This window comes from Urocitellus parryii, chromosome 1 (assembly GCF_045843805.1).
Source record: "Urocitellus parryii isolate mUroPar1 chromosome 1, mUroPar1.hap1, whole genome shotgun sequence".
Taxonomy (NCBI): domain Eukaryota; kingdom Metazoa; phylum Chordata; class Mammalia; order Rodentia; family Sciuridae; genus Urocitellus; species Urocitellus parryii.
Genome location: NC_135531.1, coordinates 123,531,846 through 123,676,024, shown reverse-complemented (window position 1 = coordinate 123,676,024; position 144,179 = coordinate 123,531,846). Strand labels below are relative to the sequence as shown.

Here is a 144,179-nt window from a genome sequence, read left to right as displayed (position 1 = left end):
AAGGACAGATTAGAATCAGAGATACAGAAAGATCATAAAAATGGTAGATAAACCCAGTCTAGGCTCCAAGAATGTTTAGACAGGAAGATTTTGTTATAAGAGTGTGGTGTTATATTCCTCAGGATGTGCCGTCTCTTACCCATCTTATTAAGTGTTCTTTCCATTGTCATAGTTTCTCTCACATTATTTGCTTTGCCAGGATTTTCCACTTTCTTTTTTTTTGCTTCTGCAGGATCTACCTTGCATGACTACATAAGCTATATAAGTACCTGGAGAGCACTGAATAAATGGTAGCTCTCTCTTATCTTGAAAAGAGAATCCCGTGTCACAAAAGTAACATAGTTTCACTTGTATATGAATCTTCCTAAAGCCTTTATTCATAATAACCTCAAATTAAATACAACCCATATGTTCATGAGCAAGTGAAAGGGGTAAGCAAATTGTGGTACATTTATACAATGGAATGTTAGTCAGTGATAATAAGGAGCCACTGATATGCATAACAGTATGTATGAATTACACAAGCATAATGGTGCTTGAGAAAAGCCAGACACAAACTAACACATTTATAAGAAGCACTAAGAGAAAAATCTAATTTAGGAAGACAGAAACCAGATCAGTGGTTGTAGAGGACTGGGATTGAGGTGGAGAAGGACCAGGAAGGGGTGCAGGAAATTTTGGGGGGTTATGAAAATAAATCATGATTGTGCTAGATTATAAGGATATACAGATTTGTCAAGACTCATTAAAATACATATTTAAAATGAGTTCATTTTATCATGGTGTAACCAGGAAATACTACTTATCAGTTCTTCTGGGTGACTGGGTGCCAAATTTGTTCCCTCCAAAATTCTCAGTCCCATGTTATTTTATAATTCTAGGCAGGGCTATAGTTTTTATCTTGGGCTACCTCAAGGGGAGCCATGTGGGATTTTAAAAAAAATCTAATTTAAAAAATGAAATTGGATCATATTTTCCTCTGACTTATTTTGGCAGGCTAACCGCTTCAGAGCTGGTTTTCCTAGGATTTTAATGGTCTTTCTTTTTTCTTTTTCTCCTAGTTAGGCTCCAATTATACTCTTCTGAGTGACACTATGGTTTGAGTGTAGCTTTGAGGCTTTTGGGACGATTCAGTTTCTTTGAAGTTTGGCTTTAGTTATGCTGCTCTTTGAATTTCACCAAAGGCTCTCTTTTAAAAATTGTGTTCCAGGGTATTGCTTCCAAGAAGAATAAACACATTGCAGGTTTTATCTTCATGTCATGGGAATCTACTGAGCTATGAGACAAGGAACCTAGAGCTCATAGTCTTTCTATTTCATTTACTTTTCATTCAAGCAGTTCCTCCAACTCTCTATTAGCCTGATGACTTTTCTTTCTTGCCTTTCCAAGTCAGATTTCTGCTAACACACAGCAGGTTTAATATGTAAAGCTCTAGTTCTTTAGTCAAACACATTACTGTATTCTTCTTTAAACCTGAAAACCATTTGTTGTTGCTATTGTTTAAAGACTGAGCAATAGTGTCTGCAAGTGACTTTCATTGAAAACTCCAATTTTGAAGAATTTTCTAACAGTACAATACATGGAAAAAGGAAGGTGTTTATTCTACTATTAAAGTCTCCTATTTTAAAACTCCTAAAATGCACAGATTTGCAATGTGAAATCTGAATGTTTCTTACAATTTCTGTTGACTTGGTGCCAAAATAGTAACCATGGCTTCCTAAATATGAATCACATTGTTACTCTTGATAACCTAACTACAATTCTCAAGTTTCCTTAAAAATACATGTTCTAGTTATTGTATGAGGACCTCCTGCTGATGCCTTGTGGTGAGATCAGGAGTACCAACATTGTTATTTGCAGAAAGGGCATCAGTGTACTACAAGAAAATCCTATAGAAAATGGCAGAGCTCTCTTTGAAGAAATGCTGTGCCCCTGGATATTTGGGGACTGAAGAGGTTGACACTGGTCAGTAAAACTCAAAATAAACACTTTGAATTGAAAAGTGATTTAGAAGATATGGACTTGAAATATGAAGTTTCAGGATTATTATAAGCAATCTGATTTACCCATTTTCCTTTTTTATGTAGTACAATAATGATATATGATAAAAACCCCATAATTAAAGAAGTCTAATAAGAATAAAATAAAAATTCTGAGTGATAAAAGAAATATTTTTCCATGGTTTAACTGGCACAGAAACAATGGTGTGTCCTAGTAATTTGATACCTTAGATTTAGTAAAATTTCAAAACAAATCATTGAAAACTGCCTAAATATCTGACAATAGAAGAATCAACAAGTAAATAAAGGAATACTGCAACAGTCATAAGCCACATTTTCCAACCTTTTCACGGTGACAGCTTTGTTGAGCTACAATTCACATACGTAAAATTTACCCATTTAAAGTGTATAATTCAATGTCCACCTTAACAATACTAAGTTTTCCTATCGATGAACATAGGATGTTCTCTCCTTTTAATGTACTAGAGAAATGATATGCTACAGAAATGTTATTGGGAAAATAAAAATGATATTCCTTGGTTATCGGTTATGATGACTGATTTTATTTCATACATATCAGTATTTTTTTTTAATTTCAACAAGAATATCTTCTGCATACCCAAAGAAGTTATTTTAAAGGAAAATATTATTTAATGAGACATGTAAATTTACAGTGTTTCATGAACATGGAATTTTAAATGAAAATGTTTGAAAAAGGACTGGGATTGTGGCTCAGTGGTAGATTGCTCACCTAGCACGTGCAAGGCCCTGGGTTCGATCTTCAGCACCATATAAAAATAAATAAGTAAAATAAAGGTATTGTGTCCAACTACAACTAAAAAATAAATATTTTTTTTAAAAAGAAAATGCTTGAAAGATTTTTCAACACACATGCTGTTTATTCTTGATCATTTATTCACCAGAATTTATTGATTGTGCTAGGTACTGAGTTTTAACAAAACAGATGTGATTCCTTTTTCTCCATGAAACCTATAGTTAGTAGTAGACTGACAATTGTCAGGCAAAGTAGCAGAAAAATCATGCAAGTTCAAGTCATACAGAATTTGGAAAAAAGCAATCAGTTCTATGATGTAGAAGACTGGTGAGATTGAGCAAACTCACTTTGAAATAGTGCTCAGGGAAGCTCTCTCTAAGGGTTTGTAAATAAGGGTTCCATGTACAAGTACTTTATTAGATAGATGTTTTGCAAATTTTTCTCCTGTTCTGCAGATTATATTTCTCATTTCATTTTTGATAGTGTCCTTTGAAACATAAACTTCAATTTTTTTGTACCAGGGATTAAACCCAGGGGTGCTCAATCACTGAGACACGACCCCAGCCATTTATTTTTATTTTGATACAGGGCCTCGCTAAGTTGTCTAGGACCTTACCAAGTTGTTTAGGACCTTGCTAAGTTGCTGAGGCTGGCTTTGAACTCACATTCCTCCTGCCTTAGCCTCCTGAGCTACTGGGATTACAGTAATGTATCAGTACCCCAAATAAACTTTAAAATTTTTGATGAAGCTCAGTGTATCAATTTCTTCTCAAATGCTTATGGTTTTTGGCATCATGTGTAAGAATCTTTTGCCAAATTCAAGGTCACAAAGATTTAAACATTTTTTTTCTAAGAGCTCAACAGTTTTAGCTCTTACACTAATTTTTTGCTCACTTTTGAATTAATTGTTGTATGGAGTATGAGGAAAGCATCCAATTTCATTCTTTTATTTGTAACTATCTAGCAGTTCCAGCACCATTTTTGAAGACTATTTCCCCCCTATTTCACCCTTGATTTGGCATGTTTTGCATTGCACCCTATTTCAAATCAATTGGTCATGGTTTACTTCCAAACCCTCTATTCTGTTCAATTAATCTATGTGTCTATTTTTATGCCAGTACACTATCTTTTTAAAATTTATTTTAAACAAACATATAAATCCATAAAAGTTGTACATACTAATAGGGTATTGGGTAATGTTTGATGAATCAGGTTAAATACATTTCTCTCTTCAACCATTTATCATTTTTAAATAATGAAAACCTTCAAAATCCTACTAGATTTTGAAATGTACCATACATTATTATTATCTATAGTCATCACACTGTGCAGCAGTATACCAGAGTTTCATCCTCCTGTCTGACTGTAGCTTAGTATCTACTGACCAACTTTTCCCCACCCTTCCCCATCCCCGGCCCTCCCAGGCCTCTGGTAATTACCATTGTATTCTCAGCTTTTATGAGATCAACCATTTTTAGATTCCAAATATGAGTGAGATCATATGGTACTTATCTTTCTGTGCCTGGGCTTATTTCATTTAACATAATGATCTTCAATTCCATCCATGTTGTTGCAAAGACAGAATATTATTCTTTTTATGGCTGAATAGTATTCCATTGTAGATCTGAACCACATTTCTTTTGATTTCATTTCTTGGCTATTGTGAATAGTGCTTCAATGAATATGAGAATGTTCATTTGTCACTTCAACATACTGATTTCATTTTTCCATTTTCTTCAGATATATATCCAGTGGTAGTATTGCTGGATCACAGTGTGTGTGTGTGTGTATATATATATATATATATATATATATATATATATATATATATGGCTGTTATACATAATAGCTGTACTAATTTACATTCCAACATCAGGGTGCAAGGAGTCCCTTTACTCCACATCCTTGCTGAAACTTGTTATCCTTAATTTTCCTGATAATACCCTGTCTGGGGTGAGCTGATATGTCATTGTGGTTTTGATTTGCATTTCCCTGAGGAATCATGATGTTGAATATTTTTTCATGTACCTTTTGGCCATCTGTATGTATTGTTTTGAAAAATGTCTAATAGATCTAGTGTCCATTTTTAAATTGTTTTTTTGTTTGTTTTCTTTTGCTTATTGAGTTTTTGGAGTTCCTTATATATTCTGGATATCAACCCTTTGTCAGATTGAAAATATTTTCTCCCATTTTGTAGGTTGTCTGTGTACTCTGTTGATTGTTTTCTATTAGTTGACTGTGACAAAGCTTTTAGTTTGATGTAATCCCATCTGCCTATTTTTAATTCTGTTTCCTATATTTTGGGGTTTTATAAAAAAAATTCTCACTCATTTCAATGTCCTGAAGTTCTTTCCCTGTTTTCTTCTTGTGGTTTCATAGTTTTAGGTCTCACATTTAAGTCTTTTTTTAATATTTATTTTTTAGTTATAGGTAGACACAATGTCTTTATTTTATATTTATGTGGTACTGAGGATTGAACCCAGTGCCTCACACATACTAGACGAGGGTGCTACCTCTGAGCCACAATCCCAGCCCCATATTTAAGTCTTTAATCCATTTTGAGCTGATCTTTATGACTGGTGAGAGTTAGGGGACTAGCTTCTTTCTTCTGCATGTGAATACCCAATTTTCCCACACCCACTTATTGAAAAGATTATCCTTTCTCCAATGAGCATTCTTACCATTTCTGTCAAAAACCATTTGGCTGTAGATGCAGGGGTTTATTTCTGGACTCTACTCAGTTCATTGTTCTGTGGGTCTGTTTTATTATTTATTTACTTATTTATTTTTTGCTCAAATGGACTTGGATATTAGGGATCTTCCATATTAATATTAGCATAGTTTTTTATAGTTTTTTGAAGAATGCCATTGGTATTTTTATAGGGACTGCAGAGAATCTATATATCACATTGGATAGTATACAGTTTTGACAAAGTTAATTTTTCTAGTCCATGAACACAGGATATCTTTCCACCTTTCTATGTCCTCTTCAATTTCTTTCATCAGTGTTTTGTAATTTTTATTGTAGAGCTCTTTCACCTCTTTGGTTAAAATTTTTTAAATGTTTTTTTAGTTGTAGATGGACACAATACCTTTATTTTTATGTGGTGCTGAGGATCGAACCCAGTGCCTTCCACATGCAAGGAGAGCACTTTATCACTGAGCTACAACCCCAGCCCCCTTTGGTTAAATTTATTATTAGGTATTTTACTTAAGTTTTTTGTTGCTGGTAGTGGTAGTGGTAGTTGGTTTGTGTTTCGGTTTTGTTTTGTTCTTGCCATTGTAAACGGGATTGCTTTCTATTTCAGATAATTTCTAAGTAATGTTGCAATATTTCTGATCTTTATATGTTGATTTTGTGTCCTGCACATTTGCTGAAGTCATTTATTAATTGTTTGGTAGCATTTTAGGGGGTTTCTATATAGAAGATCATGTTATCTGCAAACAGGGATAATTTGATTTCTTCTTTTCTAATTTGGATGCCCCTTATTTCTTTCTCTTGTCTAATTGCTTTGGCCAGAACTTCCAACATGTGGAATAGAAGTGGTAAGAGGGGCATCTTTGTCTTGTGCCAGATCTGAGAGAGAGCATTAAGCATTTCCCAATTTATTTTAAATTTTGTAGTAGTAAAATTTTATAATATGTTAGATAAAAACATTATAATATATTAGCTATTGGCTTAGTATAAAGGTCTTTATTATGTTGATATACATCCTTGTATGCCTAATTTCTTCTGTATTTTTATCATAAAAGGTTGTTGAATTTTATCAAATGACTATGCTGCATCAATTGAGATAACCATAATTTTTTTTGTCCTTCATTCTGTTGACCTGGTGTATCATATTCATTTATTTGCATATATTGAACCATCCTTGCATCCTTGGGATGAATCCCACTTGATCCTGGAGAATAATCTTTTCACTAAGCTGTTGGATTTGATTTGCTAGTATTTACTTGAAGATCTTCATGTCTATATTCATCAAGGATATCAGCCTGTAGTTTTCTTTCTTTACTGTGTGTCCAGAACACTATCTTGATTACTGTTGCTCTGGAGTATGTTTTGAAATTGGGAAGTGGAATGTTGAAACTTTGTTCCTCTTTTTCAAGATTGTTTTTACTACTTTGGATCCCTTGAGTAGTCATATCAATTTCAATATCAGCTCATTAATTTTGTTTTTTGTTTTTGGTACCAGGGATTGAACCAGAGGCACTTAACTGATGAGCCATATCCCCAGCCTTTTTTTTTATATTTTATTTAGAGACAGGGTCTCACTGAGTTGTTTAGGGCCTCACTAAGTTGCTGGTTTTGAACTTATGATCCTCCTGCCTCAGCCTCTCAAGCCACTGGGATTATAGGCATACACCATCTCACCCAGGTTGGATCAACTCATTCATTTTTGCAACCATTATAACTCAACAGTAAAAAGATGAATAACCCAATTTCAAAATGGACTAAGGATCTGAATAGACATTTCTTCAAAGAAGATATACAAATGGCCAATAAGCACATGATAAGATGTTCAACACCATTAGCAACTAGGGAAATGAAAATCAAAACTATACTTTAAACCAAGCAGGATGGTCATAATCAAAAATTCAGATAATAACAAGTATTGGCAAGATTGTGGAGAAATAAGAATCTTTCTATGCTACTTGTAGGGAGGTGAAATGATGCAATTACTTTGAAAAACAAGCTAGAAGTTTCTTAAAAACTTAAAAATAGAATTGCCATTATGATTCAGCAATTCTACTCCTAGATATAGACCCAACAGAACTGAAAATGTATGTTCATAAAAAATGTATACATAGCAGCATTATTCATAATAGCCAAAAGATGTAAATAAGCCAAATGTTCAACATTTGGTCAATGAATAAACAAGATGTCTACATCCTTAAAATAAAATATTATTCAATGCATGTTTTTTCACACTTTTGTCTAATATAAGATAATTGTAATTTTGTGGGTTAGTCTCTGTGTCCTCTATTGGTCTACCAGTCTGTTTTGGTGCCAATCATGCTGTTTTTGTTACAATTTCTCTTTAGTACATGCATTGGATAAAAAATAACCTCTTCAACAAATGGTGCTGGGAAAACTGGAAATCCATGTGCAACAAAACAAAATTAAACCCCTATCTCTCACCATGCACAAAACTCAACTCAAAATGGATCAAAAACTTAGGAATAAAACCAGAGACCCTGCATCTAATAGAAAAAAAAAGTAGGCCCTAATCTCCATCATGTGGAATTAGGCCTCAACTTCCTTAATAAGACCCCTTAAGTGCAAGAATTAAAATCAAGAATTAAAAAATGGGATGAACTCAAACTAAAAAGTTTTTTCTCAGCAAAAGAAACAATCTGTGAAGTGACTAGAGAGCCTACATCTTGGGAACAAATTTTTACTCTTCACACATCAGATAGAGCACTTATCTCTAGGGTACATAAAGAACTCAAAAGTTAAGCACCAAAAAACAAAAACAAAACAAAAAACAAATAACCAAATCAATAAATGGAACTGAACAGAAACTTCTCAGAAGAGGATACATTCAGTCAATAAACATATGAAAAAATGTTCAACATCTCTAGCAATTAGAGAAATGCAAATCAAAACCATTCTAAGATTTTTTCTCACTCCTGTCAGAATGGCAGCTATTATGAAGACAAACAACAATAAGTGTTGGCGAGGATGTGGGGAAAAAGGTACACTCAAACACTGTTGGTGGGACTGCAAACTGGTACAGCCAATATGGAAAGCAGTATGGAGATTTCTTGAAAATTGGGAATGGAAGCAACATTTGACCCAGCTATCCCTCTCCTTGGTCTATACCCAAAGGACTTAAAAACAGCATACTACAGGGACACAGCCACATCAATGTTTATAGCAGCACAATTCACAATAGCTGAACTGTGGAACCAACCTAGATGCCCTTCAATAGACGAATGGATAAAAAAAATGTGGCATAATACACAATGGAATATTACTCAGCAATAAAAGAGAATAAAATCATGGCATTTGCAGGTAAATGGATGGAGTTAGAGAAGATAATGCTAAGTGAAGTTAGCCAATCCCCAAAAACCAAATGCTGAATGTTTTCTCTAATAGAAGGAGGCTGATTCATAGTGGGGTAGGAACAGGGAACATGGAAGGAATAGACAAACTCTAGATAGGGCAGAGGGCTTGAAGGGGAAGGGAGGGGTATGGGGTTAGAACAATTAGGGAATGTGATGATCATTATTATCCAAAGTATATGTGTGAAGACACAAATTGGTGTGAATATACTGTGTATACAACCAGAGATATGAAAATTTGTTCTCTATATGTGTAATAAGAATTGTAATGCATTCCACTGTCATATATAAATAAAAAAATATTATTCAAAGGAATGAAATACTGATGTAAGCTACAACATGGATGAACCTTGAAAACATTATATTACATAAAAGAAGCAAGTCACAAAAACTTATATTAATGATTCTGTTTTTATGAAATGTCTAGAATAGATAAATTCATACAGACAAAGGGCAGATTAGTGGCATCTTAAGCTTGGGAGTAATGGGAGGTATTAGGAAATGAGAGCTAAAGAATAAGGGATTTGGGTTCCATAGCTCTCTTTAAGGTACCAATGTTTGAGCTGAAACTTGAAGAGTAGATTGAAATGTAAATGTTGGTTTATTTGTCAATGATAAGTTCAAAATAAGCAGTTTCATACACTGAAGTGAAAAATCAAAAAAACTATAAAACTCTAAAGAGAAAATAATTTCAAGAAATAGAGTAACCTCCATCAGTTCCTATAACATGATATGCAAAGTCCAAAATATTCAATTCAGTGAAATACAGGGATAAGTCATTATAAATTTAATGAAATGCACTGGAAGAGCCTACTGTGCTTCCAGTGTGCAATCCAACCCCTGCCCTGTCTCAGCCACAGTTCAGGGCCACTTCATGGTGGTTTTGTGCTCCCTGTTAATGTCAGAGGGGGATGATCCTGGGTTCCTTTCACAGGCTAGAAGTTTCTTAACAGAAGCAGCAATTCTAGCAATGTAGTTCGGATAAATGAACATATTAATAGGTCAAATTACAGGAAAGGAAGGACAGAATGCTGTTAATTTCTCATATGCATTCTTCCCTGTGTGAAATAAATTTTTTTTCTTTATTAATTTGTAAGCTTATGTCTTGTCTGTCAGCCTGTTGGGATTGACTGAGCCAAGAGAATGTTGAAGCATAAAGTCCCCCGTTTTACCTCTCAGACATTTCCCTCATTGCCTCAGTCTCTCTTCCATTTTTCCTTCCTCTGAACATAAGATTTCCAGCTCCCTCCTATTTAGATGAATGGCTAGGTAGAGGATCAGAGGTAACACATTGGAATGCAGGTTATTGTGGGATCTTTATTATAGGTACTGGTAGCTACTTGCCCACCCAGCATCTATTCCTTGCTCTTAGTAACAACTCAGATTTTGTTGAGAGGCAATGTGCCTGGTTGAAGTATACCCTTCCTCAGACTCTACTGAAGGTAGGCATGGCTAGGTGTTGTAGTATGAACAAGAAGGAATTTGGGGGAAGCTTGTCTTTAATGATAAAGGTACCACACATTTCAACTTCGTTTTACACCTTCTTCCCTAGAATATGGGGACATGGCTGGAGATAGAATGATCTTCTTTGGACTTGAAATAACCATGTGATGAGTGCTTTATATGAATAATGGAGCTGCAGAAAGGTAGAAGGAAGCTGGGCACTGATAGGACTGTGGAGCTGCTGCCCAGTTCTGGAGAGTTGTCCTCTAGGTTTCTGCTAGGTGACAAGGCTGACCCTTATTTGACTATGATTAAGTTTCAATAAATACTTGAACATATCATAGTAGTATTGTTCATAAAAGCCAAAAGATGTAAACAACCAAATGTTCAATATTTGATGAGTACATGAACAAGATGTCTTTTATCCTTATAATGAAATATTATTCATTCGGGCATATTGGCACATATTTGTAATCTCAGCTATTCAGGAGGCTGAGGCAAGAGGATCTCAAGTTTGAAGGTAGCCTGTACAACTTAAGAAGATGCTATCTCAAAAGAAAAAAGAAAAAAACAGCTGGGGATGTAACCCAGTGGTAAAGTGCCCCTGGATTCAATCCCTATCCCCCTTTCCCCCCTGCAAGAAAGAGAGATAACATCCACAATACTCCAAACCCTAAAACCCACCTCAGAGTAGAAAGTAAAGGTTATTAAAAAGATAGCTCAGAGGAGTGGTCTCAGATAAGGAGTCACTTAATGCCTCTATTCCCCAAGCCATATTCAGTAAACATATTCCAGGTAAAACTGTGCTTGCTCTGTAAATACATTTCCTGGCAAGTGCCTTAGTGCTCCTTTCAATAAGATTGCCAAGCCTAAACTCTTCCTATGGGGAAATCTGCCTACAGCATAATCTCCAGGGTGACTCTACCCACTGTTAAAGTTATTATTTAGTGTCAATTACTAGATGTACCTTTCAACTTTCAAGGAGACACATTAAAGTGATGTGGCCCAAGGAATGCTAACAGCTCTTTCCACTTTTGTCCCCCCCTATTTCTCTTCCACCTCAAAAATCTCTTCTTTATCACCACCCTCATACAAATTTCGGTGCGTACAAACACCTCACCTTCCAAAAAAAATGTCCTTAAAGTTTGCTTTCAGAATTCATTACCCTCAAGGAAAAACTAAACTGTCACTGAAAACAATATAAGCATATAAACAGAATATGTAGTTCATATAAAACAACATATTAATAGGCCAAATTAGAGGAAGCAAAGGACAGAATGGTGTCAATTTCTGTTACTTACTCTAAGCTGGTATGGAATAAAATTATTTTTGTATGCAAATGTGAATATAGATTGTTTTTATTATCAATATGAAATCACAATGAGATGATGGCCGTTCAAGAAGGAAAATCACTATTTATGTGTGTGTGTGTGTGTGTGTGTGTGTGTATAAAATTTATCTTTTTTTTTGTTTTGTTTGTTTGGTACTAGGGATTGAACCCAAGGACATTTTATCACTTTTTATCTTTTGAGACAGGTTCTGGCTACATTGCTAAGATTGGCCTTGAATTTGCCATTCTCCTACCTCAGGCTCCCAAATCACTGGGATTACAGGTGTGCACAACTGTTCCTGGTCTATATAACTTATTTTTTTAAATACCAGAATGGCAGTTAGGAAAGATTTCCAGATAAAAATCTATATGGGGTCAATCAGGATTACATAATATTTTCATTTCAGAACAGCATTACTCCATAAAATTTTCTGTTCTAATATTTCTCAATGAAACAATGGCCTTTCAAGTAGGAAGACAACATATAAAAATAAACAGCATAATTAATTTTTCTTTTAAATCCAAGAACCAAAATAGGAAAAACCTTCCAAATAAAAATCTATGCACGGTCAGTCAGCATTACATATTATTTTCATTTCAGAACAGAATTGCCACTTAAAAAATTCTAGTGTTTCTGGTTTATCAATGCAATTTTAGAAAAGTAATAAAATTCACTGAAGAATGATAATTAAGTGATCTCAAATAAGAGATTATTTTTGTAATGGTTAAATTCTTACATGTTAAATCACCTATTTCAGAGAGCTTTTTAAAAAACTTATGGGGAAATCCTCCCCGCACCCCCCCTTTGTTTTGTTTTGTTTTGTTTTGTTTTGTTTTGTTTAGGGCAAGGATTTTCAGAACCGGGGATCTTTAGCATCATCAAGACAAAGGCTAAAGAAACACGAAATACAAGCCTTAGGTAGCATTCTTCATTGAAGGCAATTCAAATTTCGGCGCGTACTGGTTTCAGCGCCACAGAAGCATGCTCTAAAACACTGCAATTACCTTCTTCTACATCAATTTCTGTAAGTCACACAAATCTGGGCAGAAGTATTCATTTGGCCAAGTCGGGCGGCAAGAAGCCACAACACTGCCTCTGTAGGGAGTCTAGAGAATCCGCGCAGGCAGAGGCACAGACCAATGGAGAGACCTCGCGAGGCTCACCTGGACAGAGCGCAGAGCAGGGTTAAGTAGGGTCTATATTCCAGACTCACCTCTAAACCTCCAATATGCTCCAGGACGCTTCCTACACCACTTCCCTGCCCCCAGGCCAGTGTGTTTAAATCAATACTGAGTGACAAATCATACCCATTCTTTGGAATTCATTGTTTGGAATTCAGGGACTCTGTGGCACATGAAAGTTCTTCACAGCTTATTTCCCTGTCCGTCTCTTGTCACTGAAGAGTGCATCTCTCTCCTAGTGCGACCATAGAGTTGTACCCCAAGCTCCCCAGTGCCACGGCATCCTGACACCCACAGCTGAAGACTGCAGGGCAGCCCCTCCTACTTGGAATAAGCGGCCAGAACTCGTTTCCCAACCGCGAGGAGCGCTCCCAGACCCCGGGAAGGGCTCGCATCCCAGAGATGTTTCCCAACGCCTAGACAAAAGAAGAGGCTGGGAAAAGTTGGACCAACTGGCACCTCCAGAAAGCGAACAGGGCTGCCCCTAGCCCTCAGTGGCCAAGGCAGCGACGCGCTCTTGGAGTCGCGGTCAACTTTTCCTGTAAGCTTCTAAGCAACTTACTGGAAGTTGGGGCACCGGAGGGGTCAAGGGCAGCGCGGAGTGTCTGGTCTCGCCCCAGCCAGTTTCTTGCACCTTCCCGCATACCTGCTGATGTATCCGTCCCCGTCCCCATCGCAAGTCTGGAAGAGGCGCCGCATTCGCTCCTCCTCGCCGGTGCTGGATGTGTCGCTGCTACTGCTACCGCCGCCTCCACCGCCGCTGCTGCCGCCGCCGCTGGCGCTCCCGGCCGCCGCTGCAGCTGCCGCCATCATGCGCCCGCTCCCTGCTCCGGAGGAGGACGCGCGGCGGCAGCAGGGATCTGTGCCGCGCAAAAGCTGCTGGCAGACCCGAACCTGCCTGACAACGGAGCATGCCCAGTGGCCGCCCGAGCGCTCCGGGCGAGGAATTCCACCTTTCCGGGTTTTGCCCGGGCTGGGAAGATGGGCGCTCTGGAATTGCCCCAGTAGGCACCTTGGGAGAGAAGGAGGTGGAGAGAGTGGCTCAGGAAATCAGAGAGCCCAGGGTGGAGACGGGGACGCGAGAGGAGGCAGAATTTCCACAGGGATGCCCTCCGGAAGGGTGTCTGCACTGTGCATCCAGCCACCACATAGGGTACCTGATACCTGGAGATTCTTTGGACAGAGAGCTGGGTTTCTGCAGAACTGCCCTGAGTAGAGGATTTCTTTTCTAGGAAAAACATAATATTGCCCTTTTGCAAACTCAGTACGCTGCGTGTGATCCCATTCTCCAACTTCTCTTGGTTCTGTATCCATAGATCCAAACGAGACCTGGGAATGTCTGTCCGTTGTATGAATTTTTGACACCTGTTAAGAAATCTGACCCTCTCAGCCCTGACTTGTCTTCAGGTCTTGCAGTGGGTTCAATCTGGCCTTCTCATGCGGCATTGTGTATGTTTCTAGAAACCTCTCACTCACCTGGTCAGGCATCATTAGAAGTATTAAAAAAATTTTTTTTAGTTGTAGATGAACACAATATCTGTATTTTTATTTGTTTATTTTTATGTAGTGCTGGAGATCAAACCCAGGGCCTCACGCGAGCAAGGCAAGCGCTCTGCCACTGAGCTACAACCCCAGCCCCAACAGTATTAATCACATCAATAATGAACAAAACTGATGGTCTCATTTGATTCACACTACAGACCTGGAAGCTGCCTCTTATTATCAACCTTATGGCTTAGGAGTTAGATATGGGTTATTTTAAGGGGAAAAGGAATAGGCACATAATGCAGGACAATACCTGACACCAGGTGCTTAATATATGATATCTTTCATTATCTTCAATTTACAGATAAGAAAACTGAGGCCTGAGACTTACTCAAGGTTGCAGGCTCAATAAGTGTCAGGGCAGAGGCAAGCCCAGGCAATCTAACTTCAGACTAGGAGCCCTTAAACACTACACTGTCCTTCCACCATAAGAGAAGGGGAACCACGTGAACCAATTTGTGCTTTAGTGAATGATTCATTCTGTTCCAGGCTTTCTGCCAGAGATCTATGAAGTCTTGTGGTGCTTTAAAAGCATGTCCACCGATTCTTTGGTGTACTTCTCATCAAGAGGTGGAGTCTGTTTTCTCCCCTTGAACTCCCTAGGACTTCCTGACTGCTTAACTTCTGAGGCTAGGTTGAAAAAGGCTACAGACTCTACCTGGCTGCCTTTCTTGGACTTGAACCTTTGAAACTCTGAGCTGCCTTGAAAGAAGTTTGACTACCCTAAAGCTTCCATATTGGAGAAGCCATGCAGAGACCACTTAAAGACAAAAAGAGATGCCCAAAGAGTACCAGTTGTTCCAACCAGCAGATGTTTGAGCCTTCCCAGATCTGGTGCCAGGCATGATAATGACGCTAGCCCAACATGCAGCAACTGATAAGATATTCTGAGCAAAAACAGTCTAGCTGAACCCAGTTGACCCTCCAGAGCTGTGATGATGACTGTAAAATGATTTTTGTTGTTTTAAAGCCTTTAAGTCTTGAAGTTTATTTATTTATGCAGCAATACAGAACTGAAACAAGTCCATAGGTTGGGGTCTGTCTGCAAGGTCAGAAGGAAGAGGCCTCTGCCTTCTTTCTCCTCTGCTCCATTCCATTCATCCAAGAATTTCAAGTATTTCAGGGCACTGATGATCACACAATGACTAGACCATCACCTTAGAAAAATTTTATAAATCCACCCAAAAATATTTGCTTGAGAGATGCTACCAGCATCACAGATATTTCTATCTACAATAGAACAAGAACCAAAGCCCATATTTATACAGTATAAATTTTAAAATGTTTACTTTTCTAGTTTTCATAAAATAAGAACCATGATTATCTGACAATACAGCCAGACAGGAATTGTCACCCTCAAATCCTCCCATAGAATTACTGGTGGAGGACAAGAAAACAAGAAAGTCAGGCATCCAGTCATAAGTACAACATACATAAAGAGTCTGGAACCCAAACAAATTTCCAGGATTTGAATGGATCTTTCTATGACCACATCCATATAAACATAAAGTGGAGGTAAACCTCAACTAATGATATATCAAAGCAAAGACTATATTTCTTTTTAGAAAATGTGTATAATAGCTCTGGAGGTTTAAATTTAAACTATTTGGGAAAAAAGAAATTTAAAACTATTTTGAATTGAATCTGTACACACCAAAAGTGGAATTTGACATATTTCCTGAACAACATTGTCTCATGCTTGGGTAACTCAGAAATGGATGAACAGATAGGTTCAACTTTCCAGAAAAGAATCTGCTTCTGTGTTGATAGGAAGCATTTGAAATTTCAGCTGAAAAGGTTATTGGAGTGAGTGATACTTATAAGACATTGAAAATAGAGATGCCATATGAATGTAAAAATGATAAATATAAGGTAGAGCTTGGAATGAGAGCAATAGCTAAGACTAAATCTAACAGTACTGGTTATGTCATAATTTCAAAGGTTTTATGTATTTATCTGAGATGAGTACACAGCTCAACCTCTTTGTCTTTATCTAGTTCTTTTTTTTTCCTTCTCAGATTCCTCTTGGTTATAATTACCCTTCATATTTATGTAGTACATTTCAAAATGCTCTGTGCATGTTAAAAGATATACTGTCTCATATGTCTAAAGTTACCAGTTAAATAAATAAATCAACTGCAGTACTTTGTAAACTTGATTATCTGGGGTTTGCCCCAAATTCCATTTACCTGAGCTAATACTATATGCAAGAGTTGGAGTGGGGAGCTCCCTTTCTCTTGAGGATGATTTTATGAGTTCTGCTAAATTTCCACTCCCTTCAAAAAGACTTCCTTGATCTGGGCTTGGTGGCACATGCCTGTAATCCCAGCAGCTCTGGAGGCTGAGGCAGGAGGATTGCGAGTTCAAAGCCAGCCTCAGCAAATTAGTGAGGCCCTAAGCAACTCAGCGAGACTGTCTCTAAATTAAAAAAAAAAAAAAAGACTTTCTTCACCCTCCAAATCATACCAATCTTTCAGATCTTTCTTAGTTTGAAGTAGACATTTTGAAGGAAGAATCATAACATTTGCAATTTCTCTCCCCCTCTACTTGTCCAATAGTATCAATTATTTATTATTAAATGAGCCTGCAAATTCCTGAGAGAAAATAGGGAGGGAGAGTTAAGGAAAGTTTAATAAATTTTTATTGAGTCTTCATCACAAATCAGTAATAATGTTTAAAACTTTACCTTAATCCTATGAAGTAGAGGATGAGGCAAGAGGATCACATGTTCAAAGCCAGCCTTGGCAAGGTCCTGAGCAACTTAGTAAGACTCTGTCTCAAAATAAAAAAATAAAATAAAATAAAAAGGATCTTAGCAAGGTCCTAAGCAACTTATCAAGACTCTGTCTCAAAATAAAAAATAAAAAGGGCTGGGGGTATGGCTCAGTGGTTAAATACCCCTGTGCTCAATCCCCAATAAGAGAAGGAGGGCAGGGAGAGAGGGGGCAAACCTGAGAGCAACCTTGCCTGACCTCACATTTCTGAAATGGTATTAATTTCCTATTTATAGCTTCACAATGAAAATTTATTATCTTAAAAATGATACAAATTTAGGGCCTGGGGTTGTGACTCAGTGTTAAAGTGCTTGCCTAGCATGCACAAGGCTCTGTGTTCGATCCTCAGCACCACATAAATATAAAATAAAGATATTGTGTCCACTTAAAACTAAAAAATAAATATTCTTTAAAATGATACAAATGTATTATCTTACAATTCTGGAGGTCATAAGTCTTAAATGTGTCTCACTGAGCTAAATTAAAGTGTTGGCAGGACCAGATATTTTCTGGAAGCTGTAGCAGAGAAATATTTCCTTGCCTTTTCCAGTTACTGGTGGCTACCTGCATCACCTTTCTGGTCAGCAGAAGAGTATTATCAAATCTCTCTCTGATTTGGTTCCCTTTTCTGCCTTCCTCTTAAGCCATAAAGGACCACTGTGACTTTACTAGGACCACACAATCTAGAATATTCTTGGTATATTAAACTCAGCTGATTAGTGATCCTAATTCTATTTGCAACCTTAATTCCCCCCTTGTCATATAAAAGCATATTTATAGGTTTCAGAGATTAGAATGTGGATATTTTTGGAACAGACATTATTCTACCTAACACATCAAATAGTTCTTTATTGAAATGAAATGGCTAGGCCTTTATACCACTGCCTCAATTGGTCATTGGATGTAGATCCCCAATACACTGTATCCACAACCCAGGAAGCTCATGATCCTGGGCAGGGTGTCTGTCTGTGGCAAAGTCAATTCCTCATACACTGATACTTAAAGGTTATCTTCTTGTGGATGTCTTGGCAGCTGGGGTAACAAGTTCTTTCTTGAAAGGAGAAATGGGTGGTGCATTTCCATCTTAATCACAGTGCACCCCTTGAGTCATTTGGATCACTTCATATATGTCATTGGAACAGCTCCTCCTGGATTCTGATGGATCCCTGTTTCTGCAGACTTTTTTTTTTCTTTTTTGGTGCTGGGATTGTACCCAGGGACTTATGGGTGCCAGTCTACACTCTACCATGGAGCTACACTTCCAGCCCTTCTGAGACAATCTTAGAAGGGGAGGTTTAGTGGGAAAATGATGACTGGTACAAGTCTTGGGGTCCCAACTGATGTTCATTGTCTCCCTCCTCGACTAGAATTCCTTCATTCTCAGAACCAATCTAGGTTGCTTAGCAGGTGACACAACCCAGATGGTTATCTCTGATGAGGATGATATTGATGCACTTGTTCATTTATTATTACAACTGGAAAAGGGGTTAGCAAGAGGTACCCAAATCAATCACCTGTGTGCTATGTTCTCCTTACCCCTGTTGTATAACTGTAGCTTTGCCTCTTCTTCATTATTAGGGTTAATTACCCAGCTAAGATGATACTGTTGTGCAGGGGCTGAGACACAGGAAACTCATTTGGGGTTTGGTGGAAGAAGATGTAAAGCACAGTTAAGGTAGTAGACATGCTTTATTCAGCCTCCAGGGTCCAGCTTCAGCTTCGGCCCCCAGCCAGTTCCATTTTAGCCCTCAAATTGCCCCCACTTTTGTCCCCATTAGCCCAGTTTGCCCTGAGTCTTTTCCAATGGCCCTTTTTATATGTAGGTCAAACAAAGAAGGCACAACTGCCAACAGATTACATAAGGGGGCACCTGCTCACAAGTTAATGTTGATGACCTGGAGTATATACGCTGAATCAGTGTTTCTGGCCTTGACTCCATAACATAGCTATTTCCCAGCCCTGGCTACACACTAAAAACATAACATAGCTTGCTGGAAAGTCTTGGCAAGAGAGTCTAACCATTTTGGGACCTGCCCCAACACCTACAGACCTGCAGACATAAGTATTCTGAAGTACCTAGGCATTATCTATAGCTTAAAATTCAAGGGAACTCTGGGTGTATCACTTCATCCAAGTATTTTTCTTTTGGCCATCAGAAGTCAGAGTTTTGGGGACTGGAGGCAAAATGTCCCCTAATGAGTCATGAGAAGTAAAAGTGATCACTCCTGCTTTCATGTTTTGGATCATAGACCCAACTACTCTTCCTTCTGGGGACATAGAATAATATAAATGACTTTGATTCAAGGTATAATCTGTGCCCTGGAGGATGATTTGCCACCTTCATGATGGCTCTTCAGCGGTGCTCCAGGAGGCTGCTCTTGCCTCTCTTTTTTAGCAGCTTTTTCATGGTGTGGTATGTAATATGATCACTGGGTCCCATTGTCATGAGCCCACTACTGTGCTTTCTTTGATGTTTTGTGGGTTCCTGATTTGACACAAAGTTATGTGGAATGTCATGTTAATAGAGCAAACACTCTGTAAACCTTGGATAGTAATACTGACTGAAGCCCTGAGATAGGAAAGGCAGATCCATAATAAAAACATCTGTCTATTCCTTTGAGCATGAGTCACTGGCCCTACTGTCAATTCCTTTGGAGTATAAGTGACCCAATGTAGTCAACTTGCCATTAAGGAGTCAGTTGGTCTTTTCAAATAGTGGTGACATATTGGGGTATGAGCATTAGAATCTGTTAAAGGCAAGCTGGACATTTGGCAGTAATAACAGCTTATATCAGCTGTGTTAAGTGGGTGTTTATACCATTAGGCTCCATTTCTGTTACCACCAACCTTTTATTCTGGCACTAGGGTGGTTGATGACAGGCGTTGACTGGCATCATTGTGCCAAATCACTTTGTCTATATGTTTATTCTATATGTTTATTAATTGCCTCTTCTATGGTAGAAGGTCTTTGATGAACTTTGAGATGCAATGTAAAGTTCTTCACATTCTGTATTCACTCCCATATGTCCATACACATGTCTCCCTAATTCTGCTTCTCTCCATCTTTTTACTCTTTCCCTCTTTTTAGCATTCTTTTCCTCCTGATCAGCTTTTCAGGGCATTTGTCACTACCAGAAGATTGTATGCAGCTTGGGGACATTTCTGTCTGTACATCGTGGATAATCACTTGAAGCTCTGTCCATTAGGAGGGCTTCCCTTGCTACAGGTTTGGTTGCCAGGGAAACAGACAGAATATGGTGTGTAAGATATCTATTAAAGAGTCCTGGAGAGAATTGAGGGAAACAAGGGAAAGGAAGCAGAATTGGACAGAGGAACAAGGAAGACTCAATGTAGATCTGATAGCAACCTTGTATGACCTGATAGGAAACCCTGGTGCTAATAAGGTCTTTCAGAATTGTCTTGCTGTGACTGAGACTTTATATCTCCACCTCCATTTATCAAGAGATATAGGTTGCTCCAAGGAGGTTATGACTGTATGTTAGCCAGCTTTATTTCACTGTAACCAAAAATCCTTAGAGGAGGAAAATTTTATTTTGAGTTCATAATTTCAGAGGTTTGATCCATGGTCAGCCAACTCCATTGCTATGAGGCTGAAGTGAGGAGGAGCAATAAGGCAGAAGAGCAAGGTAGAGGAAAGCTGCTTTCACAGCTGGGAAGCAGGGGTGGAGGATGGGGGAAAGGTAGAGAAGAAAAATCCTTCCAGAGCACACCCCAAGTGACCCACCCCCTCCAGCAATTTCCACCTACATTTTACCTCTCAGCATTTCAGCACAGACACAGGAGGTTTTCATGGAACCCTAATTAACCAACCACAACACTGTGTTATGTTTCTTTGAAGCCCAGGGAACTTCTGAAGAGTTTGACAGCTAAAGGCTGCTGTTAACAACACTCCTAGAATGTGGGGTACCAAGTACTTTTTGAAGGAGGATTGAGTAGTACATCTTTGTGTCCACACAGAGCAGAGAGCTTGAGTTCAAATCCTGTTTATGCTGATGACATTTTGAGTGCTATTGGACAAATGACCTAACCTTTCTGAATTTCAGTTTCGCTAGCTGTACAATAGGGGTTATGGTATCACTTGTTTCATGGGAGTTTTGTGAAATTGCAGGAAATAATTTATATAAAGTACTTTGGATCACTGGAATGAGCCTAATTAAACTAACTTTTATGATTTTTATTATAAAAATGGTCATGATACTTCCAGGACTTTTATTGTTGAATATCAGATACTTAGTTTGTTCATTTGTAAAATAATCCAGTTGAATTCCAAAGGTCCCTTCTATTTCTAAAATTCCATGATTTACTTCTCATAATTAATGTTTTACTTATTTATAATATTGGAGAATTACCAGAAAGGTATATCTGTCTTTTCTACTCATGACCTCCTTCCTTCCTTCCTTCCTTCCTTCCTTTCCTTCCTTCCTTCCTTCCTTCCTTCCTTCCTTCCTTCCTTCCTTCCTTCCTTCTTCTTTCTTTCTTTCTTTCTTTCTTTCTTTCTTTCTTTCTTTCTTTCTTTCTTTCTTTCTTTCTTTCTTTCTCAGGGATTGAACTCAGGGCTACTTAAATACTGAGCTACATCCACAGCTCTTTTTAATTTTTTTAAAAAATTTTGAGATAGTCTTGATAAATGGCTTAGGGCATCACTAAATTGCTGAGGCTAATTTCAAACTTGGGATCCTCCTGTCTCAGCCTCCTGAGTTGCTGGGATTATAGGTATATACCACCAAGCCCAGCTCAAATCCTCTCTTTTAAAATGTTTTCTATTTATTTATTTGGTACCAGGGATTGAATCCAGGTGTGCTTAATCACTGAGCTACATCCCCAGCCCTTTTTGTGTTTTATTTGAGACAGGGTCTTTCTAAGTTGCTTAGAGTTCGCCAAATTGCTGAGGCTGGCTTTGAACTTGCAATCCTCCTGCTTCAGCTTCCTGAGTCACTGGGATTACAAGTGTGTGTGCCACCGTGCCCAGCTTTTTATTGTTTGTTTCTTATGTAGGAAATTAGCTATATAGTATATAAATTCAAATGGAGAGGGGGGGTCTGACATTTATCTGCACATACAGAACTACTTATATATGCCTGCATTTCTTTTTGTGGATAAATATCATAAATACCAATACCATAGGGAATATTTAGGTTGAGCTGAGTATGTGCTTGCCTATGTATCATTATCACCTCACACGTTGACTGGCTTTTCAGCCACCTCCACCAAGGCCATGATGGATTGGGCTGGCTGTGAAGTACCTGCCAGCTGTTTAATGTTGGTTGACTTTATATGATCCCTAGATAAGTACCATCACTTATAAAGAGTCTAGGTATTGTGGATTTAAACTGAGCAACCACACTCAGAGAGAGTTTTGACTAGTCCCTAGTGAAAAAAATGATGAAATGGTGAGGCCAAGAGCCCCAGAGAAGAGGTCCTTTTCAACATCAGATGCCAAACCCTTAGGGCAGTGGTTTTCACACTGCAGGTTGCAACCCAAGTGTATTTTTTTTCTGGGACACTATATAAAAACAACATAATCTTGTTTAGCTAGCTGATACATACTGCTTGAAGGGAAAGAGCCTTACAACAAGAAGAATTACCCTGACAGCCTTGGCCTAGCAGCTCTAATTTTCTTTCTTTTGATCAGGAAGGACTTGAAGCATTGGTCTCGGTCCTTTTCACCTCCTTCACCTTCCAGTCATCACACTTGTGGTGACCAAGGAAGAATGCATTTTATGTACCTCCTGTTCCCTTTCATATTTCCAGGGGATTCCCAGGGTGGGCCAAGAAGGCCAACCTGCTCTAGTTAGCTACTCTTGCAGGCAAAGCAGCCAAGAATGAGTTAGGCCAGGCATGGTGGTGCACATCTGAATCCCAGTGACGCTAGAGACTAAGGCAGTAGGATTGAAAATTCAAAGCCAGTCTCAACAATTTAACGAGGCCCTAAGCAACTTATTGAGACCCTGTCTCAAAATAAAAAATAAAAAGGGGTGGGGATGTGGCTCAGTGGTTAAGTGCCCCTGGGTTCAATCCCTGATATAAAAAAAAAAAATGAATTAGGCTGCAGGGTTCTAGGTCAGGACTGGAGCAGAATTTCTAGCTGAGGTGGGTAGAGCCAATGTGGAAATTTTATTTGGATTCTCAAATCTAAGCTAGACAGCAATGTGAAGCCAATGACATTCTTCATGGAAATAGAAAAAGCAATCATCCAGAAATTCATCTGGAAAAAATAAGAGACCAGAATAGCCAAAGCAATCCTTAGCAAGAAGAGTAAAGCTGCTGGCATTACTATTCCAGACCTTAAAATATACCTCAGAGCAATAGTAACAAAAACAGCATGGTATTGGCACCAAAATAGACCTGTAGACCAATGGTACAGAATAGAGAACACAGAGACTAACCAATATAACTACAGTTATCTTATATTAGACAAAGGTGTCAAAAACCTACATTGGAGAAAAGATAGCCTCTTCAACAAATGGTGCTAGGAAAACTGGAAATCCACATGTTACAAAATGAAATTAAACCTCTATCTCTTACCATGCACAAAATTCAACTCAAAGTAGATCAAGAATCTAGGAATTAAAACAGAGAGAGACCTTTCACCTAATGGAAGAAAAAGTAGGCCCAAATCTCCATCACGTCAGATTAGGCCCCAACTTCCTTAATAAGACTCCTATAGCACAAGAATTAAAAGCAAGAATTAATAAATGGAATGGATTCAAACTAAAACTCTTCTTCTCAGCAAAAGAAACAATCGGTGAGGTGAATGGAGAGCCTAAAGAATGGTAGCAAGTCTTTACCACAAATACATCAGATAGAGCACTAATCTCTAGGATATATACAGCACTCAAAAACCTTAACATCAAAAAAACCAAATAACCCAATAAATAAGCCAAGGAACTGAACAGACACTTCTCAGAAGAGGATACATTCAGTCAACAAACATGAAAAAAAGTGTTCAACATCTCTAGCAATTAGAGAAATGCAAATCAAAACTACTCTAAGATTTCATCTCACTCCAGTCAAACGGCAGCTATCAAGAATACAAACAACAATAAGTGTTGGTGAAGATGTGTGTGTGGGGGGAAGGCACACTCATACATTGCTGGTGGGACTGCAAATTGGTGCAACCACTCTGGAAAGCAGTGTGTAGATTCCTTGGAAAACTGGGAATGGAACCACCATTTGACCCAGCTATCCCACTCCTTGGCTTATACCCAAAGGACTTAAAAACAGCAAACTACAGGGACACAGCCATATCAATGTTTATAGCAGCACAATTCACGATAGCTAAATTATGGAATCAACCTAGATGCCCTTCAGTAGAAGAATGGATAGGAAAACTTTGGTATATACACACAATGAAACATTACTCAGCAATAAAAGAGAATAAAACCATGGCATTTGCAGGTAAATGGGTGGGGTTGGAGAATATAATGAAGTAAGCCAATCCCCCAAAACCAAAGGCCAAATGTTTTCTTTGATAACGAGGATGTTGACTCATAATGGCCATGGAATAGGGGAGCATGGGAGGAATGGGGGAACTTTAGATAAGGCAAAAGGGAAGAAGGGGAAGAGAGGGGGCAGGGGGTAGGGAATGATGGTGGAATGAGTTAGACATCATTATTCTGAGTACATGTATGAAGACACAAATGGCGTGAAAATACTTTGTGTACAATTAGTGACTTGAAAATTTGTGCTGTATATATGTAATATGAAATGAATTACATTCTGCTATCATGTATAACAAATTAAAATAAATAAATAATTTGATAATAAAAAGAAACATCAAAACAAACAAAAACAAAATTAACAAACCAGAAAAACAACACCAATAGCAAGCAAAAACAAAATCCAAGAAGGGTATGGTGGCTTTGTGTGTCTGAAATATTTATTAGTCATTGCATTTCTCCACTGACCCCACTAACCTAATGTCAGAGAATTTCTGAAGAGTCTGCGAAGAGACTTGTCTTATTCCAGTTATGAACTGATAATTAAGGAAGCAAAGAAGACTGTACCTACCCAGAGACTGCCTGTAGTCATGAATTAGGAACAGAAAAGGTGGGGTAGTAACAGCTGGCATTTCAACATGTGCGCTTTGCTTTAACAGGAAACCACAAACTAATCTTTGAAGCCCAACACAGCATGAAACACACAGAATTACTTGTCAGGGTTAAGAAATTAAAGGCTTTCTTATGAAGAAGTGGCCCCTTGACCACCTCCTTGCAAACAACTCCAGACTGAAGATATGCTGCCAGAAGCTGATCTTGATGTCTAACAAGATGAAGCAATAATGTGAAATGGTGTAGTAGAAAGATAAGCTAGTTTGGGGTCTTCAAGAGACTATACAGTATGGGAATCCACCCAGACAAGTAATACTTTGTTTGCTCATTTCTAAAAATTCCATGATTATTTCCCCTTAATTAACGTTTTACTTGCTTTCACATTGGAGAATTATCAGTAAGGCAGACCTGTTCTCCCTACTCACATGTTACTTAGTCTCACAAGCAGAAAGAGAAATGACCACTTCTATGTGTGATTCTGGGTATAATGACATGGAATCTCAAGTTTGCAAACTTTGCAGGAACTAAAGCATTTCCCAATATTCCACTAGAAGACATTTATTTCATTGTAATTTGGAAAGTTCTTGTTAAGATTCCCTTAATAAAAGGAAAATGACCCTGAAAGACCCTAATTCCTTAGCACTGATTTACGGCTTTCTGATATCATCTTATGGGTTGGAGGAGAGGAAGTGGTTGAAAAAGAGTGTGAATCTGTTGCACTTTTGGGGCCCCACTGCTGTGAGTTTTTATAGGACAGGGAAAATAGGATTGGGGATCATTTGGGGAGTCATTGGCATACACATGAATTTTAGCACCTAATTCTGGAAGTCACTTATGTCTCTGTTATGAAGTGAATATTTGTGTCCCCTCTTGTATTCATGTGTTGATTCTCTAACTTCCAATGTGATGATATTTGGAGACTGGGCTCTTGATAGATGATTGGGATTAGATTCAGTTATCAGGGTGGGGCCATTAGTGCCCTCTTAAAAGGAGACTGGAGAGCAAGCTGTCTGAGTATGCACCAAGAGAAGACCATGTGAGCACACAGCACATAAGCTGCCATCCATCAGCCAGAAAGACAGTCCCCTCCAGAAACTAAACTCTGCCGGATTTTTTAAAAATACTTTTTATTTTATTTTTATGTGGTGCTGAGGATCAAACCCAGTACCTTCCATATGCAAGGCAAGTGCTCTACCACTGAGCTACAACCCCAGCCCCTCTGCTGGATTTTGACAGTAGATTTTTCAGCCTTCAGAACTGTGGAAAATAAATTTGTTATATAAGCTACTCAGTCTATGGTATTTGTTATGGCAGCCTAGACTAACTAATGTAATCTCTTGTAACCATGTGGTCCACTTCCCTTTCATGTTAGTCATGAGTTAATTTATTAAATTAGCTTGAGAGAAATGTCCCCAAATCAGCTGGCATTGCTGTATCCCTAAATGTTATTCCTCCCCCAGAGAATGTCAGGCTGGTCTTTCTTTTGGAGCAGATTGTTGAAGCTGACTACTTTTTGGGTGATGTTGACTGCTTTGGTTTGATTCATTCAAATAAGTGGCTGCACTTCCTGCAGGAACATGTCTCTCTAAATCTATCCCACATGTGTAATTACTAACTTGTTATAAATGGGGGCTGGAAAGACAATAATTTTTCAAAAAGTTTGTCAGCATTTTCTAACATGCCCCAGAGAAAAAAGAACAATGCAAAAACAAACAAATTAAAAATAAACCCATCCCGCAGTTTCAGTGATTACAACAGGATTTTGCTTATATATATAAAATATATATTTAAAAAACTTATTTATAAAGTTTTTTTTTAACATGGGATTGAACCCAGGTTACTCTTAATACTGATACACCCCTAGTTCTTTTTCACTTTTTGAGACAAAGTCTTGCTAAATTGCCCAGTCTAGCCTTGAACTTTTGATCCTTTTGCCTCAGCCTCTGGAGTCTCTGAGATTACAGATGTGTGACACCAAGCCTGACTGCTTATAAAAATTTTGAAGAAAAATATCAGTGTGACTACTATATTTACAAAACACTACATATGCCATGGGGAACATAAATTCATTATTTTATGGAATATAAATACACTGTCAAGCTATAGAAAAATATATTTACTGCTTCTTCCACTACCTGCAAGGGTAATATTTGGCTATTCTTTAAAAGCGGGATTCTTTAATAAAGTGGAAATGTTAACTATTCAGTGATTACCCTGTTTTCTTTTTTTTCAGAGTGTCGGAGGAGAGAGCTCCATGAATAGGTTTTATTTTAGTTTTTTTTAACAGTTTCATGAGGGGCATTCAGTCTCCCAACCTAGTGCATCCTCTTACAGATTCTTTTCTGATTTTGTTATAGCCACTACAGTTAGATCTTAAAAAGTGTCATCATTTCTACACTTGATTTTTACACTCCTGTTGCCTGGAATCCTCAAAACATTATTTCCTTACAATCCTACAAGAACATTTGCCAGCTGAAAAACTTATACCGCTTCTATCTTCAAAAACCACACAGTGGCTCCACTTCCCAGTAAGGTAAAATTCCTTTGTGACCAGAACAACATTGATAACCTGGTGTCACTCTTTCTTCCTTAGTCCTTTCAACCTTTCAACCTGCCTGTTCATGTTCCCAATGAGGGGCTGTCAGGGTTGTGACATGGTGCCTTCACTTATATATACCCCTTTCTCTTTTCTTTCTAAAAATTTGTTCTTTTAGTTATATATGTCAATAGAGCACATTTTGACATAATACGCATACATGGAGCATAACTTCCAATTTTTGTGGTTGTACATCATGTGGAGTTATCCACAGGTTGTGCATTCATATATGAACATGGGAAAGTTATGTCTGATTCATTCTACTGTCTTTCTCGTTCCCATCTTCTCTCCCTTCCCTTCATTCCCCTTTATCTAATCCCATCAACTCCTATTCTCCCATCCCCCTTATTGTGTGTTAGTTTCTGCATATCAGAAAAAAACATTCAGTCTTTGTTTTTTGGGATTGGTTTATTTCACTTAGCATGATAATCTCCAGTTCCATCCATTTACAGGCAAATGCCATAATTTCTTTCTTTTCTTTTTTTTTAAAGAGAGAGAAAATTTTTAAAATATTTATTTATCTTTTTTAGTTTTCGGTGGACACAACATCTTTGTATGTGGTGCTGAGGATCGAACCCGGGCCTCACGCATGCCAGGCGTGCGAGCTACCGCTTGAGCCACATCCCCAGTCCAAATTCCATTCTTCTTATGGCTGAATACTATTCTATTGTGTATATGTACCACATTTTCTTTATCCATTCATCTGTAAGGGCACCTAGGTTCGTTTCAGAGCTTAGCTATTGTACCACCCCTTTTTATTACAAAGTTCTTCCTGTGAGCTTCTCTTCTTCCACTTTTACTGTGCATATCTTTAAAATTATATCTTCTTAAAAATAAAAACAAAGGGGAAAGCTAGAATGACTGCCAGGAGAAAGTGACAATTTTCCTTTTCCTCAGCCATCCCCAGCATGAGATAGAAAGTGCTCAGTAAGTTACAGGATTTATTTGCTGGACCTATTGTGCCCACATTTTGAGACTGAGCTTTTAGGAAAAGTTTGGGAGATAGCTTAATGGTATTCCAAATGTTTTTGAGGCACATCCTATAAAAATATCCACTGAATTTTTAAAGTCTAAGACCTAAAAGAGACCATATCTATTTAAATTTATTGATGGATCAGAATGTATTATTAGGGCTTGCTGTTTTGCGCAATGATTGGGAAATTCCATGACATGATAATAAATAAGAAAAAAAGAGGAAGAATACAAAATAGCTGATAGCATCTTCCATAGAGAAATTCTATTTTTAAAAAATAAGCATTGCCTCACATAAATCCAAATTCTGCCATGTCAATTTTTACTATAATTATTGTTGTTATTACAACAATTCACAGAAGTTATATGTTAAAACATCAACGATGTTCAAGATCTAGGATTGCAAGCAAAAGATAGCTTTCTAGTACCACCTTGTGGCTAACTTGTTAATATATATTTTTAAGTTGACTGCTATGGAGATAGATATACAGAGAAGTTGATAAACATGCAGAGTATAGCAGAATATCCATTTTGATATGTATATCATTATATATGTATCAAATGATACAGCTGGAATTAATTTAACAATCACTTAAACCTTGAGTAGGGGGACTGATTTTATTCCATAGATTCAAATAGGGAAGGACTTAATTTGTCTGTAATTAACTTAATCTCATATAATTCAGGAGCCCCCTAGTAGCTTTGCCTATGAGTTGTTCTAGAAGAGTTACAAGGTGTCAAGGCATCAGGAAGTGTGAGAAGTAGTTCCTGATTCTTGGTTGTTATACAACATGGGGCATTGCTAAATTATTTGTTGCTTATTTCCAGCTACAGGACTTCTTCAAGTCTGGTGTATGTCTCTGGACTCCTCTTGGGCTCCTAGAATTCTCTGTTGCCTTACACTACATTAAGCCCCACCTGACTAGACATATCACACCATTAATCTTCCCTGTGCTGTCTCTCTTGGCTCCACTTGGGAATGCAGCTGTCTTTGTTTTCTGTTGATAATAATGCAATACCACAAGCTGGTATTGGGTAAGTTATAAATAAAAAAGGTTTTTTTTTTGTTGTTGTTGTTCATGATTCTGGTCTAAAGTCAAGGGGTGGCATCTGGTTATAGCTTTCTTGCAGGCAGAGTCCTTAGGCAGTGTAGAGCATTATAAGAGTCAGGGAATAAGGGCACATGTATTTTCTTTTTCTCTCTTCTTATAAAGCCACTAGCATTTAATCACAGAGGTACCACCCTGATGATTTTTATATAATCCAAATCATCTCCCAAAGGCCCTGCCTCTAAACACCCTATTTGGATTAAGTTTCCATCCTCTTAATACCTTACAATCAAGATTAAACTTCAATATGTGTTTTGGTGGGAACAAACCGTGTTCAAATTATAGTAGACACACATTCTCATAGGGTTTCCCAAATCATCCAGGATTTAAATTTTGTTCTCTATAATGAAAACAGGGATCAGGATTCTTTTTAGTGAGTCACTGATGTATTAGTATGTGACTTCTAGGCTGGGGATATAGCTCAGTGGTAGAGTGCCTGCCTAGTGTGCATATGGCCCTGGGTTCAATCCCCAATACTGAAAAAAAAAAGTGACTTTTTCCTCCTCCAAGTTCTAGGAAGCTGAAAGCAAGCCAAGACAATATTCCTTCCTAGAAATAATAGATTCTAAGTGAACTACTTGAACAAGAGAGAAAGGGTGGAGAGATGGCGAGTGGGTGTGGTTAGGGGGCAAAGGGTGGAAAGAACTATCTGTAATAGCAGTAATAAAAGCATATTGATCTTATTTTAATAGTATATCACTCTACTGTGCCAATTTTATAGGTGAGAGCCACCTGGAGTAGATTCCAGAGCACTGTGCTGTGTCATGCACATTGTTTACAAGCATATAATCGTCCATGTCCCCAATCCTTGGGCAGTTGAGTAGGAACCAAAAGAGTTGAAGTTAGTTCTCTTGGCCCAGTCACTTCTGGATAAGATCAGTCTTATCTCTATCCCAATATATTAGTCAACAGAAGCTAACTTTGTATTAGTTATCTGTTGTTCTATGACAAACTGAACCTACACCTTATTACTCAAAGGGTAGCACTTTATTTGCTTGTGTATTCTGTGGGGAAAAAAGCTGGGCTATGTTTGGCTAGGAGGTTCTTTTCCTAAGATTGTTCAGGTCACTTATGTAGCTATAGTGATGTGGCAGCTTGGTTGAGGCTTGACTCTCCAGTATGGCCTCTTTCACTGATCTAGCCTCTTTTACATGTCTAGCCATTGGTACCAAAGGCTGGACTATATGTCTTCTGCAGTGAAACTTCTTTACTTGATGGAAGAAGAATTCTCACCAGCAAGAGAGGGTACACTGTAATGCACAGATACAGTCTTAAGTAATTTTTGCTTATTTCCCAGTGGCCAAAGCAAGGTGCAGAACCAAAGGACAGATCGGGGTAGGAGGAAAAGTATACAAGGATGTGAATACAGGGAAATGCAATTCATCAGAGCCATTAAAGTGACCATCTACCATATTGTTATAATAAACACGTTCAAACATTTCAGTGGTTTATCACAATCGTGGATTGTTTCTTACCCATGTCACAATTCAAAGCAGGTTGGTGAGGGGATTTCTACTACCACCATTCAAGAAACCACAACCCTTTTATCTAACTGCTCTACCATTCTCTAGAACTTATAGCAGATGATTGGCTCACAGCAGACCAGAGAGGAAGACAATGGAGGATTGAAGGAAGGTTTTAGAGACCAACCCTGGAAGTGGTATGTCAGTTTCAGCCACATTCCAATGACCAATAGTAAATGCAAAGGAATTGGGGAATATTATAATGCCCAGGAAGAAGATGAGAAACTTACTTACTGGAAAACATAAATATCTTTGACACAGTTAATGATGCTAATAACCTACCCACATTTGTTCTGTGTTTTAGCTTTCTTTAGCCCTTACCTGTATAAAATAGACCTCCTCTGCCTAGCTCATTGGAACCCATTCTATTTTATGAAAAGAAGTGTTGACAATTCTAGAATCATAAAGTCAATTAAGATCTTTTTGTTGTTTTGGGGTGCTGGGAATCAAATCTGCAGCCTCATACATAGTAGACGAGTGCTCTACCCCTGACCTACATCCCCAGACCCACAATTAAAATCTTTAAACAAAATTGTCATAATGCTGTCTTTTGACAATACCCTGACCACCAAATGTCAAATATTTTGTTCTCTTCTAACCACAAGACATGCCCAAAGTTAGCATTTGTTGTTGACACACAGTTCTCTTTATCAGGTTTGTATGTGGTACCAAAGATCAGATAACCTATATACTTTGTAAATATGTTCTATGTTTCTTTCCCTACCATTCCACCACCCTATGTAAAGTGTTGGAGCAGTACTTGTATACTTGCCATAAAATTTTCCATTTAGATAAAGGACAACTGCAAGACACACAGCACTTACTCACTGGTCTCTAGTGATCCTGACATGACGTACCCCTGGGCATACATTGAGAAGGCCACCTTCTAGGAAGACGGGAGAAGTTGTTTCATTTTTAATTCCTAATTCTGTTCTCTAGGTGGGACATCCTTGTATATTTTTCTTTATGTTCCCTGGCCCCACTTTCTGCAGGTTCTTACTTGTCCATGGTCCTCCTTAACCACATAAAGAGTGGGAATGGGGAAGAATATCCTATTTATGGTCGTACAACTTTCAAGGTCTCCCTCTTGATGAAGCAAGCACTGAAAGGCAATAGCAAAGGTGGCTTTACTATTTAAACAATCCATCAAAAGCTTTGTTTGTTTGACTTCATGTTTCTTTGTAAATAAATACAAGTTCCTCAACATATTTACAAGCTTCCGACATTTATTTCCAATCAGTTTCATACACCAACACTACACTTGATGTTCATTCCTAAATATAATTCTCTAGCTTGATTTGTTTCTTTGTTCCTCACTCTGTGCCTCTTTTCCTCTATTTAAAGTCAGCTACCTTTTGGCTATCTGAAACAACAAGTGAGAAGACCAGAGCTTTCATCCGATCTTTTCAATAGAGTTGGGTCATTTGCTTATTGAGAAGTTTTACTGTGTTTGCTCCTTGAGTCTTTTAAAATCTCATTTGTTCTACTGTTTAAAATTTAGTAGCAGTTAGTTTTCAAATTTGCAAGGATCTGTATTTCTAGACTCTCTAATCCTTTTTATTTCTGCAAATTCTTTTCTGAACTCATCTCTCTCATGTAATTATTTACCAGATACAGACAATAACGACCAACACACACTTTTTATTTTGAAATAATTTTAGACTTGTAGGAGAATTACAGAAACAGTATAGGGAGTTTTTCTATACCCTTGTTTCAGCTTTCGCTAATACAAACTGTGTCACTACTGTGACCAAAATACATGACAAGAACAATTTCCAGGAGGTAAATTTTTATTAGAGTTCACTCTTTCAGAGGTTCAGTCCATGGTAAGTCAACTCAATTGCTCTGGGCCTGAGGTGAGGCAGAACATCATGGTGGAAGGACTCAGCAGAGGAAAGCCACTAAGCTAATGACAGCCAGAAAATAGAGAAGGGACCAGGGACAGATAGTCCAAGGCCACAACCTCAGTGATCTGCCTCCTACTGCTACATCCCACCTGCCAATGGACACCACCCAGTAGTTCCTCTGGCTACTGTGGTCAATGGATTACTGCAATAAAAGGTTCACCCACTGATGACGCTGGAGCCCTAATCATTTCCTAAAAGTTCTGTACCTAGTTGTATTAGAGACCAAGTTTCCAACACATGAGCCTTGGGGAACATTCCAGATCCAAACAACACAAACCTCTTACCTAACTATCAATTACTGAGTTCAGAAAGCTAGTACAACTAATTTAAGTTTTGCCAGTTTTCCCACTAATGTGTTTATTCTGGCCCATGTTCCATTCCAGAAATTCTTGTTGTATTTGGTTTTCATAATCTCCTCCAATCTCTAAAAAGTACATGTCTTCATAATCTTGACAATTATGAACATTATTGGCTATTTTGTGGAATGTTTCTCACTTTGAATTTTTCTAATTTTTTTCATGATCAGATTGATATTTTGTATTTGTGGTGAGAATACCACAGAAATGATGTTATGCAATATATGTGTAGGTAATGTTGTTGATAAACTGTATTATTGGTGATGTTAACTTGATCAATTGGCTAAAGTGACATGAGTTTCTTCATTGTTAAGTTACTATGTTCCCTTCATAATTAATGAATTATAGAGAAATATTCACAGAATATGCAGATATTCTATTTCTTATCATACCTTTGCTCACTATTTTTATTTAACATCTATAAATGATTCTTTCCTAACATAATTATGAATGTGTTGTTTCCTATGGTGATATTCTGTTTTTATCATCCTTTCTATATTTATTAAATAGAATATTTCTCTAAGGAAGAGCTTTCCTTTCTCCTATTTAATTATTCATTCATTCATTCAGAAGAATGAATATAATAATAATAATTCTTATTAATATATTAATAATATAATAATATTATGTTGTATAATATAATAATAACTAATATTATTTATTAATATCATAATGGACTCATGGATGTTTATTTTATTCTACGGGTTGTAAACCAACAGTATAATTACTCATGCATTACTTAAATTATGCCAACTTTGATGCTTAGTAGAACCCGTGTTCTTTTGACAAGTCTATATGCTCTTTTACACAATTTCCTTTTTTTGACATCTGAAGATGTTTCAGGTTCTTGTTATCTTTGTCCTATTCCAGCCCTGGATTCAACCTTTTTTCTAGAGGGCCTTGGTTCTCTTTATGGGAAAGTAACACAAACTAAGATTTGGGTATTAGGTATACTCACTGATACCTTGTAATTGCTTTTAGGCTCACTCAGTATTTATATGCACAAATACATACTTACACATCTATTTTTAGTTCTATTTTTTTAGTATAGGGGCTTGAACCCAGGGCCTCACAGATGCCAGTCAAGTGTTCTACCATTGACCTACATTCCTAGCCCTATTTTTAATTCTCTCGTTCTTTCTCTTTCATTCATATATATACATATTTCCAAGAGTTGATACTGATACCACTGATTCGACTCCAACATTGCAGAGCTCATTCTCAACTAATTCCTTCTTCAACATCTAGCTGCAGACCAGAAAAGATAAAGAATCATACCATACATCACTTGTATCTACATTCTATTGAAGAACTTGGCCACATAGTTTTACAATAGGAGTAAAATGTGGGGAAACATGGGAGGAATGTGGTCTAATGTTGATCTCTGAAAGAAGAGAAACATGAAAATTTATAAGCATTAGTATTCTTTGTCATACCCAGTCTGTCATGCGAATATCACTTTCTATGTGTACCATGAGATGAAAAGCTTTGGAAGCACTAATCTGGAAAGATTAAATGATTTGCTCAAATCAAGAAGCAGATAGATTTCTTCCAGTTAAATTATATTTTCTAGGATTAAACACCACTTTATTATTACTATTTGGAAATATTTTTGATATGCAAGCAATAAGTCAGTGGAAAAATACCAAAATGGAACTGTAGTAAGTAGCTCTAAAACTTTCAATTTAGAACATATTTTTTGATCTCTAAGTCAAGTAAATATATGAGTGTTTTAATGTACATATATTTCTTGGGGGTTTTTTTTTGTGTGTATATTTCAGTTCCCAAATTATCATTATTTGTAGATATGACATCCTGTTAAGCATTGCAACACAGTTGACTGTGATTAACATAGTGGATATTATAATAAACTCTTTCAGGATGAGTTGCTAGTTTATAGCTATATAGGGATTATTATATAGACATTTTGCTGCAGTGAGATGATTGTTATCTATCTATGGCTTGCTCTCTTTATTGTTATCTATCTATGGCTTGCTCTCTTATAAAGTCTGTAATACATCTCTGGATATTAGGATAGTCCACTCTCAAAGCTAGTCACCTGTTTTTAGCAAGGGGCGGAATATAAGACCTATATTTCCTTGTCCAGAACTCTTCCTAGGAGTCAATAAAAGATATTTAGAGTTTAAGGATTATGAGGAATGTATTCTGAGGGCAGAGATAACCAGTCTTAATTCTAGATTCTAAAACACCTATTGTGTGCTGACAAAAAAGGGACAAACACTATAAACAAGGTTTCTGATTATAAGAAGTTTATATCCTAGTGAGAAGAGCAAATAAAATATTTTCAAAAAAGTGGCAAATGAAAACAGATTGATGTGAGAGAGCATGCCTAGGCAAGGGATGGAATTCTGCTTTAGATGATGATAAGTTTTCAAAGGAAGATAGCCTTATGCAGGAGAAAATTATCCAAGTGCAAAGTTCCCCAGATGGTAAGGAACTTTGTGTGAGAAGGGGGGGAGAGAGAGAGAGAGAGAGAGAGAGAGAGAGAGAGAGAGAGAGAGAGAGAGAAGTGCATCTGAACAGGATACACTATCATGATGGTGAGGGTAGCCGCAGAGTGTCTTGAGGTCATGGTACAAATTTAAGGATTGTTCTAATTGTAGTGCAGAACAATTCAAAGTCTTTATATTGGGGTGTGATGCTATTTGCCTTATATTTTAAAAAAGATAACTCTGGTTGCTGTCTAGAGCATAATCAGAGGAAGATCAGAGTGGCAGGGATTAAATTTATGTTAGTGGGATTGCAAATCAATGTAAATTCTCATAACCTTCCCTCACTACCCCAGACTAAAGGGCCCTACCTCCATATTCCATCATACCCAAAATATGAAATCAATAAAGTTATAGTATTTATAACTATGACTTAATCATTAACTTGTTTTTTTGTCTGTCACCCCATTTAAGGTTGTGAAATAAAATATAGACTCTCAGTTAAATACGAATTTCGGGTAACGGATAATTTTTTTCCACTATGAGTTTCCAAATATTGCATAGGAAAGATGGATATTAAAACATTATTCTTTGTTCATGTGAAATTCAAATCATTCTATTGTCTGTATTTTTATTTGCTTCATCTGGCAGCCTACTCCCCCTAGAATATAAACCACTTGAGGGCGGGAACTTTTGTCTATTTCCTAATGCACATCGAGAGTGTAGCATACTGCTGGGCAGGAGGAAGCTGTACTGAAGGAAGGAGCGAAGGATTAAGCCAACTAATAAGTAATTGAGTAAAAGGGTGAGAGAACACCTCCACGGGCGGCGAGAGGAAACTTCACCAGCACCTGGGTGGGAGTTTCGGTCTGCACAGCTGCCGCCTAGCGGGACCGCTGACGTGCTGAGGTCACGGGCTGCGGCGGGCCTGGTGACGTCATCACGCTCGCGCACTCGGCCGCTCCGGGGCTGTAGTGGCGCCGGCGGTTTTTGGCTTGTTGTGGTGAACGCTAGCTTTCCGGCGACTCTGACCCAAGAGCGGCTGCCGGCTGAGACGTCGGGCTCCCGCAGTTGCCCCTGAGGCCCACATTCCCTGTCGTTGGCTGTCAGCAGCAGGCCTGGCCGCTCCCGCGCGGGGAGAACATCTCCTCAGGGCCATGTCCAGGCCGAGCAGCGTCTCCCCGCGGCCGCCGGCTCCAGGCGGTGGCGGCGGCGGCGGTGGGACTGGAGGCGGAGGGGGAGGCCCCGCTCCGTGTGGCCCTGGGGGCAGCGGCCGGGCCAAGGGTCTGAAGGACATTCGTATCGACGAGGAGGTGAAGATCGCAGTCAATATCGCTCTGGAGCGCTTCCGATACGGGGACCAGAGAGGTGCGGTTCCAGACAGGGACCCCGCTGGCCTACGGCCCTTCGCCCCCGGCCCGCAAACTGGATCCCCTGAATGATGGGGCTGCCCCAGAAAAGGAGGGGAGACCGGGGCCGCCCACCTGGCAGCCCTCCGAGGCTCAGCCCGGGTTGGAGCGCGGTGGTGCCCCTACGGTGGGAAGTGAAGAACCGCAAGCTGCCGTGCGGGTCCTCTGGGTTACTGACCAGAGGGAAGGCGGGAAGGTCAAGTTGCTCCCAAGCGGGAAGTTTTTCTTTTTCCAGGACTTTCAGCAGCCTTGGGCAGCTAGGGCAGCGTTTTTTGGGTATTGGTAAGCCTCTACACTTACATTATTTAAAAGCAGCTTAGCCTTAACTAGTTAACATTTAAGCTACAAAAGTAGAAGAAGGAAGTCAAACAGATAAGTAAATGCACTTGCAAAATGTTTAAATCTTAGTAACATCATGCTAAACACTTAGACAAATTAAACTTTTCTTGGCCTACGAAGCTATTCCACACCTTAGAAGACTCTGTCTTGGGTCCTATAATTCAGGACCAGCAGCTCACCGGTGGTGTCTGTACAGCATCATTGAATGCTCCCTCCGTTTTGCTGACTTAAATAGAAGACTTTTTAGTTTCAGTCCAAACTGGGTGACCTGGAAGAGTAATTCTGAACTTCTATTAAAACAGACGTAAAGTGTCAGCACTATGTAACAATAAATCTCATCCAAAATAATGGAACATAAATTCGGTATAGTTTTGAAAGCAAAGACGGTGGAGTTTCATGTTGAGAACTAATGCTTGCATATTCTCATTGTTGAAGGAAATAAACATTTTGTTAATTAAGGAAATAAACATTTTGTTAATTAAGCATACACCTGGATTACAGATGTATGCCCTGCTTAGTTAATTCATTTTGATGTTCATTGTGAGTTTATAGCAGTGTTCTGGGTGCTACAAGAAGCAAGTAAGGACTAAGTAAAAATACTAAATTATGTTCATCAGTCATTATATCAGCTCAAGATTCCAGCAGTCTTTGGTAAGCATCAGAGTCCTTTATCATATTTAGGTTCATTACATGGTTCAAAAAAATTAATATCAGAATTCTGGTAAGCATTCAGTGGTTATTGAATTAATACTTACTTTTCACAAAATATAATTTGACTATATGCTTATGTGTTTTTTGTAATTTGCATTTTTATATATTACTTGAAAGAAAATTGTCCATCCACAAATGGTACTACTTTTTTTTTTTATGTAGAAATGGAATTTCCTTCTTCACTGACCAGTACTGAAAGAGCCTTTATTCATCGATTGAGTCAATCTCTTGGTTTAGTTTCTAAAAGTAAAGGGTAAGCTGATAGTTTTTCTTATTTTAAAACAGATTATTTATCAAAAAAAGGGATAAATATGTCATAGTACTTAACCACTGAACCACGTCCCACCCCTTTTATTTTATTGTTTTAATTTTTAAAAAATTTAAAATAATTTTTTTTAATTGTAGGTGGACACAGTACCTTTATTTTATTTATTTATTTTTATGTGGTGCTGAGGATTGAACCTAGTGCCCCATGCGTGCTATGCCAGTGCTCTGCCACTGAGGTACAACCGCACCCCAAGTTGCATAGGGTCTCACTAATTGCCAAGGCTGGTCTTGAGCTCGTGATCCTCCTGCTTCAGCCTCTGGAGTCTCTGAGATTACAAACCTGTGCCACTGTGTTCGTCTGGTAGCCTTTCTTTCAAAATGAAGACATGTGATGGATTTTGTTTTCCATCTCTTCCTAACAAGTTGAATGTACTTTGGTTTTAATTTTAATAGTTGCTCATCTTTTAGTGAAGATAGTCTTCATGTAGTAATACCCCCATTTTGTGATATTTAGTATATCTTCTACTAAAGTTTTCTTTGAAAGTCAGGTTTCACATGCCAAAAATTCCATCTTGTCTTTGTTTAATTTTTTTCCTCAACTGAAATCATTGTGTTTTGGTCCTGAGAGAATACTTGTCTGGGCTGGGGTTGTGACTCAGTGTAGAACGCTTGCCTAGCATGTGTGAGGCACTGGGTTCAGTTCTCAGCATCACATATAAATAAACACAATAAAGTCCATTGACAACTAAAAAAGTATTTAAAAAAATTCCATTTCATCTTTTGTTTAATTTTTTTCCTCAGCTGAAATCATTGTGTTTTGGTCCTAAGAGAATACTTTTCTGAGTCTGTGACTTGTTTATAACCAAAACAAAATCTTTTCCTCTTTTAATGCAAGTTAGACAAAATGAAGTTTACAAAATTAATGGTTAAAAACTTGTGGAATGAAAAAATACAAAGTATGTGAAAGTAGATTTTCCACATATGTGGTTCTTATCCCATGACTGTTACAGTCACTACTTAATAGGTACTGAAGTAATTTACTCACCTTGACCAGAAGGGTATACCCCTTTTCAGTTTTACCTTTTCATCTTATAAGGGTTCAAAGTAGTAATTTCTCTTGAGGAATTTTTTGACACCATTAAAAAGAAACCCTGCTATATTCAGTGATAATAACAGCAGCTAACACTGAAGTGCTCTTATGCAACAGTCACTGTGCTAGATGCTTTAAATGGATTATCACTTAATTCTCTCAATAGTTTAATAAGATAGGTTCTTTTATTAACATCTGGTAACTATATAACAGGTGAGGCCATGAAAGCTTAGAGGTGGTAAGTAATTTTCTTAAAATCACATAGCTAATAAGTGGCAGAGCCAGAATTTGAACAGTTAATGTGTAACTAAAATAATTATTTTTTTGTGGGGGAGGGTACTGGGAGTTGAACTCAGAGCACTTGCCTAGAATACACAGGGTCCTATCTCTAATCTCTATCACCACCCCTTTTTAAATTTTGTTTTGAGGTAGGTTCTTGCTGAGTTTGCCCAGATTGGCCTTGAAGTTGTGATCTACCTTCCTCAGCCTTCTGAGTAGCTGGATTACAGGTGTATGCCCTGCTTAGTTAATTCATTTTGATTTTCATTGTGAGTTTATAGCAATGTTCTGTGTCCTACAAGAAGTTAGGTCAAAAATAATGTATGGGAGGTCTCATTTTCTAGGAACTTATAGTCCATTAAGTCCATACAAAGAACAAATTTACTACAAACTGTGGATATAGTATAAAAGCAGCTGTATTCATTTTAGTAAATGAATAAAATGAGTATAGCATAAAAGCAGCTGTATTCATTTTAGCAAAGTTATTTGGTTGGTTATTAAACTATTAAGTTTCTAACTAGTCATAAAAAGTCCATTAATATATTAAAGTTTAATATATTAAACTTCAATAAATTTGTAATTCTGTATTACATACAGTATTGGGGTGAAAATGATTTAGATCTTTTATCTCCCTGCTTAAGGGAAGTATAAATATAGGGTATAAGAAATTAAGTATTTATATTTAGTAGGCATCTAATGAATGTCTTGTTTTTTTTAGAGGCATTAACTCCTTGATGGCTGTCAGCTTTTTTTTAATCTTTTTTTTTAGATGTTGATGGACACTTATTCATTTATTTATATACAGTGCTGAGACTTGAACCCAGTGCCTCACACATGCTAAGCAAGCACTCTATCACCGAGCCACAATCCCAGGCCTGGCTGTCAGCTTTTTAAGTAGTCATTTCTTTGGCTTGTTAGATAATTTGTTTTCTTTCTTTCTTTCTTTTTTCTTTTTTTTGTGCTGGGCATCAAACCCAGGGTAGTATATGTGAAATAATCTACCACTGAGCTATACCCCCAGCCTCTTTTAGATGATCTTTTAAATTGTTTTCAGATTTGGAAAGTGGAGAATATTAAGGCATATGGCTGTTTCTGTTAAATGCTTAATAACATGTTTAGTAAACTGATAAATGGATTAATAAGAAAATTGTATCAAATTTGATTGGTTATAGCATAATTTTTCTTTTTTTGGTGGTAGGGATTGAACCCAGGGCCTTGTATATGCTGTTTGTGCTCTACCACTGAGCTAAGTTCTCAACTCCCATCATTTTTCTTCCAAAGGAAGAAGCCATTGAAATGCCACAACTTCACTATAGCATACATTGGTTATTTTTACACTTTGAAATTACAGATAAGAAATTCTTATCTATAATATTATTACATTAGTTTTAGTTAATTTTTATTTTTAATTGACTAATAATTTTATATATTTATAGAATACATTGTGATGTTTTGATACATGTATACATTGTAGAAATCAGGGTAATTTAGCATATATATCACCTTAAATATTTATCATTTCTTGGTGGTGAGAATTTTTTTTTTTTGTGTGTGTGTGTGTGTGTATGAGAACTTTAAAAAATTCTCTCATAGCTATTTTGAAATGTGCCTTATTGTTAACTATAGTCACCATACTGTGAAGTAGAACACCAGAACTTATTCTTCTTATTTAACTATAACTTTGGACCTGTTGACCAAAGTCTCCCCTTTTGTCATCCCCATTGAGCATTTGCTTTTATGCTTAAAACTGCATGTGAGGGTTGCATTTTTTTATTTATAAAATTCTAGCTGGGCATGGTGGTGTACTTCCGTAATCCCAGAGGCTTGGAAGGCTGAGGCAGGAGGATCGTAAGTTCAAAGCCAGCCTCAGCAACTTAGTGAGGCCCTAAGCAACTTAGTGAGATCCTTTCTCAAAATTAAAAATAAATAAATAAATAAAGGGCTAGGGGATGTGGCTCAGTAGTTAAGTGCCCTTGGGCTCAATCCCTGGCACAAAAAACCCAGAATTCTTGTGAAGTTATTTATGTAGCATTATTTTCTGTGGCTAGTTTCTAGTTAATTTTTCTTTAGAAAGGGGATTTTTATGTTTTTCATCAAAACATAGTATCAATAGCCTTGGAATGAATACCTGAAAAGATTTTAGTGTTTCAGTTAATGTAGCAGTATGTAATCTCTACTGTATTGAATATTTCATTCAATGATGAGGTGAATATTTTACCAAAAATCTCATTGATCCTTTTGTGATACTGTCACTGTGATGCTGAATGTGGTAGGAACAAACACTAATAGCCACAGGTGGACTCTTTTATTAAACATAGAAACTGTCAACTTTATGCTGTTTCTGCCCTACCATCTGTGCTAAACTTGAATTCAATACATTTTAAATGGTAATGGCTATGTCATTGAACCTGCTTAATGTGAATTGTTTTTATAAATAAAAGCTGTTAGGCAACCTGTATTAGGAAGGTTTCATTTTGACTATTAATTTGATTGTAGGATTGTTGAAGAAGGAGAGTATATTTTACTCAACATTGTAATTCTAGTTTCTACCACAGTGACTGGCCTAAAGTAGGTGCTCAATTAATGTATGATGATAGAAACCATATATTTAGTATTTAGTAAGGAATCGTCAGAAATTTAAAATTGTTGTAAAATAAAAGCCTCATTTAGAAGCCTTATATAGGTAAAACTGTATAGGTCAGTTTCCAGTTTAATATCGTTTTTATAATGAAGATATTGATTACAAAATTTAAAATATAATTAGAATCATAAAAATTATCAAAGTAAGTAATAATTGTTGTATTTATGACTCTGTTGCTTTTTTCTATAATATGCTGGTGATGTTAATAAATGGTAAAGCATTTTGTAAAATATTTTGGGTAACTTTTTTTTTTAATTTAGGAAATCAGCCAGATGTGGTAGCACATCCACCTGTAATCTCAGCAACTTGGGAGGTTGAGGTAGAAGAATGGGAAGTTCAAGGCCAACCTCAGCAATTTAGTGAAAAAAAAAAAAAAAGGGGGACTTGGGATGTAGCTCAATGGTAAAACACCCCTGGGTTCAATCCCCATTACAAAAAAAAAAAAAAAAGGAAATAAAATTTTTCTTTGATAATTATATAATAATTTTCATTTATGTTAGAGCCCATGCTGAAGGTGGAACATAGTAAAACCTCCTGACATGATTACTTTTACACTATGGAAATTACAGATATTTTTATCTGTAACTATTATGTTTACTTTTAGTGAAATGTACTTGACAGTATATCATTTTAATCATATAATATTCCTTTGAAATAAATATTATAATCTTAGACTTGCGCCATTAAATAATTTTCTTATGGCGACACAGCCAGTAAGTGATAGAACTGGGATTCAAACCCATGTCTTGTGAGCCTTCAGGGCCTGAGCTCTCAGTACAATTAGTGCCAGATAATATCCTTGTGTTATTAAATCATTCAAAACACTTGAGGATTTCCTGTGTGTATAGCATTTAACCTAGTGTTTTTGGAGCTACAGAAGTATAAAAGACATGGTCAGTTCTGTACTAGATAAAGAAACAAATGAATTTCCAGGAAATAACTTGAGTAGTTATAGATCATCATTACCTTTTAATTAAAGAGCCTGAAGCTTTGAAAAATTTCTTCTATTAAGAAAAAATGTATCTGAAATAGTTACCAGAAATGCTGTTTTATGAATTTTTGGTTCAGCCACTAAAACTGGCTCTTTTAACAGGTTTTCATGGGAGTGTGACATTACCAACATACTGTGGAAGCATTCAGTGGGACACATTAATCTGAACAGTCAGCCATAGCTGCTTCATTGTCACTTTTAGGTTCTTTTGTTTAGAACCCCACCCCAACCCCACCCCGCTCTATATGCTTCATAGCATGTATTAACTGGTGATGTTTCGTCTACCATAAAGTCTGCTAAAGACAAATTTTCAACACTTCTGGATAAGTAAGCCTCCCCCCCCCTTTTTTTTGCTGATTTCAAATTAAATTTGCCACATTTTGAAATTTTAATTGAAAATAGTCTTGTGGCCATTTTAGCCCTAAATTTCCCTTTATTGCATTTTGGGAGGATGTTTAGCATTTTATCCCAAAAGTGTTTTGATTTTTTAAAAATGTTTTGCTTGAGAAAAGTAGGCATATATGATATGTGAACTAGTTGACTGTATGTAGTAAACAAATGATTTTTTTAATATTCAGAAAGGGAGCAAATAGATACCTAACTGTGAAGAAGAAAGATGGATCAGAAACAGCTCATGCAATGATGACCTGTAATTTGACTCATAATACAAAGCATGCTATTAGGAGCCTAATTCAGAGATTTCCTGTCACCAATAAAGAGCGAACTGAACTTCTGCCTAAAACAGAAAGAGGAAATGTGTTTGCAGTTGAAGCTGGTATGTATTTTCTGGTGAGCTTCCTTGTTTACCCTGTTATTTGATGACTATTCTTTTTCCATTTAGATTTATTTTTAAAAACTTATATAAAATAAGTTTTTTTCAGTTTGAATAGTTTGTTAGAAATGATTAAGAGTTGTGAAAATTTGGGAACAAAATGCAGTTTTAAGGCTTGTCATGGAGTTGAACCAAGTTTTTTTTTTTTTTTTAAGCATTATAGTAATAGCTAACGTTTACTGAGTACATATTGTGTGCTAGGCAGTATACTAACCCATTATAAAAGGCCTCATGGCAACCTTTGTCCTATGAAGAGTTAAATGATTTGTTTAAAGTTATTCAACCAGCCAGCAAACTAAACAGGGATATATATACTGCCTTGATGCATTAATGAATAAAATTTTGAATTGGGGCTTTAGTATCTGTTAATGGATTGGTAGACTCTTTAGTTCATTAAGTTGCTCCAGTGTAGAAAAATTATTATTTTGGTTAGAAAATGAAGTTGTAATTTTACTATTTGGAAAAATAACTTCCAAAGTGAGACATTTTTTTTTTTTAATTTTTTTATTGATTGTTCAAAACATTACAGAGCTCATGATATATCATCTTTCATACATTTGACTCAATTGGGTTTTGAACTCCCATTTTGAGACATTTATTTTATTACCTATAGTGACAGATTTGCATAATTATCGCTGTCTTTTGGAGCAGGTCTGCAGCAAATATATGGTCTTCAATATCAAATAACTTGTTTTAAATATAGTTAGACAAAACTTATTTGGAGCTATATGGAGAATATAAAGCATATCTTTTTTATTCCTTCTTATGTTAAATGTGGATATTGCTAAAAGGCTCAACTAGGAAATTTGTGAAGCTTTCCAACCTTGTATTTACACATGTAATCCTGTTTCTCATTTAATCATACATGTATAAATTTAGAATATATAGGTTATTTTCTTTTTCTGTAATATGTTTTCATATTGTATGTCACAGTTCTTATAAATATAATGCACATTCTTTCCTACTATAAAATTTTAATTTTCTGTGATACTACTGATGGAAACTTATGGTAAACCTGAAAATAATTTAGGTTATCAAAATTGTGTTTTTAATGATTATTAAAGAATCAATTTTTATTCATCTATGTGGGTACTTAAATTTGTAGTATATTCTATAGTAAGTATAGGAGAAAAATGTGAAGCATTGAACACTTCTTTTTCAATGTTGATTATAATTTTTTTGTTCTTCCATTCATTTTCAAAGAAAACCGGGAAATGAGTAAAACAAGTGGGCGACTCAACAATGGCATACCACAAGTTCCAGTGAAAAGAGGAGAATCTGAATTTGACTCATTCAGGCAGTCTTTGCCAGTGTTTGAGAAACAAGAAGAAATTGTAAAAATAATTAAGGAAAATAAAGTAGTTTTGATTGTAGGAGAAACTGGGTCTGGAAAGACCACACAGGTTTGTTTCTCTATCCCATGTTGTAGTTTTATATCAAGTTTATTCTACTTGTGTTTATAAACAGAAAAATAGAATTATGGTTATTATACTAGTGGTTATTTCAGAAATATTACTGGGAGTACATTTTGAGAATTTGTAGAAAGGAAATATTATAAATTATTTATTTTATAACTAGAGTAGTTTATCTTAAATCTAAAATAGAGGTGAAAATGCAGATTGGTATTATGGAAGAAACATGGGCTCAGATCTGGAGTTCAAATTTCAGTTCCTCACTTATTTGATGTGAAGTTTTAGGCTAGTTTTATAATCTGTGAGGTAGAGTCTTCACTTATAAAATAAGACTAACTGCTACTTTTTTAAGGGTAAGATTTAGAGAGGCTATCTCTATAAAGCACTTGGCATGCATGGCGTTTTGTACATAGCAGCTAAAGTAAAAGCAATAAAAATTAATATAGTTTGAGGAATAGAATTAATAGGAATATGTTTGACTTGGATGTTTAGAATCAAAGCATATCTTTGTTATGAAGTTCCATTCACATGATAAAAACTTGAAAGTAAATATGGTGCAACACAACCATCTCTTGCTTACATTCTTTTTAAGTTTCAGCATTTTGTGATGGGTATTAAAATTAACTTGCTATTGATTGAGTTTCATATAAAAGTAACATTTCTTTCATAGACAAAATTTAGTTTCGACAATTAATATTTTTTAAAAATATTTTTAGTTGTAGATGGATGCAGTACCTTTATTTATTTATATATGCTGAGGATCAAACCCATTCCCTCACACGTGCTAGGCACCAGTGAGCTATAACCCCAGCCCAACATTTCTTATAGTTATATTGGTTGGCTTAATAAGTAGTCAGTTTGTAAGGAATAAAGGTTTATTTAGTTAATGGAACCTGAGAAGTCCAAGAACATGGCACTGGTCACTGGTGATGGTTTTCAGAATCATAAGGTGGTAGAGGGCATCCCTTGGCTAGACAAAACATATATGCTAACTTAGATTTCTGTTCTTATAAAATTGGTAATGCTATCATGGCAGCCCTACTTGCTTTACCTCATCTGATCCTCATCAGAAAGACCTCACCTCTGAACACCATTAATATAAGAATTTGGATATTAAGTTTTGAACTCACAAACTTTTGGGAGACACATCCAAACCATAACAGACAGAGAAGTTGACTATATCTAAAAACTTTTTCAGTTATTTATTTGTAGGACTTAGTAATTTGAACCTTAAAATGAGCTAACTAATTCATTTTTGTCTGAAGACAAAATGTTTTTTCTTCAGCATAAGTCCTTGTATGACTTAGTGAAATTCCATAGAGTCACTTTGAAGAATCTCTTTGAATGTCTGATTGATTTGTAATTCCCCTTATTCATATTTGTTTTACAAAACTCAAACATTATGGAAAATATTACAGAGAAAGTGAAAAATAGAATTATAATTTTCCTGTCACGCTCTCTACCTGTTGTGAGAAACTTTGGATACGTTTTAGTTTTTCTTTGGGGAAGGAAGTGGGGGATAATGTATGTTTTGTTTTTGATCTCTCTTAGCACTGATTTATTTTATATTTAAAAAACCCCAAAGGTCTCTCTATAAGCATTGATATGTGATGATGTTTTTTAAGAATAGACATGGGATAATGGCATGTTACTTATTTCATCTCAGAAACTGGAGGTTTTCCATGTTACTATCTAGAGAGATACTTCATTTTAAAAACACCTACATATAGTATTCTTGAATACTTTTATAATGATAAAAAAATGATTAAAAAAATGTTTATGGTGTGCTGAGTTTTTACAAGAGCTGTCTTAATTCAGCCTTTCAGTAACTTCAAAGTATGTAGATTTATTTATCTTTTTAGAGATAAGGAATAAAAGCTAGAATTTATGGATATTAAGCTGCTAAGGTTAATATAACTAGGAAATAGAGCAGGAATTTTGGTATTATGTGTTGTATTTACTTTCTTATGTTGTATCCTAATGTTTCTTTGCTTATTTGTGGAAGTTTCAATGAGATAAATTCCTAGAATTGCAAATACCAGATTAAGAATACTGTATTAAAAGTTTTAATAGTTAGATTAACTAGTTATTATGTAATAACTCTGAAAAGAATTAGCATATTAAAACAGTATTGACAGTATTGAAAGTTTTGAATTTATTTTTAGAACACTTTATATATTAAGGATATATGCCTGTTGTCTGTTAAACATGTTAATTTCTCAGAATTTTTAATTTGATTTTAGTTTTACTTATGGTATCTTTGCTTATGTTATACAATATGTATGAAAAGATATTATATTTCACTTATAGTTGAAGAAATAAAAATCAATGTTTATCATTGGCAATCTAAAATTTTTATTTAATAAAATCTGTCAATCTTTAAGACTTTGAACCATGCTAAAATAGGAATTTTCTTACCATCAAATTAAAAAACACTTCCTATAAATATTTTATGCTCATTGTCATTTGACAAATTCATCAGGAATTTATTGTATCATATCAGGTAGAAATTTTTTTGTCAATGTCTAGATGTTCAAATATAACCTTTGTCTAATAACCTATTCTCTTCCCCTATAAAATGTAGTTTTTGATCAAATATTAAGTTTCTGTGTACTTGGGTCTATTTCTGGAATTTTTGTTATATATCTCTAATTTCATTATCTATTCCTGCACTAAGAGTCTGCTTTTTTATTTTTTGTAGTTTGCAGTATATAGCAAAACACTTCTCTTCATTATCTTCTACTTTTTTGAGTGGTTTCTATAGAATTTGCAATATACATTTACAACTAATCCAAGTTCAGTTTCAAATAATACCAGTTCACAGTGTGAATAACTTAAATAGCAAATTAGTTCTAATTCCTTTGTACTGTCAATTGTATTGTCACTGTCACTCATTTCACTTATATGTAAGCATACATATATATACATATAAACACAAGATTAAACAAATGTGTGTGTGTATATATATATATAAATATATATATATAAACATACATAATCAAATACATTTTTGTTGCTATTATTTTCCATTAGGTCAATAATGAAAAATTATAGTAATTATAAGGGAAAATTATAATTATTTTACCTTCACTTTTCATTCTTTGCTGTTCTTCCTTTCTTTATGAAGATCTGAGTGTCTGCCCTATATTATTTTCTATATCTTTAAAGAACTTAAAAAAATACATTTCTTTCAAGGCATGTTTACTGGCAACAAATTCTCTCAATTTTTGTTCACCTAACAAACTCATTATTACTTCTTTTGAAGGAAATTTTGTAACATAGAATTCTAGGTTGATTGATTGTTTTCTCTCAACATTTAATTTTAGTCTGCTCTTTCCTTGATTGCATGGTGTCTATTGAGAAGTCAGATGTAATTCTTATTTTTGCCTCTTTGTAGGCAAAGTATTTTTTTTCCAGTTTTCTTTCAGAAGTTTTTCTTTTATCTTGAATTTCTGTAGTTTGAAAATGATATTTATCTTTTCTTTAAAAATATTTTTTGGCAGTTCTTTCACATTTATGCTTCTAGATGAATAAGTAAAGTTCATCCTAGAGGCTAATAAGGTTTATATGAAAAGATCTTTCCTACTCATAATAAAAACCAAAATATATTTATCATTGGCAGAAATTTTAAAAATAGATGATATTCTGTATTTGCATATTGGAAAATAGCCTTTTTGCTTTGTTGGTAGGAGTATCAATTGTTTTGGAGAACAATTTGATAGTTTTTCTATTGAGGTTATGAATACACACACTTTGAAATCTTTATTTATAATACATAAATCTGCATAAGTATATGAGAATAGATTTCTCTGCAGCATTGTTTTTAGTAGCAAGCCAGAACACCAATAACAAGTTAAAAAACTGAAAATTACTTAATGTGTAGTCATATTTGTTAAATTATAGCACATCCATAAGATGGAATGTGGAGCTGTTAAAATGCATTAGGTATATCTGATAGGTGAAAAGAAAATGCAAATTTAAACATTAAATACAGTAATCACTTTTAGTAAAAAATGTTTGTATACATAAACATCCTGAATTCTGTGAATTATTTTTCTTGAAATAGTTTATGAGAAAATAATAAGTAGTTTATAGAGAGCATTATGGCTATGGCTGGGTAAGACTGACTTTTCATTTCAAATCTTTATGACCTGCTTGAATTTTATTTTTAGAAAAGTATTTGCAGCCTGCTATTATTTGTCTTCTTTATGCTTTTCACTATTTAAAAAAGCACAGTGGAATTTAGATTATTATTTCACTGATTCTTAGAATGATTTGGGGGATAGCTAAAGTTTTTACAATAGTGATTATTCCCATCTACGAATATAATGTATTTCTTTACATATTCGGGTCTTTTATTTTTCAACAGCATTATGTTGTCTTCATGTAATCCTTAAATATTTTTGATAAATTTAATTTAAAATATTTTAATTTTAGTATCTAACAAAACAAGATCTTGCCAGGCATGGTGGCCCACGCCAGTAATCCCAGCAGCCCAGGAGGCTGAGGCAGGAGGATCACGAGTTCAAAGTTAGCCTCGGCAAAAAGCAAGGCGTTAAGCAACTAAGTGAGACCCTGTCTCTAAATAAAATACAAAAGAGGGCTGGGGATATTACTCAGTGGTTGAGCGCCCCTGAATTAAAACAAGAATAAGATCTTTTAAATTATATTTTCTTTTTAAGTTTTCAATGGATACAATACTTTTATTTTGTTTATTTTTTATTATTTAGCTTTGTTTTTCTTTTATTATTTAGCTTTGTTTTTCTTTTATTATGTGATGCTTGGGATCAAATCCAGTGCCTCAAACATGCTAGGCTAGCACTCTACCACTGAGCCACAATCTCAGCCCAAATTACATTTTTAATTGATTATTACCAGTTACATGAAAATTGTTGATTTTATGATTAATTTATATGAACATGTTATTGAACTTTTAGTTCTATTGGTGTTTCAGTTGATTTATTTGGATTTTCAGGGCATGCAAAATACATATCATTTTATAGTATTTTAAAATTTTCATTTCAGATTCCTCAGTTCCTTTTAGATGATTGCTTTAAAAATGGTATCCCCTGCCGTATATTTTGTACTCAGCCAAGACGATTAGCAGCTATTGCTGTGGCAGAAAGAGTTGCTGCAGAGAGAAGGGAAAGGATTGGTCAAACAATTGGTTATCAGATCCGATTAGAAAGCCGGTAAAGTCAGTTCTTGTACCTTCTTTAATGTTTAGAAAAGACTAAATGTATATATTTCACTAAAAATAGAGAACGTGTTTGTTGAAAAGTTAGTAAGTTTATACTAGGATATTGAAGTCATGCCTAAACTTAGTGAGGTTTTGAATAGTTTTAAAAAAGAGTTTATGAATTACAGATACAAATCTCATTTCATAGATTCATAATCTAGTGCCAAGTTTTTTCACCTCTCTGAACCTCAATTTTCTCTATAAAAAAGGCTAATAAAGGCCTGTAAAGCACAGCTTTGATATAAAGTTTATAGTAAGCTCTCATTGAATATTAATGACTCTGTTTTAATGTCATTCGTATTGGTTGAGTATTCCTTATTCTAAATACTTGGAAGCAGAAGTATATCAGATTTTGGAGGTTTCTGAATTTTGGAGTATTTGAATAACTGTACTGGTTGAATATCCTTAGCCCATATGCTCTGAAATCCAAAACTTTTGAGCACTTTGAATTTTGGATTTTTGAATTAAGGATGCTCAACCTCCAGTAGAGCTAATAATACTTTCTTTACAAAGAAGTACCATTTCTTTGTTTTCAGTAGAGATTAAAAAGATTGATTTCATTTGTGATGCAGTTTTTTCTCGAAGCAAAAAGTTTTTAAGTTTTTTTTTAAAACCTGTTTAACACAGTACCTAGTTAATAGAAAACTGTTAGTAATAATACATTTGTGAGCTTCTTAGACATAAATATGTATTTCTTATAACTTTGCTAATAAGCTGTACTTATCAGTATACTATTATTTTAGCAATACTTAATAAAGTACATATAAGGTCATCATTTAACATAACTGTTTTAATTACATACAAGATTTGTAATTATGCGCTTTATTTTGATTTCGTAAAAAGGGTTTCTCCAAAGACACTTCTGACATTTTGCACTAATGGAGTATTGCTTCGTACATTGATGGCAGGCGATAGTACATTGTCAACTGTGACACATGTTATTGTGGTAAGAATATTGCTGAATTTGGGATATATAACTCAGATTGCTTAATACTTAAGTACATAATCATTTATAGAACAGGGTAAAAATGAAAGCTAATTTTTTGTTTTGAAAAGGCTATTTCAATCAAGTTACTTTGTGTCTATAATTATTAGAAGTAAATACTTGGTAGTAAGTATTTTGTACTATCAGATCTAATGAGGTAAAATAGGACATTTTAAAAATGTAAAAATTTTCATATGTGAAAATAATGCAAGTAATTAGAATTCTTCAGAAATTGTGAAAGTTTTATCTGTATACTTAGTTATCTGATCCCTCTTTAATATCATTTATTTCCCAGTTGTGTGTATTTTATAGTCATTTAATTTCATGGTTAAGCTATTAAATTAATTAGCCACCGATGGAATAAGATGAGCTACCTGCTTATTAAAGAATTCTAACCTTAACCAGTTTGTGTTATAAAAATATTAGATTAAGTTTGTGATAAAAGGCAGTACTTTTTGTCATCCACAGTAAGTTGTTAATGTCCAGTTATTTCTGAATTGTCCATAACCCAAAAGTTCCACTAATAATGATTGGCCTTGTCCACGTTTGATTTGAATTAATGTAAGTCTTGTAGTGCCAGTATTTTAAAGATTTAGTCCTCCATAATCCTTTAATTGTTCCATTGTTTTATTTCTGTTTATTTCAGGATGAAGTGCATGAAAGGGATCGATTTAGTGATTTTTTACTTACAAAGTTAAGAGATTTGTTGCAAAAGCATCCAACTTTGAAACTAATTCTTTCTAGTGCTGCCTTGGATGTAAATCTTTTTATAAGATATTTTGGAAGTTGTCCAGTTATATATAGTAAGTTAAATTATAAACTTTCATCTATAATTTTTATGAAAGAACAGTTTGGGGTATGACTGTATATATTTTTCTAACAGAAATTGGAAAATGCTTAGAAGTAGAGGGTATCCATTTCTGTTTCCTGTGATATAGATATCATAGTTCTGTTTCATACTTCTCTTTTTCCTTCTATAGCTGTTTGGTGTTGTGTAGTAAATCCAATTTGGTACTCTTAAAAAGAAATATGCCAGGCTGAGGTTGTGTCTCAGTGGTAGAGTACTCACCTGGCCCATGTGAGGCATTAGGTTCGATCCTCAGCACCACATAAAAATTAAATGAAGATATTGTGTCTACCTACAACGTAAAAAAACACACAAAAGAAGTATGCCTTATTTTGATCCTGTGTTTCCTTTTAAATTCTGACCTATAGCTTCTTCCCTTTATTGTTAGATTCCTTTGTAAACTAGTCTGTGCTCCCATGTGTACTCATCGTTCATTTCTTAATATTATGACATTTAACTTTTGCTCTTGTTTTTTAATAAGAACTGATTTTTTCCCAATTTTTTTAATATTTATTTTTTACGTGTAGATGGACACAGTGCAATACCTTTATTTTTATGTGGTGCTGAGGATCGAACCCGGGCCCCTCCCCCAATGCTAGGCGAGTGCTCTACCGCTGAGCCACAATCCCAGTCCCCCCAATTCTTAAAAAAAAAAAAAATGATAAATTCCTTTTCAAAAGTTACAGAAGTTGTATAGTTGTATGTGTTTTCTTCATATATAGAGAAAAACTTCCCTGTCTTCTTTTTGTTCCATGTCTTATTTCTTGATACTATGGGTTTTAAAAGCATTGTATATATCAACTAAGGTTGACCAGCCTCTTACAAACATATGCATATATATAAGGTTTACAAGATTGAGTACATACCTGATATATTACTTGTAATTTGCTTTATTTATATGACAGTAAATTATGAATAGTTCTCCAGTTCAGTAGCTCTGAGTCTCGTTCATTATTTTAAGCAGCTGCTTTAGAGTTTCATAATATGGATGTACCATGGCTTATTTAACCATTCCTTTATTTTTGGACATTCAGATTAGTTCTAGATCCCTTCCCCAACCCTCACCATATATGAAAAACGTTAAGAAGAGCATGCTTATAGTGTATTCTTTATATACTCTTAATTCTAGAGATAGGTCTTGAAAGTGAAATTGCTGAGTAGGAAAAGTCTATATGACTTTCAATATTAATAGCTTTTGCCATTTTACATTTTCAAAAGGCTGAAATTATTTATATTTTTGAAGTGTACAGGGCTACTCACTTATGAGTTTTTTACTTTTTTTTGGACACTGCTGTAATTACTGAGTCTAATATTCAGATTTTAGTAAAAAAATTGTTTTAGACTTTTATTTATTTTTTATTATGTGGTGTTGAGGATTGAACCCAGTTCCTCATACATATGAGACAAGCACTCAGCCACTGAGCTGCAACCCCAACCTCTAGTCAACAATCTTAACTTAAATTTTCTGTGTTATTTCTCAGAGTTGGCCCTCTTTTTTTTTTCTTTCTGAAATGCTCACATCCCATATATTTAGCACTACTGTCTCCTGGCTTTTACTCTACATTATAGTGCTTTCTATATGGGTTTTTCTTACTTTGCAGAGTGCCTAAATCATGGCATTTGCTAGGATTATTCCTTTGATCCATTTCTTTCTTTCTATTCACTCTCCCTTTCTTTCTTATTATCATTAGATTTCTTTCCTCCTCCTTTCCTCCTTCTTCCCTGCTCTGTGTTATATTTCACTAGCTATTGGAAATGTATACTTAATTTCCCTGGAAGTTCTCATTGTGCCCTTTGCTTCTGTTTTCTGGTATATACTGATGACTCCTGAATCTTTATTTTCAATTTAGATTGTTCTCTAGAGTTTTAAATTTAGATATCTTGACAGGCAGCTCACTTCTAATATGCCCCAAATTAAATACTTACTCTACAAAATTTGCTTTTCTTCTTGTGTTGCCTGTCTGGATTAATCATACTACTGTTAACCTAATCATATAAATCACAAACCCATACATTATCATAATATTTTCTTGGGTGGTTAGGAACATAAAATCTAAACCTCTTAATGGAAAACTTGTTTCAGCACTGCACATTTGATGTGGGTGAAACCATACCTCCATTCCCAATACTCAACCTGCTTCTTTTTTCTGCGTTCCTCATTACATCTAAGTAACATCCTTCTGGTTTTGCAAGCCAGACATCTAAGAATCATAGTTGACACTTCTTTATCATTCTCTCATATTCAGTGTAGTGCTAAATTCTGCATAGTTTACCTCCTCTCTCAAAAATCTTACTACTTTTTCAGCATCTCCAGTCTCATTTAAGTTATTGTGATGAATTAAAATTGTTCCTATCTGGTCTGGTTCCATTCTACTATTTTTTAAATATATTTTTTTAATATTTATTTTTTAGTTTTAGGTGGACACAATATCTTTTATTTTATTTTTATGTGGTGCTGAGAATCAAATCCAGTGCCTCATGCATGCTAGGTGAGCCTGCTACCACTTGAGCCATATCCCCAGCCCCCATTCAACTATTTTTTAAATCTGTTCTTCACACTGTGGCCAGAATCATCTTTTTGAAGTGGATTTATGATGTTTAATACTTCTTGGGCTTAAATTTTTTGAATAGTCTTAATTCAGGACAGACTTAAACCCTTGATATATAGTTCTCTTACCTCATCTTGAACTACAATTCTCTCTCTGCTCCTTGTTTCCCACCATTTTCCAAGTAGGTTAACCTTTTAGTTTCTTGAAAACATTCTTCTTTCCACTACACAGAATTTACACAGCTATTTTTCTTCATTGTGCACTCTTTCCTTTCTAAGAGTATAATTACTTTGTCTATATGCTTCTCTTGTTCCTTGTTTTCTCAGTGAGGATGATTTTCTTGGTGTAGTCAGATCCTTCTGTTATGTACTGTCATGTTGTCTTGTACTTTTCTCTCATAGGACAACTATATTATTGTTTTTATTTTCTGGACTATTGGATCAATGTCTGTCTCCCCTGCTGGTGTGCCTGAAGGGTACAAAAATAGCTCTATTTCTGTTTGCCATTTGTATTTGTGGTTTCTAATGTGATGCTGGACACATGATAGGTAGATAATAAACACTGGAAAAAATAAGCAAATTGTCTTATATCCAGTTGTCTAAAAACTGAAGTTATATTTAAAAGACAATATTGTGTGGATCACTTGAGCTTTGGCATTGCTTTTGAATATTACATTAACTTGGGATTCTGATGTTTTTATGTCAAGTATCTCTGAGTTGCAAATTGACTATTTTTAAAAAATTTCTATTATTTAGTACAGGGAAGACCATTTGAAGTAAAAGAAATGTTTCTGGAAGACATTTTAAGAACTACTGGATATACAAACAAAGAAATGTTAAAGTACAAAAAAGAAAAACAGCGAGGTAAACTTTTTATCAAAGAAATATAAAAGAAATTACTATTGAAAATGACTTTTTTGGAGTACTCCATCTTTATCCTATGGAGGTATAAGGATGCTTCAAAGTGTTATTCTCTTGCATATATTTGTGGAAAATTATGTTAGAATATTATTGCAAATATACCTTTGCATTGTGGTTTGTATTTTCAAAGTGGCAATCTATAAAAAGGAATTGAAAGGGGATGCCAGAATTGAGGAAATTTGAGTATGTTTATATCCAAAGATTCAACCATTGTTCTAAGGAAGCAAAAGAGTGTATGCTGGCTGCATACCACCTCTCTCCTAAGTGGGAGTGGGAAGTAGATAAGAGGGAGTAAAAAGAGTAGCATCCGAGCAAAGATGGGCTTATCTTTTATAAAAATGTGAAGATTTAGAAATCTTGATAGTCTTCTGGGGTTATATTTATATTTTAAATATAACATTATTTGCCTATTAAAACATCTTGTAATAATTTATACTATATTACAGCTTTTGAATTGGGGTTTAGATTCCTTTTTGTTTAGCTGCCTTGGTCATTATGATATTGGTTTCAAGCTCTGATTCCTTTGTTTATTCTGTATAACAATAGACAAATATCAACTCATTTGGACTCTTCACTTCAAAAGTTTAATTAATCAGCTCCTATTTTGCCAGGCAGTGCAAAATCACGTATATGTAAATTGTGAAACTCCTAGATCTTGAAAATTTTCAAACTTTTGAATTATACATAATCATATGTCAAATAACTGGTAGGAGTTTAATAAATGGTTTTCTTTAAAGAGCTATATGAATATTAGTCACTGATTTAAACAATATGTATCAAATGGATAAAAATACTCTTAATTTTGGACTGAGTTAGAATTAAGCTTCTTACCAATAGATGAAGATGTTTTTTAAGCAGTTATAGTGTCTTTATGGTTTTGCATAATACATTTCACTAAATATTTTGATATAGTTTTAAAATTAACTGCAAAATAAGGCCAGCTTTTTATGTGATATAAGATTCACTTAATATTTTTAAAACAAAGGAATACATTTTAAAAAGGAAAGGACTTACGTAATTATTTTTTCTTTGGTAATCAATTTAGAAGAGAAACAACAAACCACTCTTACAGAATGGTACTCGGCTCAAGAGAATACTTTCAAGCCTGAATCTCAGAGGCAGAGAACTGTTCCAAATGTGACTGAAGAGTATGATTTATTGGATGATGGTGGTGATGCTGTCTTTAGTCAGCTGGTAAGACCTTACTGGTTTCACACTTTTGAGTGAAAATATATAGGTTAAGTAATATATTTTGAACTAGTTATTTTTTACTACATAATTGAAGGGTAGTTCTCTTAGTTTATCTTAGATGACAACATATTTTCAAGAACAAATTTTCTTTCTTTTTTTTTTTTTTTTTTGTCACAAAGCTGGGATTGATCCTAAGGCCTTGCACATGCTAGGGTGCTAACACTCTACCACTGAGTTCTACCCCTAACCCTGAAGTTTCTTTTTAGAAAAGAATCGAGCCGAGCATGAGAAGATAAATAACATAATGCAGAGATACTTGAAGTTTTTTTTTAATCAATGTTTAAATTCTAATACATCCAAACGAACTATATATTAGCTTTTAAAAATACTTTTTAAAGTATTTTTTAAAAAAGCAACAATAAGTGCTGGCGAGGATGTGGGGAAAAGGGTACACTTGTACATTGCTGGTGGGACTGCAAATTGGTGGGGCCAATATGGAAAGCAGTATGGAGATTCCTAGGAAAGCTGGGAATGGAACCACCATTTGACCCAGCTATCGTCCTTCTCGGTCTATTCCCTGAGGACCTTAAAAGAGCATACTATAGGGATACTGCCACATCAACGATCATAGCAGCACAATTCACAATAGCTAGACTTTGGAATCAACCTAGATGCCCTTCAATAGATGAATGGATTAAAAAACTGTGGCATTTATACACAATGGAGTATTACACAGCACTAAAAAACGACAAAATCATGGATTTTGCAGGGAAATGGATGGCATTAGAGCAGATTATGCTAAGTGAAGCTAGCCTATCCTTAAAAAACAAATGCCAAATGTCTTCTTTGATATAAAGAGAGCAACTAAGATCAGAACAGGGAAGAAGAGCATGAGGAAAAGATTAACATTAAACAGAGACGAGTGGGGGGAGAGAAAGGGAGAGAGAAGGGAAACTATGGAAATGGAAGGAGACCCTCATTGTTACACAAAATTACATATAAGTTTGTGAGGGGAAAAGGGAAAAAAAAAACAAGGGAGAGAATTAAACAACAGCAGATGGGGTAGAGAGGGAAGATGAGAGGGAAGGGGAGGGGGGATAGTAGGGGATAGGAAAGGTAGCAGAATACAACAGTCATTAATATGGTATTATGTAAAAATGTGGATGTGTAACCGATGTGATTCTGCAACTTGTATTTGGGGTAAAAAATGGGAGTTCATAACCCACTTGAATCAAATGTATGGAAGATGATGTGTCATGAGCTTTGTAATGTTTTGAACAACCAATTAAAAAAAAACAAAAAAAAACTTCACTCAGTTTTAACAGAGTGGATTAGGGGAGGGAAGAAAGGAGGGAAAGGGAATGTACTAGAGAATAAAATTGATCAAATTATGTGCATGTATGAATATGGTATAATGAATCCCACTGTCATGTGCAATTATATTGTACCAATAAAAAAACTAAGACCAAGGAATGTTTTAAAATTGTTATTTAGTATAGGAGAGATCCATTTGAGTCTGAACAGCATTTTGACCACGTAAATTAGTGACCTTGCTGATAGTTACATAACCAATGAGCTAAAAAGTCCTGTGGAACCTGGTCCTTTACAACAAAGATTTTGATGTTCTTATTCTGAAGTGGGACCTGGCATCAGTGTTAGAAAGCATCAGGTGGTGCTTTCTCTAACCTGTAGCTGAAGAGGGAATCACTGATGTATAGATACATTTAGCAAAATCCTATCAGAAGTATAATTAATGTTGTACCTGGATTATAGTCCTTTGTTGACAAACTCATTCTCAGATAAGAGGTTAATGTAAGAACAAGATAAGAATATTGTGTGTCATAAAGTTTGTAAGATGGAATGAAGAACTTTTGCGATAATACATATAATATATAATGTCATATGGTTATATGATTAGTAGTTCTTGTAGCCATTGTGGCCATTTTCCATTCTTTGCAAGCAAATGTTGTTGGGTGATTATAATCTTTTTTTTTTTTTAATTTAAAGACAGAAAAAGATGTGAATTGCCTTGAACCATGGTTAATCAAAGAAATGGATGCTTGTCTTTCTGACATATGGTTACATAAAGATGTTGATGCATTTGCTCAGGTCTTTCACCTTATTTTAACTGAAAACGTTAGTGGTAAGTTTATTTGAATTTATAAATTACTCTTGCAGTTATTTATGGTATAACTATAGTTTAGTTCAAAATGTATGTACTACATTTTTTGTTCACACCCGGTAATTTGATCTTTTGGAGTACTTATTTTATGTCTCATGTAAAAATCAGGATCTTATTATCATATCGTAGTGTAATCAGTAAGTGTTATGTTAAATCAAGTATTTAACCTAGTATCTTCAGAATAGTTTTATGAGGTCTGTATGTACATGACAATTGTTTACAAAAATGCTTTTATGTATACGTTTTGTACACATATGTACTTTCTGATCCCCTAACTCCTAGAAAGTTATTTCTTAGGTTCTCAAAGAGGTTTCTGATTTAAAAGAAAAAAACAAAAAACAGAAGTAAACAATGGGTAGTAACTTCTGCTCTAGATTGCTCATTTAGTAAATGAAAAATTTTAGTATTTTCTTTTGCTATATAGACATACTTTATGTCATGTGATGTAATTTCCATTAATGAGTTATCCTCATTTTGTTAGATGGTTTTTCAGATCTCTATAGGCTTCTAGGCAAAAGGCAGAGTGAATTGTTGGAAAGGATATAAATGTCAAGTAGTTAATCTCCTTACCTAAACCTCTCAGCATTATTGTAATTATGATTATTATTGATCATTCCCTTTTTGAAACACCATCTTTGATTAACATCTGATATTTCATATTTAGCTTATTTTCTTTCATTTCCTAACTATAACTTCTTGGTTTCCTTGAGAGGATCTTTTTCCTTTTCTTGACCTCTAAACTTGGCATGTCCCAGACCTTGATCCTTAGACCTTACTTCTATTTACATTTTCTTGTTACATGGATCTCATTTAGTCATGTAGTACATATATATTTTAAATGACCTCTAATTTTTATAGTTGGCATCCTAACTTCCTCGCTGTCTTTAATATACCTGATCATTTGCCATCTCTAGTTACTTGTCTATTAGGTAGATAGAATTGGATATGTCCCAAACACCTTTTGATTCCTTCATTATTTACTTTCCTCCCAACCTGCTCTTTCCTTCATGTTTTCCTTTTTAGTTAAGTCGGCATTGCCATTCATCTAGTTGCTAAGGCAACAAAGCATATGTAGAATCATCCTTGACTTTGCTCTCATAAACCATATATAATCCAAAGCAAGTCCTGTTGGCTTCTCTAAATAAATCTGTATCTGATCACATTTCGCTTCGCCTGCCACCATCCTAGTCCAAGCCCACATTTTTCTCCTGAACTATTGTGGTAGCCCACTGATTCCTTCTATTGTTGCTACATTTTGTTCTCCATAGAACAACCATATTTATTCTTTCAAAACTGCCATTGTCCTACTCTCAACTCTCCCATGCTTACTCTTACATTGTGAAGGAAAATCAAAGTCCTTTCTGTGATTGCATCTTTGACTGCCTTTTGTCCTTTCAATAGTTGACATTATATATTTTTAATTTTTCCCTGTTTTATGTATACTGCATGAGGGCTGAACCCTTATCTGTTTTACTCATCTCTGGGTTTTTAGAAGTTCATAGTAAGTCCTTCAAAATGTGTGATCAGTAATGCTATTACTTTTAGATATCTTTACCAAATGATAAATTGTTTGAATATGTTTAACGACAGTAAGTTCACTAACTTTCTTGAGGATATTCTTTCAAATTTGGATTGTTTTAATTATAATTTTGTAATATGTTGAAGCAAAACCCATCTGCTTTTACCCTTTTCTGCTTATAGTGTGATAATGAAGAAATTTAGTATGTATTTATGTCTGACAGATTTGCAGGTATGAACATAGTTATTCTTTTTCCTAGAAGTTTTTGTTTTGTTTTGTTTTGTTTCCTTCTTTGGACATGTTTTAGTTTATCCTTCTAAAAAGCCCAGCGTCTAGTTCTGAGTTTAATCTCTTAGTTACTGTCTTAGGATAGAATAGGTCTATTAGCCTAAGTAATCTCTACTCTTTATTTATATTAATTCAGTCTACCTCTTTGTCAGCCACATTGTCTTATTGATTTTTATGTCTCTGAAAATCCTGTATTTATTATTCTAACTTATTTTGAATTTAAGACATACCATTTATTCCTTTTAAATTTTATCTTATCTTTTGATTTGGCCCATTGTTTCTGTGTAACAACTTTAAAAAAATTCCAACTGTTTATTTTATTAATAGACTTTCTCAGTTTATTGAGTTGATGGGATTGGGTCAAAGACCAAACATTGTGATATGCAACAAGAGACTTTAGGTAATACTTAGGTGTGATTGTTTAAACAGTTATAATCCTGTATACTTATTAGTCTGGCAAACCTCTTAAATAAATGAGGATCCTTTGTCATTTTCTTGTTATTTGTAAATGTATTTTGGCTCATATTGATGTATTTTTAAAGCTCATAATTTTTTGAAAGTGTATATATTTGTTAATCTTCAATTTTCTGGCATTCTTTTTTTTCCATTTTGAAAATATATTACTGTGAAAAATTCAGCAATATTACTTGAAAGTTACAAGATTTAAAGTCTGAGATATATTACATTTTAAATATTTGTTATTCTTGGCTCTCTTTCTAGATATTTCTTTAGCAAATACTAGATTACTTTGGTAATGGTCATCCTGTGGTCTCACACTCCTTGTCTATTAATATATAGTTTATACATTTTCCTGAGTCTAATATTCTAATATCTTTAGCCATATGAAGAAAACAAAAAATGTAACAGTAGCTTTATGAACAGTTTTTCATTTTCCAACTTTTTGTTAATCTCTAATGTCTCTACCCTTAGTTGGCAGCAGAGTTGGATTTCTTCTTGTGATCCCAGAAATTGTGAGCTTTATAGATTTATTTTTAGTACCATCATTTTCCCCATGTGTTCCTGTAAATGTAGCTAATAATTAGTAAGTCTAGACATTCTATGTTGTGCTGACCATATTAGTCACCTTTTGCTGCATAACAAATGATTCCAAAGCTTAGCAGTCTGAAGCATTTATTGCATACTTCCTGAGAGTTAAGGATCTGGAAGTAATTTACCTGAGTAGTCTGATTCCTAGTTTCTCATTAGGTGTTGGTGTAGAGGGGAATGCTGTAGTCATCTAAAGATTTATTGGAGCTGGATGATCTGCTTCTAGAAAGGTTCACTCATATGGCTGTTGGCAAGAAACCTCAGTTTGATGCTATTACCAGAAGGTCTTGGTTCTTTGCTATCTAGGCTGTCTTATTCTCCTTATGATCTAGTAACTTGCTTCTCTAATAGTGAAAATCAAGTATCTATCTATGCTTCCAAAAATAAAAAGCAAAATAAAAAATAAAAATACAAGTCCAAAGCCAAAGAATGTATAATACCAGTAGAATTTGTGTGATGAAGTATCAGTACAGGTTCATCAGTTGTTAACAAATTTACCACTTTGGTAGGTAAGACTATACATTGTGGATCAGAGGGTCTGTGGGATGTCTCTTTACCTTCCTCTCAATTTTGCAGTGGACCTAGACCTTCTTTAAAAATATAAAAAACAGAAGCCTGAGGTAATTCTCTTGTATATTCTCTATCCGTTTAAAAACCTGTGGTTTATAGTGATAATGGATACTTATTTTAGGGTATTAATTAAATAATGAAAATAATTGGGTATGTATGGAAGACCAATTTTTTTCTTTTGTTAATTTTCTTAAATTATAATAGGTTTGTTCCTAGGGATGAATTCTTTCTGAAAATATCAATTTGTAATTTAGGCAAACTAATCCTAAGCAATTATATTTGAATTGCTTTAGGAATATATTCTTGGAAGGAACTTGTAATGGAACTTAAATTATCTTCCTATGGAGGGCTTCTGTGAGAAGTAAACTTCTGCCAGTGTTGTTCCTTGCTATGGTTTGTCCCCACCAAAACTCAGGTTGATCCCCAGTTTGGTAGTGTTGAGAGGTGTTGGGACCTTTAGGAAGTGATTAGGTCTTTAAAAGGAATTAGTGCTTTTCTCAAGACTGTGAGTTCTTGCTCTGACAAGCTTGGATTGAATACCCTAAGAGGTTATTAGTAAGGGAGGCCACCCCCACAGGCTTGGCCCCTTACTACTTCTCTCTATGTGTTGAGCACTTCTTGCCTCTCACTAGAAACTGTACAGATGCGGGTACCATGTTCTTGTACCTCCAGAACCGTGAGCTAAATAAACCTCTTTCCTCTAAAAATTCCTGAGTCTCAGGTTGAAGCTCTCAGTCTCTGTAGTTATAGCAATAGCAAATGGGTTAAAACATTCTTATTAAGTGTTTTGGGAAATAGTAGTCTTGAATAAGGGGGATTAAAAGCAAAACCAACAAAAAAATTGTCATGGACTTTGCTTGAAGCTTTTAATCATTTATTATCAGTCACTAATGAGGATTAACTTTTTTTTTTAAAGAGAGAATTTTTTAATATTTATTTTTTAGTTTTTAGTGGGCGCAACATCTTTATTTTTATGTGGTGCTGAGGATCGAGTCCAGCGCCCTGTGTATGCCAGGCAAGCACTACCGCTTGAGCCACATCCCCAGCCTGAGGATTAACTTTTTAATTCTTTAAGTATATCTTGTCATTTGATGATCAAAGCAATATATAGATTTAAGATGATTGAGGGTTTGACTAGTTAGTAACTTTCCTTTTCTGTTTTAATTATATAGGTGAGCTTTAAACAGTTTAATAGCCATCATTCCTTCTACCTTAAAACTGACACTATTCCATCCTGTTTATATTAGGGCTTATCACTAGCAGATTTCCTTGGATGATGTGATTTGAGGCTTATATAATGTATTAAATAAAGTGAAGGAACATGTCAATTCTGCCACTTAAATTTAAAAAACAAAATATTTTAAAATATTTTGTAAATTTAACAATTTCATTTTTCCTTTTCTTCTTTTAGTTGATTACAGACATAGTGAAACCAGTGCAACAGCTCTGATGGTTGCTGCAGGACGAGGTTTTACGAGTCAAGTAGAGCAGTTAATTAGCATGGGAGCCAATGTCCATAGTAAAGCATCAAATGGCTGGTAATTTTAGATTACATCCATTCTTTCTGTCTTTGTGTAGCTGCACATATCTTTTTTTTTTTTTATTCTTATGTTTGTTTTTAAATTGTAAACAATTGTAAAGTGGGTGTAATCCTAGTTACTTGGGAGGCTGAGATGGGAAGATCACAAATTTGAGGCTAGCCTTGGCATCTCAGTGAGACCTGGTCTCAAAATAAAAAAGAGCTGAGTATGTATGATGTATCTCAGTTTTGAAGCACCCCTGGGTTTAATCCTCAGTACCATCAAAAGGAAAAAAACCCTCCAAGGTTGAGTTATAATTGTTAATACATTTCTAGTGGATAAATATATAATTTTGAGTGAATAGTTTTATAATTTTGAGAACAAATTATTTTTCTGTCTTAGTCTAATATCTTTGAATTTTGACAGGATGGCTTTAGATTGGGCTAAACACTTTGGGCAGACTGAAATTGTGGATCTTCTAGAATCTTACAGGTAAAACCTTATACTATTTTAAAAATTAACCTTGCCTTCTTTTTAAAAACTACCTAGCTATGTAAATCATAGAATATATAAATGTAGGCTATTTATAGTCTTTCTTATCCATATAATTTTTTTCTGTGGTTATAAGAAAATTTTTTTCTGACTTATTAAAGTTGCTGATAAGAGGTTATACTATTAAGAGCTGTCAGTGGTGGGGAAAGCTACCTCCTGGCAAACTGATTCCCTGTATAATGGTTAATATGAACTGAATGGTGTTGGGGGTTCACCAGATCTTCCTGCACTGGGTGCTCACCCTGTGGGGTATGTCAAGCCCACATTAGGTGTTCGCCCACATTCAGTAATCGCTCCCCCCGCACTCAGGGTTCATCCTGCATTGAGGGCTCACGCCACATGGGGTGCTTGCCACTGAGCATAGTTCTTGTATATAATCTGCAAAATAACCCTTAGAGATAGGTACTTGTTCTTATTGTTCTTATTATTTTTTTAATATTTATTTTTTAGTTATAGTTGGATGCAATACCTTTATTTTATTTATTTTTATGCTGAAGATTGAACCCAGGGCCTCACATGCTAGGCGAGTGAGTGTTCTACTGCTGAGCCAGAACCCCAACCCCCCTTTTTTTAAAAATATTTTTTTTAGTTGCTGATAGATCTTTATTTTATTTATTTATATGTGGTGCTGAGAACCGAACCCAGTGCCTCACACATGCCAGGCAAATGAGCTACCGCTTTGCCCCAGCCCCAGCTCCTTATTGTCCTTATTTTATGGATGAGAAAACCAAAGCCTGGAAAAGTTAAGGAACTTGCTTAAGATCAGGCTTAGTTATGTACAATTATAATACACCAATTAAAAAAATGGGAAAAAATCTCACACACACACACACAATATTGTATTATAATATCTTATTTTTTATTTTACTTAAAAAATTAGAAAGGAGATTTCCATTTGAACATAGTAGACAGAACACATGTATTTATCTCTGAATTTTCCTTATTAAAATAACAATAAAGGAATATGAAAGGTGTAGAATGATAAAGTTGAAGAGACTGAGAGGATGCAACAACTGATGGAGGATGTTAAAAATTTATGGATGCCAGGTAGCTGATTGATTAGTGATAATTGAATTAGCAGAATTAAGAAATCTCAGCCAGTCAGTGAGAGACAAACTTCTTTGAATGAAGCAATGAAAGAAGAACTAACAAATAAATAAATACATACATACATACACCAGAACTGGGTGACATATTTTCTAATGAACATTTTAGAGCTCCAGATCACATTCTTTTCTGCCGCCAAATGATACACCTTGGCTGGAAATGGGAGGTTTATTAAATAAAATTAAGCCAGAGAGGCTTTGAACTTAAGATTATTGAAAATTAGCCATAGAAGCTTTAGACTTTGGGTTACCAGGTACAATAAGAAAGTGAGGGCAAGGTATCAAACAACAAAGGGGTTTAAGTGAAAGTTCATAGACTGATAGTTGAAATACCATCTACTCCTTTCCCATATCATCACTGTCACTTTTTCCTGTCTGAAGTATATATGTTCTTTGGCAGAAAACTTGACAATTCTTTCTTGGAAAAATAGACCAAAGACTAGAGAAAATGTTGAGATTTATAAGAGCTTAAGTGTTTCTTCAATGAAATGACCATCTTTAAATCAAATGACTCTGTAATCTCTACTTGTGTACTTGTAGTTTTTTTGGTGCTTTACTCTTTTAAAATGAACAGACTTCCAAAGACTGATCACTAGACTTTTGAGAGGAAAGTACTCATAAACCAGAGAAATAAGACAGATTTACATTAGCACAATAACCTCTGGAACTTAGATGAAACTAAGCATCAGTGTTCAGAAAAAAAACTTACAAAAACAAAACTATAATTTTTCTATTAATAGAAGATTATAGTATTTCAAATGCTTCAGTGACATAATTGGTTAATGCCTGGTACTTACACAGAAGAATACAGTTCTTCTATTGTTGCTTTCATGAAACAAAAGTAGTGTGCTATAAAAAAGGAATAGGACACAAATCTTTGTTTACAGTTCATTTTTATGAGGCTTACCCAAATTTACCCTAACATTGCAGCTTGCCCCCTTGCACTTCATTTTTTTTAACCTTTTCTGCTTTTTCTTTTTTCTCTTGTTCATAGAACCTATTATTCTTCAATATATTAAATAATTTGCTTATTTATTCTTTTTGTTGGTTTATTATCTTTAGCTTCTTTCCACTAGAAATTAGTAAATGTCTTATTTCATTTGTTCAGGAAAAGTGCCTGATATACTGTTTGATTAGTGAATATTTATTGAATGAATGAAAAAACAAGAAGGAGTTCATTTAAATATGTGATAGAAAAAATTAAGATGAAGTTGAGAAAATTACTAAAAAGTAGGAAGAAGATATAAAAGATGGAGAATTGTAGAACAAGATACGAAAATTTATTCTCTGTACCCTTTATCAGGAAACTGTTAGAAGGTGTGCTCCATAAAAAAGAGGTAAAACAAATAAAACAAACAAAAAATGACAGGAAAATATAGTAGATCCAACACAGAGGTTAGGTGAAAGGAAAGGTTTGGTATTGGTACAGAAGAGTGTGAGGACAACAATTGTCCAGCAGGCCTAGTCCCATAGGAACAGAAGATGGCGGGCTCCAGGAGGGTGTTATCTGAGAGGAAAAAATAATCAACTAATATATTTGAGTATATTAAGAAGCTTTACAAATCTTTTGGAAAATTTGAGAAGAATTAGTGGTCAAGTTCACATAAAGCTAAGCAAATAAAATTAATTTCCCTGGGAAAAGTAAAAAGGTCAAAAGTAAAGAGTATTGTTTGGCTCAGCAGTAGGTAATGTTTACATAGTCATAGTAAACTCAAGGCTGAATGAAGAGCTGAGGAAAATTGTAAGTATTGGAGTATATGGAAAGTTTATGGAAGTGAGATGGTAACCTCATCTTTAATTAGTTAGAGGTTCACAGATAATGATTAAATTGTTAATCAGTAAAAGAAAGTACATATTACTTAGAAATGGGACAGTAAATACAAAAAATGACTAAAACAATTGAAAATGTTCCTAGGTAGTATGACTAAGGCTTGTGTGATTATGGTTTTTGTTGTAACTTTTATGAAATTATTTGTGTATTAATATTGTGAATATATATTATTTTTAAAAATGAAAAATCAGAAGGGCAATTCAGATACTTTAAAAATCCTATGTAACCAGTTTAATTATTATTATTATTATTATTTTTTTTTGGTCAGTGTTGAGGATTGGACCTCAAGCAGTCTACCACTGAGCTCTGTCTCTAGCCCCTAATCTTTTATTAGGGATTTGAGATAAGTTTAAATTAGATAACTAGATAAATTATTTATATTTTTAGATATTTAAAGGAAACAATACATTGTATAATACATTATAATACATTGATAGTTTCTATTTGTTTTCAACCTCTGAGTCTTAAAATGGAAAAAAAATATAGAGTCTGAAGTTAAAATAGAGTAAAAAATCTGCCATTTAAGAATATATAAATGATTCATTCGACTTGGGTTTTTGTGATTAATTCTGTAGATGTCTCAGGCATTATAAGTAAATGTTTGAAGTAGGAAAATATTTGTTGTTTATATTTCATAAATTGATAATATAGGTTACAGAGTCTCAAAATTCTTGATAGGTCCAAATGTTAATTCTGATGAAGTACGTTTTATTGCCGTTTAAATACATAGTTCCTAGAATGTGTAATCCTTTTAGTAGTACTACTTTGAATGTTCTAGATATTCTTATGTTGTTAAGTATTCTAGACACAATAGATTACCAAATTACAGATTACAAAACAAAGCAATTATCTGGATAATACTATGTCTTGACCAGCTGGGCTTTTTTTTTTTTTAATCCTATAGACCATGACATTATCAATTAAAATGTATGCCAGGCATGGTGGTACTAGCCTATAATCCCAGTTACTCAGGAGGCTGAGGCAGAAGAATTACAAATTTGAGGCCAGCCCTGTCTTGAAATAAAGAAAGAAAAAGAGCCAGGGATGTAGCTCAGTGGCAGAGCACCCCTGGGTTCAATCCCCAGTACTGAAAAAAAAAATTATACTTACAGAATTTTGTTAGTGATAGCTAAAGTTTATATCTTTAAATAAATAACATGTTTTCTTCATTAACCCGTTAAAAAGTAAGAAACAATAAAATAGAATATTTAAAATAGAACTTGAATAAAATTCAAGATACTGGAGTTATAAAGTTGTATAATGTTATTCTTTTTAAAAAAATATTTATTTTTTAGGTGGACACAATATTTTATATTTATGTGGTGCTGAGGCTCAAATCCAGTGCCTCATGCTTGCTAGGCAAGCATTCTACCATTGAGCCACAACCCCAGCCCCTTTAATATTATTCTCATTGAAAACAGTCTTATAATTTTTTTGCTAAGCTCTTTGAGATTGAGTTGAATTGAACTTCCTAGAAATTCTATTGATAGTTATTACTGATGACAGTAGTTTATATTTTTACATAATAGGATGAGAAGACAAGTGATTTCAGTAATTTATACTGATTCTGAGCTCTTGAAAAATAACATAATTAACCTGCTTTTTGTATAAAATTACCTACAGAATTTCTTTCTAATGTGGACAGTTCATTAGAATATTATTTATTAGAAGCAATGTGTTAATAAAATATAAATGATGACTAAAAGTTTTTAATTTTTTTTAGTGTTTTAGATGTTATGGACTTTATTATTTATTTATTTATTTATATACAGTGCTGAGAATCAAACCCAGTGCCTCACACATGCTAGGCAAGCGCTCTACCACTGAGCTGCAACCCCAGGACAAGTTTTTAATTTTTAATGAGATAATTCACATATGATTATAATTCATCTATTTAAGGGTACAATTCAGTGATTTTTTTTATGTTCACAGACTTATGTATGTTCACAGACTTATGTAGTCATCACTACAATCAATTTTAGAACAGTTTCATAACCACAGATAGAAACTTGTGCCTGTTAACAGTCACTGCCTATTTTCCCCCCAACACTTCCAGCTTAGGATAATCACTGATCTACTTAATGTTTCTATAGATTTGTCCATTGTAGACATTTCATATGAATGGAATCACCTGATATTGGTTTTTAGTAATTGTCTTCACTTTGCATAATCTTTTCAAGGTTTATCCATGTTGTAGCATTCTTTTTATTACTGAATAATATTCCATTCTGTGGATATTTCAGAGTATATTCAATTGTCAACTGTTGAACATTTGGGTTCTTTCCACTTTTAGACCACTGTGAATAATTCTGGTCTGAATATTTGTCTACAGTTTTTTAATTGACAGATATATATGGATTTATTTTTCCATTTCTTTTGTGAAATGGAGTAGAATTACTGGGGCATATGGTAACTCTGTTTAATGTTTTGAAGAACTGCCACATTGTTTTTCAGAGTTGGTGCACCATAATACATATATGCCAGGAATGTAGGAGGGTTCTAAGTTTTTAAAAAAATATTTATTTTTCAGTTGTAATTGTATACAATATCTTTAATTTATTTATTTATTTTTATGTGGTGCTTAGATCAAACCCAGGACCTCACCCATGCTAGGCGAGTGCCCTATTGCTGAGCCACAATTCCAGCCCTGGGTTCTGATCTTTATATACCTTTTCTAATATTTACTTTTTGTATTTTTGATGATAGCTATCCTACTGGATGTGAAGTGGTATCTCTGTGGTTTTGGTTTGTATTTCCCTGATGACAAATGACATTGAACATTTTTTCATGTGCTTATAGGTCATTTTTTTGTCCTCTGGAGAAATGTCTTCAGAGTTTGATTTTCTAAAGGCACTTCTTGTCAAATTTTGCTTTGAACAAATGTGCTTGAAACCAAAACATGAATTATATGTTTAATTTTTTACTTACTGTAAAGTTGGTACAGTAAGTGTCAGCTCTCTTCCTTAGGATATATTGGAAATTTGAAGGACATAATGGGAATCAGCTTTTTGTTGTTGTTGTTGTTTTAGTGCTTCTCTGGAATTTGGAAATCTGGATGAAAGTTCTCTGGTTCAAACAAATGGAAGTGACCTCAGTGCAGAAGACAGAGAGCTCCTGAAAGCTTATCATCATAGTTTTGATGATGAAAAAGTAGACTTGGATTTAATCATGCATCTTCTATATAATATCTGCCATAGTTGTGATGCTGGTAAATAAGTATCTTCTAAAAGAAATGAATTTAAAAATTAATGCTAGTTGTACAAAATTTTATATAATTGCATTAATAGTAAAAATGAAAATTATCATATTATGATCATTTACTAGTACTTGAAAATGTGTGATGTAGTTTCTTAGTTGTTGATTGTCTCTGATTTCACAAGATCAATATTGAAAAATATTCTTCTTTCAGGTGCGGTATTAATTTTTCTACCTGGATATGATGAAATTGTTGGACTGAGAGATCGTATCCTGTTTGATGACAAGCGGTTCGCTGACAATACACATAGGTAAAATTTTAAACTTTCTATTTGTTGCTTAAAATAACAGACAGGGACTATAGTGTATTTTCTCTTTCGATTGTCAACAGATATCAAGTTTTTATGCTTCATTCAAATATGCAAACATCTGATCAAAAGAAAGTATTAAAAAACCCACCTGCAGGTGTTCGAAAAATAGTAAGCTTCATAAAATCTTATTTTTCCATTTTTTTCAGTCATTTTTCTGTTTTCGTATTAATTATAAAATAATATCTTATTTCAGATCCTTTCCACCAATATTGCTGAAACCAGCATCACAGTCAATGACGTTGTCTTTGTTATTGATTCTGGAAAGGTGAAAGAGGTATGTTTGGACAAGTTGCATTTTTACTTAAATGAAGTTCCATTCCAAGAAATGCTTATATAAGCAGAATTCACTTTAGTGGAAACATTTATTTCTAGATGAATTTAAAATGGTAAATGCTGATTTCACTAAAATGAGTATTTTACTTAAAATCAGTACGTAGGATGTTTTGTTATTTCAACAAATTAGACAAAGAGTTTAGCTTCAACTCACTAAATACAGAAAGAAAGTTAAAAGTTTGGCTAGTTATGGTGAAAATTTTCTGCAGTATGGGAATTCTATTACATATTTTCTGTTTTCTTCCTATATGTGCTCATGGACCATGTGCCTCTTATTCACTGCTGTATCTCCAGTGCCTTACATATTAGTAGATATTCAGATGATAACTTGGTTCAAGAGGACCTGATGGAAGAATAAAAAAAAAAAAAACCAAAAACCAAAACCACATAAACTTGGACTTAACAATTACCAGCAGTCAAATTAGACTTATTACTTGCTTTTGTAAAAAGTTTCATCTACTCTTTTACCTGTTGGATATAGCTGCTTTCATAACTGTGATGACATTTGAGTAATTGCAGCAAAGACCATCTCAGAACCTAAAGCATTTACTCCTTGGCTCTTTGCCCTTTTCCAACCCCTGATATAAATAAAGGGTAATATTTATTCCTTTTGGTACTGGAATGCCTAGCAATTTTCAGTGCTCCTAACACATAGTGGATCCATTCACTGAACAAATAAAAGTGGTAGAGGTAATTAATTTTCCAAGGGAGGAGATATTATTCATGTTGTGGTAAGGAAACATGTTTGTCTAGTGGATATAAGTCATCATTTTTTATGCGAAAACATTTAATGGTTTTCATGTAGCTTTTAGAACTATCATACAGAGAATAAAATTTTCTTATAGAATATTGTCATAGTCATTATAGTTGTATATTATAAAGGAAGGTGAGTTTTTTTTTTTTGTAATAGAACAGTAGTGAATATTATCATTAAAACTCTGGTGAGCCAAAAAAGTTCAGATTTTATTACTCTAAAATGTTGATGAAGTGGACCTTGAAAAATTTAGAAATTAATTCTGTTAGATATTGTTTGTGAAGTATATCATGGTTTAAATGTGGTGTCAGTGTCATACATTATTTTACATTCAATTGACAATTGAAACATTTTATTAAAAACTAAGCAGCATGTTTTCTAAATATTCCATAATTAAACTACTATGAGACACATTTTTATTTACTTTAGTTTTTTTTTTTTAATTTATTTGTGTGCTGGAAATTGAACCCAGTGGGCGCTTTAACACTGGCTACATTTCCAGTCCTTTTATTTTGAGATAGGGTTTCACTAAGTTACTGAGATTCTTACAGGTTTCTGAGGCTGACCTTGAACTTGTGATCCTGCCAAGTTGCTGGAATTACAGGCACATGTATTACCATGCCTGACTTCTTTTAGTTTTTTGTATAAGGGAAAACATAATTCACTGATTGAAGTATGTGTTCTATGTATGAATATATTCTTTTATTAAAAAAAGTGTTTCTTTCCAGCATGTTTTCACTTTTGTTTTTTTGAGGTAGTATGGCGTTAGTAATGGTTCTGTTTTTATTTTTTCATTTGTAGCATTCAGGATAGGCTAACATTGTTAGTAGCTCAGCAAGAGATAAGTGGAGGGATTAAAAATTCTTCACTTTGGGATTTAATTATTTTTATTCCACAAGATCTGCTCCCTGTAAAGTATTTCAGAAAATGATTTTACCAGATCACTCTTATTCTTTATAATGTAAATGTGATAGAAAAATGATCAAGAGAATAGACCAGTTTTTTTCAATTTTGGTTTCCTATGAGAATTGGTTGCCATTATTCACCTATGGCACAGAACAGCAAAACACAGAATGGGGACGTTTTATAACTCTTTTGAGTTTAGTTTGGTTTCTATTCTTTTTCCTTAGAATGTTTCTAACCAGAACATTTGTGTTTTTAACAATCAATGTACTGTTCTAGTTATGTAATCAAGAAGAGAACATTAAATTAAACTTGGCATGTTAAGATATGGTGATAATATTTCTTGTTCTTTCCTCTTAAATGCCTTTCATGTTTTAACATAAAGATAATTTAAATATTACAGAAATCCTTTGATGCACTGAATTTTGTTACAATGTTAAAAATGGTGTGGATTTCCAAAGCTAGTGCCATACAACGAAAAGGCAGGTAATGTGTGTTTAATGTACATTCATTAAATTACCTATAAAATGAAAACATTTTCATAAGTATTCTATATTTAACATATTTTCCACCTTCTGTAAAATGTTAGTTTTCCTGTTAGTCTTAATTTGTATATTATCAATGCAAAACTAGCCATTTAAAAATTTTTTAAAAGCTGAATTTAGGTTATATTTAAAGATTATGTATGCCCTGTATATTGCATCATATATGCCAAAATAATGCGAATTAATGAATTGGTTCTTTTGCTTATCAGATTGACACTGGTAAAAATGTTTTGTAGTGCAAAATATAGTGGCAAAAACATGGGCCACTAGGCCTTCATAATTTATTGATGGGAGAAAATTTCATAATTTTATTGATTATTTGACTTCTTCAGAAGGTAAATTGAAATTGTTTACTGGATCTATCCTTTGACCATGGATTCCACTTCTCATAATTTGTCCTGATAATGCTTGCACATGGGTGCAAATATGTACATTTAAGAACATTCTTTACACTATTATATGTAATAATAAAAAGATAAATTATGTTATAGCTACACAATGTCATGCTGGGTACCTGTTAAAAGGAAGGCCAGAGATCTATGTTTCTATGTGAAATGAGTTTTCATATATACATGTGCATGTGTATGTGCATATGTATATGTGTATGTGTGCATGTGCGCATCAATGTATATATGTCAACACATGCATGCAAGAATCTGGGATAAATATATTAATAGCAATTAGTGATTTTTGGCTCTTAAGAGTGAGGATTTGTCTATTTGTGATGCTAGGGATCAAGCCCTGGGTGTCCTGCATGCTAGGCAAGTGTTCTACCACTGAGTCATACCTCTGGCCTATTTTTAGTTGTACATGACAATACAGTGTATTTTGACATATCATACATATGTGGAGTATTACTTCCCATTTTTGTGGTTCTAAATGATGTGGAGTTACACAGGTTATGTATTCATGTATGAGCATAGGAAAGTTATGTCCAATTTATTCTACCGTCTTTCTTATTCCAATCCCTCCTTCCTTCCCTTCCTTCCTCTTTGTCTATTCCAGTGAACTTCTATTCCAGCCCCCCTCCACTTATTGTGAGTTAGCATCTGTGTATCAGAGAGAAATTTAACCTTTGGTTTTTTGGGATAGACTTATTTCATTTAGAATGATAGTCTCTAGTTCCATCCATTTACCAGCAAATGCCATAATTTTTTCTTGTTTATGGCTGAGTAAGATTCTATTACGTATATGTACCGCATTTTCTTTATCCATTCATCTATTGAAGGGCACCTAGGTTAAGTTAGTTCCATAGCTTAGCTGTTGTGAATTGAGTTGCTTATTACATATATATTAGGGCACAATTTTTCATATCTCTGGTTGTATACACAGTATATTCATAATTCATACCAACTTGTGTCTTCATATGTGTACTTTGTATAATAATGATCATCACATTCCAAACCCCATTCCCCCTCCCTGCCCCTCCAACCCCTCTGCCCTATCTAGAGTTCGTCTGTTCCTCCCATGCTTCTGTTCCCTGTCCCACTATGAATCAGCCTCCTTATATCAAAGAAAACATTCGACATTTGGTTTTTTTGGGATTGGCTTACTTTACTTAGCATTATTTTCTCTAACTCCATCCATTTACCTGCAAATGCCATGATTTTATTCTCTTAATGCTGAGTAATATTCCTTTGTGTATATATGCCACATTTTTTTAATCCATTAATCTATTGAAGGGCATCTAGGTTGGTTCCACAGTTTAGCTATTGTGAATTGTGCTGCTATAAACATTGATGTGGCTGTGTCCCTATAGTATGTTGATTTTAAGTCCTTTGGATATAGACTGAGGAGAGGGATAGCTGGGTCAAATGGTGGTCCATTTTTCAAGAAATCACCATACTGCTTTCCATATTGGCTGCACCAATTTACAGTCCCACCAAGAGTGTATGAGTGTACCTTTTCCCCCACATCCTTGGCAACACTTATTGTTGTTTGTATGCATAATAGCTGCCATTCTGACTGGAGTGGGATGAAATCTTAGAGTGGTTTTGATTTGCATTTCTCTAATTGCTGGTGATGATGAACATTTTTTCATGTGTTTGTTGACATCATCTTCTGAGAAGTGTCTCTTCAGGTTCTTGGTCCATTTATTGATTGGGCTATTTTTTTTTATTTGGTGTTTAGTTTTTTGAGTTCTTCATATACTCTAGAGATTAGTGCTCTATCTGATGTGTGAGGGGTAAAGATTTGTTCCCAAGATGTAGGTTCTCTATTCACTTCACAGATTGTTTCTTTTGCTGAGAAGAAACTTTTTAGTTTGAGTCCATCCCATTTATTGATTCTTGATTTTAATTATTGCTCAATAGGAGTCTTATTAAAGAAGTTGGAGCCTAATCCCACATGATGAAGATTAGGGCCTACTTTTTTTTCTCATATATGCAGGGTCTCTGGCTTTATTCCTAAGTTTTTGATCCATTTTGAGTTGAGTTTTGTGCATAGTGAGAGATAGGGGTTTAATTACATTTTGTTGCATATAGATTTCTAGTTTTCCCAGCACCATTTGTTGAAGAGGCTCTTTTCTCCAATGCATGTTCTTAGCACCTTTGTCTAATATAAGATAATTGTAGTTTTGTGGGTTAATCTCTGTGTCCTCTATTCTGTACCATTGATCTACCAGTCTGTTTTAGTGCCAATATTATGTTATTTTTGTTACTATTGCTCTGTAGTATAGTTTTAAGGTCTGGTATAGTGATGCCACCTGCTTTACTTTTCCTGCTAAGGATTGCTTTAGCTATTCTGGGTCTCTTATTTTTCTAGATGAATTTCATGATTGCTTTTTCTATTTCTATGAGGTATGTCATTGGAATTTTGATTGGAATTGCATTAAATCTGTATAGTGTTTTTGGAAGTATGGTCATTTTGATAATATTAATTCTGCCTATCCAAAAGCAAGGTAGATCTTTCCATCTTCTAAGGTCTTCTTTGATTTCTTTCTTTCTTTTTTTTAAGAGAGAGAGAGAGAGAGAGAGAGAGAGAGAGAATATGAGAATTTTAATATTTATTTTTAATTTTTGGCGGACACAATATCTTTGTTTGTATGTGGTGCTGAAGATTGAACCTGGGCCGCATGCATGCCAGGCGAGCGTGCTACTGCTTGAGTCACATCCCCAGCCCTGATTTCTTTCTTTAGGTTTCTGTAATTTTCATTATGTAGATCTTTCACCTCTTTTATTAAGTTGATTCCCAAGTATTTTATTTTTTTTGAGACTATTGAAAATAGGGTAGTTTTTTCATTTTCCTTTTTGAGGATTTGTAACTGATATACAGAAATGCCTTTGATTTATGGGTGTTTATTTTATATCCTGCTACTTTGTTGAATTTATTTACTAGTTCTAGATGTTTTCTGGTGGAGCTTTTAGGGTCTTCTAGGTTTAGAATCATATCATCAGCAAATAGTGCCAAATCGAGTTCTTCGTTTCCTAAGTGTATCCTTTTAATTTCTTTTGTCTAATTGTTCTTGCCTGTGTTTCAAGAACTGTGTTTTTAGAGGGAATGCCTTCAATTTTCCTCCGTTTAGAATGAGGTTTTTCCTGGGGCTTAATAGCATAGATAGCCTTTATGATGTTGAAATATGTTCCTGTTATCCCTAGTTTTTCTAGTGTTTTGAACATAAAGGGTGCTGTATTTTTTCAAATGCTTTATCTACATCTATTAAAATGATCATATGATTCTTATCTTTAAGTCTATGGATGTGATGAATTACATTTATTGATTTCCGTATGTTGAACCAACCTTGCATCCCTGAGATGAATCCCACTTGATCATGGTACAAGATCTTATTAATATGTTTTTGTATTTGATTTGCCAGAATTTTATTGAGAATTTTTGCATCTATGTTTATTAGATATATTGGTCTGAAGTTTTCTTTTTTTGATGTCTTTGCCTATTTTTGGAATCAGAGTGATATTGGCCTCATAGAATGAATTTGGAAGTGCTGCCTCTTTTTCTATTTTCTGAAATACATTGGAGAGTGTTGGTATTAGTTCTTCTCTAAAGGTCTTGTAGAACTCTGCTGTGTATCCGTCCAGTCCTGGGCTTTTCTTGGTTGGTAGACTTTTTATGAGTCTGCTATTTTGTCACTTGAAATTGACCTGTTAAAATTGTGTATATCATCCTGATGCAATTTGGACAAATTACATAAGTCTAGAAATTCGTTGATGCCTTCATTATTTTCTATTTTATTGGAGTACAAGTTTTCAAAATAATTTCTAATTATATTCTGTATTTCTGTAGTGTCTGTTGTGATATTTCCTTTTTCATCATGTATGTTAGGATTTGAGTTTTCTCTCCTTCTTATCATTAGCATGGCTAAGGATCTGTCAATTTTATTTATTTTTTCAAAGAACCAACTTTTTGTTCTGTCAATTTTTTCATTTGTTTCTTTTGTTTCAATTTCATTGATTTCAGCTCTGATTTTAATTATTTCCTGTCTTCTGCTGCTTTTGGTGTTAATTTTTTCTTATTTTTCTAGGGCTTTGAGATGTAGTATTAAGTCATTTATTTGTTGACATTTTCTTCTTTTAAGGAATGAACTCCATGCAATGAAATTTCCTCTTAGAACTGCTTTCATAGTGTCCCAGAGATTTTGATATGTATATCTGTGTTCTCATTCACCTCTAAAAATTTTTTAATCTCCACTTTGATGTCTCTGTAACTCATTGTTCATTCAGTAACATATTATTTAGTCTCCAGGTGGATTTCATTTCTTATTTTATCATTGATTTCTAATTTCATTTCATAATGATCTGATAGAATGCAGGGTAGTATCTCTACTTTTTTACATTTGCTAAGAGTTGCTTTGTGGCATAGTATATGGTCTATTTTAGAGAAGGATCCATGTGCTGCTGAGAAGAAAGTATATTTTCTCATTGAAGGATGGAATATTCTATATATGTCAGTTAAGTCTAAGTTATTGATTGTATTATTGAGTTCTATAATTTCTTTGTTCAGCTTTTGTTTTAAAGGTCTATCTAATAATGAAAGAAGTGTGTTAAAGTCACCCAAAATTATTGTGTTGTGGTCTGTTTGACTCTTGAGAAGGGTTTGTTTGATGAACATAGCTGCTCATTGTTTGGGGCATATATATTTATAATTGTTAAATCTTGTTGGTATATGGTTCCCTTGAGCAGTATTTAATGTCCTTCTTTATAGTTTTTGATAACGATAAAGGTTTTTAGTTTGAAGTGTACTTTATATGAGGATGGAAACCCCTGCTTGCTTCCGTAGTCCATCTGAGTGGTGATTTTTCTCAATCCTTTACCTTCAGTCTGTGAATGTCTTTTTTCTGTGAGATGAGTCTCTTGGAGGTAGCATATTGTTGGGTCTTTTTTTTTTAATCCAATCTGCTAGTCTATGTCTTTTGATTGGTGGGTTTAGCCTATCAACATTCAGAGTTATTATTGAGACATGATTTGTATTCCCAGCCATTTTTGTTTATTTTTGGTATTTAGTGTGACTTGATTTCTCCTCTGATTAGATTTTGTAATCCCTCCCTCTGCTGATTTTCATCATTGTTTCTCCTTTCCTTTTCTTGGAATACTTTGCTGAGGATGTTCTGTAGTGCTGGCTTTCTAGTTGTAAATTCTTTTAACTTTTTGCTTATCATGGAAGGTTTTTATTTTATCCTCAAATCTAAAGCTTACTTTTGCTAGTTATAATATTCTTGGTTGGCATCCATTTTCTTTCAGGGCTTGGTATATGTTGTTTCACAATCTCCTGGCTTTGAGGGTCTGGGTTGAAAAATCTGCTGAAATACAAATTGATCTCCCCCTATATATGATCCAGTGCTTCTTTTTTGCAGCTTTTAAGTTTCTATCCTTATTCTGTATGCTAGGTATTTTTATTATAATGTGCCTTGGTGTATATCTGTTGTAATTTTGTACATTTGGTGTCCTGTAAGCCTCTTGTATAGTTTTCCAATTCACTCTTCATGCTTGGGAAATTTTCTGATATTATCTCATTGAAGAGATTGTGCATTCCTTTGGTTTGAAATTCTGTGCCTTCTTCTATCCCCGTAACTCTTAGATTTGGTCTTTTGATGTTGCCCCATAATTCTTGGATGTTCTGTTCATGGTTTCTAATTTTCTTCATTGTATGATCAACTTTATTTTCCAGATTGTATAATTTGTCTTCATTATCTGACATTCTTTCTTCCAAGTGATCTAGCCTGTTTGTTATGCTTTCTATTGAGTTTTTTATTTGATTTATTGTATCCTTCATTTCAAGATTTCTGATTGTTTTTCAGAGTCTCTCTCTCTCTTGAAGTAATCTTTTGCTACCTGTGTTTGCTCTCTTATCTCATTGTTGGAGTGATCAATTTTTGCCTGTATTTGCTCATTTAGGTCAGACTTTAATTCACAGATCATTTTAATTATGAACCTTCTGAACTCCTTCTCTGACATTTCATCAACTTCGATGTCCCTGGGTTCTGTTATTATAGTGTCCTGGTTTGTTTGGGGCAATTTCCTCCCTTTTTTTTTTTTCATGTTGTCTTATGTGTCTTCCTTTCTTGCAGTGTGGATCTGAGATATTACAGTTTCTTCCCTATATTATTGTAGTACCCATGCAAATTGTCTGTACCTCACCTTGATGTTGGGCTTCCAGACCCTACTGGTGTCCCTCAATGAATGTTATTGCATCCTGGATCTGGGTCCTGTGTAACTTGGAGTGGGTGGAGCTGGGCTAATGGGCTTGACCTCCCATGGTAGTCTGCCAGTCAGAAGGGGTGGTCTTGTGCCAAAGGCTGGGCTTTGGCAGTGTCTGCCCTGCCTGGGGAGGGATGGATCTGGCCTGCTGTGTACCTGGGTCCCCCAGAGGCCAGTGTGGATGGATCTGGCCACTAGACTTGACCTCCTGCCGTGGTCTGCTGGTTGCCTTGTGCCAAAGACTAGGCTTTGTGTCTCCCCTGCTGGGGGAGGGGTGAACCACGAGGGGGGAGTGTTGGGGGGTGAACTGGCCTATGGAGAGCCTGAATCCCACATGGGCTGGTGTGGGCAGTCTGGGCTGGATCTTGGCTCCCGTAGTACTCCACTAGTTAGAAGGGGCAGTCCTGCACCAGAGTCTGGGCTCTGAAGAGTGTCTGCCCTGCTGAGGAAGGGATGGACCAGGCCTGCTGTGAGCCTGGTCCCACAGAAGTCAGTGTGAGTGGATCTCATGTCCTGCATATTAATGCTCTATCTGAGGTGTATGTGGCATTCTGTAGGCTCTTCACATTATTGATTGTTTCTTTGGCTGTGAAGAAGTTTTTTGGTTTGATACCATTTCATTTATTGATCCTTGATTTTACTTCTTGTACTTTCAGAGTCTTGTTGAGGAATTCATTTCCTTAGCCGACTTGATGGAGACTTGGGCCTATATTTGATTCTAGTAGGTGCAGAGTCTCTGGTCCTTGATCATCTTAGAGTTGAATTTTGTTCAGGGTGAGAGATAAATGTTTAATTTCATTTTGCTACACACGGATTTCCAGTTTTCCTAGCACCATTTGTTGAAGAGGCTATTTTTTCTCCAATGAGAAAAATGGCGCCTTTGTCTAGTATGAATAACTGTATTTATGTGGGTTTTTTTCTGTGTCCTCCACCATTGGTATTCATGTCTTTTTTTGTGGCAATAACATGCTGTTTTTGTTAGTGTAACTATATAATATAATTTAAGGTCTGGTATTGTGATGCCTACTGCTTTACTTTTCTCTCTGAGAATTGCTTTGACTATTCTGGGCCTATTATTTTTCCAAATGAATTTCATAACTGCTTTTCTATTTCTATGAAGAATGTCTTTGGAATTTTAATAGGAATTGTATTAAATATGTATACTGCTTTTGGTATTATGGCCATTTTGACAATATTAATTCTATCCAAGAACATTGGGAATCTTTCCATCTTCTAAGGTATTCTTCAATTTCTTTATTTAGTATTCTATAATTTTCATTGCAGATGTCTTTCACCTCTTTTGTTAGATTGATTTCCAAATATTTATTGTTTTTTAGGCTATGTAAATGGAGTGGTTTTCTTAATTTCTCTTTCAGTTGGTTTATCACTGTTGCATAGGAACGAGTTTGATTTATGGGTGTTAATTTTGTATCTTTCTATTTTGCTGAATTTATTTATGAATTCTAGACATTTTCTGGTGGAATATTTGGATCTTCTAAATATAGAATCATATCATTGGCAGATAGGGGTAGTATGAGTTTTCTTTTCCTATTCATGTTCCTTTAATTTCTTTCTTCTGTCTAATTGCTCTGGCTAGAGTTTCAAGAACAATGTTGAATAGAAGTGGTGAAAGAGGGCATCCCTGTCTTGTTCCAGTTTTTTAAAGGGAATGCTTTCGATTTTTCTCAATTTAGAATGATATTGCCTTTAATTTTAACATATATTGCTTTTACAATGTTAAGGTATGTTTCTACTATCCCTAGTTTTTTTAGTATTTTGAACATGAATGGATGCTATATTTTGTCATGCTTTTCTGCATCTATAGAGATAATCATGCAATTCTTACCTTTATGTCTATTGAGGTGATGAATTATATTCATTGATTTCTGTATCTTGAACCAACCTTGCATCCCTGGGATGAGCCCCACTTGATCGTGGTGTACTATCTTTTTAATATGTTTTTGTATATGAATTGTCAGAATTTTCTTGAGAATTTTTGCATCTATGTTTATCAGGGATATTTGTCTGAAGTTTTCTTTCATTTGTGTGTCTGATTTGGTATCAGGGTGATACTAGCTTCATACAATGAGTTTTGGAAGGATTCCCTCCTATTTCATGGAATAGTTTGAAGAGGATTAGTGTTAGTTCTTCTTTAAAGGTGTGGTAAAACTTGGCTGAGAATCCATCTGGTCCTTGGTTTTCTTTGTTGGTAGTCTTTTGATGGCATCTTCAATTTCATTGCTTGAAATTGATCTGTTTACATTTTCTGTGTCCTCCTGATTCAATTTGGGTAGGTTATATGTCTCTAGAAATTTGTCAATGTCTTCAAATTTTTCTATTTTATTACAGTATAAATTTTTAAAATAGTTTCTGATGATTATATTTCATTAATTTCTGTTGTGATACATCCTTTTTTTGTCATGAATTTTTGTAATTTGGTTTTTCTCTTTCTCTGTTAGCTTGGCTAAGGGTTTAATCATTTTTATTTATTTCTTCAAAGAACCAATTTTTTGTTTTGTCAAATTTTTGAATTGTTTCTTTTGTTTCAATTTTGTTGATTTCAGCGATTTCCTGTCTTCTGCTTTTGGTATTGATTTGTTCTTTTTTTCTAGGGCTTTGAGATGTAATGTTAGGTCATTTATTCATCAACTTTCTATTCCTTTTTTTTTTTTTCTTAGTTGTTGATGGACACAATGACCTTATTTTATTTATTTATTTTTATGTGATGTTAGAATTGAACCCAGTGCCTCACACATCGTAGGTGAGCACTCTACCACTAAGCTACAACCCCAACCCAACTTTCTATTCTTTTAATAAATGAGCTCAGTGCAATGAACATTCCTCTTAAAATCGCCTTCATAGTGTCTCAAGAGATTTTGGTATATTGTGTTGCTATTCTTGTTTCCCTCTTAAGTATTTTTTTATTTCATCCCTGGTTTCTTCTGCTAAACATTGGTCATTCAATAGCATATTACTTAGTCTCCAGGTATTAGAGTAACTTCTATTTTTAAAATTTTATCATTGATTTCTAATTTCATTCCATTTTGATCTGATAGAATGCAAGGTATTATCTCTGTTTTTTTGTATTTGCTAAGAGTTTCTTTGTGGTCTAATATATGGTCTATTTTAGAGAAGAATCCATGTGCTGCTGAAAAGAAAGTGTATTCAGTCATTGATGCATAAATATTGTTTATATGTCTGTTAAGTCTAAATTATTAATTATGTGTTTTAGTTTTGTAGCTTCTTTATTTAGCTTTTGTTTGGATGATCTGTGGTGAGAGAGGTGTGTTGAAGTCACACAGTATTACTGTGTTGTCGTCTATTTGCTACTTCTGTTTTTGGGGGAGCCGGGTACTGGGATTGAACTTGGGGGCACTTGATCACTGAGCCACATCCCCATGCCTATTTTGTATTTTATTTAGAGACACGGTCCCACTTGAGCTGCTTAGCACCTTGCTTTTGCTGAGGCTGGTTTTGAACTTGTGATCCTCCTGCCCCAGCTTCCTAGGCTGCTGGGGTCTATTTGCTTCTTGAAATGGAGAAGGGTTTGTTTGATTTATGTATGCTCCATTGTTTGGGACATAAATATTTACAATTGTTATGTCTTGTTGATGTATAGTTCCCCTAAGTACTATGAAATGTCCTTCTTTGTCCCTTCTGATTAACTTTGGCTTGATGTCCACTTTATCTGGTAAGATGTCCACTTTATCTGCTTGTTTGTGAAATCCATGTGAATTTATGTTTTTTCCCATCCTTTTACTTTTAGTCTGTACATATCTTTGCTGATGATGTCTGTCTCCTGGAGACTGCATATTGTTGAGTCTTGTTTTTTAATCCAGTCCACCAGTCTGTGTCTTTTGATCAATGAGTTTAGGCTATTTGCAGTCGATTTTATTATTGAGAAATGATTTTTATTCCATGTCATTTTGATTAACTTCTGTTTTTTAATTTGATTAGTTTTTCCTTTGGTTGGCTATTAGTTTTTCCTTTGGTTGGCTAAGTTCCTCCCTTTGCTGTTTTTCAGTTTTATTTTTTATTTCTTCTTCCAAAATAGCTCATTGAGTATGTTTGGTAGTGCAGACTTTCTGTTATTTTTTTTAAACTGTTGTTTGTCATGGAAAGTTTTAATTTTTTTTATTCATATTTATTTATTTATTTTTGTACTGGGGATTGAACTGAGGAGCACTCGATCCCTGAGCCAGATCCCCAGCTGCATTTTGTGTTTTATTTAGTCACAGGGTCTCAGTTACTTACAACTTGCTTTAACTGAGGCTGGCTTTGAACTCTCAGTCCTTCTTCCTCAGCCTCCCAATCTGCTGGGATTACAGGCCTATGCCAATGCACCTGGCAGAAGGTTTTTATTTCATTGTCATTTATGAAGCTTAATTTTGCTGAGTGTAGTATATTCTTGGCTGGCATCTACTTTGTTTTAGAGCTTGGAATATATTATTCCAAGACCTTCTAGCTTTGAGTGTCTGGGTTGAGAGGTCAGCTGAGGTCTGGATTGGTTTCCCTCTAAGCATGATTTTTCATTTTTCTCTGGCAGCCTTTAAAATTCTATCCCTATTCTGTATGTTAGGCATTTTCATAACAGTGTGTCTTGGTTATGAGTCTGTTGCAAGTTTGTATATTTGTAAGCCTCCTGAATTTGATTTTCCATTTCATTCTTTAGGTTTGGGAAATTTTCTAATATTACTTCATTGAAAAGATAGTACATTCCTTTAGTTTGTATCTCTTGTGCCTTCGTCTGTCCTGACAAATCTTAAATTTGGTCTTTTTAGGTTATCCCATATTTTTTGGACATTCTGTTCATGGTCTCTTAATCTCTTTTCTCCACTGTCAACTTTGTTTTCAAGATTATATATATTGTCTTCATTGCCTAAAACTTTTTTCCAAGTGATCTAGTTTGTTGGTAATACTTTCCATTGAAGTTTTAATTTGGTTTTCTGATTCCTTCATTTTGAGGATTTCCTGCTTGGTTTTTCTTCAAAAATTTCTGTCCCTTTATTTTTTTAAATGATCTTTCATTTCTTGTATTTTCTCTGTGCTTTCATTTGTTATATCATCCTTACTTCACAGATCAGTTTATATACATTCTAAACTCCTTCTTTGACATTTCTTCCACTGTGGTATCGATGGATTCTGTTATTGGAGTATCTTGGTTTGTTTGGGGTGATTTGTTCCCTTGCCTTTTCATATTGTTTGTGTTTCTGCCCATCTAACAGTATGAATCTGAGGGAGTAGAGCTTCTACCCTGTGGACTTAGAGTGTCCGTGAAAGTTTCAGTACCTCACCATTTATGGGGAAACAAATATTAACAACTACCAGTGCAAACAGTATACAGAATTTAACCAAGTATTTCCTGCTATGCTGCTTACAATGTTAATTGTCACAACAAACGGAAATGATCAGTTATTGCCTACAATAAAAACAGTATGTTTGCAAAAGTGTTTATAATTTCAAATGGTGAACAGGGAGAGAACAGAAGTGATATGGGTTGTAATATAGGATTATGAAGAAGGAGGAGAGAAGATAAAAGTAAAAAATTAATGGAAGAGTGAAAGAACAATAGAGATTGGCTGTTAGTGGAAGAAAATAGAGAATCAAAGGACTCAGGTGATAGAAAAAATATACATAAAGTAAATTTTTAAAAATTAAAAGAATACAAAACAAAACTGAAATATACTAACTAGACATCCTAGTTTTAAAAAATGAGACCCATGATAAACAACTGGCTTCAAAAATGGTAGAAATGAGGGGCTGGGGATGTGGCTCAAGTGGTAGCGCGCTCGCCTGGCATGCGTGCGGTCCGGGTTCGATCCTCAGCACCACATACAAACAAAGGTGTTGTGTCCGCCAAAAACTAAAAAATAAATAAAAATTCTCTCTATTAAAAAAATAAAAATAAAAGTGCCTTCTTAAAAAAAAATGGTAGAAATGAGAAAAAAAACAAATATGAATATGTATAATGTCCATGAACCTTTAAGGTCACAATTAAACATAGAAAAGAAAAAATATTGATGAAAAGTTAAAGAATTATTTCTTTTGGAATTGAAAAGATTCTCGGCTTCCCTTCTCAGCAGTGTTAGGTGGTGTTGTCTGGAGCGTGATGCTGCTCTGTGTGGATTGCTGGAATGATCGAGGTAATTTGGTAGGTGGAACTCCAGGAGGCAAGTTTAGGCTTAGGTAGGCTCCAGTTCTTCATTGAATTCCAGTTGGTCTGGAGATTTTAAATCAGCACACCTCCAGGGCCTAGCAGTTGCCAGTCCAGGGTGAAAGACTACACCCCAGGGGGCTCCCCTGGGTTTCACTCATGTGGTGGATGAGCCAATTATTAGTTCACTACCTCACCTGTGGACCTCACCTTTCCTGGTCTCAGGTTCAGCCTCCAAACTCAATCTTTCCTACCCCTGCCCTTTCAAATTCCCAGACAGGTACTTCTCTCCCAGCCAGTCCTGCAAGAAGCCAGATTGGAGGGAGAGAGGGTAAATCCAGTTGCGTTTTCACTACCAGTTGCCCCCTGTATAATCCTCTCTCCACTTTTGATTTTCTCCTGGTCACTTAAGCACACCCTATGTTGTGTAATATGGGTTTGCCAGGCCTATATTTTGGGCCACACTTGGGTTTTCCAGCAATTGGCTCTCTCACCTGCAGGCCCACACGCTGCAGCTATAAAATGATTCCTTCCGCTGTCCTCTTCATGCAGCCAGAAAAGATGGGGTTTCTTTCCCACACAAGGATATTGTGCAGCACACCTTTCAGTTTTGTTGGGCAGGGTCTTTGATCTTTAAAATCTCTATACTCATACACGCCTCAGGCCTCCTAAAAATGTGGGTTTCTCTAATTCCCTTATCTCTCCTCTGTGTTCACAGAGGAACCACTATGGCTGATGCTTGTGCTGTGGCGCTGGGGATTTCTTCCTAGTTTTGTTATATCCAACCTCCTGATTTCCTGATCTGCTTTGAATGTCCAGTATTAAATTCCAGTAAAGCTCCCTTTCCCCTTTTTTGTTCACCTACCTTGCTGAGAAACTGCCTGTCTGCTTTCTTGGTTTCTTGCCATAGAACAGCCAGGAAAGTGACATTTTGTATTCTGCCATCTTGAAACCTCCCCTCAGGTGTTCTCTTAAGACAAAGTGTGGCTTTTTGTATTTAGCTAGGGTTTATATACTGTTAATTGTACATAACTGGAAGTAAAAGAAATCATAGACATTTTCATGGTTATGTTTCAAGAGATATTTATTGAATCCTTCATTGTGTAAATGTTAGTAATACAGTGATGAATAAACCTTATAGATAAAGGTCATATGATATTAAAATTGCTTAATTTTTTGCTCTTTCTTTGTTTCCTGGTTGCCATGATCTGAGAAACTTTCCTCCACCATGGCCTTCCTCTCCTCAGGCACAGAGCAGTGATTTGTCTGACCATGGATTGAGATTTCTGAAATCATGGGCCCAAATAAACTTTTTCTTCCTCTAAGTTACTCTTGTCAAGTATTTTGTTCACAGTGATAAAAAGATAACTAACGTAGTGACTGAGAAGAGACTACTTTTCCTTTTGATATTTTTCTGCTATTTCCTAGAAAATTATAGTCTCTATGATAAATAAATAGTAATTCTTTGGAATTGTGTAGTACATAATTCATACAAGTCTAATAAGGGGCCCCGAACACAATGCTTGATAACACTTCAGTAAAACTGATTAAATTTAAGTTACCATTTATTTATGCTGTGACTTTTACTTGCTTTCAGAAGCTTATTATTTCTTTTGATTTTTATCATTACCCTAGCAAGTATATCAGGTAGGTGTCATTTATAAATCTCCCTCAATAAATGAAATAGTTGAGTCCAAGGTAAGCGAAATGCCTTCTAAAAGGATTTATAGAGGATGAGTAAGGATGTCTTAATCCTGGTTTATTTTTCTGTTTCCTAGCTCACCATTGCTTTTACAGTTTATTTGTTATAATCTTTACTGCTTGCTTTATTCTTAATTTTGTATTTTGTTTTTAAGAGCCGGCCGATGTAGACCTGGAATTTGTTTCCGTCTGTTTAGTAGACTCCGATTCCAAAATATGTTGGAATTTCAGACTCCAGAACTTTTGAGAATGCCATTACAGGTAGAAATTTGTTTAATCTTAAAAGGCCTTTTTTTTAGGGGGTGAAGGAGGAGAGGGGCCAACTTCTACTAATTTGACTTTCAAAAATTTAGTTTATGAAGTAAAAATTTAAAATATCTTCTGAAGGATGGATATATCTATAACAAAATTTATTTTATGTAAGAAAACAATTCACAATTCTTTGAAATTTTAAAGAATTGTTTCAGTGTGTTTATGGGTGAGTTTATAAGCATATTTGTGTGTGGTGTGTACTTAGCGTTTTACTTATCTTGACTACATAGTGTTGTTCACTTTTAGAATTCCCAGTAGAATTAGACAACAAATTAAGATCCAAAATATAATATCAAAATTGTGTAAGATGCTGAGATTACATTGGTAATTTTGAAACTGATTTCCTGGACTTTATTATTTGCTTCTCTTACAGTTTTCTAACTTCGCAGAACAACCATACACTGGGTAGCTTCTAGGGAAAACTATCAGAAGTACATTAACTTGAATTTCTAGTGAATTAGGCTAGATAATGGTTTCCAAACCTTTATTAGATGTAGAACCATATTTTTGGCATTCATATGTCTAAGATGATTTCCCATTTCCCAATGCCTATGTGTGATTTTCTGTTGTGCAAGGATAGATAAAAAATTCTTAGCAAGATCCTAAATAACCTGTTCCTGTCTACGACTATAATTTTATTTCTTGCTATTCTGCCTGTCTCTCCTCATACTTGTAAGTTTTAGTTTCTCAAATACATTCTATTTGTTTTTATTTTAGGACCTTAACATTTGCTGTCCCCTCACCATAAATTCTTACCCCTTATTTCTTTTATGATAAACTCCTACTCAGTTTTTACGTCTTAGTTTAAGTGTCATTTCCTCTGGGAAACTGTCTTTGACTTCTCCATGGCCTCCCTCTCTTGCTCGCTCTTGAACCTGATTAAATGTCATTTTATCTCTTTGGCCCCCTGTACCCTTTGGAGCATTTGCTACAATTGTGATCAAATAATTAATTAAATAATTAGTTATTCAGGATCGGTGTATATTCCATGAGAGTAGACACTTGTCTTCTTTTTCTCCAACCTGCTGCATAGTAGTACCTTGTATCTAGAAAGCACCTAAATATTTGTTGATTGCATAAAAGATTGTGGAATGTAGTAAGCATAAAGAGGGGAGAAAAATTTTATTTTTTGGGTAATGACTCTTACGTGTTATGTTTGAAAATTATGTGAGGAGACATTACCAGAGCAAGCAATGGTAATTTTGGTGTGAGTTGATTTGAGTGTGTTTATTAAGGTTCTGACATCTAGAATGAAGTGTGAGCCTGCCTTTCATAGAAAGAGGTGGTTCTCTCTACTAATCATTCTAACCTGAGACTCTTCTAGTCTGTGTTTGGGAACTATAGTTCCCATGATTTCTTTAAAAATAAGTCAGTGTTTTTTTTTTCTTTTTAATTTTTTCATAATTTCTTATTCTTTTGATTTATAGGAACTTTGTTTACATACCAAGCTGTTAGCCCCAGTTAATTGTACCATTGCTGATTTCCTTATGAAAGCTCCTGAACCTCCACCAGCTTTAATTGTAAGAAATGCTGTACAAATGCTTAAGGTTGGTGTCTTAATAGTTTTATTTTACCTGATTTTTCTTACTTGAAATTTAAACTAAATGAGAACATGTCTCAACTAAATAGTTATCTTATTATAGATTATCATGTACTTTGAACCATACTCTTATAATTAATAGTTGACAAAATTATAGGTATTTTTAAATATATATTTGAAGCAAAATATATTTTTATTAGTTTTGGTAGCTTAAGAAAATTTATATTGTTTGGGTTTTTGAGTTAAACAGTTTTGGGACATGCCAAATTCTTCTCTTTCTCCTTTGTTTAGACAATAGATGCAATGGATGCATGGGAAGATCTGACTGAACTTGGATATCATTTGGCTGACTTGCCAGTGGAACCACATCTTGGTAAAATGGTCCTGTGTGCTGTTGTTTTAAAGTGTCTGGACCCTATCCTTACAATTGCCTGCACACTGGCCTATCGAGATCCTTTTGTACTGCCTACCCAGGCCTCTCAAAAGCGTGCAGCTATGCTTTGCAGGAAACGTTTCACTGCAGGAACTTTCAGTGACCATATGGCACTTCTCAGAGCATTCCAGGTACCTGTACTGTTGTTTATTTCTGAAAATGCTGTAAATGCATTTCTGGAGCAAGTATAGCAATTAATAATAATAATCCCATTAATTTTGTTTCATTTTCTACATCACAGATTTTTGGTAATTTTGGTGTGTTTGTTAAGGTTCTGACATCTAGAATGAAGTGTGAGCCTACCTTTCATAGAGAGAGATGGTTCTTTCTACTAGTCATTCTAACCTGAGACTCTTCTAGTCTGTGTTTGGAACTATAGTTCCCATGATTTGTTTAAAAATAAGTCAATATTTTTTTCTTTTTAATTTTTCATAATTACTTATTCTTTTGATTTATAGGAACTTTATTTACATACCAAGCTGAAAAGCCCAGAAAAATATCTTCTTGCTGTTAATATGTTAAAATTATCATGATTTGGGCTGGGGAATGTGGCTCAAGTGGTAGCGCGCTCGCCTGGTATGCGTGTGGCCCGGGATCGATCCTCAGCACCACATACAAAGAAAGATGTTGTGTCCGCCGAAAACTAAAAAATTAAAATAAATATTTAAAAAAAAATTATCATGATTTTTTAAAAGATTGTTTTTAGTTGTAGATGGACACAATACCTTTATTTTTATTCATTTATTTATTTTAATGTGGTGCTGAGTATTGAACCCAGTGCTTCATACACGCTAGACAAGTGCTATACCACTGAGCCACAATCCTAGCCTGGTTGCTCTTTTTTTTTTTTTCCCATCATTTTTTCCTTGTTAGGAATATTATACGTATGTATAAGTATGTGTATTTTTTTGATATTAAGTTTCTTTCAGTCACGTCTTGCGCAAGAAATACTCTAAATTTTTAGTTAAGAAACATTGTCTATTAAAGTATATAGAACAGTGCTTATGAGAAAATTTTCAGGGTTTAATATCAATTTATTGGATATTTTAAGAGTGCATCTTTTACTTGTGTGCTCAAGATACTTTGCCAAGAATTTAATTCCCTAAAAAAAATTCCAATATCATTTAAAATCTTTTAAGATAATATGAGAAATTGAGAAAATAACATGGAAATTCAGATATGTGGGAAAGAGTGTGTTATTACTTGAAAAGAAGACATCTTCTTTAAGTTCTCTTGAATGTAGGCTATAAATACACATTTTTATGAAAGATAATCATAGGGCAATAATCATATGTAGGCTAATATAATTTAGTGTCTGAATTGCCATTAATAAGCACCTAATATGTGCTGATAATTTGCTGTCATTTTTTTGTACACATCATCTCCAAACTATTCTATAGTTTTGGCAAGGTCAGAAATATTACCCTTATTTTACATATAAGAAAGCAAAGTCTAAAAGAAGGTTATTAACCTGTCCTAAATTACATAGCTAGTGTAGTTTATAGCCAAGTTTTTCTTTTTTAATTAGCTAATTAATTCTAATTAGGTATATATGACAGCAGAATGCATTTGATTAATTGCACACAATTGCAGCACAACTTTTCATTTTTCTGGTTGTACATAATTTAGCATCACACCTTTTGTGCAGTCATACATGTACCTAGGGAAATGATGTCCCTCTCATTCCAAGTCTTTTCTGCCACCATGTTGCCTCTCCTTGTCTCCCTTCCCTTTACTCAATCACAGTTCCTCCTCCATTTTTCCCATGTGCCCCACACTTCCCAGTATGGATCAGCATCCACTTATCAGAAAGAACATTTGGTCTTTGGTTTCTTGGGATTGGCTTACTTTGCATAGCATGATATTCTCCAACTTCCCCATTTACCTGCAAATGCCATAATTTTATTTTCTATTAATGCTGAGTAATAGTCCATTTTATATATATATGTGTGTGTGTGTGTGTGTGTGTGTGTGTGTGTGTGTGTATATATTTTTTTTTCTGGGGCAAGAGAACTCATTTTCAAAGGGTAGCTTTTTTATACTATAAATAGATGAGTTTTAGAAATCCCATTTACCAGTCTTAGACAGATTAGGAGATTGATATGCAGGTTATTTTTTGAGCATCAGAATGGCAAGATTCTTAGACATTAAAAATATTATTATGGTGGTTTACTTGAAAACTTCTCACATGTTTGTGAAATAAAGTTAGCAAATGCATCTGAAAAGGTAAATGTTCTTATAAAGCTGCTCATTTAGGTTACTTGATACTTAGTTCTCACTGGGATTTTATAAATTAATGGCAGTAATACCATTTGAGTATAAATTAATGGTAATTTTATTTGATAACAAAGCCTTTGATTTTATAGAATAACTAAGAATTGACCTTGTGATTAGTGTAGTGGTTTTAAATTACTTTGTTGCCTCATCAAGAAATGATTACTATGGCATAACTATAAAGGCATTGAATATAATTTGTTCTAATTCATGGCCCAGTATTTCTTCTTCCCTTCCTTTCCTCCCACCCTGCTGAATTCCCTCCACTCTAGTGATCTTTCTGCTATTTACCTACATATATATATATATAATTAGTGTCTTGTGGATGTATATAATGGTGAGATTCATTGTGGTATATTCATATATGTACATAGGAAAGTTAGGTCAGATTCATTCTAGGGACTTTACCTATCCAATCCTTCCTCCCTTCCTTTTGTTCCATATTGTTTACTCCTCTTATCTATTCTTTTTTTTAATCTACCCCAGCCCCTTATTTTGCTTGTCATGTATAACTAAAAAGAACCAATAAAAAATTTATTTAAAAAAAAGAAAGGAAAAAATAGAAATGATTGTTAAATGTGTCTTGTTATATAATCATTCCATTTTTATAGGCTTGGCAGAAAGCACGAAGTGATGGGTGGGAGCGAGCCTTTTGTGAGAAGAATTTTCTTTCACAAGCTACCATGGAAATAATTATAGGCATGAGAACACAGTTGCTTGGTCAGCTTAGAGCATCAGGTAAGTTTTCCCTAAAGAATCTATTTTAGTGCTTAGAGTACCACACCCATACCTCATACATGATTTTATTTCTGGTGTTAAGTAATGCCAGCTCCTATTATTTTTATGATATTATTATGTTGTACATCTTATATTTCTGAGTTGATTTATTTCTACCTGACCTCAACTTTTGCTTTTTGATGAAAAATATTGTAGAAACTATAGTTGAAAAACATATAGACAGAATAATATTCTTTTGATACTGTCAGTAATGAGCAATTTACATTTATTGGCAAATATCAACTTAGATCTTGTAGTTATATTTTCTTTTATTTTTATTAACAAATAATTATTTTAGATCTGTGAAATAGAAATTATAAAAATATGAGTGCTATTTTTTATTTTTTTGAAATACCAAAATAATTGGAATCACTTGAAGGTACTTGAATCTTTTTCAAAAAGATTCTAATTTTTCTATCTTCTTTTAGAATTGTTTCTTTGAATTCCCTTTTTCTTTCTTTTTGTTGAGTAGCATAGTACATTGAAGGCAAGTGATAGTCAAAAAATAGATTCACAAATTAGCCAAAGTGCCCAAATAATATAAGAAAAGAACCAAAGGATTTAGAGTTGGTAATATTACATATGAGAGAGAGATGGGAAAATATGAAGAATTTTGAAGTTCAATCTAGAATACTGTATAATTACCTAACTTCATCTCCACATTAATGTTTATCATAACCAAAACATTAATACTAGTCAGAAGAATAGTTTGGGTTTTCATCTGTGAACTTAGTTTTTTCTAATAGCAGCTGATAGAGAACTTTATTGCAAGATAGTGCAGTTTAAGAAATCCCTTAGGCCCCAGTAAATACTATGCTTAATCTAACTTGAGAAGATCTGAAGTTTTCTATATTGGTTCTGTATTTTTAGACTTTCTAGAACAGATTCTGTTAATTGTATTATTTGCATACCATTAAATTTATATGAGCTGCATAATTTTATGTAAAAAAACCCACAAATTTTCAAGTATCTTTTGCACCATAGAAAAATTTCATGTGGTGTTTTTCCTCTTTCTAGGTTTTGTTAGAGCACGAGGTGGTGGTGACATTCGAGATGTTAACACAAACTCTGAGAACTGGGCTGTTGTTAAAGCTGCTTTGGTGGCAGGCATGTATCCTAATTTAGTCCATGTGGACAGAGAGAATGTAGTATTGACAGGGCCAAAGGAGAAAAAAGTGCGATTTCATCCTACTTCAGTTCTCAGTCAGCCTCAGTATAAAAAGGTAAAACATTTTTAATGCTCTTAGGCCTTGAGTTAAACTAATTTAGGTAACTGAAAATTAGTGAAAAATACTCCAAATACCCTCCTGCTTTAAGAAAGTAGTTATATATGTATAAACATTGCAACAAAATTTTGATTGAATCTTAGAATTGGAACAGTAATAAGGACTTTTATGTAAACTACATGATCAACGAGTAGCTTTAATTTTTGCTTGAGCACTAACATACATCTATTTCATGAAGGGATTTTTTACATTTATAAGCATTCCCTGTAAATTAAGAGATAATACAATTAACAGTGTTTTGGTTTACTTTCCAAATAGATTCCTCCAGCTGATGGTCAAGCTGCAGCAATCCAGGCACTGCCCACAGATTGGCTTATTTATGATGAAATGACTAGAGCTCATAGAATAGCTAATATTAGATGTTGTTCAGCAGTGACACCTGTCACTGTGTTGGTATTCTGTGGACCAGCTAGGTTGGCAAGTAATGCTCTTCAGGAACCTTCATCCTTTAGAGGTAAGTGTATTATGAAGGAAATAAAAATGTATATTTCAAATGAAAGATTTTTTTTTACTAAAATAAAAATTGTGAAATTGCAAAAATTTATGTAGTAGAAGCAGCTCACTTTTGCTATAGTGAGACAATTAGGAAATACTAAAATATAACATTATGCTTGAATGTGTTTCTGAAGTAACTTAACATCAGTTTGTGTGTTTTTTATTAATGTTGCTGATGGGAAGAAGCTTGTTTTTCATTTGAATTTAAATGATAGTTTAACAAAGTAATTTTAAAAAGAATAAGCCTAATTACTAATAATCCCATTATATCTATATAAATGCTTCTTAATATTATATTTTTTCTAATTATTCATATATTTTATTTCCTCATACTATTATTTTGGTATTCTGTTATTTTATTGAAATAGAATATTTAACACATTTTTAGTATTTCATATTAATGGCTGTAAAATATTTTATTTCATTGAAGTTGCATAGTGAATATAAAAGGTTCATTTACAATTGGGCCTTTTGAGGGTTTTGAACTTTTTATGTATAGTGATTCAGTAAATATTTGTCAGTTACTGTGCTAATCGTGAAGCTGTAATAGAAAACAAGATAGTTCTGTCCTCCAGACTTAACAGTAGACATGGCAGACAGACAGTAAATGATAATCTTCAGGGTGCTGTCTGGGAAATAAAAAGAGGACTGCTTTAGGGGTGACCTCCTTTAGAAGGAACCTGTGTAAGTTACTTTGAGGAAATGAGATTTAAACTGAGACCTAATATTTGAGAAGCATCCAGCCATATGAAGAACTAGAAATGTCCTACAGGTAGAGGAAGATGGAAAACTCAAGATTCTACACTAGAAAATGATCTAGGAACTGAAAAAAAGACTATGTGATTGGGGCACAGTGATCAGTGGTAGAGGGCAGTGAGATAATGTTGAAAGGAAGGCATGGATTTGTAGTCAGTGGAAGAGAAATCATTAAAAGATTTTAAGTAAGAAAGTGAGTAACATGATAAGTTTTTCTTAAAAGATCATCTTGGTTGAATGGAAGGGTTGCTTAAGGGCTAATAATGGAAGAGTGGAGGCGGGAAGGAGGCTCTTGCAGTGTGTGTGTGTGTGTGTGTGTGTGTGTGTGTGTGTGTATACACATTTGTAGATAGACACAACACCTTTATTTTGTTTATTTATAGTGGTGCTGAGGATCAAACCCAGTGCCTCATGTGTGCAAGGCAAGCGCTCTACCACTGAGCCACACCCTAGCCCCTTGCAGTGTTCTTATGACATATGATAGCTGGCAACTAGGGTGGTGACCACTAATATGAAAAGTAGATTCAGAATTATTTTGGAGATGCTAGTAACTGCTGGATTGATTGTAGCTGATAAGAGAAATGGAAGACCAAAGTATAACTCTTAGGTCTTTGGCTATAGTAGCTTGCTGAATAAAGATGCCACTTACTTGAGATTCAAAAAACTGGGAGGAGCAGGTTGTGTAGGGAAAAAGCCAAGAGTTCTGTTTAGACATGTTGAGTTTGAGATGACTAAAAAACATCCTTAGTGAAATTTCTTCAGAAGGCAATTGAATATAATTACTTGGACGTCAGGAAAAGGGCCTAGATAATACAAATTTGAAGGTGATCAAGTTGTAAATGATATTTAAAGATGTGAGAATGGATTTTCTGAAGAGAATGTGTAAATTAGAGTAGAGGAAGAAAGAATGGCCCAGTGATGGATGTAAATATGTTTGAAGAAAAGAGTGGTTGACTGTTACTTTGAGAAATTGAAAAAGATATGGACTGAAAATTTCAAGTTTTTTCTTTTTCTTTTCTTTTTTCTTTTTTTTTTTTTTTGGCAGTGTGGTAGTTATTGTTGACTTTGACAATAACATTTTCATTGGATGGTTTGAGTTTGGAAAGAGTAGGAATAGCATGGGAGGTAACTCATTAGAGTGTATACAAAGTGGAGGCATTGGTACTTTAATATCTTCACCTGTATATCCTACTTTCATTCATTTAATATTTTCCTTGGGTTAAAGTTTTTTGAAGTGGAAATTGCTTAGTAAAAGCATATAAATATTTGTGGTTCTTCCACTATATCAGTCATATTAGGGCCATTAAAAGTGAATTTTCTTGCAATTATGCCATCTTTGGATACTTGTTTTAAAAATGAAATATTTAAAGATTTGTTTTTACTTTTAATTCTATTTCTGCCAAAAGAAACAATTCTCCATGTATTAGTTTATTTCCCTTTAATTGAGTATTTTACCTTTTGTCCATTTACTTATCGAATATCGATATTTTCTTAAAAATTTGAATCATAGTTTTATGATTTTAAAGGCATTAGCCCTTTTTCTATTATATTTAATGCAGTCTAGTATACATTTTAGCCTTATGTATGTTTTTTTGTTTTGATTACTATATATAGTATATATAATTTATATTACTATATTGTATTTTAATTATTATATTCAGATTAAACAGTCTTTTCTGTTTGCTTTCAAAGCTAAGAAAGTTTTATTCCTCTATTGAAGTAATAAGTTTTGTTTTTGTTTTCTATAATTTGAATTTTAAGATCTATTTTTTTAACCAGGTTGATTGTAGTTTAAAATGTAGCCCCCTGCCCCAGTGCTTTCCCCTTATCTGTGCCATTTATTGAATAATCCTTATGGATCCTTATTTTTCTTTTTGTATCCTTATGTATTCTTTTATTTGCATGATTGTGTATTAAATTTGGCATCTTTAAGGTTCCTGTTCTTTTACATTTCTGTATATAAATAAATAACATGTGCATTATATGTTTTGTTTAGTATTTTTGCTTATTAGTAAGTTATGTATCTATTAGTAGAGGATCTACCTGTAACTCTTTGCTTTTCATTATTAAGCTTATTCTTTTATAATTATGCTGTTTTTTGAATGAATATTTGCTTGTCATCTTCTTGTGCTCCTTTCTGCAAGCAACAATTCTTTTGTGATTTTTATTTAGTATTTGTTTCCAGGAAGTTGAGAGTGTTTTATTTATCTGTACCTTGTTTTAAGCTTAGCAGTATCTTTTTTTTTTTTTTGGTAACTTTTTTCAGGAGATGGAAAGATTTCTGAAGTTTTTTTGGTGTTTTTTGTTATGGCTAATAGGTTTCTGTGTCATTTTCCCGATGATGTTTCTTAATAGAAATACTGTTATTGACATTAATATGTTTTGTTTGCTTTGTTATTCACAAAGTTCTTATTAATCCAGTGGATTTTCTGTTTGTTAAATTATATCCCCTTTGGTTGGTAATTCATTTGTTACCAATATTTTTTCTTTTCTTTCTTTTCCAGACTTTGAAAAACCATATTAATGACTGACTTTGTGTTATTGAATTTTAAAGGTTCAAATTCTAAATTTGTACCATTGATTATAATGTTGAGTTTTGCTTTAATAGTATTTTATTAAATTAGGGTAGAATTATTCTTTTTTTTTTCTGATAAAAATATGCTCCTTTTTTTTCCTTTTTGAGGGGGGATGGTACTGGGGATTGAACCCAGGGGTACTTTACTACTGAGGCACATTCCCAGCCCTTTTTCTATTTTGTTTTGAGAAAGCATCTCACTGAGGTACTTAGGGCCTCATTAAGTTGCTGAGCTTGGCCTCGAACTTGCATTCTTTCTGCCCAAACCTCTCAGAGTTGCTGGGATATCAAGCGTGCACCACTATGCCTAGCAAAATGTGCTGAATTTTAAAAATAGTTTTTGAGTTAGAATTAGTTTAGCCTGCTGATATGGTATGTAGGTTTTTCTCATTGAATTTGTTATTTTTCTGAAAATAAACCTTCCTTGGACTAAGTAGACTTTATTACATTGATGAATATTTTTCTAGCATTTTATTTAAAATTGTTAAATATATAGGGTTTGTGTGGTGTGTGCTTCTATACATTCAGGTATGTTTAGGTTTTAGGTGTTATCAGGTTTTAGGGGTAGGTTCATATTTGTCTCATTAAATGAACTAGTCATTACTTGCTTCCTTGAGAGTTTGATACTTGGTGTTCAAGAATATTTAATATTTTTCCTCAAGTAGGTTTGGGTTTTTCTATTTCTTGTTCTTTGGTTTTAGTGGTTTTTAAAAAAGAATATAATAAATTTCTTTGAAGATTTAAAATCTGTAATTATGCATACTATATTTTTAGGTTATTATTGAATAATCTAGTATTGTATGATTTTTTCTCATTGCTGATGTTTTTAGAAGGATTTATGCTTTCTTTATTAAATCTACAGAGGGTTGTGCATTAATATTTTCAAATAACTGGAGTAAAATTTTAACTATTATTTTAATTATTACTACTATTTTGTCTTTCTAATGCATCAGTCTTTTTCTTTTCCATTTTTCTTTGGGTTTTATGCTGTTTTTCTACAATGTAGTTTTCTTTTTTCTTTTTCTAAAATTGAACCCTGTAAATTTATGAGTTGCTTTGATTATCTTCTATAGTTTTTATATATAATTTTTTCATACCTGTTTTATGTTCATAGTTCTTTCTTCATCCAGTTGTTATTTAAAAATTGTGATTCAATTTTTAAGTTTATGTCTTTAAATTTTGTCTTGTTACATTGTGATTAGAAATTTTAATCTTTAAAATGTCCTGTTTTCTTTTTTCAAATATTGTGACTCAATTTATGATCTGTTTGGTTTGGAGAAGTTCTCATACAAATTGTTAGTATGTCAGGAGGATTTGTTCACGTAAAGAGTATTTATTCTGTTTACTGTTTTGCTGTGATATAAGATGGTAAAAATTATTTATTCTTTCAATATGTGTTGGAGCAGCGGATGGCATTCCCAATGACAGTAGTGACAGTGAAGTGGAAGATAGAACTACTGCTAATTTGGCGGCTTTAAAACTTGATGAGTGGCTCAATTTTAAACTAGAGCCAGAGGTAAGTTGCTTTTTAATATGTAATAAAACTTTCTTTCATTCAGTGAGTGTGAACTACTCTGCTCCACAGTATGATAAAAATTTAAACTTTAATATTGAGTCTTAGTATTAGGGAATACAGATTTTTTTTTTTTTTTTTTAAGTTTTAACAGGGCGCTTGTGCATGGTTTTCTGTACCAGGTCTCCCCACTCGCCCCAGCAAAGGACTTGAAAAACCTAGTGTGGCTCAGTATTTATGGTTATTGGCTAAGTCCACTTGTGCTGTTATAACAAAATACTACTACTGGATAATTTATAAAGAACAGAAATTTATTTTTCATAGTTCTAGAGGCTGTGAAGTCCAAGATCTAGGTGCTGGTAAGGGCTGCCCTCTTCTTCCAAAATGACAACAAAAATGTTGTTTTCTCACATGGCAAAAGGTGGAAGTGCAAGAGGGATAAACTGTCTCATCAACCCCTTTTGTAAGAGCATGTCTTTCTAGTCATCTCTTCAGTTCCACACCTTCAAATACTTCAAATTTTTAGAGGGGATACAAAAGCATTCAAACCATATTAGAAATATTTGAATATTTGTATACGTGTAAGAAAATATTGAACATTTGGTTACATGAGAATTCCTTTATTTTGGACAACTCTGTTTCTGAATGAGATCATTCTGTTTTCTTTTTTTCATATACTTCTGAATAGGGAAGAATAAATATATCTTTTCAAATTATAAAATTTTTTGACAAAGGCTTCCCTTAATTCCACTTGTACTTTTAAAGCTCATTCTATATCTATTTTGGGGTTCAACCAAGTGAACAGTGGTTAACATGAGCTAGGTTTACTTTATTTTCCATGCATTCATTCATTATTCCAACCCACTGTAGTTGCATTCCCATTCCTACCAACCCTTTTTTCATTGAAATGGTACTTGCCAAAGTCAGCTGTCTTCTCCATGTTGTCAAAACCAGTATGTCTTTGATAACCTTTAATAATCAACACTGTTAATAACTCCTTTTTGTAAACCTGACCTCCAGTTTTTTCCTTCCTCACTTCTGCCTCAACTTTTTAATCATTAGTTAGTGTCACATTAACCCTTATTTCTTCCTCTGTTGTTATTCCTTTTGGAGTTGTTTCATTGACTTTTTAAAAATGCTTTATGTATATGCCTTTTAATATATGCCAGGTATACTTCATTAAAGATGTTCACCGACTATATGTGTTTGTACATATACACATATGTGTTTGTACCTTAAACTTTAAATTCTCTAGTTCTCTGTGCCTTGTTCTTTTCTTCTTACTCTCTGCGCAATCCCTGCGAACCTTATCTTTATGTGTAGCTTTAGTAACCGTGTATACACTGATGTACTCAAGTTTGTATTTCTAGCTTAAGTGTTTCAGTGATCCAGCTGCCTTGTGGGCACCATCATTTGGATGTTCTGCAGACACTAAAGTATGACATCAATAGAATTAAGTGTATTTTTCTTTATTTGCTTTGCTACTACATTTTCAGTAATGATTACATTATACCATAACCAATGTTTACTGTCTCTTTTATTAGACTATTTGATTTGTGTGTCTTTGAAAGCTTAGAATATGATGAACGAGAGATTTCACTTCATTCATGCAACAAAATTAATGACATTAGTAAATTATGTGAAGTATAAAATATGTTCTTTGGAAACAGTTGTAGACCTTAGCTAATAAGTAAAAGTATCTTGCATATGTTACATGAATTTTACTTATATCTATTTGAATGGAGGAAACTTTTGTTATAGGCAGCCAGTTTATCGCTGCAACTGAGACAGAAGTGGCATAGCTTATTTTTACGTCGAATGAGAGCTCCGTCTAAACCTTGGTCTCAAGTTGATGAAAAGTTGATGAAGCTACCATAAGAGCAATTATAGCCGTTCTAAGTACTGAAGAACAGTCAGCGGGTTTACAACAACCATCTGGGATTGGCCAAAGGCCAAGACCTATGTCTTCAGAAGAACTTCCTTTGGCATCATCTTGGAGATCAAATAATAGTAGGAAAAGTTCAGCAGATAATGAATTTTCCGATGAGTCTACTACTGCAGAAAGGTAAGTTTATGACATTCTATCTAAATAGAAGATTTTCTCCAAGAAAATGAATTATTTATAGTATTTAATAATTATTTTCTTAAAATCTAGGTTACATAAAAGGATTATAATATGATTGAAAGAGTTTTATACTTGGAAAATATAATTTTAACAAGTGTTAAGCTGTATGAAGGATTTTAAGCTACTGATACTTAAGAGTTATCTAATAAGGCTATTCTTTTCAGGAAAAACTCCAAATGTTTCATTTCTGGAATTCACAAATTTAAGATTTCTTAGAAATGATAGCAACATTTAAAAATTATATATTTTAGTTGATACACATCAAGTGACATTTTCTTGTTCTCTGCAGTGAGAAATAAATGGCTCTGGCCATTTAAAGAACAACTTTCCCATAAGCCTTACCTAGTAACAGTATTGCTGACTAGCATACATAAAAGTACTTAATTTACTCATTCAGTGACACATTGAATGCCTGTTGTCCTTGGTGTAAGGTATATAGCAGAGAACAAAACTGATAAGATCTGTTTCTTCACAGAGTTTGCATTTTATAGGGAAAGGCATTATAATAAATAAGCTACAAATTTACTGTCATGTGAAAAAAAATTGTTTTCATGTTACATGTGCCAAATTCTTTTGTTGCTTCTAGTACTTTGCAATTATGTGTGCTGAATTTCTTAAATGATTGTTAATAAGGTGTCATGATTTTATTAAATGGTTGTTACTAAGAGAGTTCTTGGCTTGGTCATGTAACTCAGTGGTAGTGTGCTTGCCTAGTGTGCATGGGACTCTGTGTTTGATCTCTAGCACCACATGCACAAAAGAAGTTCTTAATGTAAAAATACATTTTAGTAATACAATAGTGTTTATAATGATCATTGGGTATGATTTAGAAATATTTCTGGTTATGGAGTTGTTTGCTGGTATCAAATTTTAGTTACTTTTATATCAGTTAAAAAATTCTGCCCTGTTAGATTTGATTATTTGACAAATAAATCTTACCTATGAGGCAGAGTTTGATATTGTTTGAAGAAAGTCTCTGTAGTAAGAATATGATTTCATAGTTAAAAACTGAAACCATAAATAATGGTATGTGATGCTTACACACTTTTCAAGGCTCAGGTGGAGTTTTTAATACCTTCTTTTGATTAGATTTTGCATATTTGCATAAAACTTGTCTGTTAAGACTTCAGTGAAAGAGAAATTTTAAAAACTTGATTTCCAAGTTGTTTAGTTATAATTCAGCCACTTTCTAAGAAACCTTGTGCCTTTCTCTCTGGTGTAGACCCTACTGAGAAAAAGACCCAAAAAGTGCATTTTCTACTTAGGACACTCCCACTTTTTGAAAATATCATTCTGAAGTTTTCTTGAAGACTAGTTGTTTAGGATGTAGGAAATCATTCCCATAGAAATTGTTATGTGGTATTATTATCCTTATAAAAACTTGTTAGTCCCATAGCAGCACTTTTAAGTATATGTGTGTAAATGCATTTGTATACTGGGACACATACATTTTTAGACATGAGAAATTAAGCTTAGAAGCTTTATATATAAAGCTTCCTTTTTTTTCATTTATAAAAACAATACATGCTCATTTTAATAAAAATAGGGAAATAGAGAAAATAAGTGAAATTAGAAAGTATAATTTAGAAACTGGTTATTTTATGAATTCGTTTTTTAAATGTGATATTGCTATTAGCCTCAACCTTTTTCATTTCTTTGCAAGTTGCTGCCTGCCACTCTTCATTCTTTTACCAGTTAGGATTTCATTTTTTTTGACTTTTGGTGGTATTAATAGATAAGGCCTTGAGTTCATGTAGCATGGTGAAGAATAGAGTGAGGACTCTTAGGTAGATTTATTTCATCTTTTGGTTCTCCAAGCATTTTTTTCTTTTTAATTAAAACATAACAATTGTACATATTTTGGGCTTTGAATGCAGTGTTTCAGTACATTGAAACAATGTATACAATGTTATCGAATCAGGGTAATTAGTATTTGTATCTCCTATCATTTCTGTGTTTGGACCCTTCAAACTCCTTTCTTCTAAGTCTTTATAAAATATATAATAGCTTATTATAAACTTCAATCAATTCTACTGTACTGTAGAACACTAGAACTTATAATTAATATCTGTTCTGGTGCCATTAAGCCAAACCTCTCTCCAAGCTGCACTCACCCCACCCCACCTTACCCTTTCTTGCCTGTAGTAATCACTGTTTTACTCTAGGAATATTTATTTTCAAGGGAAAAGCTATAAAATTAGTGGGATTGCTTCTTAGGAAAAGGTATTTATAGTTATAATTTTCACTATAAGGGAGTAACCGATTAGGTAACAATTTCTTTTAATGAAATTTTCTTGATGTGGAAACTGTTAAATAATAGCATTTGCCAATGTTTCATCCTAAAATTATACCAATGTTGTTTTTTAAAATATCATTTTATAAATAATATTTTGGTGATAGAGGGTAACCCTTTTTCCTATTAATAAATTAATAATTTTTGCCACTGTATCTATATGAGAATCTTCTTAAATGAAAATTTAGGTAAAGGTTGGTGGGAACTTTTTGTTTCTACTTGAATGAAATTTTTGGGGAAAGAACACATATGAGAGAAAAGCTAGAATCCTTCTCAGAGCACAAGACCAATTTGAAAATCACAAAACTAGACATTTAGTTCCATTGACAACATCATTTTAATTTTTTCTTTTTGGCAGAGCTGGGGATTGAACCTATGGCCTTGAGTATGCTAGGTAAGCGCTCTACCACTGTGCTGCATCCCCAGCCCCCACCATTTTAATTTTAATAAGATTTTATCTTCATTTAGGTTCTGTTACTGATTTTTCAGGTCCATTAATTACCAGGGCAAGAATGATGGTTGTAACAAGGTGATTCATTGGACCTCAGTTAACTGGAGAAAAATATACCTGAAGAGTTGTTTTTACACTTTATATTTTTTTGTTAATAATTTATATGTGCATTCATTATATATTTTATTGCTAATATTTTTAGGCTTTTAGCCATTTTCTTTCATTTGTTAAAGAATCCTGTTCTAAGATATTTTAAGAGAAGCAAACATGGGGATAAACTCCTTTAATTTGTTTTGAAGACAGAGTAATTATAATTTTAAGACAAGTGAAGCTTATGGATTATTGAAGACTTAAATTTCTGGTTTTATATTTATTATAACCATCATTAAACACAGAAAAGAAATTCCACAGTGAACTCCATAGTCTAGCTTGAACAATTTGCCAAGATTTTCCCCTGTTTGAAAAAATTTGCTTTTTTGTTCTTGCTTCTTTTCTTTTTTGCTTTACATATTTCAAAGTAAATCCCACACATCTTGACATTTTACCCTTCTATGTTTACATATATATCTCTTAAAAATAGGGACTTTTTTTTTCTGTACAGTTGAAGTGTAGCCACCAATCCCCTCAAAATTAACATTTCCCCAGTTATCTCAAACTATGGTTTTATTTAAATGCACATCCAGGAATTGATTATACTAGGTTTTCAAGTTTCTTGAGTCTGTTGTGATCTAGAGCATTTCTTCTCAACCTTTTTGAAGAAACAGGTCAAGGTCGCTGGAACTGTGAGATACCCCACATTCTTGGTTTGTCTCTTTGTTTCCTCTTGGCATCATTTATTCTTATACTCTGTGTATTTTGTGTAAACTGGAAGCTATCTGTCAAGGCTTGATTAGATACACTGTTTGTCAAAAGAATATTTTATAGGTGATGTTGTGAACTTTATATTGTGACCAGGAAATACTTAATGTATGGTTGTACCACAAAGACCCATACTTTAAAAAAAATTGTAAAATTTCTGAGTGATATGTTTGTGGCATTTATTCATAGAATTTTTGATTAGAAGAATCTTAGAGTTTACTTTGAATAATCCTTTAATTTAGCTGATCAATTAAAGCACAGATAAGAGAGTTGCTCAGGATCACATGGTGTTTGTTGTAAACTTAGTACTGTTCTCGAAATCTGTATCTCCTAACTCTAGTCCAGCATTCTTTTCACTTTACCACACTGTAATTTTTAGTAGGCTTTTAAAATCTATTTTACTTAATAACCTTTCTGATCTTAATCATTTAAAATGTATATTTTACTTCATTTTTTAAAGTATACTCATATAGCCCAGCTAATTCTTTTTCTTTTTCTTTTTTTCCTGTGCTGGGGATCCAGCCCAGGGCCTTATGCATGCTCGTTAACTGTCGTACTACTGAGTTATACTTCACAGCCAAGTTCTGTTATTTCTGAGCTTTTAAACATAATAGAAAATTAGATTCCTTTAAAAAAGACTATTCCATACATCATGTCATTGGGACTTTTAATTGAAATAGCATCAGCTTTGTATTACAAACTTAAATATAATTGATATTTGCTTCCTCCTTGCTCAAGAGTATTGATGAAATCTCCATCTCCAGCATTACACCCACCTCAAAAGTACAAAGATAGAGGAATTTTACATCCTAAACGAAGCACTGATGACCGATCAGATCAATCTTCTGTGAAATCTACAGACAGCAGTAGTTACCCCAGTCCTTGTGCTAGTCCTTCTCCTCCATCTTCAGGGAAGGTAAAGTATCTAAAAGTAGACGTAGTAAGGAACTCATTTGTAGCACTACTGATGTTACATATTTTTCAAAATTATAAACAATTCTGTTTTTTAAATTATGAACTATGAAAAATTGAGGCTGGCATACTGGCGACACTTTGAGTATGTTTTTTAGTTTCCTGCTTGCCAAATAATTTATTTTAAGACTAACAGATTCATTAATGTCATATAGTTAGGCAGCTCATTGTTTCTTTAGAAGCTTTTGGGTTAAAACAAAGAACAAAAGATTGTCTTAATTTAAAATAATTTTGGTTTATAATTTCAGAATTGAAAAGTTTCATTTCATTATTTGATTTTTACAGTTCAATAGTTATATTAAAATATACAAATTAAAAAATAAAATGGAGAAGATAGATTAGGGATAGGAATGTATGAGATGTTTTTAAGGAACTGAAAACTATCACTTAAAAATATTGTAACAGAATTTATTTATATGTTCAGAATATGTTAACTTTTAACTTTCCTGAGTACCTGATTAAGTAAGTATTTGATTAGGGGTTTGTGGTTTGTTGAAAATGTTTGCTAAAACACTTTCGTTCAATGGAAAGAAATGTTTTTCTGAATTTGCATTCTTAGGGTTTGAATTTTTTGTCTTCTTTTAAAATACTTTAAGTATAATTTACATATAATAAAATTTGCCGATGTAAACTGCAATTTAGTGAATTTCAACAAATGCATAATTGTGTATCTGCATCACAGTCATGTACAGAAAACATTCCCATCAACCTAGGCCTTGGAAACTTTCCACTGACTGTTCTTTGTCCCTTGAGCTTTGCCTTTTCTAGAATTTCCTATTTTTGAGTCTGATTTATTTCATTTAATACAGTGCTTTTGAAATTCATCCACATTACTAAATGTATTATTAATTACTTTTATTTCTGGGTAGTTGTCCAGTTGATGGACATTTGGGTTGTTTCTAATTTTTTGTTTTTTTTGTTTGCTATTATGAATAAATCTGATGTAATATTTGAATACAAGTCTACATGTAAATGTGTTTTCTATTTTGGACTGGATACCTAGAAGTAGGATTGTTGATTTGAATAGTAAAGATATTCTTAACTTTATAAGAAACCATCCCATGTTTTCTAAAATGGCACTTTTGCATTCTATTCAACAGTCTTCCATTTCCTCTATATCCTTGACAAAACTTGGCTTTATTAGTCCTTGTAATTTTGATTATTATAGGGTATATATTGTGATAGGCCATTGTAGTTTTAGTTTGTATTTCTCCAATGACTAATGATATTCTGCATCTTTTCTCATGCTTATTTGCTATCCTATGTATATAGTCCATGGGGAAATGTCTATTTAAATTTTTGTTCATTTTTTTGTTATTATTTATTGATTGTCTTTTATTGAGTTGAGTGAATTTCCTATATATATTCAGTGTATGAGTCTTAGTTGTATCTCCTTTGTAACTTTATTTCTGTCAATCTTTGACTTGCTTTTTCATTTTCTTAACGGTGTCTTTCAAAGAGCAAATGTTTTTGATTTTTTTTTTTAACAGACAACATGCCTTTACTTTATGTGTTTTTATTTTTATGTGGTGCCGAGGATTGAACCCAGTGCCTCACACATGCTAGGCAAGCACTCTACCACTAATCTATAGCCTCAGCTCCTGTTTTTTGATTTTGATTGAATCTATTTCATCACTTTTTCCTTATGATTACTATTTTTTATGAATATTTTTTTATACCGTTATTTTATTTATTTATTTTTATGTGGTACTGAGCCACAACTCTAGCCCCATGATTACTATTTTTTGTGCAACCCAAGATAACAAAGATTTTTCCTGCCTTCTAGAAATTTTGTAGTTTTATGGTTGGTACTCTTACATTTAGATATATGATCTATTTCAAGTTAACTTTTCTTTATGATCATGTTTTGACTTTTGCCTATACAATTGTTCCAGTACCATTTGTTGAAAACATTACCTTTTTTTCTATTGAATTACTTTGGCCCCTATGTAAAAAATAAATTTGGGGTCTGTTTATTGAACTCTGTTCAGTTTCACTGAGATTATGTGTGTGTGTGTGTGTGTACGCACACATATGTTTTTTCTCACATTTTTTTCTCCATTTGCTAATATACATTGATTAGATTATATAACATTATGGTGAATCTTGATATTGGTTAATATTTTGTCTGTTTGCTCATTTTTTAAAAATAGGTTTGGTTATTCTAGGTCCTTCATATTTTTATGTAAATTCAAGAAAGTCTTCCATGTTTTACAGATTTTTTTTTTTTAGTATTTCAAGTGATATTGCATTGAATTTATAGATACTTTGAAACAAATCAACAGTTAACATGTTTTAAGTCTTTAATTCAGAAGCATGGTATGTTTGTCTATATGTTTAAAATTTTTTCCTCAACGTTTTATAGAACTCAGTGCAGATATCATACCTTTTTTGTTAAATTTATTATTAGTATTTCATGTTTTTGCATGATTGATTTTTTTTTAAATTTTAATTTCTGAGGTTTCTTGTGTATTTTTATCCCGAAGACCTTACTTACTTCACTTATTCTGTTAGCTTTTTATGTATGTGTCTCAGAATTTTCTACATGGATAGTCATGCCATCTGTTTGTTTGTTTTGTTTTGTTTGGAGACATGGTCTTCCTGTGTTACCTGGGCTCATATCAATCCTCCTGCCTCAGCCTCCTGAATAACTGCAACTATAGGCATGTGCTACTGTGCTTGGCTAATGCCATCTATCTGTTAATAAATACAGTTATATGTTTTTCCCTTCTAATCTGATTTCTGTTTTTTCGTTTTTGGCTTCATTTTTTTCTGGCTAGAGCCTCTAATAAAATATTGAATTAAATGTTGAACAGACATCTCTGCCTTGATTTTAGGGGGAAAACATTAAGTCTTTTATTATTTAGCATGATGTAATTGTAAGACTTTTGGATCTAGTTTGCTGTGAGTTTTTATTGTGAATAAGTGTTGAATTATATTCAGAGCTTTTTTCCTACATCTGTTATCTGAAATCATAGCATAATTCTCCTTTTTGTCTGTTAATATGGTAGATTTCATTTATTATGTTTAAACATCACTTGATCATGATATTATCTTTTTTATATTACTGGGTTTGATTTTGTTAAATCAAAAATTTGTTTCGTGAGTTTTGTTCATGAAGGGATAGTGTTCTATAATATCTTTTTATGTTATCTTTGTATAGTTTTGATATCAGTCTTTTTTATTTTTGGAAGATAGTTGTACTGTGTAGAAAATTCTAAGTTGACAGCAATTTCCTTTCATTACTGTAAAGAAGTCACTCCATTTTCTTCTGCTTTACATAGTTCCTGATGGGAAGTTGATTGTCATTCTTACTATTGTTAGTATAGTCTTTTTCCCCTCTTACTGCTTTTTTTAATTTTTTTTTTTTTTTTTAAGGAGAGAGGGAGAGAGAGAGAGAGAGAGAGAGAGAGAGAGAGAGATATTTCAATATTTTTTAGTTTTCGGCGGACACAACATCTTTGTATGTGGTGCTGAGGATCAAACCCGGGCGGAACACATGCCAGGCAAACGTGCTACCGCTTGAGCCACATCCCCAGCCCCTCTTACTGCTTTTAAGATTTCCTTTTTTTCACTTATTTTCAGCAATTTGATTTTTTTATATGACTTGGTCTGGTTCTATTTATGTTTTTTAGTTTATCTATTTATAATATTCATCAATTTTAGAAATTTATGACTACTATACCTTTACATATTTTTCATCTCTTTACCCAAAAGGGTAAACCTTTTGGGGAACTCTGGATACACAATTGATTATTTCTGACCTGCAGAAAGATATCTTTTAGTTTTTTTCAGTCATTTTTCTCTTTTTGCTTTATTTTGGATATTTTATTGTTGTTTCCCTATGTTTACTGATATTTTTAATTTTGGTGTCTTACCTACCTTTCATTCTTTACAATGTGTATTCAAATATTATATTTTTATCTCTAGAAGTTTCCTTTGGGTCTTTAAAAAATAGCTTCTATTTCTCTTAGTAATGGTCATGACTTCTTCTGCCTTCTAGAACATTGTGAACACATTTATAATAGCTTCTTTAAAATTCATGTCTCCTAAATCTGCCATATCTGTTTCTGTTTTTTTTTTTTTCTTTTCCTGGTTGTAGGTCATACTCTCCATTTTCTTTCTATTTCTTATCGATTTGTTTGGCTGGTAGATTTTTGTTGTATTCCCTTAGTGTTAGTTTTTATTTTGTTATACAGTTTAATTTCAGTCATTTTAATTCTTTTATGGTTTGATTGTAAACAGTATTAGAGTAGGTTCACAGCAGTCTTCATTTTAGTATTAATCTAGTTCTGGTACTAAGTTGTGACCCTTTTGTGCATCTGTGCCCTGACTGTTATGATGTGTCTGTTCTGGCTGAAGATAACATGATATATTACCAGCCATTTGTGAGATGTGGGAATTATTTGGTTGATTGCTTTCCTAGCTCCAGCATATCTTTTTTTTCCCCTCAGTTAAATTCTGGTTAGTACTTAGCTAAAATCTTATGCAGTTCCTCTGGAGCTTACTTTCTGTGCAACTCCCTTCCATTTAATACATTGCCATGTAAATTATAGCTATCTTGGTCTATAAACCTCTTATCTCTGCATTTGCAATTCAGTGAGACTACTGGACTCTTTTGAGCTTCCCTTTGTTACCTGGAAACTGCCTCCAAAAGTAAGCTGGAGTAATCTTAGTTTTGCTTTCAGAATTTGAAAGTTCATTAAAGCATTTTCTGGAAATTCAAATGGAATATAAATCAAAGTTGATAATCCAGGATACTTTCTTGACAAGGCATTTTGTATGCTTTGAAAATGAGTACTTGTTTTTGACTCTTTAACTTCAATTTGATTGGGCCTTGTGTAGGTTTTCAGGCATGATAGAGCTATTTGCCTTTGTTGAATATTTGGTAAAATATTTAGTTTATTTGTTTTTGAAGATGTTATTTAATGGAGCCATTGGTTTTGAAAGGTCAATTTACCTTTCAAGAACTTATGCATTCTCTTATAGGGCTCAAAATCTCCTTCACCAAGACCAAACATGCCTATTCGATACTTCATAATGAAGAGTAGCAATCTGAGAAACCTTGAAATTTCTCAACAAAAAGGTATCTGGTCTACAACCCCTAGTAATGAGCGGAAGCTAAATCGAGCCTTTTGGGAGAGCAGCATGGTTTACTTGGTATTTTCTGTTCAAGGATCTGGACATTTCCAGGTGAGCCATCCTGAAACAGTACAATGAGCTTGTTCTGGCTGTAGGTTATACCATACAGATAAAAAGAAAACAAACTCTGGCTTTTTATTGCATCATAAGGCAAGAAAGTCTTTTTCTTAATTAAGGATTAGGAATGTTTTACATCTCTTCAAGGGGGTGCTAGAACTGGGATCTCTTTGTTTTTGCCTTGTCTTAACACAGCTTTTCTAGATGGACAGTTTTTTCTTCTGAAGACAACTTTAGATTACTAGTTCTCTGTGGATTAAAAATAATGAGAAGCATGACCTTTTGGTTATGCTTAAATTAAATAGGCCAAGAAAGTATTAACAATGAAGAAACCATGTTTTGTAACTCTTCTTGACTTACTATACATCTGAATTTACAAAATAATGAATTTGCTATTTGATATTCATTATAATTTTTAGAAATAAAAGTTAAGAGGTTTGATTATACTTGTTATATAATAATGTGGGCTTAGAACTATTGATATATTATTTGTAAACTGTTAATATTTGGAATTAGGCTAGAATTGGTCTTTCCTCTAAAATTTAGCAGTAAATCCTTATATAAAAAAATCACAAAGTAGGCCTTTTGTTGTTTTTTTGAGTGTACATTACTTTCATATTACATCTTTACCTTAAAATTTAAAACCTCAGCCTTAGCAGATAAATTTATATATTTTAATATCATTCTGCCTCTACCCTTTCCCCCTAATTTTACCTACAGGGATTTTCCAGGATGTCTTCTGAGATAGGAAGGGAGAAGAGCCAGGACTGGGGCTCAGCTGGACTAGGAGGAGTATTTAAGGTGGAGTGGATTCGAAAAGAAAGCCTTCCCTTTCAATTTGCACACCATCTACTAAATCCGTGGAATGACAACAAAAAAGTACAGATAAGCAGAGATGGGCAGGTATACACTGGCATTTAAATATTTTCTTTTCTTTTGCTATTAGTGCTTAGAGGAGAAGATGTACAAATACAAATTATATATTCCATGTGTACATGGAGAACATTTTGATATACAATAGAGCTGGTGTAAAAGCTGATTGAAATGTGTCTTATGTAGTTCATTGCTTTTTTAACATTTCATAAATTTTGCTTCTTACTGTAATTGCTTACAGGAAGTCTTTCATAAGTCATTTCATGGAGGTTTCTGTTATCTTACTTACTAAGAAATGATTAAAACTGAGTGCAAATAGGACCTAACTTTCCTATGTTCATATGTGAATACATGACCAGTGAAACTCCACATCATGTATAACTGCAAGAATGGGATCCTAATTACAATAAGTTATACTCCATGTATGCATAATATGTCAAAATACACTCTACTGTCATGTATATCTAAAAATAATAACAACAACAACAAAGAACTTGCCAGAAGGAAAAACTTGAAAAAAAAAAAAAAAGCTGAGTGAATCCTGAGGTCATTTGATTTAAGTCTCAAATGACAACAGTATTTAACTTCTTTTCATTTTAACTATGTAACTTGAATAAACAATCTTTTAATATTCTACTAATCTTTGTTTTTATTACATTTTGTTTGCCTTGGTGATGCTGTTTATGTGCGTTTTAAGCCGATCCCAGTGGTGGGAATTAACATATAGCACCAAACACCAGTGCTTGCTGCTTTATATAGCTTCTTAGAAATAAAGGGAGTTATTAGTCAAATTTTATGTAAAAGAAAAGAGACTCAGAGATCAGTTTTGCCTACTAAGATCTCACAGCTAATTATTTATTTGAGTCTGTGTGTCCCATTTCTCATCACCATGGGAAAGTTGTTAGTTTTTTTTTTTAAATTACTTATGCTGTTGGAGGACTATAAATTGACATTCTTTTCACTTCCATAATATTTTATTTTATAATAATGATATTGAAATAAATTTAATTTAAGTAATTCCTAAGATAAGAAAGTTTCTTGAAAAAGACCTGAGAACATCTGATTAGGCTAGATTTCACAATAAGCCTTTGGAAGTTCAAGTTGAGTGCTTTTGCTAAATCTGTTCTAAAAACAAAACAAAATCCATTATTTCTAGATAGACAGAATCCTAGGAAGACTCTATGAAAATTTGTCCATTTTGTCACAAAACCTGAGGTATTTTCAGATTGTGGTTACTTCATATATCTTAAAGCAAAGAATGAAAATAATGTGGACCATAGGATTTTAGCATGTCCTGGTAGAAAAATGAAATTTAAAGTGATTTCTTTTTAACATTGTTATTAGTATGGATTTTGGTGACTAAATAATATTTTCATTCCAGTTCTTTTTTATATTTATTTTGACTTTTCATTTACTTAGGAACTGGAACCTCAAGTTGGTGAACAGTTGCTCCAGTTATGGGAACGCCTTCCATTGGGAGAAAAAACCACAACTGATTGACACTTGGGTTTATACCATGCTTGACTTCAAGTACGGCAATGTTTGTTACCACTAGGATGACCTTCAGATTATTTATCTTTTTTTTTTAATTCTTCCAGAATTCTTATAATACATATGAGAACATCATACATATTATAACCACTGAATGCACTGACTTTCAAAAACTGAGATAAGGTTGTGCGTGCGCCGTGAATGGGTTTTTCTGGTTTAGAGTGTTGCTTCAGAATTACCATCTTAATTTATAAGATAAAAGGATCTTCTCAGTTTTTGTAGTGACCATTGGGAAAGATTATGTAATGTTAATTATATGTTTACAATGAATAAAATAGTAGTTTCAGCTATTTGGTACAACAGTAATTATTTTTAAAAAACTTAATTTGAAGCTAAACATTTCTTTAAATTATTTCACTACAACACTTGCTTATGACTTTTTAATGCAGGACAGGCCTGAATATATCAGTACATGTGAGCACCATTTTAAAGGAGACAACTTTTAATATTTATCATATAAAAACAACAAAATTCTAAAAATAGTGGGTGTTAATTAAGGGCTATTTATTCTGCCATTTTAAACCTCAGATGCATTAAGAAAAAAGGGAGGGATATTCTTTTTCTGTGATTATGAATGCAGTTATATCTGAAGAAAGGCAGAGTTCCTTCCTGTTTTTGATCAGATCAGATTAAGTGTTAAGTTTCATTCCTGTATGTGCCTCTTTTATCCTCATGTTCACCATACCTCTTCCTTTGTTCCTCTCATGTAAAAACCTTCACATACCTCTTTTGTGAGCACAATAATTATGACCACTTTGTTTTGGTTACAGAAACTTGATTTATACAAGTTAAAAATTCAAACAAATTTGTACACATTTTAAAAAGTGCTCAGCAGTTATTGGTAGTTTGGTTACTATATGTCTTTGAAACTAAAGCTCACAAGGACTACAATTCCAAATCCCTTCTTCCATTTATGTTTCAATTTCTCCCTTCTTTTGCATTTATAGTTTAATAAGTGGGGGATTTTTACCATTTTTTGCAAACATGCACTAATGCCAAATCTCATATTTCTTGCTATCTCAGTTATTTAGTTTGATGTCTTTGTGAAGTGTTGATGAAGTTTCCTTAGAGGCTTTTTCAAGGGAAAATTTAGAGGTACAGGAAAAAATGAATGAAATGTCATGGTCACTCAACTCCATAACAACAGATTTGATAGTACTTCTCATATGAGTCATTGTTATAAAAAGATATAAATCTTACTTAAAGGCAAAAACAAAACAAAAACTAAGTTCTCTATGTATTTGAGGACAAAGAAGTGAAAAATCATGGGTCAACATAAAATCTTGAGAACCCTTCTACTTTCTCTGGGAAAACATTGTATATTGGTGCATTAGTTTAGAATGTCAGCTGTGATTTTTGCCTGTATTAGTAGTTCTTGGGTTTTTTTTTTTTGTACTTGGAGAATACATGTAAATTGAGCCTATGTGAATTATTTTCCATTGTGCTTGTGTATTACATTTCTTTTCTTACTGTGTTTTCCTGATAATGTATACTTTTTAAGGTATTTACTTAGTAGTTCATAGTGTTCTAAATTTGGAAGGACTTCTAAAGAATAAAATTTGTTTTAATATTCTGTTTCCTAATGTCTAGCTCTATATGTAAGTAATGGACTTGTTGGTATTTAAAGTGAATACAATGTGAATGTAATTAAAATGCTGTTTGGGAAAGACATGAACTGAAATATACTTATTAAATGAAATTTCATTGAATTAGTCAGATCTTGTCATTTCTGATATCATCTAATAGGACTCAGGTAACAATGATCAATAATATTCCCTGAGATTAGTGAATTTCAGATACCTAGAAAAATAAATACTACATTGATACAGAAGGTGGTAGTTTTATATCTGTATCTGCCCCATGGCAAAAATTTCAAAATTTTTTACTATAAAATCTTTTAAATATTAATAAAATATTCAGAAATAACATTTAAGTACTTTGCACTGAAATGTTAGTATTTTTCCATTAAGAAAACAGCACCTGCTATTTGCCAAATACTTCTCATGTAGTAGTAGTACCTAAGACACTTGGTTTCCATCAGTCTACCTGTAAGGAAAATAAAAGAAGACACAGAGACAAGATGCAGAGGCAGGAAAAGATGTGGCTGCCCCTCCAAGCAGCTGTGTTTATTTATATCAAAAGTTATATTAGATAGTTAGTACCATGACTACATTATTATTTAGTATTCCTTTAATCCTTTAGGTGCTAGATAATTGAGATCAAAGACCAGGCTGATTAAGACACAGAGCCCTTTTTTCTAAGGACATTACCATAGAAACTAGTCAGATAGAAACAAGTCAGATAGTTCTCATTTAGCCAGTTGAAAAAAATGACTAATTAATCAATGAGAAAGTAAACCTAGAATAACAAATATGTGCTTGTTGCCTATATTGTGTGCTCACAGAGATAATGAAGAAGAGGGAAATTTACAGTGGGAACAGGTCTTTGGAGTCTTATTTTCATAATGAAAAATAATACCATTCCTGTCTATAATGGTCAGTCAGTATTAGAAATGGGCTCCCAACTTAGCATACTATAAAAGCTTTTCTAAGTTACCTGCACAGAATCTTTTGGTGAATGTATGAAACTGATTTTTCATATTTTAATTAGCTTTGAGATGCAAGAATATATTATGCATTTATAAGAAAATGTCTATTTTAGGAAATAAAAGTATCTTAGAGATTATATAAAGGAATGGATGAATAGAAAAAAATGTTTATTTAATCAAGAGTTTTTGTGGGGCTGGGGCTTTAGCTCAGTAGTACAGTACTTGCCTGGTACATGTGAAGCACTGGGTTCAGTCCATAACACATTTATTTACTTATAAAAATAAGTAAATAAATGTGTTATGTCCATCTACAATTAGAAATATTTTTTTAAAAGCATGAGGCTTATTTTACACTAGACCTGTTTTGATTGGGCAATTTAATACTGAGAATGAATACCTATAAAATGCATAAATTATTCTAAGCAATTTCTCAAGGAAGCATTTCCTAATTTTTTATCATTCTGAACAAACACTGGTAAAACAGTTACTCTATGATTAAATATTGAGGAAATGAAAGGCTTCAAAAAAGTATGGGATACCATAGCAACTCAGGAATCTGAGGCAAGAGGATCTCAAGTTCAAAGCCAACCTCAGCAATTTAATGAGGCCCTAAGCAACTTAGTGAGACCCTGTTTCAAAATTTAAAAAAGGGGTATGTATTGGCTTAGTGGTTAAGTGTCCCTGGGATAATTCCCTGTACCAAAAAAAGGGGGGAGGGTTCCTAAATGCCCTCCCCACTCTTCATTGCCCCTCAATACAGCTTGCTGTCTGAATAATGGTAAATGTTATTTAAATTATCCCTTTCGTCTGCTGAACATAGTTTATGAATCTAAGATTTAGCTTAATTCTTATTGTCTAATTTGTTATTTCTAACATCAGTTAAGTATGCACAAAAGAAGGAAAAGTAGTCAAGTCCCACTGATATTGTCTTTGTCATAATTTTTATGCTATATGAAAATTACATTTATCTTGTATTTCAAGAAAATACAAGGCAACATAAAACTACTCAGAAAAAGCAAATGAATGTAACAAGGGATATTGAGGTTTTCAGTTTCTTATATTTCCTTTTTTACTTTTCCTAGTAACTAAATGTTCATTATGAGAATTGTATTTCCTTGGATCTAGTGCTGAACCACTGTATTTTGTTCTCTTGAAAAGAGAAATGTATGTCTTTAATAGCTAACAACTTAATTGGAAATTATATTAAAGGCAGGTATGCTCACCACTATACCACCAAAACCACCCAGTTGGTAGTTATTTGAGTTTAGGATTGGGTTGAAAATAACCTTTTTGAAATAATGCTATTATACACATGTGTTTATATATAAAAATTGTAATCCAAAGTAGTACTATTGATGATTATTTCTTTGCAGGGGGATCGGAAGGACCAGAAAGAAACATCTTGTGATTGGAAATATTTTCATTTCATAATATGTACATAAAGACTTATTTGCAGCTGAAGCCAATGTTAGATTTTATTGCATTTTCCTACTTATTTCCTTCTTAAATTAAAGACTCTCTTCATATTTTCACAGATTTATCAGTTGCTGTCTTTTTCAGATTACCTGATACTTTGTTTAAAACTTACCCATAATTCATATTTGTTCCTTCTGATTCTCTGAGCAGCTTGGAGTTCCTGCAGCCACTCCCTTTCAGATATGTCAGGATACTGCATTATAGGAACATCTATTAAACAACCCAGCCTCACTTCCACGAATTACAGCAAAGATAATGAGAAAAGAATAATTTTAGATGAGTACTTCCAGACAGATTTATTTAAGAATTTGTGAGCAGAGACTCATTCACTATTTAAAATCTTATATCCTTAGATAAAAGTCTTGAAGAATGAATAAGTTTCACCCCTGAATCAGTACCTGAGAAGAAAGATAACATTTAAACAGCTACTGTATAAGAGATCACACCTTCCAGTTTGGGCATACTAGAACACATGTCAACACTCTGCCCTAGAACTCTCTATTCATGGTTCTTCTTGTACCCAAGGACTATGCTGTTTAGTCTGTATGCTTTAGGCTCCTGGATGCACTCCTGATATTCTAGCCCAAGGTAGACTCTCCTACTTGATTCATAAAATCTCAAACTCAAGTGTATTCAAGATGGCACTACTGTTCTTTCTCCACAACTTGTTCCATCTAAAACTCTTTCCATTTGATACTTGTTCAATTCTTTTATTAGTTCAGGCCAGAGATCTTGAAATCATCCCTGCCTTCTTTATTTAACTCATTATTCAATTCAGTCCAAACAATCAGAAAATTCTTTTTTGAGTCTATCTTAAAAAATACCTAGAATCCAGTTGTTTCTCATCACATCTATGATAACCACTCTGAACTAAGCCACTATCATTCTGACCTGGGTTATTGATACAGCTTCCTAAGACATCTTCTTTCTTCTACATCCTTCCTATCCCATGCCATGATAACCTGTTTTCAAAACAGAAGTCAGAGTGAGCCTTTTAAAACATTAAATTGGTTCATATTGCTTTTCTTGCTCAAAACTCCACAGTGACATCCCATTTCACTAAAACCAAAGTTCTTATAATGGCCTGTGTGACATTCACCTGTTTTATCACTAAAGGCCATATACTATTCTCTGTTCAATTCCTCTTTAGCTGCCTTTGACCACCTTGCTACACCTAGAAAACACCAGGTAGGTTTTCAGCCTCAGAGTTGCTTTCACTTTCCTCTTTGGAATGCTCTTCTCAAAATATCTGTTTGGATAAGTATTTGTCACAATTTAGTGCTTAGTTTAAAATTTTCATAATTACTGTAAAATTTCAAAATACCAGACATTCTTCACAGAACCAGGGGGAAAAAAACCCTAAAACTCATTTGGAAGTAGAAAAGATCAAGAATAGCTAAAGCAATTTTAAGGCCAAAAAAAAAAAAAATGCTGGAAGCATCACAATACCTGATTTCAAGTTATACCATAGAGCTGTATTAACAGAAACTGCATGCTGCTGGCATAAAAACAGACACATAGACCAAACATACAGAGTGGAAGACACAGAGACACACCCTCCCAACTAATGTCATCTGATCCTTGATAAAGATGCCAAAAACATACAATGTAGAAAAGTCTGCCTTTTTAACAAATTGTGTTGGGACAATGGTTATCCCTATGTAGAAGAATGAAACTAGACCCTCTGTCAAAAACCAACTCCTCAGAGCTGGGGCTGTGGCTCAGGGGTAGAGCTCTCCTCTAGAAGAAGCATGTGAGGCCCTGGGTTCAGTCCTCAGCACCAGCACCGGAAGGAAGGAAGGAAGGAAGGAAGGAAGGGAGGGAGGGAGGGAGGGAGGAATTAAAAACAAACAACTCCTCCAAATGAATCAAAGACCTCAGAATTAGACCAGAAACCGAAATTCTTAGAAGAAAACAGGTTTAATACTCCAGCTTGTAGGCACAGGCACCAAGTTTCTCAATAGGACCCAATAGGACTCAATAGAATCAGGAAATGATGCCAAAATGGGATGGCATCAAAAAACTTTTGCACAACAAAGGAAATAATTAAAAGTGTTAAGAGAAACATACAAATTAGAGAAAATATTTGCAACCTACCTACTTGGAGGATTAATTTCTAGAATATACAAAGAGCTCAAAAAACTTTACACTGAAAAAAATCAAATAACCTGATTAATAAGGAGTAAATGAATCAAACAGACACTTCTCAAAAGAAGAAATACAAATGGTCAACAAATACATGAACAAATGTTTAGCATCATTAGCAATTAGGGAAATGCAAATGAAAATTGAAATTTCATCTTACACAAGTCAGAATGCAATCATCAAGAATACAAATAATAATAAATGCTGGAGAGAATTTGGAGAAAAAGGAACACTTTACACTGTTGATGGACTGTAAATTAGTACAACCACTATGGAAATCAATATGGTGGCTTCTCAAAAGACTAGGCACGGAAACACCATATGACCTAACTATACCAATTCTTGGTATTTCACCTGAAGAATTAAAGTCATCTTACTATAATAATACATGCTGATCCATGTTTATAGCAGCACAATTCACAATGGCAAAACTATGGAACCAACCTAGGTGTCCACCAGCAAAAGAGTGGATAAAGAAAATGTGGTATATATACACAATAGAATTTTATTCAGCCATAAAGAAAAATGAAATTATGGTGCTTGCAGAAAAATGGATGGAATTAGAGACCATCATGTTAAGCAAAATAAGTCAAACTCAGAAAGTCAAGGGTCATATGTTTTCTCTCATATGGGGAATCTGGAGAGAAAAATGCTAGAGAGAAAAAAGGAAAAGAAAGTTTGGGGGTGGATCTCCTGAAAAGAGATGAAGGGATGGGAGGCAGAGAGGGAGAAGAGAAATGCTGGGCCATGTGAAATTGGCCAAATTATACTGTTATGTTTTGTACATGTACAAATTTGTAAGAACAAATCCTATCAAAATGTAAAACTAAATGCACCAATAAAAAATGTAGAAAAAATAGTTTTGTTTTGGTTTCTAAAGAAGAGGTCTTATTGTATAGCTCAGCTGGTCTCAAATTCCTGGACTCAAGTAATCCTCTCACTTAATGCCCCAACCGCACCCAGTGCTGGGACTGCAGGTGCATACCACCATAACTGACTTTATTGATTTCCTTCTATTACTGAATCATATCACTGGCTGTACATTTTGCATTCCTATTAGCAGTGTCTTGAGAGTTCTAGTTGCTTCACATCATTGATAGCATTTCTTACTGTAAGTATTTTCTAAAGTTTTCTCCATTTTATTAGATTTACAATACTATCTAATCATGGGTTTAAATAGTATCTCTCTAATGGCTATAAATGTTGCTTTGGACTTTGAAAATTGTTTTTATACTGTTGAGTTTTGATTGTTCATTATATATCCTGAGTATTAGCCCTTTGTCAGATACGTGATTTGCAAATATTTTTCTTTATCTGTGGCTTGTCTTTTCCTTCCCTTAATAGTTTCCTAATAGTTTTTAATTTTGAAGAATTATAGTTTACCCATTTTTTATAATTATATGAATATTGATTTTGATAGTACGGGTAAGAACTCTGAACTTTCTTCTAACAGTTTTATGATTTTATGCTTTATAATTATATTCATGATACATTTTGAATTAGTCTTTGTATAAGGTGTGTGATCTATATTGGAGGTTCATCTTTATGCATATGGATGTCCAATTTTTCCAATATGACTATTGAAAATACTACCCTTTCCTTATTGAAGTGTCTTTGCACATTTGCAACAAAACGATGGAATAACATGATACTCTCTTGCCAGATAACATTAAAAAAACAACATACATGAAACAACAGCTCTTAAGACACTGTGTATCAGACAATGAATGGTGGTAATCTCAGAGAAAGAAAACGAATAAGGTGAGCCTTTACAATTGCCCAAATGCCCTCCCTTGAGAAAGTTTCCAGACCATGCCACAGGGAAAGGGAAGAGAAACAGAACTGCATAGTTTCTGAATTGGCTAGACAAAGGTGAAAGTGCGGAAACCTTACCAGCTGGAGTTCATTGAATAGAACATCAGAGATAGAGGACTGCATAGAGAGAACCCCAGAGATCTCCTGAGGGAGTATACAGGCTAATAAAGGACCAAAAACAGCATCTGTGCCCACCAGGCAGATTTGTGAAAATCCAGAAGGAGGCAGAAAAGAGTGGAAAGGGTACAAAGCAAAAAATGGAAATAATAAATAGAAACAAAAACAAATACAAAACAGATGACAGACTCAAAACCTAACAAAATTAATAAATTAATTATTAAATGTAATGGTCTAAAATCCTCAATTAAAAGGGAGAACTTGTTAGATTGGGTAAAAAAAAAGATGCAACTACTATAAGTTATGATTAAGTCAATGCACTTTATTTTAAAAAATCATTTTAAGAAGTGGGGATGAAATAAATCTTTGTTTTCAGTAATTATCCACCAATAAGGGAAATGTTCACAGGTTTAGCTGTTGACACAAAGTGAACAAAGAGGCAAATTTACGTCCATCAGATGCAAGTAATGGACTTTTTCAAGTTTAGGCTCTTGAAAACTTGTTTTAACAGCTATTGCTGTGTGTTCTCTAGTGACAAGTAGAACTTAAATAGTTTTAAATAGCAGGTGATTTCTATAATATGCTACTGGAGACGAAGAGGTTTATAAATATGTTCAGAAATGAGTCAGATATTTGAAAGTCTAACTACACTGATTTAAGAGTGTGTATGTTGCAATTTCAAAAGGAGTCATTAATCCACATGGGTAAATTAACCTCTCCTGTGGGTAGTTTAAATATAAAATTATATAAATATATATAATTATACAAACATGTATAAAATTATATTAGCACCAGTGTAGAACATGCTCAGCATCAAAGATCCAAAACAGCAGAAGTCTATCCATCCCTAAAAAACAATCACCTCTTACTACAATGTAAAGACTAGGTAACTAGATTAATAAATTGAATCCAAAAGAATAGCTCTTGTACTGTACCATGTTTTTCTTTTAGAAGTATATGTGAAAAACAATGAGCAGGCATGTTTTAAATTTAAGATCTCCAATATTTTTAAAATTAAGTATTATCAAAGTAGAAAATTGGTGATCAAGTGACAGATGTTTTAAAACTTTAAATAAAATTCCTTCCCTATTTAATTAATAAATGTAGCAGAATAAAAATATTCATAAAACTTTGTTTATGGATCATATTATCCATATATTTTTTAACAAATAGAGATGTTCCTATTGAAGGAATCCATTAATTACCTAATTTTCTAATGAAAGAAGAAGGAAAAGATACTTATCAGGGCTGCAGTCGTGGCTCTACGGTAGAGCCTTGCCTAGCACTTTCGAGGCGTCGGGTTTGATCCTCAGCACCACATAAAAATAAATAAAATAAAGGTATCATGTCCATATACACCCTAAAAAAGTTAAATAAAAAGATACTTACCATCTTCTATAGAACAAATATTCATCCATCAACTTAAGACCAAATAATAGCAATATAGGAAATTCATAAATAGTAAGATTTCTGGCTGATAGTTTATGGATGGTGCTGCTAGTCCAACCATATAACGCTGTCTGCTTTCCAAATTTCAAAAATTAAAATGACTCTCCCATCTCTCCATACTAACCAGTGCCTTTAGGTTTCTTCAGAACAAGAAGGGTTAAAGAATTGTTGATTATGGATATGACATTTTGATTTGGGGACCTATCACACACAAATCATAGCAAGTGCCACTTATTTTACAGAAGTCTAAATATTACCCATTAACCAATCAACTTATTCCACCCACCCTGTTGGAGTGGAATGGAAACCTCACACTCCCAACACTTGACAGGGTGTGTTTATCAACATTAAGTAGCTCAAACAACTTCCATTAATAAGGTGTCTAATTTGACTTTTAAAATGGGAAAGTCACACATATTAAAAGTTTCACAATTTCAAATATAGTTGAAATTGTGAATCGGGTATAATTTGAACCTAATGAAGCAAGGGTTAGTAAACCAATATGCCTTGAATTTGTTCAAGTACTGATATTTCTGTATCTAAAGATTTAGCATATATAACAGCTATCATGAGAAATGAAAAAAGATTTTCCCCAAAATGAAAATATTAAAACTAAGTTGAAATACATAAGGTAGTTAGTATTCCATACAGCACCAAATTCAACAAATCAAAGTTTATATGTACCAGTTGATCATGTGTGAAAATGCAAAGCAGGTACTAAAACCAATATTATGTTCAGTATTTAAAACCAGTTTGTAATTGGGGGAACATCTAAATCCCTAATTAAAAAGCAAATGAAGTGAAAGCTTTAAACTGGTACACACTGCTCACACCTATATTTCAAGTTTGGAAATATTTTCAAGCAGCAGAAACAAATTCATGAAGAATGTATAATCTTTGAAAATTATGAAAACATCCCTGCTTCCATTACATTACTAAATACAAAACTGACTATCACATTTGTTACTTCTGTGTAGTGAGAGCAGAATGAGAGAAGTTCATTTTCAAAATGGATAAAATGCAGTCTTTAGGTGTGAATGGTTTGAATGAAAATTTTTTAAAAAATAAATTTCTTAGTCATTTGAGATCCTTAAGCATGCAAAAGCTTTGAACAATAGGGTTCACAAAGGAGCCAGGATCATTTTATGGCATCCAGTTAAGCCCAAGTTGGAATGCTTCTGGTCATGCCCATCAGAAACAGAAGCACTTACATGTCAGTCCTGCTGCCACAGTTAGGACGTCCACCACGTCCACGTCCACCTTGTCCTTCTCAGCCACCACTTCCTGGGCTGTCTAGGTCTCCAAAATTGATGTCAGCCAGCCAGGAGTTTCTGCCAAGAAATATTTACCAAAGGCCACCAGGCACCCCCAGGGCCAGCAAGCCAGTGAAGGTAAATGCAGGAAACATGCAGGAAACACGGGGGAGACTGAGAAATGCACTTTAAGTATAAATACAAGAAGGTAAAAAAAAAAAAATTAAGTGGAAGAAGTTGTATTATGCTAATGAGACAAAAAGATAGACCACCCACAAATAGCCAGGAAGAGGGTCTCAGAGAATAAAAGAAAGAGGAGAGGATTGAGAAATCAAGATTCTGACTCCAGCCAATCCTAGCCAAAAGAACAGTTCCATAACAGCTCCTACACATGACTAACCCACAGAGGCACTTTCTCTTGTGCCAACAGAACCTCACATCCACCTTTGTGCTGATTAAGGATTAGAAATCACTTTTCACTAGATTTGCTGAAGAAGACAACATAGATTTGATTGGCACTTTTCTTTCTTTTTTTAATATTTATTTTTTAGTTGTAATTGGACACAATACCTTTCTTTATTTGTATGTGGTGCTGAGGATTGAACCCAGGGTCTTTTATGTCCTAGGCTAATTGGTAAGGTCTGTGTTAAATAATCTCCTCAAACATGTGGACCAAGTGTAGAAGAGAAATGGTTCTCCAAAGTAATATCAAAATCATCAGAAAAAGGATTCTAGGGCAGATTATTAGCTAAAAGTCAATAGAACTAATGAACAGATTTAACAAGATTTCAGAATGTAAAAATCAACATACCAAGCCTCAAACTGTGTTCTTAAGTAATAACAATAAACAGTAAGGAAAAAATGTTATTTAAGTCATGGGATAGGTACACACAAAAGCAATTCCATTACTAATAGCATAAAAAGTATCAAATACCTAGGAATAACTGACAAAAGATGTGAAAGACCTGAACAATGAAAAGTATAAAATATTGATGAGATAAATCAAAGATGAATGAAAAAATTAAGATTTAATTTGTTCTTGATTCAAAGATTCCAGATTGTTGATGTCATTCTTTGAAAAATCTATAGACTTACCACAATCTCAATAAAAATCGAGATTTTTTGAAGACATTAACTAGCAGATTCCGAAATTCCTATGGAAATGCAAAGAACCTAGAACAACCAAAACAACTCTGTAAAAGGAACATCTTTGGAGGACTCATGCTCCCTGACTTCAAGGCATAAATCAACTTGGCATAAAGATGTATAAATATATCAGTGCAACATAATGAAGATCACAGAAATAAACCTAATTATCTATGAATAACTGATTTTTACAAGGGTACAAAGGTAATTAGTGAAGAAAGTATAGCCCTTTCAATAAATGGTGTTGAAATAATTGACTGTTCATATGCAAAGTAATAAACTTAGATCCATGCTTCACATACAAAAATTAACTCCTAATGGTTCATAGTTCTAAGTGTATAAGCTAAAACTATAGAACTTTTAGAAGAAACCTTTCTTCCTTCCGTGTCTTAGCTTGTTCAAGCTGCTATAACAGAACAGATTTTTATTTCTCACTGTTCTGGAGTCTGGGAAATTCAAGATTAGGCACCAGTGGTTTGGGTGTTTGGTGGAGGTCCTGCTTCCTAGTTCATAGATGCCTATCTTGTCCCTGTGCCCTTACAAGATGGAAGGTGTGAGGGAGCTCTTACCCCTTAGTGCTCTTTTGTAACTAATCCCATGCATGAGGGCTCTGCCCTTATGATCTAATCTCCTTCAAAAGGCTCCAATCTCCAAATACCACCACACTGTCAATTAGCTATTAGCACATATTTTGTGGAGGAACATAAGCATTTAGTCTGCAGCACTTGATTTAAATAGAGATTTGTTAAATATGACAAGAAAAGCATTATCTCTTAAAGAACAAAAGGATTTGTTTGATTACATCAAAATTTAAAACTCTGTTCTTAAAAAAAGACACCAAGGCAATGCAAACATAAACTACAGACTGGGAGAAAATATTTGGAAGACATATCTAATAAAGGACTTGTCAGAATACTTGAAAATTCTCCAAACTCAATAATATAAAAGCGAACAATCCAATTAAAACATTAGGTAACATGAACCGATAATTCACTAAAAAAGATATACAGAAGGCAAATAAGAACATGACAGGATACTCAACACCATTAATTATTAGGGAAATGCAAATTGAGCTGCGCTGAGATACTGCTGTGCTTCCATTAGAGTGGCTAAAATGAAAAAGACCAAACATAACAAGTGTTGGCAGGACATGGAGGAAGTGGATTTCTCACACATTGCTGCTGGGAATATGATACAACTACTTTAAACAATAATCTGACACTTTCTTAAGAAGTTTAGCATGCATCTGACACATTCCTCTTCTACCTAAGTTTTTTTTTATTGTTGGTAGTTCAAAACATTACACAGTTCTTAATATATCATATTTCACAGTTTGATTCAAGTGGGTTATGAACTCCCATTTTTACCCCATATACAGATTGCTGTATCACATCAGTTACACTCCCATTGATTTACATATTGCCATTCTAGTGTCTCATGTATTCTGCTGTCTATCCTATTCTCTACTATCCCCCCTCCCCTCCCCTCCCCTCCCTTCTTCTCTCTCTACCCCCTCTACTGTAAATCATTTCTTCCACTTGTATTATTCTTCTCTTAGCTCTCCTTTCCTCTTATATGTAATTTTGTATAACCCTGAGGATCAACTTCCATTTACATGCAATTTCCCTTCTCTCTCCCTTTCCCTCCCACCTCTCATCCCTGTTTAATGTTAATCTTCTTCTCTAGCTCTTCGTCCCTACCCTGTCCTTAGTTACTCCCCTTATATCAATGAAGTCATTTGGCATTTGTTTTTTAAGGATTGGCTAGCTTCACATAGCATAATCTGCTCGAATGCCATCCATTTCCCTCCAAATTCTATGATTTTGTCGTTTCTTAATGCAGAGTAATACTCCATTGTGTATAAATGCCACATTTTTTTATCCATTCATCTATTGAAGGGCATCTAGATTGGTTCCACAATCTTGCTATCGTGAATTGTGCTGCTATGAACATCAATGTAGCAGTGTCCCTGTAACATGCTCTTATTAGGTCTTTAGGAAATAGACCGAGAAGGGGAATAGCTGGGTCAAATGGTGGTTCCATTCCCAACTTTCCAAGAAATCTCCATACTGCTTTCCAAATTGGCTGCACCAATTTGCAGTCCCACCAACAATGAACAAGTGTACCCTTTTCCCCACATCCTCTCCAGCACTTGTTGTTGTTGGACTTCCTAATGGCTGCCAATCTTACTGGAGTGAGATGGTATCTTAGGGTGGTTTTGATTTGCATTTCTCTGACTACTAGAGATGGTGAGCATTTTTTCATGTACTTATTGATTGATTGTATGTCCTCCTCTGAGAAGTGTCTGTTCAGGTCTTTGGCCCATTTGTTGATTGGGTTATTTGTTATCTTATTGTCTAATTTTTTGAGTTCTTTGTATACTCTGGATATTAGGGCTCTATCTGAAGTGTGAGGAGTAAAGATTTGTTCCCAGGATGTAGGCTCCCTGTTTACCTCTCTTATTGTTTCTTTTGCTGAGAAAAAACTTTTTAGTTTGAGTAAGTCCCATTTGTTGATTCTAGTTGTTAACTCTTGCGCTATGGGTGTCCTATTGAGGAATTTGGAGCCCGACCCCACAGTATGTAGATCATAGCCAACTTTTTCTTCTATCAGATGCCGCGTCTCTGATTTAATATCAAGCTCCTTGATCCATTTTGAATTAACTTTTGTGCATGGCGAGAGGAGGGGATTCAATTTCATTTTGTTGCATATGGATTTCCAGTTTTCCCAGCACCATTTGTTGAAGATGCTATCCTTCCTCCATTGCCCCTTTATCAAATATAAGATAGTTGTAATTTTATGGATTGGTTTCTGTGTCCTCTATTCTGTACCATTGGTCCACCCGCCTGTTTTGGTACCAGTACCATGCTGTTTTTGTTACTATTGCTCTATAGTATAGTTTGAAGTCTGGTATCGCTATACCGCCTGATTCACACTTCCTGCTTCGCATTGTTTTTGCTATTTTGGGTCTTTTATTTTTCCATATGAATTTCATGATTGTTTTATCTATTTCTACAAGAAATGCTGTTGGGATTTTGATTGACATTGCATTGAACTTATAGAGAACTTTTGGTAATATTGCCATTTTGATGATGTTAGTTCTGCCTATCCATGAACAGGGTATATTTTTCCATCTTCTAAGGTCTTCTTCTATATCTCTCTTTAGGTTTCTGTAGTTTTCATTGAATAAGTCTTTCACCTCTTTTGTTAGGTTGATTCCCAAGTATTTTATTATTTTTGAGGATATTGTGAATGGAGTGGTTGTCCTCATTTCCATTTCAGAGGATTTGTCGCTGATATACAGGAATGCCTTTGATATATGCGTGTTGATTTTATATCCTGCCACTTTGCTGAATTCATTTATTAGCTCTAATAGTTTCTTTGTAGACCCTTTTGGGTCTGCTAGGTATAGAATCATGTCACCTGCAAATAGTGATAATTTAAGTTCTTCTTTTCCTATTTTTATGCCTTTAATTTCTTTCATCTGTCTAATTGCTCTGGCCAGTGTTTCCAGAACTATGTTGAACAGAAGTGGTGAGAGAGGGCATCCCTGTCTTGTTCCAGATTTTAGAGGGAATGCCTTCAATTTTTCTTCATTCAGAATGATGCTAGCCTGAGGCTTAGCATAGATTGCTTTTACAATGTTGAGGTATGTTCCTGTTATCCCTAGTTTTTCCAGAGTTTTGAACATAAAGGGATGCTGTACTTTGTCGAATGCTTTTTCCGCATCTATCAAGATGATCATATGGTTCTTATTTTTAAGTCTATTGATGTGGTGAATAACATTTATTGATTTCCGTATACTGAACCAGCCTTGCATCCCAGGGGTGAATCCTACTTGATCATGGTGCACAATTTTTTTGATATGTTTTTGTATCCGATTTGCCAGAATTTTATTGAGGATTTTTGCATCTAGGTTCATTAGAGATATTGGTCTGTAGTTTTCTTTCTTTGAAGTGTCTTTGTCTGGTTTTGGAATCAGGGTGATGTTGGCCTCATAGAATGAATTTGGAAGTTCTCCCTCTTTTTCTATTTCCTGAAATAGCTTGAAAAGTATTGGTATTAGTTCCTCTTTAAAGGTTTTGTAAAACTCTGCTGTATACCCATCCGGTCATGGGCTTTTCTTAGATGGTAATCTTTTGATGGTTTCTTCTATTTCCTCAATTGATATTGGTCTATTTAGGTTGTCTATATCCTCCTGACTCAATCTGGGCAGATTATATGACTTAAGAAATTTATCAATGCCTTCACTATCTTCTATTTTATTGGAGTATAAGGATTCAAAATAATTTCTGATTATCTTCTGTATTTCTGAAGTGTCTGTTGTGATATTGCCTCTTTCATCCCGTATGCTAGTAATTTGAGTTCTCTCTCTTCTTCTCTTCATTAGCATGGCTAAGGGTCTGTCGATTTTATTTATTTTTTCAAAGAACCAACTTTTAGTTTTGTCAAATTTTTCAATTATTTCTTTTGTTTTGATTTCATTAATTTCAGCTCTGATTTTAATTATTTCTTGCCTTCTACTTCTTTTGCTGTTGCTTTGCTCTTCTTTTTCTAGGATTTTGAGATGAAGTATGAGATCATTTATTTGTTGGTTTTTTCTTTTTTAAGGAATGAACTCCAAGTAATGAATTTTCCTCTTAGAACTGCTTTCAATGTGTCCCATAGGTTCCGATATGTTGTGTCTGTGTTTTCATTTAACTCTAAGAATTTTTTAATTTCCTCCTTGATGTCTTCTAAAACCCATTGATCATTCAGTAACCTATTGTTCATTCTCCAAGTGATGCATGATTTTTCCTTCCTTCTTTTATCGTTGATTTTCAGTTTCATTCCATTATGATCAGACAAGATGCATGGTATTATCTCTACTCCTTTATATTGTCTAAGAGTTGCCCTGTGACATAATATATGATCTATTTTTGAGAAGGATCCATGTGCTGCTGAGAAAAAAGTGTAACTGCTTGATGTTGGGTGGTATATTCTATATATGTCAATTAAGTCTAGGTTGTTAATTGTGTTATTGAGTTCTATAGTTTCCTTATTCAACTTTTGTTTGGAAGATCTGTCCAGTAGTGAGAGAGGTGTGTTGAAGTCTCCCATGATTATTGTATGGTGGTCTATTAGACTCTTGAACTTGAGAAGAGTTTGCTTGATGAACATAGCAACAACATTGTTTGGGGCATATATATTTATGATTGTTATGTCTTGTTGGTGTATGGTTCCCTTGAGCAGTATGTAGTGTCCCTCTTTATCCCTTTTGATTAACTTTGGCTTGAAATTTATTTTATTTGATATGAGTATGGACACTCCTGCTTGTTTCTGCAGTCCATATGAGTGATATGATTTTTCCCAACCTTTCACCTTCAGTCTATGTATATCTTTTCCTATCAAATGCGTCTCCTGTAGTCAGCATATTGTTGGGTCTTGTTTTGTGATCCATTCAACTAGCCTGTGTCTCTTAATTGGTGAGTTTAAGCCATTAACATTTAGGGTTATTATTGAGATATGGTTTGTTCTTCCAGCCATATTTGTTTATTAATGTTACTAAACCTGATTTGTTTTCCTCTTTGATTATTTTCCCCCCTTTACTGTCCTACCTCCCACTGTTGGTTTTCATTGTTATTTTCCATTTCCTCTTCCTGTAATGTTTTGCCGAGGGTGTTTTGAAGAGATGGTTTTCTAGCTGCAAATTCTTTTAACTTTTGTTTATTGTGGAAGGTTTTAATTTCATCTTCCATCCTGAAGCTTAATTTCGCTGGATACACGATTCTTGGTTGGAACCCATTTTCTTTCAGCGATTGAAATATGTTATTCCAGGATCTTCTAGCTTTCAGAGTCTGTGTTGAAAGATCAGCTGTTATCCTGATTGGTTTACCCCTAAATGTAATCTGTTTCCTTTCTCTTGTAGCTTTTAAAATTCTCTCCTTATTCTGTATGTTGGGCATCTTCATTATAATGTGTCTAGGTGTGGATCTCTTATGGTTTTGCACGTTCGGCATCCTGTAGGCTTCTAGGATTTGGGAATCTGTCTCATTCTTCAAGTCTGGGAAGTTTTCTCATATTATTTCACTGAATAGACTTTTTATTCCTTTGGTTTGGAGCTCTGTGCCTTCCTGTATCCCAATGACTCTTAAGTTTGGTCTTTTAATATTATCCCATAATTCTTGGATGTTCTGCTCATGGTTTCTTAGCAGACTTGCTGAGCTGTCTATGTTCTTTTCAAGTTGAAATGGTTTGTCTTCATTGTCTGATGTTCTCTCTTCTAAGTGATCTACTCTGCTGGTAGTATTCTCAATTGAGTTTTTAAGTTGGTTTATTGCTTCCTGCATTTCTAGGATTTCTATTTGTTTGTTTTTTATTACCTCTAACTCCCTGTGAAATTGATCTTTTACTTCCTGGATTTGTTTATGTAGTTCCTTGTCAAAGTGATCTTTCATTGTCTGATTTTGCTGTCTCATGTCTTCCTTGAGACTCCAGATCATCTAAAGCATGTATATCCTGAATTCTTTGTCTGACATTCCATCTGTTGCAGCTATTACCTCTTCTAGAGTTGAGTTGACCTGCATTGCTGTGGTCCTTTCTTTCCTTGTCTTTTCATACTGCTGGCGTTTCTTTCTGCTTGGTGAAACTGTTGTGTTTTTGAAATTTTCCCTCTATTTATTTATATTGCTCTTGTATAGTTGAAAAAACTCCCTTGCAGGGCAGGTAGTGGCTGTGATCCTCCTCCAATTGGGGTGATCTGTCTAACACGCTGGTAGGCCACTAGGTCTGCTCTGCCGGTCGGTTGTAGGTCCGCCTACCCTGCAGGCGCATGGGGCAGCTCTGTCACTCCACAGGTTGCTGGGCCTGACCTGCTGGTGGGTGGCAGGTCCGCCTACCTTGCAGGTGCAGGGGGAGGGGTCGGCTTCGCCCCTCAGCAGGCCGCTGGGCCTGATCTGCCTGTGGTCAGATTTCCGCCTACCTTGCAGGCACGGGGGGAGGGGGCAGCTCTGTCCCTCCGCAGGTTGCTGGGCCTGACCTGCTGGTGGGTCACAGGTCCGCCTACCTTGCAGGTGCGGGGGTAGAGGGCCCTACCTAAGTTTTTAACTTCATTTTTCCTCACTGCATTTGTATATCTTCATTATACTAATTACCACATTGTTTGTAATTGTTTGTCTTCATGTCTCCCTCTTTCTGCTGCATCCAAACTATACACTTTTTCAATTATTATAATAATTTTATTTATTATAGTAAAATTCATAATCTTGTTTTTCTCTATGATGATTAGAATTATTTTTAAATTTTATATAATATTCTTAGGACAAATATTCAGGATTGGCATCATTAGATGTGAAGTTATGAACAACTATACCACATTATTTTAAAATATACTTAGCTGTATCTGGAACATATAGTTAAGCAGAGTGATTTGGGGTATGGAAATGGTCTTAACTATAACCAGATAAGTTTTATCTTTATTTGTTTTTTAAAAAATTATTTGATACAATGCATATTTATGGGATAGAGTGTGATAATTTTATAAATGTATACAATGTGTAATGATGGAATCATTTCCTAAACATTTATCATTTCTTTGTGTCTGAAGTCTAAAGACCCCTCTATTCTAGTTCTTTATAAATTATATAATAAACTGTAAAATAGTCACCTTACTGTGCTTTAGACCTTATTCCTTTTATCTAATTTTATTTTGATATCTATTATCCAACCTCCTATCCCTCCTCCCCTCTTCCTAGCCTCTAATAAACATTATTCTACTCTCTTCTGTGAGATCAGTTTTTTTAAGCTTCCACATATAAGCCAGAATATGCAATATTTATCTTAGAATGTGTCTAATGAACTCTAATTCATCTTGGCTAATCATCAGGAACCATTATATTAGTATGTAAATACGTGAGATATTCTGTCATGTTCCAAAAGGATTTGAGATTATATTAAACAATTTTTGGTGTGAAATGTAGGGGAAGTAACAACACAGAAAGTGACTATGAACAGACCAGTGTGGGGTTCTCTAGGTGAGAGGGGCACTGATAAAGCCCAGACATGCTGCTGTGTGTGTTGTCCTGCACTCAGCCTCTTTAGAGATGTGGCTTCTAGGAATTGTAACTAGTAGTGGTCTTTAGCTTGAATGTGTTATTAAGAAAGTGATAAAATAAGTTGAAGCTGATGAGAATCACCTTTCTGGTCACCGTTAAGAATTTGGTGCATGGGGGTTAGGGTTGTGGCTCAGCGGTAGAGTGCTCGTCTTGCACGTGCAGGACCCTGGGTTTGATCCTCAGCACCACTAAAAAATAAATGAGTGAAATAAAGGTATTGTGTTCAACTATAAAATAAATATTGAAAAAGGATTTTGGTGCATGTACCAATCAAAAAGTTTGGTGCTATTTAATTGTAAGTAACAGGTTCTGACTTAAGCAAAAAAGGGTGTTTTTTGGAAGGATGTCAAGTAGTTCACAGAATCCATAGAAATTAAGGACCAGATACCAAGATGGGCAGAGAGTAAGTGGGTGGAATTCAAGCCAGGGAAAAGTCAGGGCAGCACCTTCTCCCTGGCTTTGCTTCCATTGGATATGTTTAGTGCTAGATTCTTATTCCTTTGTTCAATTATTTCTCAGCCTTGTATATCTATTTATCTTTGCCATATTCATTCAAGAATGCAAGTTTGATGGGAACAAAAATGCCTGCTCAGGCTTGTTCCCTTACTGCCAAACAGTAGGAAGCAGGATATAGCCTATAGCCTCTTCTGCTGTGAAAGGTGGGACCCTGCCTCCCAGTATCCCCCAAATAGGAAAGGAGTTTGAGTTATGTTTAGATTACCACAAAACAAAACAAAACAACACCAATCAAACCACTAGATATGCTATAACATTTATTGATTTGGGGTTATTTTAAAATAAAAAATTTTCATTTTTCTGAAATTGAAATAATATATCCACTGGAGGTTCTTAAATTGGCCCATGCATGTGACCAGGGAAGTTGTGGGAGGTCATGTATTCCATAAAATTATATGCAGAAATCTTGGGTATATGATGCTGGGCATGGTGGTTCACACCTGGAATCCCAGCAATTTGTGAGACGGAGGGCAGGAGAATAGGAAATTTTAAGGTCAGCCTCAGCATCTTAGTAAGATCCTGTCTCAAAATAAAAAATAAAGGAGTCTGGGATGTGGTTTGGTGGTAGAGCACCAGAGGCTCAGTACTATGGATGGGCTGAGGGAAGAAGAAATTTTGTGTATGTGTTTTTTGTGTATTTTATGATGGTCAGAAGATCCAAGAGGCACACAGTCTATAAAAAGTTGAGAAATACTACCTGAAAAATTCAATTTAATTAGCTTTTGTCTTTATTGCTTGTTGCTAGTATTACTACCTTTTGTTCACTAGATGGTGCTGTTGTATGTATTTTTCAAACAATTGTAAACATCAGTATCAATTGAAAAAGATCAGTAGATCTCTCAGGGCATGTTCTCAAGATCATTTTAGGAATGAAAGACAGTTTAGAAATTGTGTGGTTTCTTCTCAGTGTTTTACAGATGAGTAACCTAACTCCCCAAAGTTTAAGAACTTTGGAGAAAGGCCCTTTTAAAAAATGAAAGATGCCCTCTTGGGAAAGAACCTTTGGACCCTAGGCTCTCTTCTTTTGACCCTAACACATTTTAGGTATGTACCTTTGGTTGCCTGAAGGGTGCTTGTTGTGGACTTAGATTTCTTGGGCTCAGAGACGTAATTTTCAGTTATGATCACGACTTAAAACTTGGTCTAAGCAGAGAGCAGTGGTGCATACCTAAAATCCCAACATCTTGGGAGACTGAGGTAGGAGGACTGCAAGTTCAAAGCTAGGCTCATCAATTTGGTGAGGTCCTGTCTCAAAACAAACAAATAAAATAAAATAAAATGGTCCAGGGATGTGGCTCAGTGGTGAAGTATCTCTGGGTTCAGTCCCCAGTACCAAAATTCAAACAAAAAACTGAAACAACAACAAAAACCTGGTCCAGTTCTTCCCTAGTGCAGTCAGCCACCCTGTTAATGCTGAGAAGGGCTTTAGTTAATGGGGAGTTTGCACAGAAAGCCCTTCCCTGTCACACAAACCTCCTGTCCCCACTTTCCAGTCATCTTTAGGCATTTAGATAATTCTTACAATTAGGTACAATATGTTAATTTGAGAGACAATGACATTTCCCTTTTTCTGTGGTACTGGAGATTGAAACAAGGGGTGCTTTACCACTGAGCAACAACCCTGTTCTTTCTATTTTGAGATATGATATGGCTAAGTTGCCCAGGCCAGCCTTGAACTTGTGATTTTCCTGCTTCAGGCTCTTGGGTAGCTGGAATTACAGGTGTAGGCCACTGTGCCTGGACAATGATAAGCCTTCAATGTATATCTAAGGAGTATTGATGGCACATAAGAGATGTGTTGTAACTGTTGGTGTTTGGATTCTGTAGGCCTGAAGAGAGAAAGCCTAAAATCATATGGGGAGGAACCCTCTAGAAAAGTGGCAGGACTAAGTCTTAGCAGTAGTGGTTTTTCTTCTCAAAGAAGTCAACTTCTGTAGCATCACTCGGGGTCAGACCACTAAACCAAAGCATCAAAAGAAGTCTTGGCATTTACTTGGGACCCATCTTTCTGGAGGATAATTTCTTTCAAATTTCTTCCAGAAGAGTCTTAAAGTGCTTAAGTCTGTAAAAAACATGGATGTCTTTTCCTTTTCACTTCCCTATTCTGTTTCTTAGTCCTCAGCCCTATCTTAGTATTGAATTAATAAAGTTCCCTTTATAACCTTTATATTTTCAATGACAAACACAAACACTTAAGATCTCTCATATGACTTAATCTTAATCACAACCCTCTAGGTTAAATTGAGAGTGTTATAGTTGAAATATTTAGGCACTTACACAATAATTGACATTTTAACATTATATATGTACTTTATTTATGGTTTGAAACACTATTATAAAAGATCCACTGCTCACTCTAGTTTTAGTTTCTATGTTAAACACTGTGATGTATCACCCAGATATTTCCTCAGGATGGGAGAATTTATTCCCCCATTACTGGGTATGCTGCCAGCAGGGGTCATCAGGTATCAGAGCTCTGCTGGTATTGCCAGAGCTGAACAGAAATGCCTTCCCAGGTCACCTCCCTTTCCCAGGGGTGCCCTTATCCAATGACTCATTGATATTTGGTGCATAAGGTCTCAATCTTCTTGCCCCAACTTAAGTATGGAGTTTTTTTTCCTCCCCAGCTTTAAGACTTCCTATAGAGATGGCTGAGATGTTCAATAAGATTGTGTTTTGGTTCATCTTTACTCTCTGATTTTGCTTCCTTGGCTTCCCTTTTTCAGTAACAGTCATTTAGTGATGGGAATGTATTCTGAGAAATGCATTGCCAGGCAATTCTGTAATTATGTAATCCTCATTCAGTATACTTACACAAACCTAGATCGAGAAGCCTACTATGCACCTCTATAGTATATATGTGCAATATAGCCTGGGGTTAAATCACATGCAAGAGAAAGTGATGCAATTAAGAGATATGTATGGTAAATACAAGATGTATGAGGCTTAACACAGCATATGGTTTTATAGTAAATTTTTTTATAGGTAGAAGGAATAAACTCTAAAATAACAGTAAAAAGTATAGTATAAAACCAGAAATCAAAACAGTCATTTATTATCATTACCATGTATTTTACATAATTGTGTGTCTTGTATTTTTGTATTACTGGCAGAGCTACTTGTTTGTTTATACCAGCAGCACCACAAACATCTAAGTAAAGTACTATGACATCATATGACTATGACACTAAATGATTATGATACCACTATGTGATAGGAATTTTTTAAATTTATTATAGTTAATGGGACCACTGTTGTATATGCAGTCTGTGATTGATAGAAACATTATTATGCTGCACATGATTATATTTATAGCAAGAATACTTCTGCATGCTAATATTCTCAGAGTGAGATTGACACTTGGTTCAGGAGTGATCTAAGAATACAGATGCTAAGATAGAATTTTTCTTTGTTGAGGTCTAATTGACAAATAAAAATGACATGCATATGTCTTTAATTATACATACACACACATATGACAACAGGATGCTTTGATATACGCTTACATTGTGAACATGGTTGCCACATTCAAGTTAATTAGCCTAATACTATACTCAAGCTAATAATCAAGCTAATGTCCAACCATGTGCCCTGGCAAGAAAGTGCTGGGTACCTCTTGCCTCCAGAATCTTCAATACCAAATGTAGTTCATAAAATCCAGAAGACATTTGCTTCACCAAATGTGCAGACATCACCATGAGACAGTGAGTCATGAAAGACCAAAGAGACACCATTACCAAGAGAAACAATAATTTCCTAGTAGCTGACCTCCCCAAAATGAAGATGTACAAACTGCCTGGCAAAGAATTCAAAGTACAGTTATGCATTGTTTAGTAACATTTGTTAAGTGACTGCATCATAGTGTGAACTTCATAGTGTGAAATCAACACAATCACAGATGGCATGCCCTGCTACCCACCTGGGCCATGAGGTACACATATACTTGCCCATTCTCACAATAGCTAACCCATTTCTGTGATAAGAACATTAGTTTTTTTATGAGAGCAAATCCCTCATGATGTAATCATTTTTTATTAGGCCTCACCTCCAATACTGCTATGATAGGGATTAAGTTTCCAACACATGAACATTGGGGGACATATTTGAACCATAGCAATCAGCTTAGAATGCAGTTAAAAAAGAATGCAGGAATCCCCAGTGGCTAATACTGTGCATATCCAGAGTGGCGGTCTCTTTTTTCCCCAACTTTGGCTGAGGAGATCCTTCTTGGCAGTGGGTCCTGTCTGCAGGCCTCCTTGCAGTGGCAGTGACACCAGTGCCTGAGGGGTGGAACTGGGAGTGGCTATGGTGCTGTGTGACTTGAAGCACAGGCAAAACCAAAGGAGTATGGCTTGGATATCTTGGGCAGTAACAGTCCTGGTGCCTGGCGCACAGACACCCCTTTTGTCATATTGGTAGTAGTACTTGGGGTGCTGGTGGTTGTGAGCCACCTGAAGAACTGAGAACAGAAGTACAGACAAGTAGCTATGGTGGCTCTGGGGTGGGGTGATGCCTAGTTCTTATGGAAGCCAAACTTCTATGTCCAGGGCATGCACCTGCTCAGAGTCTCCCTCTCTGACTGTTGTTTATCTTCGTGGGAAAAGAAGCCAGTGTCCTCTGTAGAGCAGGCTCGTAGAGATCACAGTGGTTCCTGCTTGGTTAGCCTTTCTTCTTACTTGCTAGCCATCTTATGGCATCCCACATATTGATCTCATTAGTGATCTTGTCTACCTGTGGATTGTCTGTGTTTTTGCTCTACTGTGATGCCCCAGAGAGATCCTTTAATGCATTCTAGAGCCCTCTTAGGACTTTTTGGTTTGTAAATAGCTGCCTATAATTCTCTCTCTCTCTCTCTCTCTCTCTCTCTCTCTCTCTGTGTGTGTGTGTGTGTGGTGTTTTACTGAATGATCTTCCAAATTGTTTTTTTCCCCTTTCATGTAGGCATTTATGTATATGAATTTCCCTCTTAGAACTTTTGCTACAGTTTTGATATACTGAATCTCTCTTTCTGTTGAAGGTATTCTTTAATTTCTAATATGATTTGTTCTTTGACCTCATTTGTTCAGGAGTGTGTTAATTGCCACATATTTGTCAATTTTCCAGGTTTCTTCCTGTTACTGGTTTCTGGTTCCTTAAAAGATACTTGATATGATTTCAATCTTCTTAAATTTGTTGAGACATGCTTTGTTGTCTAACATATGGTCTAAACTGGGAGAATATTCCAGGTGTGCTTGAGAATGAGTTTTCAGCAGCTGTTGATTGGAAAGTTCTAGAGATGTCTATTACATACACTTTTCTGTACTTAAATCCAATGTTTTCTTTTAGATTTTCCATCAGGATGATGTATCCATTGTTGAAATTGAGGTGTTAAAGTCCCTATTACTATTGAACTGCTGTCTAATTTTCTTTCCAGATTTGTTAATATTTGCTTTATATATTGAAGGTTCTCGAGGAGTACACATTTGCAATTGTTACTTCTTCTTGGTGAATTAACTCCTTCATCACTAAATAATGACCTTTTTTTTATTTGTCTTTTTAGAGTTTCTGACTTCAAGCATATTTTGTCTAATATAGGTACAGCTACCCTGTTCATGTTTGGTTTTCATTTGGGGAACTATCTTTTCCATTCTTTTGCTTTCATTCTAATGTGAGTCCTCAAAGGTGAAGTGAGTCTCTTGTAGGAAGCATATAGTTAAGTCTTATGTTTTAATTAATTCAACCACTCTGTTTTTGATTAGATAATTGAATCAATTGACATTCAAGGTAATTATTGATAGGTAAAGTTTTCTTATTTCTGTTTTGTTCATTTTTTTCTTCTATTTTATAGCTCTTTTGCTTTTTTTTCCCTCTCTTGCTACATTCCTTTGTGATTTGATGATTTCATCTAGTAGCATACCTTAATTCTTTTCTCTTTAATTTTTTGTGACTCTTTCATGGTTTTGTTTTGTAGTTACCAGGAGGTTTCAATAAAACATAGTTATAATAGTCTATTTTAAGTTGATAATGACTTAACTTTAATCATAAAATAATACCTCTCTATTTTCATCCTCCCATCCCAAGTTTTGTTTTTGATACCATAATTTGCATAGTATATCCATTAAATTATAATAGCTATATTTATTATTAATATTTTTGTTTTTATACCAGAAATACAAATAACTTACACACCACAGTGTTACAGTGTTTTTCTGATTAACTCTACTTACTTCAACTAGTAAGTCTTATTCTTTCAAATATTTTCCTATTAGTATTTCCTGTAGTTTAGTGGTGATAAACTCCCTTAGCTTTTGTTTGTATGGGAGAGTCTTTATCTTGCCTTCATTTCTGAAGAACGACTTTTCTATGTAAAGTATTCTTGGTTAGATGTTTGTTTTTCTTTTGGTGCTCTCACTCTCTTCTTGTCTGCACAGTTCCTGCTGAGAAATCTGCTAATAGCCTTATGGTGACTCCCTTGTTTGTTTGTTTTTTGGTACTGAAGATTGAACCCAGGGACACTTAACCACTGAGCCACGTCACCAGCCCTTTTGATATTTTATTAGAGACAGGGTTTTGCTGAGTTGCTCAGGGCCTCACTACATTGCTGACTCTGGGTTTAAACTCGTGTCCCTCCTGCCTCAGCCTCCCGAGCTGCATGTGCCATGGTGCCCAGCATGGCTCCCGTGTTTTTAAAGGGCCCCCTTTCTCTTGCTGCTTTCGCGATTCTCTGTTTATTTTTTATTTCTGACAGTTTGATTACAATATGCCTTGATGAAGGTATCTTTGGGTTGAACTTAATTAGACTTTTAAATTTTTAAATGACAGTCATCATCCTTTAGCTATGGCTTCACTTTTCATGGTTTTAGTTACCTGCTGTCCTTTGTGGTCCATAGGCTTGTAGACAATCATTATACAGAAAATTGCAGAAATAAGTAATCCATAAATTTTAAATTTTTGTGCACTATTATGAGAACACCATTCACTTCATCTTCATTATGTAGGCATTATGTCAACTCACATCATCACAAGAAGGGCAAGTACAGAAAAAAAATGTTATGAGGGAGAGATCACATTTATAAAACTTCTATTATAGTATATTATTATAATTATATTTTGCTATTACTTTTTGTTAATCACTTATCATGCTCAATTTATAAATTAAACTTCATCATAGGTGTTCTTATATAGGAAAAAATAGTATATATAGGGTTCAATATATATGAGGAACACATAGAGATAAATAAGTATTCCATAGTTTCGGGTGTCCACTGGGGGTATTCGAACTTGTGCCCTCTGGATATGGGAGGACCTACTTATCTGGATGTCTATATCTCTCCCCAGATTCTGGAAGTGTTATGAGTTGATTCTGAAATTTCCTCCAAAAGATCATGTGTTGAAAGCATGGTCCCCAATGCAGCGAGGTTCAGAGGTGGGGTTTTCAGGCAGTGATTCATGGGGGCTCTGACCTCCTCGGGGAATTAATCAATTTGAAGGACTAATCGACTGGTAGCTGAATGGACCACTGGGAGGTAGGACCTACTTGGAGGAAGTAGGCCACTGGGGAGCATGCTATAAAAGGATTTATCTTCTCCCCAGCCCCTTCATCTCTATTTCCCAGTTGCCATGAACTGATAGCTTTCCTCTGCCAGGCCCTTCTGCCATGATGTCAGCTGACCATGGACTGGATTCTCTGAAACCATACGCCAAAATAAATCTTTCCTTCTCTAAGTTGTTCTTATCAGGTATTTTAATCACAACAATGATAAGCTAACCAGTAGGGAGTTTTCAGCATATATATTTGTGGTACTGGGAATTAAAAGCATTTGAAATGGACTGAAAAATTGATTAAATTGAAAGGGAGAAGTGAAGGTAAAGGGACTTTATTTATTTATTTATTTATTTTGGTACAGGGATTGAGCTCAGAAGTACTTAACCATTGAGCCTCATTTCAGCCCTTTTTAAATATTTTATTCAGAGATAGGGTCTCACTGAGTTGCATAGGGCCTCTCTAAATTGCTGAGTCTGGCTTTGGACTTGTGATCATCCTGCCTCAGCCTCCCCAGCTGCTGGGATTGGAGGTGTGCACCATCACACCCAGCAGGGAAAGAACTTTTATAAGATGTATAGAAAAGTATGTAGTCTATTGTGATGAGAGTTATGAAGTATTTTGTTGACCCAGGGCAAGCTACCTTGGAGTTGGCAAATATTGTGGCCCAGGTTCAGTTGATAAATAGTATCCAGCCATGGAATTCATGCTCTTAATAGATAATACTGCTACTCTTTAAGCTATTCTTTACTGGGTGATGTTGAAACCACTTATTTGTGGTTCCTACTCATTG

At 34.6% G+C, this 144,179-nt stretch overlaps 1 protein-coding gene across 1 annotated transcript; it reads left to right on the top strand.

Moving 5' to 3' along the window:
* Positions 1-37,051: 37,051 nt before the first annotated feature.
* On the top strand, positions 37,052-118,023 carry Ythdc2 (YTH N6-methyladenosine RNA binding protein C2). The gene is given in 30 exon segments (XM_077801286.1): positions 37,052-37,468; positions 38,722-38,812; positions 44,406-44,602; positions 45,863-46,062; positions 51,097-51,263; positions 52,154-52,256; positions 52,942-53,098; positions 56,447-56,554; positions 57,657-57,805; positions 59,810-59,945; positions 64,820-64,946; positions 65,355-65,420; positions 71,447-71,625; positions 71,827-71,923; positions 72,004-72,091; positions 72,177-72,257; positions 74,377-74,459; positions 89,179-89,284; positions 90,763-90,882; positions 91,167-91,439; positions 94,194-94,320; positions 95,377-95,582; positions 95,904-96,099; positions 100,878-100,987; positions 102,746-102,841; positions 102,844-103,049; positions 107,450-107,627; positions 112,673-112,876; positions 113,603-113,785; positions 115,175-118,023. Coding segments are annotated over 30 exon segments (4,326 nt in total). The 5' UTR covers positions 37,052-37,257; the 3' UTR covers positions 115,256-118,023.
* The last annotated feature ends 26,156 nt before the right edge of the window (positions 118,024-144,179 follow it).